The following is a 139,641-nucleotide window of genomic DNA, read 5'->3' as shown; positions in this document are numbered from 1 at the left end:
TACTCTTAAATCATTGCTGAACTTCAGATAATCCATCCTAGTTAAAAAAAAACAAACAAACAAAACCAGTTAATGTATATTGGAAAGCACACATCAGCTCCCATCATTGTCATGCCACCGCCTTCCGACCTGTTTGACCCCAGGCACCATACGTGCTATTTCAGGGCATTGCTTTAAAATGGTGGTATTAGAACCTACATACTTGTAAAAACCTATGCCTGATATTTATTAATTTTACTATTAGCATGTTTTTCAACTGCTAGTGAAATTTTGAGAGTAAGACCCTACAGGTGTAGTTAATTTAGAAATGCCCTGGGGCACCTGGATGGCTCAGTAGGTTAAGACACCGACATCGGCTCAGGTCATGATCTCCCAGTCCGTGCGTTCGAGTCCCGCATCAGGCTCTGTGTTGACGGCTCGGAGCCTGTCTCAGATTCTGTGTCTTTCTCTGCCCCTCCCCCACTCACGCTGTCTCTCAAAAATGAATAAACATTAAAAAAATATATAAAAAAGTTAAAAAAAATGCCTTTATATTCGTGTATCCATTTTACAATTTTAGGTAAATCTCTCTGGATAAAACTTTGTAGAAAGAAAGAAATGAGAGGATATTCATTTTGAAGTCATCCCTTAAATTGAATTAATGCTTGAAAGATACTCAGTCTTTCAATGTATGTGAAGTTGTTGAGAATAGCCTATAATCCTCATTCTTTGTCCAAAACTCAGGGTAAGTTGGAAATAATGAGAGAAAAATACTGTCCACTTGGAAATTTCTTTTACAACTTTTTTGTTAATAGAAATTTTAACCGAGAAAAGTTGAAAGAATAGTAAAATTGCCACCATCTTTGGTAACATTTTGCCTTATTTATTTTATCTCTACTTATCTCTCCATGTATGCATGTTATTTCTGCATGTAAGAGGGAGTTGTAGACTTCACTCCTAAATAATAGCCTTCTACTTTTTTTATAAAAATTGTTTAATGTTTATTTTTGAGAGAGAGACAGAGTACGAGTGGGGGAGGGGCAGAGAGAGGGAGACACAGAATCCGAGCTTCCAGCACAGAGCCTGATGCGGGGCTCGAACCCACAGACTGTGAGATCATGACCTGAGCCGAAGTCGGATGCTTCCCAACTGAGCCACCCAGGTGCCCCTATATACTCTTGAGTCCCACCTTTTTTACATGATTTTGGGGGGAAAGTCCAAGGAAGTTGTGTTAGAGAATGCTTCACATTCTGTATTTTTCTCAGTCCCCTAACTTGTTCCTCTACCCAGATTTTTCTCTATAATTGGAAGTTACACAGATTTCACTGGGTTCTGAAAAACACTTCCAAGGTAATGCTGCAGATTTTGTAAACACATAACTAAGTATTGAAACTCGGATAGGGTAGTCACTGCTGGAGCTTTCCACTGTACGGAGGCTTCTTGCGATTAATGATCTGAATAGTGATAGTTTTAACATCTTGATTTGGGAAGTCACCACATGTATGCATAAGTTTGGGATTAAAGAGAAAACCAAAAATTATGAAATTGAGGTCTACTCAGAAAAGGTAATGAGATGCCTGTGTATCAGAAATTTTCATGTGAGGCCAGAACTGTAATTGGAACATTAATTTTAAAACAACAAAATTAGAAAATTATTGTCACCGTGTATACAATTAACGAATCTGTGAAAAGAGGAAACAATCATATACATTTGTTCTGGGGCCATTTCTTGAAAAGAATTATCTTTCTCCATTGAGTTGCTTTTTGGAAATCAGTAGACTACATAAATATATTCTTTTCCAAATATACTTCTCATACCATTATACCATGTGTCCATTATTCTAACAATACCGAAGAGTATTACTGCACGTTTCAGAACTGCTACTGCTTTGTTGAAAGTCTTTTTTTCAATTACATCTTTGCAGATCAAGTTGTCAATTGCCATGGGAGAAAAAGTTTTGGGGAATTATAATGTGGAGTGTATTGAATCTATAGATCAATATGGAGATAATTCACTTCCATTAATTCATAAACATATATTTCCTTTTACTTAGGTCTTTAATTTCTCTCAGCAATGTTGTGTACTTTTCAGTCCTCCACATATTTTGTTAAGCTTATCCTTTAGTGTGTCATAATTCTTGATATTACGATAAATGCTATTGCTGAATATATAAATTTTTTTCTGTGTATCGACTTTGTTTCCTATGATATTAAATTTGAGTTCTAGTAGCTTTTCATAGATTGCTTAGATTTTTCTGTATACACAACAGTGTCATTTGTGAGCAAACACACTTTTACTATGTCCTACCCAGTTTGAATTTTCTTCTCTTGCAGCATTTCCTACGGTGTCCGGTACACCAGTGTTGAATAGAGCTGATGAAAATGGACATCCTTGGCTTTTGTCGAATCTTGAGGGAAGCATTCAGTTCTTTACCGTTAAATATAATGTTAGCTTTTGATTTTTCATCCATGTCCCTTATCAGGGTGAGGGATTTTCCTTTTATCATTAAAGTGAGTTGTATTTCGTCAAATGCTTCCTTTTTCAGCAATTGAGATTCTCATACAATATAAACATTTTTTATACAGTGACTTACATTGATTTTCAACAGTTGGCTCAACTTTTCATTCCCAAGATCATAGTGTACTTGTCATACATTCCTGCTTTCATTTTGCTAATGTTTATTCAGGAATTTTCACATCTATGTTGATGAGGGAATTTTTTGTTTTTTTATTTGGGGGTTATTGACGTAATTTGCATATAGTAACATTCACCCTGTTTAGGTATACAGTTCTATATATTTTTTGACAAATATATACAGTCATATAACCATAACCACAACCAGGATACAGAATATTTGTCACCCCCCCAAAAAAAGTTCCTTCATGCTCTTGGGTAATTAGTTCCCTTCCCCCAACCCCAGGTCATGACAACTAATCTATGGTTTTGTTGTTTGCAGAATGTCATACAAATACAGTCAGTAGGCTTTTGTTTCTGGCTTTAATTTAGCACAGTGCACTTGTGATTCATCCATTTTATTATGTGTATAAGTTGTTCATTTGTATTCTTGCATCGTATTCCATTGTGGGTGAACCACAATGTGTTTACCCATTCACCAGATGATAGCAATTTGGGTTGTTTCCAGGATGGGCAGTCAAGAATAAAGGCACTGTTTGCACTTTTGTGTGGACATTTTCATTTCTTTAGGTAAATGCCAAGGACTCGAAGTGCTGTTGTATGGTAAATTTGGTTTTAACTTTGGAAAAGTTTGGCAATTTCTTGTAAAGTGGCTGCGCCGTTTTACGTTCCCATCATCAATGTATGAGAGTTGCAGTTACACATCGTTGTCAGCACTTGGTGTTGTCGGCTTTTGTTTTCGGTTACTCTAATAGGTAGGTGTCTGGTGGTAACTCATTGTGTTTTTAATTTGCGTTTTCCTAATGGTTTATGTCTTTGGAAAAATCTCTGTTCAGATCTTCTCATATTTTAATTGGATTTTTTGCTACTGAGTTGTAGGAGTTATTTTTTTTAGATATTAACCCCTTATCAAATGTACCATTTGCAGATATCGTCTCCCATTCAGTAGGTTGCCTTTTTATACTGTTGATGGTTTCTTCTGCTGTGCAGAAGCATTTTAGTTTGATCTAGTTCCATTTGTTTACTTTTGCTTTTGTTGCCATTGCCTCTGGAGTCCGATCCAAAAACTATCTCCAAGAGCAATGTCAAACATTTTACTGCCTGTTTTCTTATAAGAGTTTTATGGTCTCCCATCTTATATTCAAGTCTTTAATCCACTGTGAGTTAAATTTTGGGTATGGTGTTAACATAGTGGTACAGTTTCATTCTTTTTGATGTGGCCCTCTGGGTTTCCCAGCACCGTTTATTGAAAAGACTGTCCTTTCCCCATTGTATATTCTTGGCTTCTTTCTCATAAATTAGCTGACTATGCATGAATTTATTATAAGCTCTCTATTCCATTGCATCAGTCTGTGTGTCTGCTCAATGCCAATACCATACTGTTTTGATTACTATAGCCTTGTAATGTAGTCTGAAATCAGGAAGTGTGATGCCTCCAGCTTTGTTCTTCTTTCTCAATATTGCTTTGGTGATATAGTACCTTTTGTGGTTCCATACAAAGTTTAGGATTGTTCTATTTCTGTGAAAAATGCCATTGGGATTTTGATAGGGATTGCACTGAATCCATAGATTGCTTTGGGTAATATGGACATCTTAACAATATTAATTCTTCCAATCCATGAGCATGGAATATCTTTAGATTTATTTGTGTCTTCTTTGACTTCTTTTATCAATGTTTTAAAATTTTCAGTGTAAGGGCATTCTACCTCCTTGGTTAAATTTATTCTAGTTATTTTATTCCTTTTGATGCAATTGTAAATGGGATTGTTTTAATTTTTTTCTGATAGTTTGTTAGTATATAGAAACACAACTGGTTTTTGTATATTGATTTTGTATCCTGCAACTTTACTGAAATTGTTTTTTAATTCAAATAGTGTTTTGGTGGAGTCTTCAGGGGTTTCTATATATAAAATCTTACTGTCCACAAATAGTGATAGTTTTACTTCTTCAGTTTGGATACCTTCTATTTCTTTTTCTTGCCTAGTTGCTCTGGCTAGGACTTCCAATACTATGTTGAATAAAAGTGGAGAGAGTGGGCATCCTTGATTTGTCCCTGATGATAAAAGTTTTCAGCTTTTCACTGTTGAGTATGTTTGCTGTGGGCTGATCTTAAATGGCCTTTATTATGTTGAGGTACATTTCCACTCTACCCACTTTGTTGAAATTTTTTTTATCATAAATTGGTGTTTGTTAAATGCTTTTCCTTCAACTGAGATAATCATGATTTTTATTCCTTTTGTTGATGTACTTTATCACATTGATTTGTGGATATTGAACCATATTTTTATCCCTGGAATAAATCCCACTTCATCACAATGTATAATCTTTTTAATGGATTAATTTGGATTGCTAATATTTTGTTGAGGATTTTTGTGTCTATGTCCATCAGGGATATTGGCCTGTAATTTCCTTTTTTTGTGGTGTCTTTGTTTTTGGTATCAGGGTAATGCTGGCCTTATAAAATGAGTCTGGAAGGATTTCCTTTCTTCAGATTTTCTTTTCTTTCTTTTTCTTTCTTTGTTTTTTCGGTGTTTTGTTTGTATTGTTATTTTGTTTTGTTTTTGAAGAGTTTGGGAAGGATAGGTAGACTTCATTAATGAAGCTGTCTGGTCCTGGACTTTTGTTTGCTGTGTTTTTGGTTACGGATTCAATCTTCTTTCTAGTAATCAGTCTATTCAGATTTTCTATTTCTTCATGATTCAGTCTTAGAAGATTGTACGTGTCTAGGAATTTACCTGTTTCTTCTAGGTTGTTCAATTTGTTGGTGTATATTTGTTCATAGTAGTCTCTTATGATCTTTTGTATTTCTTTGGGGTCAGTTGTAACTTCCCCTCTTTCGTTTCTGATTTTATTTATATGAGCCTTCTCTTTTCTTAGTCTAAAGGTTTATCAATTTTGTTTATCTTTTCAAAGGACCAACTCTTAGTTTCATTAATCTTTTCTATTTTTAGTCTTTTTTATTTCTGCTCTGATCTTTATTATTTCCATCCTTCTACTGACTCTGGGCTTTGTTCCTCTCCTTCTAGTTCCTTCAGGTATAAAGTTAGATTGTTTATTTGAGAGTTTTCTCATTTCTTCAGTTAGGTCTGTATTGCTACGCACTTTAGAATTGCTTTTTCTGCATCCCGCAGATTTTGATACGTTGTATTTTCATTTGTCTCGAGGTACTTTTGAGTTATCCTCTGATTTATTCAAAAAAGAAATAATCCATTGGTTACTCGGTAGCATGTTGTTTAATCTCCACATATTTGTGATTTTTCCAGTTTTCTTTTTGTGATTGATTTCTAGTTTTATACCATTGTGGTATGAAAAGAGGCTTGGTATGATTTCAGTCGTCTTAAATTTATTGAGATTCATTTTGTGTATGACCTGTCCTGAACAATGTTTTCTGTGTACTTGAGAAGACATGTGTATTCTGCTTTGGATTCGAATGTGAAATAAAGAGGGGGAGGGAGGGAGTCCATCTGGTCTCTTGGGGGACAAAGGAAAGGTCTCTAGCCCAGAATGTAAGCAACTGGCTCTGGAGGAGATAAAAGGGTATCTCCAGACTGTCTTACCCTTAGAATAGGACTCTGGTGAGGGGAGACATGTCCATCATTACAGTGTCAATATTTGCTGCTCAGAAGACCCAGACAGTGCATGAACACCAAGAAATCCAGGAAGAATGGTCTTCCAACACTTAATTCGACCATGCCCCAAGCACTGTGTGCCAGTTGTTTTGTCCATTTCTGGTCAGAACACGAGTATTTTCCAGTGTTAACTGGATCTTCCTACCTTTAAACGCAATCAGGTCTGACAAACATTCCCAGATGCTCATGATCTGTTGCCTATAACCCATTCCAGCACCAAACACGCTATAAATTAGTGTTCGATTTCAGGAAACAGAGTAAATAAGCAGCTAAATGGTAAGAGAATTGGGGTTTAACACAATCGCTGAAATAACAATAGGAATGAGTTCTAGACTAGACTTTCAGCAATGATCCCCGTGACAAGACAGTCAAGCTTGTTCTCCATGGAAGAGGCTACTTCTGCCTCCACTGAGAAAGTGCTATTTCATTGAATAAAAATTGGACTTAAGTAAATATACTCTCCTACATAGTATGATAAATTTGTCCAAGTTTTTTTCATCATAGTAAGTACTTTTATTTCTACCCCTCATTAAAAAAATTATTTTATCAAAAACAATCCCATCTGTTACTTGCTAAAAAGTGCAAAGGACCTATCTCTACCGCTTAAGTTTGTCAGTCATCAACTTTAATAGCTCCTTGTGTTATGTTTTATATGTTTTATTATGAAAGAGAATGGAGAGAACGGTACAGGTGATTTAAAATTTTTCTTTGTCTGAATACCTAGTCACTATTCTGCCTCCCCAAAAGTCTCAGCCAGTGTGAATTTGGTATGTATCCTCAGGCTACTTTATTATAATTTCACTTGCATTTTTATTTGTCTTTGCACAATCTTATGAGTTTAAGCTCATCTTTTCTAAGAAGTCTCATTATGGGCTCATTTTTATTCATTCATGTATTTTAACCCACAATAGTCCATATTCTCTTTCTAAAATAACAAAAAAAAATTTTGAGCAAAGAGAACATGAGTGGGGGGGAGAGGGGCAGAGGGAGAAAGAATCCCAAGCAGACTCTGTGCTCAGCACAGAGCTTGATCCCATGGCCCTGGGATCATGACCTGAGCAGAAATCAAGAGTCAGACACTCAACCACTGGGAGCCACCCAGGTGCCCCAACGCTCAACTTGTAACTGGCCAGAGGTGTAGCTCACTTCTTTGTCTCTGGACAAAATTATATTAATTTTACAACTTTTTATTATTAAAATTTCCAAAAATACAGAACATTTATTAATTTAGAAACACACCAGTATATCCAGAACACCTGAAAATGGGGCTGAGGTAAAGCTTTCTTGCTTGGGCAGGGCTTGCAGGGTTTGAATCTTGCAAAAGAAGGAACCCCTGGGCTTTTCTCATCAGTCTGCCCAGATGTGAGGCACAAGAGGAAGAAATGCCTCCGACCTTCAAACAAAAATGAACTTAAAATAGATCACAGACTGAAATAAAATGCAAAAGTACAAAATATTTAGGGGTACTGAGCGGCTCAGTCATTAAGTGTCAGACTTCAGCTTAGGTCATGATCTCATGGTTGGTGAGTTCGAGTCCCACATTAGGTGAGCACGAGCCCTGCATCTATGAGCCCTGCTCCTCTGCCCACCCCCCCCGCCCCTCCTGGGATTTTCTCTCTGCCCCTCACTCACTTGTGCCCTCTCTCTCTCAAAAAACAAACGCCCCACCAAAATATTTAGAAGGAAATACAAGAGGAAATTGTCAGGACTGAAGGCTATGTGAAGTATAAACAAACATTAAGCAACAACAAAAGTATCAAGGATCTGTTTCCACATTTTAAAACTAGGGGAAAAAAGAGGGGGGCTGGCTGGCTCAGTTGGTGAAGCATGCAACTCTTGATCTCGGGGTTATGAGTTTGAGCCCCAGGTTGGGTATAGAGTTTACTTGAAATAAAAATTTTTAAAAACGCAGAATAATAAAGATCTAAATGGAAATCAGTGAAGTAAACAGACTATAGAGAAAGTCAGTAAGGGGCACCTGGGTGGCTCAGTCGGTTAAGTGTCTGACTTCAGCTCAGGTCACGACTTCATGGTTTGTGAGTTCAAGCCCTGTATCCGGCTCTCTACTGTCAGCACAAAGCCCACTTTGGATCCTGTCTCCTGCTCTCTGCCCCTCCCCCACTCACTCTGTCTTTCTCAAAATAAAAGAGTAAAACCAAAAGCCTTAAGAATAATAAAATAGATAAGCCTCTATGCAAGATTTATCAAGTTATAAAAGGAAATACACAAATTACCAATATCAGGAATGAGAAAGGAGACATCACTACAATTACACAAATATTGAGGGGGGAAAAAGGGAAAATCATGAACGTATTTCTACCAATAAACAATTTAAATGAAATTAACAAATTCCTTTAAAGACACAAATGACTAAAGTTTACAAAAACAGATAAAAAAATAGATAACCTATGTAGCCCTATATCTAAAATTAAATTTTGAATTAGAAATCTTTGCATAAAGTTACTTACATCTGTTGCGTCTCTATGCTGGACAAAGGATACAATGTTGTCCTACTGCACATATTTGCCAACTTCACATTCAGACACCGCACGTAGCTTGAAAATGGCTGCAAAGTAAATACTAGAACTCAGAGCTTGACTTACTTTTTCATTAGCTGTGAAGACGCAAGAAAGTAGACACTATGTTAATTCAAATTCAACTTAAAAGTATATTGTGTCTATAGTTTCCCACTGGGAACAGCGCAAAATTTTGAGGACACATTTTCAGTATTCAAAATGTATTACCCCATTATGTAAATAAGTTACCAACATCATTGATAAATGACTGAAATTCCAACAAATTTCTTTGCTGTTTCATTGTATTCTTCAACCAACATTTTAACAATAGGCAAAAGATATAATGGGCATTTTACCAAAGATACTTGGGTAGTAAATAACATTTTACAAATGCTCAAGGTCATGAGTCATTAGAGAAATGCCAGGTAAAACCACAGCGAGATTCTACTACTACAGGCCTATTAAAATGGCAAACATTAGAAACACTGATATCAATTCTTGGCTACTATATGGAAGAACTGGAACTCATTCACTTTTGGGGGAAAGTAACATGATATAAGTACTTTAGAAAACAATTTGTCAGTTTCCAAAAATTTTTAATATTCACCTGCCCTGTAGACAAAGACATTGTACTCCTAGATATTATCACAAGGGAAATGAAGGCATAGGCCCATATGAATACCTGTACATTCATGCCCATAGCTTAGTTTGTAATAGCCAAAAACTCATGTTATTTAACATATAAAAAGCTTAAAAAATTATAGTGCATTTGAGTAAGTTTTCTGGTAAAATGGTAGAATAGGAAGCACTAGAAAGTCATCTCCCTATCTACACAACAATTGTATTGGCAGAATATGTCTACTGTAACTATTTTGGAACTCTGGGGTCTATTCAAAGGCTTACAACTTACAGAGGAAGCCTTAAGCAGTAATTTGCAGTTAATTTTGCTCAGTGTATGTCCTCAGCACTGTAGCAGCTACCTATCCCTTGTCCCCTTGCCCTGTGGCAGGCAGCTATTTGTGTGTCCCTGGAGCAGCTTGCATGCAGTTTTGGGGAGAGTGGGCAGGACCCCACTCTCCAAATATTGAGGATCTGTGCTCTAACCTGACCGCAGAGGTGAAAACACGGAAGTGGGCGGCCATTTGTGCAACTCTTGTCCAATTGTTACAAGCCACTACCCCTCTGACTGAGGTGACTTCCAGGGGATTTTAGGTGCCAGCACATTTCTGCCCCTTCATTTTTCTTTTTCTCCTTTTGGGAGTCAAATACTTAGGATTAAGACATTCCAAAGCAATCACATATACAGGAGAATCTTAGAAGTCAAGTTAACAGGCTCAGAAGAGACCCGAGATAGATACACTTCAGGCTGATCCCTGGCAGAGACGGCCTAGGACGGTTAAAAACATTTCTAAATAAAAATGGCAAACGCTGGGAAAAGATGAAGAATCTGATTTCCAGCGTTAACACATAATTAAATTTAAGTGTCCAGTGCTCAACAACAACAAAAATCACAAGGCAAACAAAAAAAAACCAGGAAAGCATGGCCCGTTCAAAGGGGGAAAACATCACCAGAAACTGTCTTGTAAAAAAAACCCTGATGTCAGCTCCCATTAGACAAAGACTTTAAAACAACTATCTTAGGATCCTGAGGGAGATGGCGGCGTAGGAGGACGCTGGGCTCACCGCGTCCTGCTAATTACTTAGATTCCACCCACACCTGCCTAAATAACCCAGAAAACCATCAGAAGACTAGCAGAACGGAATCTCCGGAGCCAAGTGTAGACGAGAGGCCCATGGAAGAGGGTTGGAAGGGCAGAGAGTAGGTGCACACTACACGGACTGGCAGGAGGGAGCCAGGGCAGAGGGGCGGCCCGCGGGCCAAGCAGAGCCCCCGAGTCTGGCTTGCAAAAGCGGAGGGGCCGGATAGGGTGTGTTCGGACAGCAAGCGGGACTTAACATCTGGAAGGCTATAAGCTAACAGCTCTGCTCGGAGAGCGGGAGGGCTGGAGGGCAATGGGAGGGAGAGTTGTTGAGCCCCAGATGACAGAGCTCAGCTTGGTGGGGAACAAAGACGCTCGCCAGCGCCATCTCCCTCGCCCATCCCCCAGCCAAAATCCCAAAGGGAACCAGTTCCTGCCAGGGAACTTGCTTGCACCTCGAAAACACCCAACGCTGTGCTTCTGCGGATCCATCCCTCCGGTGGCAGGTCTGACTCCCTCCCGGTGCCGCAGGGCCCCTCCCGAAGCAGATCTCTGAAGGAAAAGTGAGCTGAGCCTGCCCCTCCCGCCCCCGCGCACCTTGCCTACCCACCCCAGCTAATACGCCAGATCCCCAGCACCACAAGCCTGGCAGTGTGCAAGTAGCCCAGATGGGCCACGCCACCCCACAGTGAATCCCGCCTCTAGGAGAGGGGAAGAGAAGGCACACACCAGTCCGACTGTGGCCCCAGCGGTGGGCTGGGGGCAGACATCAGGGCGGACTGCGGCCCCGCCCACCAACTCCAGTTATACACCACAGCACAGGGGAAGTGCCCTGCAGGTCCTCACCACACCAGGGACTATCCAAAATGACCAAGCGGAAGAATTCCCCTCAGAAGAATCTCCAGGAAATAACAACAGCTAATGAACTGATCAAAAAGGATTTAAATAATATAACAGAAAGTGAATTTAGAATAATAGCCATAAAATTAATCGCTGGGCTTGAAAACAGTATAGAGGACAGCAGAGAATCTCTTGCTACAGAGATCAAGGGACTAAGGAACAGTCAGGAGGAGCTAAAAAATGCTATAAACGAGCTGCAAAATAAAATGGAAACAACCATGGCTCGGATTGAAGAGGCAGAGGAGAGAATAGGTGAACTAGAAAATAAAATTATGGAAAAAGAGGAAGCTGAGAAAAAGAGAGATAAAAAAAATCGAGGAGTATGAGGGGAAAATTAGAGAACTAAGTGATGCACTAAAGAGAAATAATCTACGCATAATTGGTATTCCAGAGGAGGAAGAGAGAGGGAAAGGTGCTGAAGGTGTACTTGAAGAAATAATAGCTGAGAACTTCCCTGATCTGGGGAAGGAAAGAGGCATTGAAATCAAAGAGGCACAGAGAACTCCCTTCCGACATAACTTGAATCGACCTTCTGCACAAGCATGAAACCTACAGACATCACAATGACTCTAAACCCATATCTTTCTATAATAACACTGAACGTAAATGGGCTAAATGTGCCAACCAAAAGACATAGGGTATCAGAATGGATAAAAAAAAAAAAACAAGACCCATCTGTTTGCTGTCTACAAGAGACTCATTTTTGACCTGAGGACACCTTCAGATTGAAAGTGAGGGGATGGAGAACTATTTATCATACTTGGAAGTCAAAAGAAAGCTGGAGTAGCCATACTTATATCAGACAAACTAGACTTTAAATTAAAGGTTGTAACAAGAGATGAAGGGCATTATATAATAATTACAGGGTCTATCCATCAGGAAGAGCTAACAATTCTAAATGTCTATGCACCAAATATGGAGCCCCCCAAATATATGAAACAATTACTCACAAACGTAAGCAACCTTATTGATAAGAATGTGGTAATTGCAGGGGACTTTAGTACCCCACTTACAACAATGGATAGATCATCTAGACACACGATCAATAAAGAAACAAGGGCCCTGAATGATACATTGGATCAGATGGACTTGAAAGATATATTTAGAACTCTGCATCCCAAAGCAACAGAACATACTTTCTTCTCGAGTGCACATGGAACATTCTCCAAGATAGATCACATACTGGGTCACAAAACAGCCCTTCGTAAGTATACAAGAATTGAGATCATACCATGCATACTTTCAGACCACAATGCTATGAAGCTTGAAATCAACCACAGGAAAAAGTCTGGAAAACCTCCAAAAGCATGGAGGTTAAAGAACACCCTACTAAAGAATGAATGGGTCAACCAGGCAATTAGAGAAGAAATTTAAAAATATATGGAAACAAACAAAAATGAAAATACAACAATCCAAACGCTCTGGGATGCAGCGAAGGCAGTCCTGAGAGGAAAATACGTTGCAATCCACGCCTATCTCAAGAAACAAGAAAAATCCCAAATACAAAATCTAACAGCACACCTAAAGGAAATAGAAGCAGAACAGCAAAGGCAGCCTAAACCCAGCAGAAGAAGAGAAATAATAAAGATCAGAGCAGAAATAAACAATATAGAATCTAAAAAAACTGTAGAGCAGATCAACAAAACCAAGAGTTGGTTTTTTGAAAAAATAAACAAAATTGATAAACCTCTAGCCAGGCTTCTCAAAAAGAAAAGGGAGATGACCCAAATAGATAAAATCATGAATGAAAATGGAATTATTACAACCAATCCCTCAGAGATACAAACAAGTATCAGGGAATACTATGAAAAATTATATGCCAACAAATTGGACAACCTGGAAGAAATGGACAAATTCCTAAACACCCACACTCTTCCAAAACTCAATCAGGAGGAAATAGAAAGCTTGAACAGACCCATAACCAGCGAAGAAATTGAATCGGTTATCAAAAATCTCCCAACAAATAAGAGTCCAGGACCAGATGGCTTCCCAGGGGAGTTCTACCAGACGTTTAAAGCAGAGATAATACCTATCCTTCTCAAGCTATTCCAAGAAATAGAAGGGGAAGGAAAACTTCCAGACTCATTCTATGAAGCCAGTATTACTTTGATTCCTAAACCAGACAGAGACCCAGTAAAAAAAGAGAACTATAGGCCAATATCCCTGATGAATATGGATGCAAAAATTCTCAATAAGATACTAGCAAATCAAATTCAACAGCATATGAAGAGAATTATTCACCATGATCAAGTGGGATTCATTCCTGGGATGCAGGGCTGGTTCAACATTTGCAAATCAATCAATGTGATACATCACATTAATAAAAGAAAAGAACCATATGATCCTGTCAATCGACCAATGCTTTGTCAAGCATTTGACAAAATTCAGCAACATTTCTTAATAAAAACCCTCAAGAAAGTCGGGATAGAAGGAACATACTTAAACATCATAAAAGCCATTTATGAAAAGACCACAGCTAACATCATCCTCAATGGGGAAAAGCTGAGAGCTTTTTCCCTGAGATCAGGAACACGACAGGGATGTCAACTCCCACCACTGTTGTTTAACATAGTGTTGGAAGTTCTAGCATCATCAATCAGACAACAAAAAGAAATCAAAAGCATCAAAATTGGCAAAGATGAGGTTAAGCTTTCACTTTTTGCAGATGACATGATATTATACATGGAAAATCCAATAGACTCCACCAAAAGTCTGCTAGAACTGATACATGAATCCAGCAAAGTTGCAGGATACAAAATCAATGTACAGAAATCAGTTGCATTCTTATACACTAATAATGAAGCAACAGAAAGACAAATAAAGAAAAGGATCCCATTCACAATTGCACCAAGAAGCATAAAATACCTAGGGACAAATCTAACCAAAGATGTAAAAGATCTGTATGCTGAAAACTGTAGAAAGCTTATGAAGGAAACTGAAGAAGAGATAAAGAAATGGAAAAACATTCCGTGCTCATGGGTTGGAAAAATAAATATTGTCAAAACGTCAATACTACCCAAAGCTATCTACACATTCAATGCAATCCCAATCAAAATTGCACCAGCATGCTTCTCGAAGCTAGAACAAGCAATCCTAAAATTCATATGGAACCACAAAAGGCCCCGAATAGCCAAAGTAATTTTCAAGAAGAAGACCAAAGCAGGAGGCATCACAATCCCAGACTTTAGCCTCTACTACAAAGCTCTAATCATCAAGACAGCATGGTATTGGCACAAAAACAGACACATAGACCAATGGAATTGAATAGAAACCCCAGAACTAGACCCACAAACGTATGGCCAACTCATCTTTGACAAAGCAGGAAAGAACATCCAATGGAAAAAAGACAGTCTCTTTAACAAATGGTGCTGGGAGAACTGGACAGCAACATGCAGAAGGTTGAAACTAGACCACTTTCTCACACCATTCACAAAAATAAACTCAAAATGGATAAAGGACCTGAATGTGAGACAGGAAACCATCAAAACCTTAGAGGAGAAAGCAGGAAAAGACCTCTCTGACCTCAGCCGTAGCAATTTCTTGACACATCCCCAAAGGCAAGGGAATTAAAAGCAAAAATGAACGATTGGGACCTCATGAAGATAAAAAGCTTCTGCACAGCAAAGGAAACAATCAACAAAACTAAAAGGCAACCCACGGAATGGGAAAAGATATTTGCAAATGACATATCAGACAAAGGGCTAGTATCCAAAATCTATAAAGAGCTCACCAAACTCCACACCCGAAAAACAAATAATCCAGTGAAGAAATGGACAGAAAACATAAATAGACACTTCTCTAAAGAAGACATCCAGATGGCCCACAGGCACATGAAAAGATGCTCAATGTTGCTCCTCATCAGGGAAATACAAATCAAAACCACACTCAGATATCACCTCACGCCAGTCAGAGTGGCCAAAATGAACAAATCAGGAGACTATAGATGCTGGAGAGAATGTGGAGAAATGGGAACCCTCTTGCCCTGTTGGTGGGAATGCAAACTGGTGCAGCCACTCTGGAAAACTGTGTGGAGATTCCTCAAAAAATTAAAAATAGACCTACCCTATGACCCAGCAATAGCACTGCTAGGAATTTATCCAAGAGATACAGGAGTGCATAGGGACACATGTACCCCAATGTTTATAGCAGCACCCTCAACAATAGCCAAATTATGGAAAGAGCCTAAATGTCCATCAACTGATGAATGGATAAAGAAATTGTGGTTTATATACACAATGGAGTACTACGTGGCAATGAGAAAGAATGAAATATGGCCCTTTGTAGCAACGTGGATGGAACTGGAGAGTGTGATGCTAAGTGAAATAAGCCATACAGAGAAAGACAGATACCATATGTGTTCACTCTTATGTGGATCCTGAGAAACTTAACAGAAACCCATGGGGGAGGGGAAGGAATAAAAAAAAAGGGGTTAGAATGGGAGAGAGCCAAATCATAAGAGACTCTTAAAAAAACTGAGAACTGAGGGTTGATGGGGGGTGGAAGGGGGGGGTGGGTGATGGGTATTGAAGAGGGCATCTTTTGGGATGAGCACTGGGTGTTGTATGGAAACCAATTTGACAATAAATTTCATATATTGAAAAAAAAAGAAAAAACCCTATCTTATAGATGATCAAATAACTAAAGGAAGACATGGAGAAAGGCAAGGAAATGCTGTATGAACAAAAATGGAAATATCACACAAGACATAGAAAACATAAAAAGGAATCAAAACGAGATTCTAGTGCTAAAATTACCACAACTGAAATGAAAAATTTGCTAGAGGGATTCAAAAGCAGATTTGAGAACATGGAAGAATCAGTGAAATTCAAGATAGGAAAATCAAAAGAGAAAGGAGTGAAGAAAAGTAAACAGAATATAAGTCACCTCGGGAACACCTTCAAGAGGAACAACACACACTTTGTCAGAGTCCCAGGACATGAGACAAAGGAGAGATAACCTGAAGATTTAATGGCTGAAAACTCCCCCGGATTGATGAAATACATAAATATAAGCACCCAAGAAGCTCAAGGAACTCCATAAAGGATGAATTCAAAGAGACCCAAATCAAGACAAACTACAATCTGTCAAAAGACAGAGAAATTTGACAGGAACAAGGGAGGTGACCTGCCAACACAAGGGATCCTCAGTAAGATTGTCCGCAGATTCTTCATCAGATCCTTTAGAAGCCAGAGGGTTGCCTGGATGGCTCAGTTGGTTAAGTGTCCGACTCTTGGTTTTGACTCCGGTCACGATCCCAGGGTCGTGAGTTCAAGCCTGCATCGGGTTTGCATTGTCCGTGCAGAGCCTGCTTGGGATTCTCTCTCTCCCTCTCTCTCTGCCCCTCCCCTACTAGCTCTCTCTCTCTCACAATAAATACAAACTTAAAAAAAATTCCTTAGAAGCCAGAAAACAGTGGGATGGTATGTTCAAAGTGCTGAAAGAAAAGAAAAATGGTAACCAAGAATCATGTATCTGGCAAAATTGTCTTTCAAAAGTAAGGGGGAAATTAATTCTCAGATAAACGAAATCCGAGGAAGTTTACAATCACTAGACCTGCCTAGCAAGAAGTGCTAAAGGGAGTCCTTCCATTTGAAGTCAAAGGACATTAGACTAACTCTAAGCCGTGTGAAGGAATAAAGATCACCTGTAAAGGTAAATACAAGTGCAATTTTTAAAACCACTATTATTGTAACTTTGGTTTATAACTTCGTTAATTTCCACGATTTAAAAAGATAATGCATTTTTAAAAAACAATGATTAGCATATATTTTGGACCTAAAATGTATAAAGATGTAATTCTGTGATATCAATAACTGAAAGGGTTGGAGGTGGAACTGCATAGGAGCAGAGTTTTCGTATGGTATGGAAATCAGGCTAATATAAATTCAAATTAGAGTGTTATAGTTTTAGGATGTTCAACATAATCTCCATGGTACCCACAAAGAAAATAGCTATAGAATACACACAAAAGGAAATGAGAAGGGCATTAAAACATTTTACATTAAAACAATCAAAAACAGGGGCACCTGGGTGGCTCGGTCGGTTAAGCGTCCGACTTCGGCTCAGGTCATGATCTCACGGTCCGTGAGTTCGAGCCCCACGTCGGGCTCTGTGCTGACAGCTCAGAGCCTGGAGCCTGTTTCAGATGCTGTGTCTCCCTCTCTCTCTGCTCCTCCCCTGTTCATGCTCTGTCTCTCTCTGTCTCAAAAATAAATTAAAAAAACGTTAAAAAAATTTTAAAACAATCAAAAACAAAAGAAGACAGTACTATAGGAAATGGGGACCCAAAGCCATATAGAAAACAAATAGCAAAATGACAGAAGTCCTTCCTTATCAGTAATTACTTTAAATGTAAGTGGATTAAACTCTCCAATCAAAATACAGAAACTGACAGAATGGATGTTTAAAAATGACCCAACTAGGGGTACCCGGGTGAATCAGTCAGTTAAGCGTCAGACTTCAGCTCAGGTCGTGATCTCACAGTTTGTGAGTTCAAGCCCCACACCAGGCCCTCTGCTGTCAGTACAGAGCCCACTTCAGATCCTCTGTCCCCCTCTCTCTCTGCCCCTCCCCACTCTCTGTCTCTCTCTCTCTCAAAAGTAAACATTAAAAAATAATAAAAAAAAAAATCCAACCATATGTTGTCCACAGAGACTAACTTTATAGCCAAAGACAAAAGTAGGTTGAAAGTGAAAGGATGGAAAAACACATTCCATATAAATAATAAGCAATTACAGTAAGGGTGGCTATATTAATATCAGACAAAATAGACTTTAAATTTTAAAAAGTTATGAAACAAATTTGGACATTTTTATATTGTAATAAAATGTCCAGTAAGAAGGGATATACAATTATAAACATTTATGAAACTAATAACAGACCAAGAAAACATAAAAAGCAAAAACTGATAGGAAGAAGTGGACAGTTTTACAATAGTTGGAGACCACTCTCAATAATAAACAAAAAGTCAGTAAGGAAATAAACGTCTTGAACAACACATAAACCAATCAGACTAATGGAAATTTACATAATATTCTAACCAACAACAATAGAAAACACACTGTTCTCAAGTGCACATGGGATATTTCTATGATAGACCATGTTAGGCCACAAATTAAGGCTTAACAGATTTTAAAAGGTAGATATTATACAAAGTATTTTGTCCAAACTCAATAGGATGAAGTTAGAAATTGGTAAAAGGCAAACTAGAAAATTCACAAATTTGTGGAAATTAACCCATATTTAATCAATGGAACAAAGGAGAAATCACAAGGAATATTAGAAAATACTTGGAGATGAAAGAAAACAAAAACACAACATACCAAAACTCATGAAATGCAGCAAAAGCAGTATGAAGGAGGAAGCTTACATTAAAAAAGAAAGATCTCGGGGCGCCTGGGTGGCACAGTCGGTTAAGCGTCCGACTTCAGCCAGGTCACGATCTCACGGTCCGTGAGTTCGAGCCCCGCGTCGGGCTCTGGGCTGATGGCTCAGAGCCTGGAGCCTGCTTCCGATTCTGTGTCTCCCTCTCTCTCTGCCCCTCCCCCGTTCATGCTCTGTCTCTCTCTGTCCCGAAAATAAATAAACGTTGAAAAAAAAAATTAAAAAAAAAAAAAAAAAGATCTCAAATCAACAACTTTACAATTTAAGGAACTTGAAAAAGAACAAACTAAACCAAGAGCTAGACAAAAGAAAGAAATAATAAAGGTTAGAGATTAAAGAGAATAGAAATACAATAGGGAAATTCAACAAAACCAGAAGAAGCTTCTTTAAAAAGATTAACAAAATTGACAAACCTTTAGTTAGAGTGACTAAAAAAGAGAGATGACTCAAATTACTAAAATCAGAAATAAAAGTGGGGACATTACTACCAATTCTACAGAAATAAAAAGGATTACAAGAGTACCAAGAACAAGTGTGCACACACACAAAAATAGAACTGAGATGAAACAGACTACTCCCTAAAAACACAAAACCTATTGAGACTGAATCATGAAGAGAATATCTCAATAAACGTGTAAGTAGTGAGTATAATGTATACGCAACTAAAACCTCCCCACAACAAACAAACTTCTGGACCCAATGACTTTATTGGTGAATTTTACACATTAAAGTAGCAGTGATCTTTGTTAAGAAAATTTCAAAAACTTGGAGAGAACAATTCCTAACTTAGTTGTCCTGATGCCAAAGCCAGAAAATGATACTATAAGAAATGTACAGACCAGTATCCCTTATGAACACTGATGTAAATATCTTTAACCAAATACTAGCAAACAGAGTTTAGCAGCATACTGAAAGAGTGGGAGTGGGGTTTATTCCTGGAATGCAAGGATAGTTCGACATATGAAAATCAATCAGTGTAATGCACCACGTTAACAGAACAAAGAATATATGACCCTCTCAATTGATACAAAAAAGAATTTGACAAAATCCAACACCTTTTCATGATAAAAACACGAAACCACTTCACATCTATCAGGATAGATGCTACTCAAAAATTTAAAAATGTTTTTTTCAGAAAAAACAGGTGTTGGTGAGGATGTAGAAAAATTAGAACCCGTGTATACGGTTGGTAGGAATGTAAAATGATAGAGCAACTGTGAAAAACAGTATGCAGGCTCTTCAAAAAATTAAACATATAATTACCATATGATCCAGTAATTCCACTAACAGGTATATATCCAAAAGAACAGAAAGAAAGGTCTCAAAGAGATATTTGTACACCCATGTTCATAGCTGCATGATTCACAATAGCCAAAAGGTGGAAGTAAACCAAATATCCATTGAAAGATTAATGAATAAGCAAAATATGACACAGAAATTCAACAGCATATTATTCAGCCTTAAAAAAAAAAAAAAGGAAATTCTGACACATGCTATAAAACATGGATGAACCTTGAGGACATTATGCTAAGTGAAATAAACCAGTCACAAATAGGCAAATACTGTATGACTTCACTCATATGAGGTATCTGGAGTAGTCAAATTCACAGAGACAGACAGTAGAATGGAAGTTTCCAGGGGCTCAGCAGAGGGGGGACATTGGAGTTATTGTTTAATGGGTACAGACTTTGTTTTACAAGATGAAAAGGGCTCGGGATGTGCATGGTGGTGATGGCTGCACAATATGAATGTTCTTAATACCCCTGAACTGTGCACTTAGAGATAGTTACCATGGGAAATTCTGTTAAGTGTATTTTACCAGATATTTTTTAATTAAAAAAATAAAGCATGAAAAATTATGATGGATTCACTCAATAGGACACTACTCGGTGGCAAAAGGAATGAACTATTCCTACACACAGCAGGGATAATTCTCAAGAAAATTACACTGTGAAGGAAAACAGACCAAATATAGGGTATAAGTACTTAATAACTCCAGTTGTATAAAATTCTAAGAAGGCCAACAAATCTATGGTGAAAAAAAAAAAAGGTAAATTTATGGTTTTCTGGGAAGGCAAGGAGGGTCGGTAAAAGGCACGAGGTAGCTTTGCGGGTGATGGATACGTTCGTTATCATGATGGTGCTGGTTCCCTGAGTGTAACACATACTGAAAAACTTATGAAATTGTGCACATCAAATATGTACAACTGTTGCATGATAATCCTATCTCATTAAAGCATTTAAAGAAATTGTCGCACATTCATTTTAGAAAATTAGGTTTGGTAACCCTATGTTGACTCTATTCTCGCTCTCTCATGCCTTGGCAGCAAAAAATGGCTGGCTATGTCACAAATGCTACATCCCTGGAATACAAGACCTACCTTCGCTCAGCCTCCATTTTCCTGCCAAGGCAGCAATGGCTGTGGCATGAATGGTGCAGAGAGCCTTAGTGGCCACAAAACCTTTAGAGTTTTGCTCTGCCAGTGGCCTAAGTCATAGGACAGAGGTCTGGAGGTCCTGAGAATTTCTGCAAAGCCTGAATCCTGCACAGTCACATTCAAGGAGACACCTGTGGATGCATTTTTAGAATAGGTACATTCCCTCTAGTTTGCTGCAGCCTCACCTACTCCGTTGTCACCCCAAGTGCTTCCATACAAATTATGCTCTCAACTGGGCCCAGTAAGGCTTAGTTAGGACACCAGTATACCAGATGCTAGACTTCAAGGCGCATGGCTCCTTGACAGGTGCCAGGTAAATGGTGCCTGCTTAACAGTGCTAGGGAAAGTGAGGCATCCCCTGGAAACATGGGGCCCTCTTCATGCAGCTCCCAGATGCAGTGCAGGTTGTCACAACTGCCCCGTCCTCAGGGTAATCTCTGGTTCACAAAAATTCATGCCGTTCGGATCACATTAGTCCCACAGAGTCCTACAATCTTCCCCAGGAGGCCTTGTATAGCAACTCACAAAGAAGGCCAAATCTGGACCGAGAGGTGTTCTCCACCATCCTGTGGCAACGTCCCCTCTGAGGCAAGGTTTGGAGACCCTTTTAGTTTGGTAGACCTTAACTGTGTCCTCAACCCACTTCACAATGATCAAAACATACTAAAGGTGGCTTTACAATAAGGCAATGTGAACTAGGTAGTTGCTGGGATAGGTAATGTGGAGTCTGGATAAATCCATCACGAGCATCCCAGGAGATCAACCATCCTTGACAAAAGGGAAACCTTTTCTGCAAGCTGCCAGCAGAATCCAGCTCAGGTCTTCATGGTCAAAGATGGGTCATGTCCACAGCTACACTGGTCACAGAGGGAGGGAATGACATCTTCCTTTGGCCTCAGGCTCCACAGGATTCCCTCTTGAAACAAGAAGAGGTCTGAACACAGGGACTGGCTGAGACACACTCTTGGAGACCTGCTGTCCTTGGGAATGCTCAAAGGGCTCCTACCATAAACACTCGCAGTGACAAAGGTCTGGTAAAGTCCGTGGTGAGAAAAATGCAACTTTGTTCCAGAAAGCTTTCAACATAACTAGCATTCATAGGGAATCTTCCCAGTGTGGACATTGGGATGAACAAGGTTCAACCTCTGGCTGATGGCCCCCTCATAAAGTCTGCCCTCAGAGCTTATCTCCAGTGCGCACGGTTGTGCTGGAGGAGGAAGCACATTCTCTGCACTCCTTTCTCTGATGTGAATTTTCTGATGCCGGACGAGGGTAGGCCTCTGGCTGAAGGCTTTTCCACATTCACTGCACTTATATGGCCTGTCTGGTTTGTGAACCTTCTGGTGCTGCCTCAGATTAGACCTTTGCCTGAAGGTTTTCCCACATTCGAGGCACTCATAAGGCCGCTCCCCGGTGTGAAGTCTCCGATGGTTATTGAGGCTGGAGCTCTGGTTAAAGAATTTCCCACATTCGGGGCACTGATAAGGCCGCTCGCCAGTGTGAAGTCTCCGATGGCTGTTGAGGCTGGAGCTCTGGCTAAACAATTTCCCACATTCGATGCACTCATAAGGCCGTTCCCCAGTGTGGACTCTCTGATGCTTCATGAGGTCAGAGCTCCGGCTGAAGGCTTTCCCACATTCGCTGCACCCGTAAGGCCGTTCGCCAGTGTGGACTATCTGATGTTGGATAAGACTGGCGATGTGGCTGAAGAATTTCCCGCATTCGTTGCACTTGTAAGGTCTTTCTCCAGTGTGAACCCTCCAATGTTTGATGAGACTGGAGTTGCAGTTGAAAGATTTCCCACACTCGCTGCACTCGTGAGCGCTTCTGCCAGTATGAACCCTCTTATGATGAATGAGGTTGGAGCGCTGGCTGAAGAATTTCCCGCATTCGCTGCACTCATAAGGCTTCTCTCCAGTGTGAACTCTCTTATGTTGAATGAGGTTGGAGTTCCGGCTGAAGAACTTCCCACATTCGCTGCACACGTGCGGGCTTTCCCCGGTGTGAACTCTCTGATGTTTAACGAGACTGGAGTGTTGGCTGAAGAATTTCCCACATTCCCGGCACTCATAAGGCTTTCCTCTGTTGTGGTCTCTCTGGTGTTGAAGGAGGCCGGAGGCATGGCTAAAGAATATCCCACATTTGTTGCACTCATAAGGCCTTTCTCCAGCGTGGGTTCTCTGGTGCTGAACGAGTGCGCGTTTGTCACTGAAAGTGTTCCCAGACTCGCTGCACTTGTTATGGCTTTGGACGGTGTGACGATCCCCGACACCAGTGTCCCGGGGTGGCTCCTCCACTCTGTGAGGGACCTGATGCGGCAGAAAGCCGGATCCGGCCTTCCCATCCGCAAAGTCCTTCCCACCCTCCCTGACTGTGAAAGGTTTCTTTGATGCGTCATCTCTGCAGCTCTTCACGAGGGAGGCCCTGTCCTCATCCCTTCTGATAGGCTTGTCTACACCCTGCTGCATCTGATGCTGGTTATGGTATGCACTGGACTTGAACTCTCTCCCATATGCCTGGCACACGTACGGCTTCTGCCTGGGATGTGCTGCCCGGTGTTCAGCCAGGGCCAAAATGTCTTTCAAGTGTAGGCCACACATGTCACAGGAGTAGTCCTTCTGGCCAGACGGAGCTGCCTTGAGATTCCGGTCACGTGGCACTCCTTCTACAGACGCACTAGGCTCACCCTCTGTTCCAGAGCAAAAATCTGAAAGCAGAGAAATGCTGGTGAAGTTAACAAGAACTCTGCTGGAAGGAAACGGCCCCGTGACAAATGCATGCCTGACCCAGGAATGAGTCCACAGGATTGCTGGCAAGATAAGAAACCCGAGGTCAGGGTGAGGAAGGTTCTGTTCGGCAGTACTGTGTCTGGCAAGGTCACAAAACAGGGGGGGCCTTACCAGGACGAAGGACACAATGATGGGGTACACGTATTGAGCCTAAAGGTGGGGTCTCCATCTCCTCTAAAATTTTTTTTTAATGTTTATTTATTTTTGAAAGAGTGCAAGCAGGGGAGGGGCAGAGAGAGAGGGAGACACAGAATCGGAAGCAGGCTCCAGGCTCTGAGCTGTCAGCACGGAGCCCAACGTGGAGCTTGAACTCACAAACTGGGAGATTGTGGCCTGAGCCAAAGTCGGATGCTCAACCGACTGAGTCACCCAGGCGCCCCTCCAACTCCTCCATAAAGGCTTTTCCGCAGGGCCTTGGCTGTTGGCAACACACGAGCCCTGTGCAGAAGGTGTGTCCAGGCCCAGGAAAATCTGACTGCAAGTAAGTAGCTGGTGTTTAAGGACTACTGAAGGGAATATACACATATCATGACATAAGGAGTGTAGGTCCATGCGGGAGACTATCACAGAGGGAGCTGTGGCAAGAGTGAGATGGGAAGGCCAGACAGGTGGGGCCCAGCCAGGGGCCCCAAGTCAGCAGAAAATGACAGGGGGGCGATGCATCAAGAATGGGAAACGAAAGGTTGAAGAGAGATGTGCCCGTTGGCTTTGGCACCCAAACAATGATGAACGCGAGAAAGACTGCAGTTATGATTTGAAGACAGCACTGACGTCACATGCTCTCCCATCCCCGACTCACCAGAGCCGGGCCCACCGTATGCCCCTCTTGCCATGGCGGAAGTCATGTCCACTCTGTCAGGCACCCATGGCTCTGCTCCCATCTCCAGCCGGGCAACTATGTGAGACCTGAAAGACGTAAGTCCTATGGGAAAGACGGGGCAGGTGAGTGGCCAGCACTTGGCCAGGTGAACTACCTGCTGACAGACCACAGGAAAGAAAGTGAAATATTACAAAAAAGAACACACTGGGGAGGAATGGCCGGAAAATCCCAGTGGTCACAGCAGGGCCTAGAATTCCTAGCAGTCGGGCCTTAGGAAACGTCAGCCGAAGGAAATGGTCACCCAGGTGGACACTGACCAAGCTGGCCGGGATCCACTGGGCTGCCTACAAGATTCCTCATTCCAGCCCCTTCCCTACAAGGTTTTGGGGCAGCAGGTATTGGGGCTGCTCAGGGAGTGGGGGGGGGGCGGAGGAGGGGAACCCTGCACACAGCTTAGCCCTGAAAATTGTAGCACGTATCCCGGGAGAGTGGGGAAGGAAGCATTGCCCATGGCTTGGCCACGGGAAGGAAAAGGGGACAGGCGGAAATGAGCCCGGGACACCGGGTGGGTGCGAAGGCCTTACCCAACGAGGCTATAAGTGCAAAGTTCTCCAGCATCACGTCGCAGTACAGGAGTCTCTGAGCCTCATCAAGGAGCCCCCACTCCTCCTGGGAGAAGTAAATGGTCACGTCCTCAAAGGTCACACAGCCCTGCCATGATGGGGACAGTCCATTCCATGATCAGCTTCTCTCCTCAGGACTCCCTGTCTGTCCCCTGCTCCCCCACCTCCCCAGCTTCCCAACTCAGAGGAGATCCCAGGCCCTGGTTCCACGGATGTCAGCTCTTTTCTCATGCCTCACCTGACCCGTGTCAGTCCCCCCACAGGCAGATGAGCATCGAGACACCAGCTAAGCTCTGGGCCTGAAGTGCAGGGCCCCACCCTCTTCTGTGGGCCCCCTCCCATGCCACCAACTTCAGGCTTTCCACATACAAACATGGACTCAGTCTTCTCCCTTAATCCCCAGTACCAGGCCCCTGGGGCCAACGGCTCACACTCACTCCTTTTTTTTTCTTTTAATTTTTTTTTAATGTCCATTTATTTTTGAGAGAGAGAGAGAGAGAGAGAGAGAGACGGTGTGAGCGGGGAAGGGGCAGAGAGAGAGGGAGACACAGAATCCAGAATCCAAAGCAGGCTCCAGGCTCTGAGCTGTCAGCACAGAGCCCGACGTGGGGGTCGAACCCACAAACTGTGAGGTCATGACCTGAGCCGAAGTCAGACGCTTAACTGACTGAGCCACCGAGGTGCCCCTCACACTTACTCCTATACACATATCACATCCTGAACTGCACCTTGTATCCCTATTGTCACTGTACCCTCCCCCATCCAAGCCCACATCATGGCCACCTCCAAGGACCCTCACATGTCACTCTGCACATGGCATCCAGAAATTCTTAGCAAATACAACCCAGACCCTTGGGTGGCTCCCACTGCCAAGGGCAACACAGACCATTGATTTGAAGGTCTCCCCGCCCGGCCCTTTTCTGGCTTCAATCTAAGCCATGCAGAACCACACAGACATCAGATACCCTTGGGCCTCCTCCACTTCGGTGTGGCACATCCTGTCCCTTCATCAGTCACACTCTGTGACTCTGGTTCTCACCCACTCAGGGTCTAGTGGCTCTCCCAGCTGACCCCATTTGCCCCTGAGCTAATTCCCCAACCCAACTGAAAACCTCGAGGCCCCATCAAGGGTCACTACAAAGGCCTGCTGGGAATGCAAAGGGGTGAATAAGCACAGCCCAGGGCTCAGTGTAACAATAGCTCCATTACTACTGAGCCTCCCCATCCCACCCAAATCCACACCACCTGCCAGACTCCTCCCTCCTTACACAGCCCACCTGCTGTCCCCCACCACCACGAGCGCTACTCTTCATGTTTGTCTTTTTTAAAAAATATTTATTTTGGGGAGAGCGCAAGTGGGGGAGGGGCAGAGAGAGGGGGACAGAGGATCCCGAGCAGGCTCTGTGCCGACAGGCTGACAGAAGCGAACCCCTGTGGGGCTTGAACTCACGAATCACAAGATCATGACCTGAGCTGAAGTTGGATGCTCAACTGACTGAGCCACCCAGGTGCCCCCATGTCTGTCTTTATAATGCCAAACAAGCCAATCATAGACCCCTGTTCTCAGTTCTCAGGCCCCACCTTCCTCTTTCCCTCTAGTGTCACTGCCACCATGACCTGAAAGTTCACCCTCCTGAACTGGACACACAACCACACCCTCGTCCACATACCAGATGCCACATTTTAGATATTTTAACTGTGGAAATAAACAAAGAGCAACCAAATAAGAAAAGCAAAGGTATTTAACCAATTTTTTTTAACGTTTATTTATTTTTGAGACAGAGAGAAACAGAGCATGAATGGGGGAGGGGCAGAGAGAGAGGAAGACACAGAATCGGAAGCAGGCTCCAGGCTCTGAGCCATCAGCCCAGAGCCCGACGCGGGGCTCGAACTCACGGACCGCGAGATCGTGACCTGAGCTCAAGTCGGACGCTAAACCGACTGCGCCACCCAGGCGCCCCAAGCAAAGGTATTTATACTGAGCTTGCTATAGCAAGGGAGAGCGCTACCATCACTTATGTTTGGCCACCTCGAAGGCAGGCAGAGGCGTGGGAAAGCTTTATAGAGGAAACGGGAAGGCTTCAGATGTGCCCTGACTGGGGGCTGTGGGCACGGGGAAGCGGCAGGCAGGCTAACTAGAAATGGGGCGTCCTATGTGATGGGTTAGGGGTGCATATTTGGCTTTCTCTCCTTGGTCCCAAGGTGGAAGCGGGAACAAAAATTACAGAAGCTGTCAGTTATTAATCAAGCCCTGGTCATTTGGGGGCAGTTGTTACAGAAGCTATTGTTCCTGGATTGTCACTAGAGATAGCAATCTGGCTTCCTGAACTCTAATTTAAGCAGGCTGCTTCCTGGGTTGTTTATTGTAGATAAAGAGGTTGGTTTCCTGGGCAGGTCCCTGCAGGTTGCGGGTCAGAATTCTATTTTTATGTATGGTCTAGCCTTTGTCCTCTTGTGTATTCGGTCTCTCATAACCTTAACTATACCTCACCAAAACACCAAAATTGGTGTCTACCTGCCCACTCAACTCCATTCAGGCGTCTCTAGAACATCAGAGCTCAAAAGGGCCAAAGCCTCACTTCTACTTTTATATTGAATATTCCTTCTACACCCAACCTCCCCATCTCAGTTGATGGCAATCCATCCTTCCAGCTGCTGAAGCCAAAAACCACCCCTTTTCCTTCTCACCTTCCACATCAGAAAATCTGGTCAGCCTGACTTAAAAGGCGGACCTAGAAGCCAATCATTTCTACCTCCAGCCATCTGCACTACTCATCCGAACTACTGCAATAGCGGACTGCTTGGTCTTCCTGCCTCCACCCTTACCCCAAGTCAATTTTCCACTCTGCATCCACAGGGAGCCGGTCAAGACCCGAGTCAGGTGTTTCCTCTTTTACTCTAACCCATCTATGGCTCCCAACACAGAATAGAGATCAAGCTCCTCAGCCCGCCATTCCGGGGCTCACTGTCTCCCAACTGCTCTCCGAACACTCAGTCAATCTCACCTCCAGGCATTTGTGCACGCCGATTCCCGTGCCTAGAAAACCCTTCCTCGCGTCCTAAGATTTCGGAAATGGGAAGCGCTCTGTATAATCGCCGGCCTGGATTCAGCACCCCGGACCGGGCGTGGCTCCCCTCCAGCGCTCCCAGACTCAAAACCCGGAGAGAGGTGGGAGACGACAGAAGACAGACAAGCCCCACCTCCGCGGTCCAGGTGCGGGGCACGCGAACGTAGGGGTCGCGGCATACACCTGGGCACTCACCTGCGCCGGGTCCCTGAGCGCCGCAGCCGCCGCCATCGGGACCCGGTCTCGCAGAGCAGCCGCCAGAGACGAGTGGGCCCCCAGTGCCCCCCTCCCTCGCCTGGCCCCAGGTGCGGCGGGCCCTCGGGCTCCCGGCTAGTGCAGGCGCGCGGGACGCGGGGCACAGCCGGACCGGGCGGACCCGCGTCTCTGGGGCGCGGCACGGAGCAGGGTCCCGGCCCCCGGCTCCGGAAAAGCCACGAGTGACGCCGGCGCGCACACCCGGCCCGGGCTAGGACTGGCTGGCCTGGAACGCAGGAAGTTCCGGCCCGAAGCGGCGCAGAGCTCAAGGGCTGTCATTGGCCCGGCGCCAGGCGCGGACTCCTGGTTCAGCCTCCAAGGACCTGCGTTTCTCGTCCCGCCCACGCTCGGCCCCGCCGGAGGGCTGAGCGAGAGGGCGGCCCCGGGGCGGTGCTGGGGGCGGTGCGAGGAGGTGGAGCTGGGGCCGTGCGAAGGGGCGGAGCTGGGGCGGTGTTGGGGGCGGTGCGAGGAGGCAGAGCTGGGGCGGTGCTGGGGGCGGTGCGAGGAGGTGGATCTGGGGCGGCGCTGGAGGGCTCAGCGAGAAGGCGGATCTGGGGCGGTGCTGGGGGCGGTGCTGAGGGCGGTGCGAGGAGGCAGTGTTGGGGCGGTGCTGGGGGCGGTGCGAGGAGGCGGATCCGGGGCGGTGCTGGGGGCGGTGCGAGGAGGCAGTGCTGGGGCGGTGCTGGGGGCGGTGCGAGGAGGTGGAGCTGGCGTGGTGCTGGGGGCGGTGCGAGGGGGCGGAGCTGGGGCGGTGCTGGGGGCGATGAGAGGTGGTGGCACTGGGGAGAGCGCGCGGGTGGGTGATGCTAGGGGGGCGGTGTTGAAGGCGGAGCGAGGAGGGAGTGCTGGGCGGTGGTTCTGCGGACGGTGCTGGGGGCCGCTGCTTGGGAGGGGCGAGGCGGCGGTGCTCGGGGTGTGGTGAGAGGGGGCGGCAGTTGCGGAGAGGGCGACATTGTGGGCGGCGAAGCGAGGGGTGGAGTGCTGGGGGGGGATTCTGGGGGCGGTGCTTGGGAGTGGCGCGGGGGGCAGTGCGAGGGGGTGGTGCTTAGGGGCGGTGCGGGGTGGTGGTATGGAACTGGAGGGCGGAGCGCAGGGGCGGTGCTGGGGTGGTACTTGGGGGAGTCTGGGGGGGTAGTGCGAGGGGGTGACTCTGGGTGGGGGTTATCGGTGCGAGGGGGCGGTGCCGGGTGCAGGGGGGGGATGTTGGCACGCGCTCCGTTACCTGCTTCTCGCTGGTTCCTGCTGGTTCTCTGTGACAGCGGAGCGCGAGCTTTTCCTCTTAACGGGGCTGTCTCCAGACTTCTCTTTCTGGAACCAAGTACCAGTCGCCCTCAGGTGTGTATCACGGGATACCCATTTCTGCGTGCGGGGACAGAGGCTGGTCCTGCAATTCTCAGACCTTTCGGGGGGCCCAGGTTCACACTGACAATTGAAGGTAACACCTGATCTGCGGGGTCTGTGTGCTAACATGGAATGTAGCTCTAATTCAGTGCTTCTCAGCATCATCTGGGAATTTGAATTAGCATCATCTGGGAATTTGTTAAAAAATCCTCGTTTGGGGGGGGCAACAGCCCAAACCTAGGTACTCGGAAATTTTGCGGGTGGGGCCCAGCGTTCTGCATGTGAACAAGCCGTCCAGGGGACTCCAATTTGAGAAAAAGGAGTCTTGGTAAGTAACAGGGCCCAGGCTGTGCTTACTGCTGGATACTTAAGAGTCGTTATGGGGGTGCGTGGATGGTTGAGTCGGTTAAGCGTCTGACTCCTGGTTTTGGCTCAGATCATGTCTCCCTCTCTCTGCCCTTTTCCCAGTCGCTCTCTCTCTCTCTCAAAATAATAATGTTTTTAAAAAGATTCATCATCATCATTGTTATCACAAGTCACAAACCCTGCTGAGAGGGCAAATCAGAGACCGTTCTCTGCATGGTAACTTATTTGTCAAAATAATGAGTCTCATTCAGCAAGTAGCAGCAGAGGTAATGATGATAATGCTTACATGAGAGCACACGTTTTACCATTTGGTTATTTGTTTTTATTCTTTGAAATACATCATGCAGGAGAGTCATCAACTACAGGCAGGCCTACTGCACAACGGACAGATTCTTACAGGCCACATGACTCAACATTTGAGAACAGCAGGGTTAGATGCCCTCAGGCCTAAGTGGGCAATGGAACTCACATGGTTTCACGTTTGTTACATAAGATGAGATACCATTACTCATCTCTGGTTCTCAGGCATTAAAGAAAAAGTTATTCAAGACACTTTTTGAGAATGATAAGGCGGACTTTCTTCACAGGCCCTATCATATTAAGTATAGGGACCACTGCAGTAGGAGTTTGTAGTGAGAACGAGTTTGAGAACAAGAGTTTCCTTGTTCTCCAGGGAGAACAAGGAAAAGTAGGAATTTATAGGCGCAGGTGGGAGGGAGGGGATGGGAAATTACTAAGAGGATACATCAGGGGATAAGAGGGGTTCCAACTGAACCGACTTAACAAGATTCTTGCTGAAGGCAGGTCAGGATGATCAGACCTGGGGGGTGTTGGGGAATGAGGGACTGGATCAGATATCACCCGTGATCCGATATGGAGGGTAGTTCTGGTCAAACTGACTTTAGGGTCCTTGCTACAATTAGACAATGCAGAGAGAAACATGGAAGTCTGAAAGCCAGGGCCTAGTTGAGAAGAGAATTCAGAAGTGTCTAAGTAGAGGTTGGTCAAAGAGAATATCACTGTCACAGGAACCAAAACTTGCCCCTCTCCTGACTGTCGTATTCAGAGCAGCTAGATCCAGGTACAAATATATGATCGCGAGACATCCCAGCTTGATGTCCATTGGCTGGAGGCCCTTGTCCTCATCAAGACAGAATCAGCCCACCACCGCCTGGGCCTGTAGCCCACCAGGGAGCACTAAATCCTGGAGAGGTGAAAACTGAGGTCCAAGGAGGCCATACCAGGGAGGGGCACAAAATGAAGACATAATGAAGACGCAATTTCACGGTTACACCTGTCCATTTTTCATTGCCCCAAACTAATTTGCAACGGTCCAAATTAAATGTCAGGGAAGCTGGGTGTACAGAAAGAGAAAAAGAGATCGGTGAGCAAATATAACTGGCTTCAAAAACAATCCATCAGTTTGGTAACCAAATACTCATTTTGTATTTCTCCTACGCATGAACACTTGCTGCCCCTCGTTTCTCTGACAACCCAAAACCCCATCCCATCACCACCTCAATCTCAATCTTAGTATTTATACTCCGAACCTAACCTCATACCAGGAGACTACAGCAAAATAGGTTACTTATCACTTCTCACTCCCTCTAGATAGCTGTGGTTCAGGGACACGGTGAAAGGATCTTTTCAAACTGCTGAAGAAATTACCACCAACCTAGATTTCTATACATAGCAAAAGTATCTCTCAAGAAAAAAGCTATCTTAAAAAAGATTGCTTCAAGCCAAAAAAGAAAAGGTTAATGGGAAATTAACCCACATAAAACTCAATGCTAATGATTATAATTAAGAACAAGGAGAAGTGATTCCAGGTGAAATCTTCAGAGTGATAGGAATGAGGATCTGAGAGAGGGGTGTGTTTGTGGGCTTATGCAACTGTTCATTCTCTGTGTAAAACAGAAATACTATCTCCTGTGGGGTTAGAATGATGGCATTGCCATGCATACCATAAAAATCATAGTAATCGAAATGGGACAAAGTGATGGATATTCCGAGTTCCCTATATTGTCTGGAAGGAAGGTAAAGGTATTTATAACTCTGCGCTAATGGAATAAAATAAGTATTTGTAATTTTTTGCTTAAATAAAATAAGTAAAATCAAAGAAAATACTTTCCAGAGTAGAAAAATTGGGGGGTTGTAAATGAGTAGACAGTACTTTTAAAGTAGTGGGTAAAGAAGAAGGGAGGCAAAGAAAAGCAGAGAACCCAAATGCATCAACTTTTACACTAAGTTGCTATCGAATAAATATTCAGATTAGCAATCAGAGATTTTTTCTTTTTCTTTTTTTTTCCTTAACGTTTTTTTACCATTGAGAGACAGAGAGCGACAAAGCATGAGCATGGGAGGGGCAGAGAGAGGAGGAGACCTAGAATCCGAAGCAGGCTCCAGGCTCTGAGCTGTCAGCACAGAGCCCAATGCGGGGCTCGAACCCACAAACCGCGAGATCATAACCCGAGCCAAAGTTGGACGCTCAACTGACTGAGCCACCCAGGTGTCCCAGCAGTCAGAGATTTTTAATGGCTCAATATGTCCCTGAAGGATTTGTCTTAATTATTTTTTTTATTTGACTGTAGCTGACACACACTAGTTTCGGGTGTATAGTGTAGTGATTATACAAGTTTATGCATTGTGCTCACCACAAGGAAGCTACCATCTGTCCCCATACAATGTGACCACGGTATCGACTGTCCTTCCCATGCTACGACCTTCATTCCTGTGACTTAATCATTCTATAACTGGAAACCTTTTATCTCCCACTCTCCTTTACTCATTTTGCCCATCTCCCTTCCCTATGGCAACCATCAGTTTGTTCTCTGTATTTATAGATCTGATTCTGCTTTTTGTTTATCCATTTGGGATTTTTTTTTTTTTTTAGATTCCACGTATGAATGAAATTGTATGGTTATTTGTCTTTCTCAATTGACTTATTTCACTTGGTTTAGTACCTTCTAGGTCCATTCGTGTTGTCACAAATGGCACACACTCATCCTTTTTTATGGCTGCATAATATTCCGTCCACATCTTCCTTATCCATTCACCTATCGGTGGACTTCTAGGTTGCTTCCATATGTTGGCTATTGTATATAATGCTGCAATAAACATAGGGGTGCGTATATCTTTTTCAAATTAGTGTTTTCTTTTCCTGTGGGTAAATACCCAGTTAGTGGAATTATTGCATCATATGGTATTTCTGTTTTTTTGAGGAGCCCGCATACTGTTTCCACAGTGGCCATGTCAATTTCCATGCCTACCAACAGTGCACAAGTGTTCCTTGTTCTCCACGTCCTTGCCAACACTTTGTTATTTCCTGTCTTTTTAAATTAAATTAAATTAAATTTTTAATTTTTTTTTTACATTTTATTTATTTTTAAGAGAGAGAGAGAAACAGAGCAAAAATGGGGGAGGGGCAGAGAGAGAGGGAGACACAGAATCCGAAGCAGGCTCCAGGCTCTGAGCTGTCAGCACAGAGCCCGAGGCAGGGCTCGAACCCACGAACCGTGACATCATGACCTGAGCCCAAGTCAGTTGCATAACCAACTGAGCCACCCAGGGGCCCCTGTCTTTTTTTATTTTAGACTATCAAACAGGCATAAGGTAAAGGATTAAATTTTGAAAATTAATAGACAGTATATTTAGAGCAGTTTTAGGTACAGCAAAATTGAACAGAATGTATAGTGTTCCCATATACCTCTTCCCCCGCATGTGCACTTAGGTTCTCCTTCCTCAACATCTGCAGAGTGTTGTGCATTTGTTATAATCTATGAACTAACATTGACACATCGTTATCAAACAAAATTAACCTTCAGTTTACATTTGAGTTCACTGTGTTGTACTTTTGAGACAGGGAGACTGAAAGGACCCTATTAAAAAACTCCTTTTCCTGCTTCTATTCTTGTGAGGACCACCCCCCCCTCCCCACCCCCAGCTTATGTATGCCTATCGTATGTCCTCCTTGTAGAGGGCAAGGAGTTAATGATTTCTTTGGAGTCTTCTAGAAAATAGCTAATATCTAAAGGGGTGACCAGGTGGGGTTTCATGTAGGTTTCCAAGACAACTGACTCCAGACACCGAGACCAGGGCATAAGTGACTTATGGAGGACACCCAAGTACTCGTCCTTATCCGACTAGGTCCTCGATGCCCAAGAGGGCATGTATACCAGACCACACTCTTCAGTAAAAACTCCAGACCCCAAACAAACAGGAGAATCATTATTCTTTTCCTTCCTGAGTCTCTTCCAGATGCTCTGTCTGTATCTGTTCTCACTACATCTTCAATAAACTCTGCTCTTACTTCCTGCTGGTTTGCATTTGATTTCCATCCTGCTCAATGCCAAACACCCTCTTGGCTGGACCTATGGGACCCCCTCTGGGTCATCGCACCTGCCCTGCCTGCATCACTCTCTCTGGGCTTTGACAAATGTATGATGTCATGTGTCCACCATTATAGTTTCATACAAAATACTTTCACGGCCCTAAAAAAAAAAAAAAATCCCGTGTTGCATCTATTCATCCATCCATCCCTCTCGGCCCCCATGAGCTCCTGGTAACCACTGAACTTTTTATTGCCTCCATAATTTTGCCTTTTCCAGAATGTCATATAGTTGGAATCATATGTAGTCTTTTCAGATTGACTTCTTTCACTTAGGAATATACATTCAAGTTCCCTCTAAGTCTTTCAATAGCTTGATAGCTCGTTTCTTTATAGCACTGCATAATATTCCACCGTCTGGACGTACCACAGTTTATGCGTTCACCTACTGGAGGACATCTTGATGACTTGCAGTTTCTGGCAATTATGAATAAAGCTGCTATAAAAATCCATGTTCAAGTTTTTGTGTGGACACAAGTTTTCACTTCTTTCAAGGAAATACCGAGGAATGCATTTGCTGCCTTGTAGGCTAAGAGTCAGTTTCGTTTCGGAAGAAATTGCCAAATTGTCTTACGAAGCAAACGGACCGTTTTGCATTCCCATCGGCCAGGAATGAGAGTTTCTGTTGCTGCACAAACTCATCAACATTCAGTGTTGTCAGTGTTTTGGATTTTGGCAATTCTTTTTTTCAACGTTTTATTTTATTTTTGGGACAGAGAGAGACAGAGCATGAACGGGGGACGGGCAGAGAGAGAGGGAGACACAGAATCAGAAACAGGCTCCAGGCTCTGAGCCATCAGCCCAGAGCCCGACGTGGGGCTCAAACTCACGGACCGCGAGATCGTGACCTGAGCTGAAGTCAGACGCCCAACTGACTGCGCCACCCAGGAGCCCCAAGGATTTTGGCAATTCTAATAGGTGTGTAGTGGTATGTCATTGTTGTGTTAATTTGCGTTTCCCTAATGATATCTCGTGTGCATCTTCATATTCTTGTTTGCTCTCTGGATATCTTCTTTGGTGAGGTATCTGTTCCATCTTTTGCCCATTTTTTATTGGGTTTGGGTTGTTTACTTTCTCTGTTAATAGCCCTTTGTTTTAGCTCACAGTCCTTTATCAGATACACCTTTAAAAAAAATTTTTTTTTTACATTTATTTACTTTTGAGAAACAGAGTGAGACAAAGCGTGAATGGGGGAGGGGCAGAGAGAGAGTAGGAGACACAGACTCTGAAGCAGGCTCCAGGCTCTGAGCAAGCGGTCAGCACAGAGCCTGATGCGGGGCTCGAACCCACGAACTGTGAGATCATGACCTGAGCCGAAGTCGGACACTCAACCGACTGAGCCACCCAGGCACCCCTATCAGATACACCTTTTGCAAAAAAGTTCCTCCCAATCTGAAGCCTGTCTTCTTATCCTATTGACGATGTCTTTCACAGAGCAGAAGTTTTTAATCTTAATGAAGTCCAGTAATCAGTTTTTTTCTTTCACATATTGTTTTTCGGTGCTGTATATAAAAATCACAGCCAGGGGCGCCTGGGTGATCCAGTCGGTTAAGCATCCAACTTCGGATATATTGTATATATATTCATTTCTGAGCTCTCCAAGACCACCATGCAATTCTTCAAGTCTCAGCAGACACTGACTGGGTGTCCTCCAAATTGGACTCCATTCTGACCCTCTTTACCTGGAGTTAGCATCATATCTGATGCGGTTTTAGAGTGGTGGTGGGGGTCCGGAACTGATGGCCAGGAAAGAATTCTTGAGATGTCTTTGGTGCAAAAAGGTGATTTTATTAAAGCATGGGGCAGGACCCGTGGGCAGAAAGAGCTGCACTGGGGTTGTGAAGAGTGACTGGTTATATACTATGGAGTGAGGGAGGTAAAGGCAAAGGGAGGCTTCCAGAAGGACTTTATATGCTAAAGAGGACTCAGAAGATACCAGAGGTCTTGCTATTGTCAAGCTAAGGTTGTTTTCCCTCTAGTAAGGCATTAACTTTAAGACAAGACAGTTGGGAGTTTATTGGAGGAATGTTTTACTCTGCCTATCTCAAATATTTGTCAGTGGGCTGCAGGTTACAAAGAAATTTAATTGTATTATATTTTTGTCTTGCCTTTGTTCCCTACATTGCCATGGAGGGGAAGGTGATGTTAGGGTTCCAGGAAATTGAGTCTATGGGTTTCTGGAGGTTAGGCTATTGATAAGATTGCTTTTTTCTTGTAATTTACTAAGACGTTTGTAAACTTATGTCCTGCAGGACTGTGATCTCTGTCAGTTAGCCCTTTGTTTTCTCCTTCTCTTAGCTTTAAGGCAGCCAGGAGTGCTTGAGGATTGTCACATGTATCCCACCAGGGGCGGGAGGCCGGAGGGCGTTTGCGGGGTCTCAGCTTGCCTCATGCTCCCTCATCAATATCCTAAAGGTTAAAGGTTCAGTCTCACAAGACTGTCCCCACTTCAGATGCCAATTCCAAGTCCAGATTGTTACCTGTGCCACTGACTGACTGACTATAAATCAGAGGTTCCCACAACCTCCTCCTTGGATTTGATCATTTGTTAGAATGGCTCACAAAGCTCAGGGAAACATTGACTTACACTTACCAGTGAGTACTTATTATAAAGTATATAAGTAAGTACTTATTATAAAGGATATTATAAAGGATACTGATGAACAGCCAGATGAAGAGGTACGTAGGGCCAGGTTTGGTAGAGTCCCACGTGCAGGAGTTTCTGTCCCCATGAAACTGGGGTGCACTACCCTCCGGACATGTGGATGAGTTCACCAACCTGGAAGCTCATCAAATCTTGTTGTTCAAGACTTTTTGTAGAATTTAATCTGTGATACTCCCCCTCCCCCCTTTCTTCCCAGAGATCAATGGCTGGAGCTGAAAGTTTCGACCTTAAATCACTTGATCTGTCTGGTGATCAGCCCCAACCCGAGGTTGTCTAGGGATCCCTTCTTTTTTTTTTTTTTTTATTTTATTTTTATTTTTTTATTTTTTTCCAACGTTTATTTATTTTTGGGACAGAGAGAGACAGAGCATGAACGGGGGAGGGGCAGAGAGAGAGGGAGACACAGAATTGGAAACAGGCTCCAGGCTCTGAGCCATCAGCCCAGAGCCCGACGCGGGGCTCGAACCCACGGACCGCAAGATCGTGACCTGGCTGAAGTCGGATGCTTAACCGACTGCGCCACCCAGGCGCCCCACTAGGGATCCCTTCTAAGTCAGCTTACTAGCATAAACGCGGGTGTACTCAAAAGGGGCTCCTTATAAATAACAGAGACACTCTTATCACTCAGGGAATTCCGTGGGTTCTAGGAGTTTTTTCAGTGACCAGAGACAAAGACCAAATATATTTCCTATTACAGCACAATACCTTTGATATTATGTGGGGAAAATGACACTTTACCTCTATGATCTTCTTACCCAAGTCCTATAAACGCAGTCTAATTATGAGAAAATCATGAGATAAGTTCCCATGGAGGCACGTCCTACAGTATACCTGACCAGTACTACTCAGAACTGCCAAGTTCATCAAAAACAAGGAACGTCTGACAAACTATCACGGGCAAGCAGAGCCTGCAACGACAGGACAACTGAATGCAGCATCCTGGATGGGAATCTGATACATGAAAAGGACATTAGGTTAAGAGCTTGGGAAGTCTGGATAAACTATGGGCTTCATCTAATAATAATGTATCAACATTGATTCATTCATTGTAACAAACGTATCATATAATGTAAAATGTTATGTGCATATGGGAGAGGTATATAGAAGCCTTCTGTACTTACCTGCTCATTTTTTCCCCTGTAAATCTAAAACTATTCTTCAAAAACATAAAGTCTATTATTAAGTTTAAAAACTCTGGGATATTTAGAGCTTACAGGTGTGATTGTGGAGAGAGGATATGCCAAGAAACGTGTGGGATGGAGAATCAGAGCTACAGCGCTCTTGGGTGCAGGTAGGAAAACCGAGACTTGCATATATGAACACTTCGGACGAAGTTCAAAGTTAATCTTTTGATAGTGAGGTTTCCAGAGAGCCAAATCCCCAACTTTTATATGTGGACTAGTTTAGATGGGAAGACTGAAGGAAAAACAGTGTTAGCCTGTTGATAAGGCATGGGCATAGTCAGTCAGTCCATTGCAATATTTGGGAAGGTCTGAAATGACCAGACCAGAGTCTTCTGTAGCCCATGCCATGTGTGGAATTCTCACAGATGCTCCAGTAAGTGTCTCATAGAAGAAGAGTTGATGTGGTGGAGAATCGAAAGTCATCAAAGCCGAAGATAAAACCTCGGATCATGGAAGGCCAAGTTTCTCTGAGAGTTTTGCAATTTTAGATTTAATAATCCATTCATGCGCTCAGTCAAGACAGGGCAAAAGCAACATCCCAGAGAGAGAAAAATTGTTCCAGCAGAAATTTAGCAACAGTGGTTAAGCAGTAGCCCTCTTACACGGGGAAGCTTTGATCCGCGTCGGCAGAGGAGATTTAACATTCTGTCTGCTGTGGAACGGGGGCAGGTTTCTGAGCTGTTGGCTTTAGCAAGTTCCCCCTTTGCTTGCGGATCTTATCGCCCATATGAGTTTCTGTTTTAAATACGTCCACTCCTTTCGGCGCCGATAAATCCCCGAAGTGATCAGCCACGCATTTCCCGTTTTGAGTTGCTGTGCCACGTGCAGTCATAAATACCGATCAAGTATCGCTAACCTTAAAAGTAAAACTGTTGACTATTTTGCCAGAAAAATGGGCTTGTTCAGGAATAGCAGAGAACTGCAACTCAAGACATGCAAGCTACAGCAAAACCATAGGCGACCCTGTTGGCGGGCAGGGAGAAAATCTTCCTTCCGCCTGCTGGCGTAGTAAAAACAGGCTTCTTCCTGTGGGAAAATGCAAGGAAGGTCTCTTGTGGGGTCTGCAAAGGGCTGTGAGGAGTGCTACAGCGTGAGCGCTCCCCCTTCCGGCCTTATTTATTTATTCATTTATAGGAAACCTTGCTTTTTAGAAATATTTATTTATTTTGAAAGAGAGAGAGAGAGTGTGCATGCTCAAGTGGGGGAGGGGCAGAGGGAGAATCCCAAGCAGGCTCCACAGCGTCAGCGCTCAGAGCCCCGTGTGGGGCTCAGACTCACGAACCGTGAGATCATGACCTGAGCTGAAATCAAGAGTTGGGTGCTTAACCGACTGAGCCACCCAGGGCCCCCTTTTTTTAAATTGAAGTTTTTTTTATTTCTTTGTATCCCAGGTGGGACTCCAACCTATGACCCCAAGATTGAGGGTTGCATGTTCTTCCAACTGAGCCAACCAGGTACCCCCTCCCAATTCCATTTTAGTTTAGTTTATTTAAGTTTATTCATTTTTTTTTTTTTTTAATTTTTTTTTTCAACGTTTATTTATTTTTGGGACAGAGAGAGACAGAGCATGAACGGGGGAGGGGCAGAGAGAGAGGGAGACACAGAATCGGAAACAGGCTCCAGGCTCTGAGCCATCAGCCCAGAGCCTGACGCGGGGCTCGAACTCCCGGACCGCGAGATCGTGACCTGGCTGAAGTCGGACGCCCAACCGACTGCGCCACCCAGGCGCCCCTAGTTTATTCATTTTTGAGAGAGAGAGAGAGATAGCAGTGGAGGGGCAGAGAGAGAGAGAGAGAGAGAGAGAGAGGTGAGAGAGAGAATCCCAAGCAGGCTGCATGCTGACGGCATGGAGCCCAACTCAGGACTCAAACCCGTAAACCTTGAGATCTTGACCTGGGCTGAAATCACGAGTGAGCTGCTCAACTGACTGAGCCACCCAGGGACCTCCCAACCCCATTTAAAACGACATTCCCTTTTTTCAGTTCCATAGTTCCAACTCAAAAGGTATCTGCTATCTGTGCAGACACTAATTCTCCTATCCTTAACTAACGTGCAGGCCCGCGTGAGAACCATAAGTTCCGCCAATTGGAATGAATTCTGTTATCTGGGATGATTGGGTGTAAGGCTGACACTCATATTCTTGGGGTTCTGGAAACCTACAGATTCAGGCAGATCCTGCCTGAAATGTTCCTTGTGAAGTGAGGAGCTAGTATCCATCAACAGAGAAGGTGAGGTCTGGGTCTGTTAGGGGAAGCTCTGAAAGGCCAGAGTGCAGAAGGGTTAAGTTCAAGTGGCTGCCTTGCAGTCACGTGGGTCCCCTCCAGTCAGGAAAGGAAGAAGACCAGCAACGCTAAGATTTCGAACAACGGGGGGTGGTAACGTGAGAAGGAGCGAGCAAAAGGATCTCAAGAGAGGCAAGATGAGAGGTGAAAAAAAAAATATGCGGTGTTTCAGTTAGGAGAAGGATTTGGGCACACGGGGTACATACCTAACACAAGATCCATTGTTGCCTGAACCAACTTTGCTCTTGCCATGACTGCTCTACAACAAGAAATGGCTTCAGCCACGCAGTCCAGAGCGAGACTAAAATACCCAACGGGCCTCTGCTTGAAAAAGCACCTAAAGCATGTCCTTCTCTCTCATGAATGAATGACTAGTGAGAAGGGCAAAGGATGCTTTGGGAGCCTCAAGGTGGAAGCACAGGAAAGGGAAGTTTTTAAGGATTTGAATACATCATGGAAAGTGAGTCCCATTGTAGAAGGTGAGGCATAGTTTCCTAAATTATGCCATATAAAGGGGACGCTACGTTAGAAAAACTTGGAATCCACTTCCTACAACATCCAGGTAATCCTAGAAAGCCCCAGAGCTGTCTTTTGGTTTCAGGCTGAAGGTAATGAGGGATGGTCTTGCTAGTTCTGAGGACAAGGGTTTTCCCTCAGGGTTAGATACCATGTTCTAAATATTGCACCTGGACCGCAAAGTTGTATTTTGCCCCTTGAAACCTTATGCTCCTCGTAAATGTGAAACTGAATAAGGAAAATGTCAGTTATCTTTTTTTATAAGAAAGTCTCATTTAAAGTGGAGTTGGAAGGCCAGAAGGGGGAGCTCTCACGCTGTACCATTCCTCACAGCCCTTTGCAGAGCAAACAGAAAGAGACAGACCTGCGTTCCCAAAGGGAACAAGCCTGCTTTACAATCCCAGCCGGGGAAGAAAGGTTTTCTCCCAGCCCAGCAACAGCCTAGCCAATGAGAGACTGTCACACACAACCCAACCAATGAAAAGCCACTACACTTCCGACCGCCGGTTTACTCCAATGGACTTTTTGTTTACAACAGCTCCTCCCAAGTCCCCCACCCCCCCTTTTCTCTATGAAAGAGCCATCTTCTCCTTTGTGCTTTGGACTTGTTTGTGGTTTTGCTGTAGCTTGCGTGGCTTGAATTGTAATTCCCTACTGCTCCCGAATAAATCGGTTTTTCTGGTAAAATAATTAACAGTTTTATTTTTAAGGTTAACACAAGCCGGAGCTGCTAATAAGTATCAAGTGTCTGTGAGTTACTGAACCTAGTAAAACAAAGAAGCTCATCCGGATATTGACTGAGGCTTGAATTATAGAAGAAGCCTAGATTCTTTGGATTTACACTTAATATTCAGGCAAAAATAAGCGGGGACTTTGGAACATCCCTGGAGCACGACGATCCAGGTATGCTGTTGGTTTGCCCATGCGAGGTGAAGAGGTATTTGGGAGTTAGATAAAGGGTTCTGCTGAAGAAAGCAGAGCGTATCAACAATGACGAAATAAGTAGTGTCAGAGGGTATAGGAGCAAAGATAGTGTTGCGATTGGGGAAAAAACAATATGCATTTTACAATTTTATTTATGGCTCACAGTTCTTGGACAAACTGGCAACCCCTTCTGTTAGGTTTCTTTATGGGTAGGATAGATGTGGTGCAGGGGATCAGAAGCCCTTTGTCAAGTAACATATGAGTAATAGGTCCGAGACCATAAATTACCTCATTTTTAAGGTATCGTATTGAGTTAATTTAGAGAGAGACATAGCGAGGTCTACATCCACCTTTAAAGGCTCTACCTCTCAGCGGCGTCCTACACCTGCCATTCCTTTAGGCGAAAGTGAGTCAGGAAGGTGAATGAGCGTGTCCCTGCATGCAGCCCTTATCAAGGGCTTGGGGAGCTCTGAGGGGTCAAGAAAACCTTGGTAATCTATCAAAGCTGTCAGAGGGCACAGTGCATGAGGTTGGAGTCTGAAACTTCAAAGGTGAGTCCCTTGGATGAACGTTAAATATTAACATTACAATGAGAAATCAAGTCTCTGCCTCGTAGCTTAAAAGAGGTTGGGGGGCTTAAGAGAAAAGCTTTGTTGGGCATCATGGGGTCCAAGAGACAAAGAAAGGATATTTTTGTTTGTTTATTTGTTTATTTTTTAAAGGGATGGATCATGTGACTGATTAATCATGTGAGGGATTATCTAACCTCACTACAGAGGTGAGTTGTGCACCCTGAGGAATTATAGTAGGGCCATCTGAGGTGTTGAGGGTGGAGTATGTGACCCCACCAGAAAGGTGGCAGTGTGCCCATTGACTGAGGTGATCATCTCACCCCGTGTATTCAAGGGTGTCTGGGGAAAGACAGGAACAGATTCCTTAAAGGGAAGTCATTGGGAGTAACAATTACAGAGGGGAGGTGAACTCTGAGAGGTTACATGGCCTCAGGTAAGGTACGAAGAGACTGTTGAATGACCTGATGAGGGTTGTACTAAAAAGGCCATTTTTCTTTTCTTTTTAAAAATTTTTAATGTTTATTTTGGAGAGAGGGAGAGAGAGAGTGTGAGCAGGGTAGGACACAGAATCCGAAGAAGGCTCCAGGCTCTGAGCTGTCAGCGCAGAGCCCGATGCGGGGCTCAAATCCACAAACCGCGAGATCATGACCTGAGCTGAAGTTGGACGCTTAATCAACGGAGCCACCCAGGTGCTCCTAAAACGGCCATTTTTCAATTTCATATTAGGAGAAACTAGCAGACCACTTTTAAAAAACGTTTATTTATTTTTGAGAGAGAGGGAGAGAGACAGAAAGAAACAGAATCCCAAGCAGGCTCCATGCTATCAGTGCAGGGCCCGACGTGGGGCTTGAACTCATGAACCATAAGATCATGACCTGAGCCAAAATCAAGAGTTGGACACTTAACCAACTGAGCCACGCAGGCGCCCCCGAGGACCATTTTCTAGAGGGGACTTGGGATCCTGAGGATTCAAGGTCCCCTGGAGATAAACCAATTTGGGGAGACCCCAAGAACTCCAGAGAGATGATTGTAGTTCCAAATTATCCTCAGTGAAATTTTACCTTTTTCTGGAATGTCGGACTGAATTAGTGCTATCGAGGCAGAGCGTGTAATCAAGAACAGAGGAGGAAAGGGGGGATCCAGGGGAGTGAGAATTTCCCATGGGATTAGACATGTATTCAAATAAACAAAAGAGGTTTCCCCCCAAGAGCTGGGAAGATTCTCACCCGTCCCAAAACTTGCAAGATTCCTGTTCAACGGGCAGATCGGATGCCCACTCAAGAGCCAAAGAAAAAAGTTTTCATTCAAAGAGAATCAAAGTAACTCCTTCCTTGTGCTACAACGGCACATGTCTGGAGCACTGGATTAGGGGTTGTGATTGACGGTGTGGAGCCAGATCTCCCCAATGTGGAAAGGACACAAGGGGTACGAGAGGCTGACATGAACACCTGGGTGACAGTAGAAGGACCTGAGCCAGCACTCCCTCCGTGTCACGGCACCAGAATACTGTCAAAAAAAAAAAGAAAAAAAAATCCAAACTTGCCTAGAGAAAGACTATCCACAAGTCTGGACAGACCATCAGATCTGTAAGCACCTGAGGAGGCTGCGGGGAAATGGCATTTCTTTTACAGGGAGGCACAGACGAGGCTGGAAAGAGCCAGGTGTGGGGTAGGGAGGTAAGCAAGTGGTGTCGTCAAGCACCCGAACAGGAAGTGTCTTTCTCTGCCGTCAGCCGATCCTCGATCCTCGGGAGGTGCCGTTGAGGTTGTCCTGCTTTCTAATGCTTGCTTCAGCTCAAGGGTGGGCTGAAGTTCAAGGGCCTGTGGAGAGGAGAGAAGCCTGACCAGTTTGGTCAGAACGAGTTAGCAGGGATTTTGTCCAGATTGGTCATTTGCATTTACGAAAATTGTAAATAGACGGAATCGTACGGTAGGCACGCTGGCTTCTCAGTATAATTGAGATTTGCACCGCCTCGGTGACCCTCTGAACTGCCTTCAACTTTTCATATTTTGTCCAGCTTTCCGAGTGTTCTTCTGTGGAAAGGTCGATCTGAAGTGACCCGGTCAACCACCGTGGGAAGTGCAAGTCGACTTGGTTGTTTTGATGGCATACCCTCATCCTACTTTTAAAATATTTATGGGAACTCTCTGGGATCTATGGTGAAGGCGCCTTCCTCCAGAGGAGTCATGTTTCTGTTTCTTTTTTTTTAAGTTTTACTTATTCATTTTTTTAGTAGTCTCTACGCCCAGTGTGGGGCTCGAACTCATGACCCCTGAGATCAAGAGTCGCACACTCTTCCTACTGAGCCAGCCAGGAGTCAGCAGATGCTTTCAAGCTGAGAATTTGGATCATTGTTCAATCTAGAAAATAGGTTTTTGGAAAAACTTTCCTCTCCTACATACGTTCTTCTTTGTTCCTGGATCTTTAATTTTTTAAATATATTTTATTTTTTTAAGTTTATATATTTATTTTGAGAGAGACAGAGAGAGACGGCGTGACTGGGGGAGGGGGTGAGAGAGGGAGAGAGAATCCCAAACAGGCTCCTCACTGTGAGCGCAGAGCCTGATGTGGGGCTCGAACCTGAGAACCGTGAGATCATGACCTGAGTGGAAATCAAGAGTTGGACGCTCAACCGAGTGAGCCCCCCGGGTGCCCCCTTTGTTCCTGGATCTTTCATTAGATGGAATCTCTGCCAGTCTTCCAAAAGTCATCCCTCTCCCCAACCAGAAAATAAAAAAATGGATGTTCTTTGGATTTTCTTCTAATACTTGAATGCTTTATTTCTTTGAATTACATATTCATATATAATGCAAGTCCATTCTTTTTAAATTACCATAGCTTCCTAATTTATATGCTAGGAACAGTAAGCACCTCTTCATTACTTTATTATTATTGTTGTTATTATTTTAATTCCAGTGTAGTTCACATATAGTGTTATATTAGTTTCAGGTGTCCAATATAGTGATTCAACAATTCTGGGCATTACTTAGCGCTCATCAAGATAAGTGCTCTCCTGGGGCGCCTGGGTTGCCCAGTTGGTTGGGCGTCCCACTTCGGCTCAGGTCATGATCTCGCGGTCCGTGAGTTCAAGCCCCGCGTCTGGCTCTGTGCTGACAGCTCAGAGCCTGGAGCCTGTTTCAGATTCTGTGTGTCTCCCTCTCTCTCTGACCCTCCCCTGTTCATGCTCTGTCTCTCTCTGTCTCAAAAATAAATAAACGTTAAAAAAAATTTAAAAAAAAAAGATAAGTGCTCTCCTTAATCCCCATCACCTGTTTCACCCATCCCCCCACCCGCCTTCCCTTTGGGAATCATCAGTTTGTTGTCTATAGTAGAGAGTCTATTTCTTGGTTTGTCTCTTTTTTATCTTTGTTCATTTGTTTTGTTCCTCAAAATCCACGTACGAGGAGTGGTCCTGGATGTCTCAGTCAGGTAAGCGTCCGACTTTCGGTTTCATCTCAGGTTATGTCCTCACAGCTCATGGGATTAAGCCCTACATAGGGCTCTGCACTGACAGCCTGGAGCCTGCTTGGGATTCTCTCTCTCCCTCTCTCTCTGCCCCTCACCTGATTGCCCTCTCTCTCTCTCAAAATAAATAAACGTTAAAAACGATTCCACATATGAATGAAATCATATGGTATTTCTCTTTCTCTAACTGACTTACTTTGCTTAACATTATAGTCCCTAGATCCATCATGTTGTTGCAAATGGCAAGATTTCATTCTTGTATATAAGTACCACATCTTCAGGGTGCCTGGGTGGCTCAGTTGGTTAAGAGTCTGACTTGATTTTGACTGAGGTCGTGATCTCACAGTCGTGGGATCAAGCCCTGAGCCGAGCTCTGTGCTGTTATTGGAGCCTGCTTAAGATTCTCTCTCCTTCTCCTTCTGCCCCTCCCCTGTTTGTACATGCTCTCTTTCTTTCTCTAAAAAAAATTTTTTTTAAATAAATACCACATTTTTTTAGTTGAAAATCCAAAACGTAAGAAGAATTGAAAATTCTTTATTTGGGGGGCACCTGGGTGGCTCAGTCAGTTATGCGTCTGACTTTTGGTTTCAGCTCAGGTCATGATCTCACAGTTCGTGGGTTTGAGCCCCGCATCGGGCTCAGTGCTGGCAGTGTGGAGCCTGTTTGGGATGCTCTCTCTCTCCTTCTTTCTCTGCCCCTCCCCTGCACACACACACACACACACACACACACACACACACACTCTGTCTCAAAATAAATAAACTTAAAAAAAGAGAAAGAAAATTCTTTATTTGGTAAAATTAAGAATACATTGTATAACTCATGGACCACCAAGAGGGAAACATGTGACAGTGGTAACTGAAAAAAAAAACAACATGAAGTAATACTGATGATGCTCACATTCAGTTGTGCCGTCATGTGGCTAAAATAAAGTTCTTCTGGTTTCTTTTGTGTCAAACATTTAAGGGCACACTAAAAAAAAATAAGGCAATTTTGCTAAAAGGGAAGATCCTTTACATTCTTTAGGGAGGGGTTACCTAGAGGGGGAAGAGTGCTTAAAATTCTATAGCACTAAGGTTAAGTGGAGGCCATGACCAAATAAATGTGTAACCAAGACATGTTTTATGCTCTTTAAAGCAGTACTTTTGAGTCGGGAAAGTATCCAGAGAAAGATGATTCTTCCTGATGTGCTTTCTCGCTGAACAACACCTTTATTCACCTTTGTATGGATCAACTGTCTAGCGCAAGTACTCGAACTCTGAAATATCTCAATGCACCTCACAAATGACACTTTATCATGCATAATACCTTCACCTGGAAATAAATTCTTCATGCCTCGCACATTCATGATTCCCAGGAACATTTCAGTTATGGTAAATTACAGGATGGCAAGAAAAGTTCTTGGAGATCTTGAAGTAAGAAAAAACTTGAGGTGGGGCGCCTGGGTGGCTTAGTCGGTTAAGCGTCCAACTTCGGCTCAGGTCGTGATCTCGTGGTTCCTGAATTTGAGCCTCACGTCAGGCTCTGTGCTGACAGCTCAGCGGAGCCTGGAGCTTGCTTCGGATTCTGTGTCTCCCTCTCTCTCTGCCCCTCCCCACTCACGCTCGGTCCCTCTCTGTCTCTCTCTCTCAAAAATAAATAAAATATTTAAAAAAGTAAAAAACTTGAGGAAAGGATATGTTAAAGGGCTTCACAAATATGAAGCACAATAAAAGGCAATTTTTCCTAGATCCAAGGCTCAAGTCTGAATCCTTAAACTTCCCACCATCAAGACAGCATTTGTGAGTGTTCTTTTCGGAAAGCTCCAGTAAGCTCCCGTGTCAGGAACAGGTGCCTCTCAGCCAGCGCTGGACAGAAGAGGCTTGTGATGCTTGCACCGAATCCAAACTCAGTACATTGTTGGCTCTTTCTGTCGGGTCGCTTATAATCGGCAATCCACCATGTTCTGGACCTTCTCCGGTCCAGCAGCAGTGAAAAGTGTATCCAGTTCACCTTGTGTGAAGAACTAAACTCTAGTACCATTGCCTGTCACATGGAAATTTCAGACAGACACTGATCGTTTCTTTTTAATGTTTATTTATTTGTTTATTTTTAATGTTTACTTTTGAGAGAGAGAGACAGAGTGTGAGCAAGGGGAGGGACAGAGAGAGGGAGACAAAGAAGCCGAAGCAGGCTCCAGGCTCTGAGCTGTCAGCACAGAGCCCGACGCGGGGCTTGAACTGACGAGCTGTGAGATCATGACCTGAGCCGAAGCAGGCCGCTTAACCACCCAGGTGCCCACTGACCTTTTTTAAACCCAAGCTAAGCCGTGTCATAGCGGCCATAATCTCGAAGAGGCATCATCCCTCTGGGCTCCAGAAGCCTGCTCAGCCTGTTGAGAGCCTCCTGCATCTTGTCTTGAGGGTGACAATCTCGAGACTAGCCGTGGGCGCCGGGTAACTAACTCTGATCTTCATCACATGGATTGTGAACAAAGGGAAAACACCGGCAAGGATCCTGTGCTAAATTTGTCTGAGCCAGTTCTACAGCCGTGGAAGAAAAATCACAGCAGTAAACAGAGTCCTGGATCCCGGTTAGTCTGTAAAATCAGAAAGACTGTGTCTCTCACGCCACAACCGACCTCGAGTGTTCGGGAGCTGGCTGAGGGGCCAGAGAACTCATCAGCACAGATCTGCAGGTGATTGAGTTTCTGAGTTACATTTTCTTCCACGGGAGCCGCCTGTGTTTTATGTCCAAGACTATCTGAATTGTTCCTCTATTTTAAAACCATTCTCGGGGCACCTGGGTGCCTCAGTTAGTTGGGGGACCAACTTCAGCTCGGGTCATGATCTCGCGGTTCGTGGGTTCGAGCCCCGCGTCGGGCTCTGTGCTGACAGCTCAGAGCCCGGAGCCTGCTTTGGATTCTGTGTCTCCCTCTCTCTCGGCCCCTCCCTCACTCATTCTCTGCCTCAAAAGTAAACATTAAAAAAACATTTTTTTTTTTTTTTAATATCGAGGTGTCTGAACTCAGGCAACAGTTGGATTCCTGGCTCAGCTGGTTGTTGGCTTATCTCAGCCTCTGCAAGCCTCTCCCACAAACAGCCTACGGGTGAGCTTTAAGAAGAAAATGTATATAGGGGCGCCTGGGTGGCGCAGTCGGTTAAGCGTCCGACTTCAGCCAGGTCACGATCTTGCGGTCCGTGAGTTCGAGCCCCGCGTCAGGCTCTGGGCTGATGGCTCAGAGCCTGGAGCCTGTTTCCGATTCTGTGTCTCTCTCTCTCTCTGCCCCTCCCCCATTCATGCTCTGTCTCTCTCTGTCCCAAAAAATAAATAAACGTTGAAAAAAAAAATAAAAAAAAAAAAAAGAAGAAAATGTATATAAAGCCATCAAGTGACCAGTAATCCAGTTGTCTGTTTTAGGCGAGGAGTGTTTCTGATGTTGGTCCTTTCAAAATACGGATCCGTCCTTTACAAGTGTTCTCGACCACAACTCCCTCAAATGACAGCCGCATCAGTTCTGACTCTACACGTATGACAGGTGCCCCAGACTTGAAAACCCCAAGTGATATACAAGCATCGTGTGGCTTCTTGCTGTCCTCTCCAGAAGCTCAGCCAAGCCATCCCACCATCACCAGGACTGCTTTTCTGGGTTCCAGCCACCGAGGATTAAATGGAGCCACCAAGCTATTCACCAATATTCTGTATCTTACTCTTCCCTCCCATACAACTCAGCCACAGCACATGCATATCCCCTGAGTCAACTAGCTGTTTTCTTATAACTTCTGAGACGCCTTTCCCTTAACGTGACACATGCAAAGCTGGGGATTCGATTTGTACTGCAATTCAGCCATCCAAAGGATTAGACTGTGGGTTTAGTTTTCAGAAATCTCAACTCGGGACCTAAGGGAGATAAGGATTTCTCTTAGGATGGTCATTAATGGCTTTCTATCCCTTACCTTGACTTTGAGCTGAGAATTTAAAGCCCTGAGCTCATTTTCTTTCTGCACTGAAACGCAACCAACCGGGGGCACCTGGGTGGCTCAGTCGGTTAAACATCTCTTTTTTTAATTGCTTTTTTTTTTAATGTTTGTTTATTTTTGAGAGAGAGAGAGAAAGAGAGAGACAGAGCACGAGTCGGGGAGGGGCAGAGAGAGAGGGAGACACAGAATCCAAAGCAGGCTCCGGGCTCTGAGCTGTCAGCACAGAGCCTGACTCGAGGCTCCAACCCATGAATCTTGAGATCATGACCTGAGCTGAAGTTGGACGCCTGACCGACTGAACCACCCAGGCGCCCCAAGCATCCGACTCTTGATTTCGAAGGTGATATTCCCAGCTGGGAATACCTGAGGCACTCGCCAGACCCATATCACAGACGTTCCCCCCAGCAGGGCCCGTGTTGTGACTGGACTGGATCTCGTGGCTCCTGTCACGACTGCAGGATGTGCGTCAGTGAAAACCACCAGGGAACTTTGACGAACAAGGCTAATTACTCCCAAGTCCTGGCATGCCGGGGCCACCGAGTGAGGTCACAGGCAGACAGAACGCAGACCTGGGGCTCTGCCTTCATTAGCGTCTGAGAGGGGGGGTTCCTGGGGGCTCATGAGGTCACTCTATATTGACTAATTTGAAGCCTAAGAGTGGGATTCAGGGCACGGGAGACCGAAGGCAGGGCCACTCAAGGCGTGTCCGTTTTCATGGTCGTCCAGGGTTTTCTGAGAGGAAAACTTCGTGGGCGTGGGGGTGCCTACTGCCTTCTCTGGTTGTGCTGATCTGGAGCAGACGGCTTTTGAAATGGATGCCTTGCCAAGCAATGCTTAATTCAGGCATTACACCACGACACTTCCTTCCACCACGACAGGCGGTCGTTGTCACCATTTTGCTACTGTTGCACGCCGCAGACAACCGGCGTCTCCTTTACCGTCAGAAACGGGGTCATGAATCCGGTTGAGTCTGGCCAGAGAACCCGATCCAGATTCCTATCCTCGAGTTTCTGTTCCCTGGAACCGCTCGCAGCACCATCGCTGTCTACCCGTCTGCATTCAGCCAGGGAAGCAGAACTTCTCCGGGGATTCTGGGGTAAGGGGTTGCTTGTGAGAACTGGGCCTTCCGTGATCTCACGGTTCACGAGATCGAGCCCCACGTTGGGCTCCGCGCTAATGGTGTGGAGCCTGCTTGGGATGCTCTCTCTTTCCCTCCCTCTCTGCCCCCCCCCCCCGGTCGCTCTCAAAATAAATAAATAAACATTAAGAAAAAAAAAAGAAAAGTAGACCTTATACAACTGCTTCACTTTCACCAACCAAATCTCATAAAAGTGCTTTCCTGGCCAACGGTAACCCAGAAGCATGCAGGGCAAGGGCTTCTGAGGAAGATGGCGTGAGTGTAATCGGAGCGACATGGTAGAACCCACAACGATATCCAGGCAGTGGATTTAATTTTTTTTTAATTTTTTTTAATGTTTATTTATTTTTGACAGAGAGAGAGAGAGACAGAGCATGAGCGGGGGAGGGGCAGAGAGAGAGGGAGACACAGAATCGGAAGCAGGCTCCAGGCTCTGAGCCGTCAGCCCAGAGCCCGACGCGGGGCTCGAACTCACGGACCGCGAGATCGTGACCTGAGCCGAAGTCAGACGCTGAACCGACCGAACCACCCAGGCACCCCCAGGCGGTGGATTTTAAATGTGGAGATGTTTTGGGGCGCCTGGGTGGCTCAGTAGGTTCAGCATCTGACTTCGGCTCAGGTCACGATCTCGCGGTCCGTGAGTTCGAGCCCCGCGTCGGGCTCTGGGCTGACGGCTCAGAGCCTGGAGCCTGCTTCCGATTCTGTGTCTCCCTCTCTCTCTGCCCCTCCCCCGCTCATGCTCTGTCTCTCTCTGTCCCAAAAATAAACGTTAAAAAAAATTTTTTTTTAAAAATGTGGAGATGTTTCAGTGAATGAGTTGGAAATGAATTAGGTGAATTTTCAGGGACATTACTAGAATCATGACACACATGTTTAATTGCCCACAAAGTATTTTATTTCTAATTTTATTTATTTATTTATTATTTCTTTAAAAACTTGTAAATATTTATTTTGAGAGAGAGAGAGAGAAACAGACTGTGAGTGGGGGAGGGGCAGAGAGAGAAGGAGACACAGAATCTAAAGTGGGCCCCAGGCTCTGAGCTATCGGTCCAGAGCCCGACACGCAGCTCCAACTCACGAACTGTGAGATCGTGACCTGAGCCGAAGTCAGACGCTCAACCGACTGAGCCACCCAGGTGCCCCAATTTTATTTATTTTTGAGAGAGAGAGAGAGAGAGAGTGTGTGTGCAGGGGAGGGGCAGAGAGAGGGGGAGACACAGAATGTGAAGCAGGCTCCAGGCTCTGAGCCGTCAGCACAGAGCCTGACTCGGGGCTTGTGACCTGAGCTGAAGTCAGATGCTTAACCCACTGAGCCACCCAGGTGCCCCACCCACAACGTATTTTAAAGGATGTTACAGAACTTGATCTTCCCACTCACCTTCAGAATTACGTCCATTTTATAGTCCAAGAGACTAAGTGATAAATTAAGAGAGTTGCCCGATGGCGCTTAGTTCATAGGTGGAATTGGTCTGAGGTCTAGCTCACCTGCTTCCAAACGCTATGTTCTTTTCTGGGCAGTGAGCACTCCTGGCCTCCCTTCGTTATCAGTATAGATGAGTCTCTGAGGACTTTGTCTTAACTCTCTTCTTTTACAATTTCAATCTCATCGCTCCCTCCCATCATTTCATAGATATGTCTTGATATTACCTCCCTCTGGACTTACTTTTTCATTCTCTCTCCCATAAAATGTCTACTAACTTATAAGATTCCCCCTTTTCTACAGACCCCCTCACCCCTCTTTTCACACACCTTGCTGATCCCCCAACATCGTTCCCAAACCTTCTCTCTCCTACAGAACCTCTTCCATGGAAACGTGTAACTTTTGTTACAGAAAAGCCTCAAGATTTGAGTTCTAACTCTGGATTCCACTTTCACGCGGGCCATGACTCTTCCCTCCAAGCTTCAGGCTCCTCGTGTTTCGGGTGTGGGTCGACTGGGATCCTATTGGCGAGACCACTTTGCAAATTCTAAAGCACTAGAGAAATGCCGTTAATTGTTATCATCTCTTATGTGATTCTCAAATTAAAAAGTCGATGCCAAATGATCCACCAAATAAAAAATATTGCTCGAGTTTATTGGCGGGAGCAACAGATTCCTTGAGTGCGATCAACCCAGAGCAGACCCAGAGGAAGTTACGCCTACAAAGGAGCATGGGCGGACAGCAGGCTGGGTAGAAAGTGGGCGAGAGGAAACACCAGGGAATAATTCTCCCTGGCTGCCCAGTTTAGGCTCCCTGTGTGGGATGGCTTCTGTCCAGGCTTGGGTCCAGCCCTGGGGGTGCATGGATTGTCCAGAGTGAGTCAAGGCCAAATTTTAATCCGTTATTGGCAAACACCGAAGAATAAGGGGTTTGGGGTCTCATAGGTCTGATTCGAATCCCCATAAAAACTGTGACATGGCCAGGTCCCCCAATTTCTCTGTGCTCCGGATTGCTAACTACAACATGGGGTGACGGGAAGGTGGAGGGTAATTTACAGCATTTGTGAAAACGTATACTTAAATCTAAAAGTTTTGACTCATGATGGGTGCTCAGTGAATGCTATCTGTGGTAAGAAGTATTTCATTATATTAGCTTATTCAGCATAAGGAACACCTCTTATTCATCGACGTAAGCCCAGATCTTGGCTCAAGGACAAGACACAATATGGCCGCAAGAAAAATCTTCTGAGTGAATAAATGAATGGATGCTATAGTAATAAAGAAGTCACGAGGCTAACTGTGATACTGGAAGGAGACAAAAGTGCAAATGTAATCTGGGTTTGGGTGTGCAGTTGGTGAGCTGCGGTGTCCTGGCTTCTCCAAACCACAAGTTGTTGTGGAAAACATTACATGTGTGTAGAAGGCCATTGGCATTTCTCTCAAGATAAGGGAGGTTGAGTGAGTCTTCTTATGTTTAAGGGACCTTAGATTTCCCTTTTTCTTTTCTATGAACTACCTCTTCATATTCTTTGCCCATTTTTAAACTAGATGGTTGCTTTTTTTTCTTATTGATTTTTAGGAGCTCTTTATATATATGTAACCCTTTGTTATGGGAAGAGCAAGCATTTTTAGCATTTTTTAAATGTCTGTTTATTTTGAGAGACATAGGGTAGGTGCATGTGTGAGTGGGGGAGGGGCAGAGAGAGAGGGAGAGAGAATCCCAAGCAGGCTCTGTGCAGTCAGTGCAGAACCCAATGTGGGGCTGGATCTCACAAACCTTGAGATCATGACCTGAGCAGAAATCAAGAGTTGGACACTTAACTGACTGAACCACCCAGGAACCCCTATTTTTAGCACTTGTGTTTTATTTATGGCACTTTTAAATGTGGGAATGTTTTTCTTTATTTTTATTAAAAACATTTTTTTAATGTTTATTCATTTTTGAGAGAGAGAGAGACAGAGTGTGAGCAGGGGAGGGGCAGAGAGAGAGAGGGAGACGACACAGAATCCGAAGCAGGCTCCAGGTTCCGAGCTGTCAGCACAGAGACCGACACGGGGCTCAAACTCACAAACCGTGAGATCATGACCTGAGCCGAAGTTGAACCAACTCAGTTGAACCAACCGACTGAGCCACCCAGGCACCGCTTTTTAAAAAATGTTTTAATGTTTATTTTTGAGAGAGAGAGTGCATGCACGCAAGTGGGGGAGGGGCAGAGAGAGAGGGGAACAGAGGATCCCAAGCGGGCTCTGGGCTGACAGCTTCAGTGCAGACAGCAGTGAGCCTGATGCAGGGCTTGAACTCACAAACCGAGAGATCGTGACCTGAGCCAAAGCGCGATGCTAAACCGACCGAGCCACCCAGGCGTCCCTAATTTTATGACATCATACATAAAAAGACCACGCCAAAGCTGAGATTAATTTTTAAAAATACTTTTCCATGCTTACGTCTGCATTTCATGGTTTCCATGCCTTATGTTTAGGCAAACTCTGCGTCATTTGGAATGGATCCTGATTTGAGATGATGGTTCTCTGTGTCTTATCTTCCTCGGTGGCACCACTTTCTAAGACAGTGCCTGACACCTAGTAGATATTCAATGAATATTTATTTATTTATTTATTTATTTATTTATTTTTATTTTTCATGTCTCTCTTTCTTAATGTTTAATGTGTTAAATGTTTTTTTATTTTTTGAGAGACAGAGCACGAGTGGGGGGTGGGGCAGAGAGAGAAGGAGACGCAGAATCCGAAGCAGGCTCCAGGCTCTGAGCTGTCGGCACAGAGCCTGACGCGGGGCTCGAACCCACAAACAATGAGATCATGACCTGAGCCAAAGTCTGACGCTTGACCGGCTGAGCCACCCAGGCGCCCCGACTCAAGGAATATTTATTGAGCGGATGAGCAAATTAACACTCAGGTCTGCCAATCCACCCTCTCCAGAAACCATTATTTTCTGCTGCCTGTGGTGCTTTGTGGCATCTCAGAGACCTTCCACATTGTGTGCTCCAACATGTTACCTAACCAGCCTGACTGAATTCCTTTTTGTAATGTGGGGCGGGAGTTAAAATATGCCTGGTTCCAGAGCATGGAACACCTCTTCTTCTAGGCCTGGCACTGAAAACCATTGAAGATGTGAACCCAAAAGTCCTGGGAAAAGGCTGGTGTTCGAGAACCAGAGCAGGTCTTTTTTTTCTCCGTGTGCAGTGTTTGGTTCCTGTTTATAGAATGCAAATTTAAAATGTAATGGGTGGGGGCGCCTGGGTGGCTCAGTCGGTTGAGTGTCGGCCTGCGGCTCAGGTCATGATCTCGCGGCCCCGTGCGTTCGAGCCCCGCGTCGGGCTCTGCGCCGACAGCTCAGAGCCTGGAGCCTGCTTCGGATTCTGTGCCTCCCTCTCTCTCTGCCCCTCCCCCACTTTCTCTCGTTCTCAAAAATAGTAAACATTAAGAAAAAAAAAAAAAGAAAACTTTAGAAAAGTAAATAAAATGCAATGTGTGGAGACAGAAGGAAATATCAGGGGGATGAAGGCCACCTTTGTGGGGAAAACAGCTTATGTTGTTACGTGATATAAGGGGGTGGATGTGGGGGCAGGGAGGGGAGGCAGAGGGGCCAGGCAGAAACAGCCAGGTGGCCCCAACTTCCACTGTTCTGCCTTAAGATATTCTTTTTCCAACAAAACTCAGCCCAGAAATCCACTTCCTCTCCTCCTGTCCTCCGGCTGCTCCAATCAATCAGTACGGGGCAAGACTTCTCAGGTTCCAACGCTAAGGAGCATAAACAGCTTCGGATCTGAGGATCCCGGGCCAGAAGCGCCAGAGGAGAGGCAGGAGCTCAAATGAAAGAAAGCCCTTGACTTGGAGGAAATGATTCTTCCTGTCACAGGAAGAGCCAGTACATCCTGAGGAAGCCACATATTTGCAGAGTCTGAGCTCAGCCTGGCCCAGGGGGAGAGAACGTGAATTTGCAGTACTCAGGGATGGGCCATATATCTGAGGCTCTGCCTGATTCAGACAGGATCCACCCAGGCTCCAGGGGAGAAGATTTACAGGGGTGAGGAAGACGGTCAGTGTTCTAAGACAGGCTCAGCAAACACAGGTACAGACACACAGGAAAGAAGCCACCTGGCCGGGGGGACCTGAAACACTTCCTTCACTTCGATGCAGGTCAGCACGCTTGGGTGAAAACCCTGGTTGTGTGCGGTGAGTGTAGACACATGTTGTTAGCCTGAGAGCGATTGGGGATTCTGATGAAGAAGTGACGCTCGGCAGCCAGAGGAGGGGTGGTACGTTCGTTATCTGTCGCTGCATAACAAATTATCCCAAGACTTAGTGGCTTAGAACAACACACATTTATTATCCCCCAGTTTCTGTGGGTCAGGAGTCCGGGCACAGTGTAGCTGGGGTCCCCTCCTCGGGGTCTCTCCTGTTGCTGCCATCGAGATGCCGGCCAGGCCTGATGCCTCATCGCCTGGCTCAGCCAGGAAGGAGCCGCTTTCTAGTTCATTCCTTTCTCACGAGCTCTTGGACCGGGGGCCTCCGTTCCTCACTGGCTGTTGGCCAGAGGCCGCCATCGGGTGCTTTTCCCCAACGTGGAAGCTGTGATGTCAAAGCGTATGAGCCAAGAAGGCAATTGAGGGAGTTGGCTAGCAAGACAGAAGTCACAACGTCTGTCATCTAGTCACGGGAACGACAGCCCTTTACCTTTACCATATTCTATCCATTAGAAGCAAGTCACAAGGTCAGGCCCCACACTCAAGGAAGGGAGTTACACAAGGGCACCAATGACAGATGGGGGAGGGGCACCGCAGGCCCTCTTAGAAGTTGGCCTCCCGCAGGTGGGGAAGAATCTGCAGAAAAATACTCCTGAGAAGTATCTAAGGAGACAAACTTTTAAGTGAATTAAATGGCAAAGAAGAAACGTTACACAAAATGCCAGGCTTTCTAACACACGCGAGGGGCTGATTTCCTAACAGTTTATAAGCCCTGAACTTAATTTCTAAGGAGATGGCCTTGTACAAATAGTAAATAATGAAAAATAGGTAACTCACCTGTAATTAATTGAAACCAGAGTTTCCTCACCACCACCCCCCACACCTGGCCAAATTCAGAGTCTTGTCCCTGGGAGAGTCTGAGAGGGTTTCAGTTACCTCTTGCCCCGTAAAAACAAGCCAAAGTTTAGTAGCTTTAAACAACGTTTATATTGCTCACAGATCTGCAATCTGGACAGGGCTCGGTGCCTGCAGCTCAGGTCTGTTGTACTCAGCATCAGCTGGGGCGGCCTGAAGGCGGACCTGGAATCTTCTCAAGGCTCTCTCACTCACATGTCTGCAGTTGACGCTGCAGTGGATGGGGGGCTCTGGCCAGGACACCTACAGGTGGCCCTTCTATGTGGCTGCTAGGGTGTCCTCGCAGCATGGGGCCTGGGCTCCAAGGATGAGTGTCCTGAGAGAAACTGAGGCAGGGTGTACCGCCTTTTACGACTTAGCCTTTAAAGACACCTACTGTCACCCCCACCATGGTCTTGCGTCTGCTGGGCTCAAGGGGACGGAATGCAGATCCCACATCTTTTTTTTTTTTTTTTTTTTTAAGTAAGCTTCACGTCCAGCGTGGAGCCCAACATGGGGCTTGAACTTGTGACCCTCAGATCCAGACCTGAGCTGACCTCGAGTCCAAAGCTTAACCGACTGAACCACCCAGGAGCCCTCCCCCCCTTTTTAATAGAACCCACATCTTGACGGAGGAGTGTCTCCACCGTAAGAAGGTCCTATTGTGAGAAGGGCACATAGGATGGGATTCATCTTTGGAAAATACAATCCGCCACCGAGAGCAGACCAGCCGCCACCCCGTCCTTGAGCTTTCACGAGTGTCAGTGACAACAGACCTCACAGGGTGAAAGGAGGTGTGTGTGGTCATGGGAAATAAGACAGCAGGTGTAATGCTGATAAATAAGAAATACAATCCTTTCTGCCTCTTCTCCCATTGAGTGGGAGGTTGGGAACACATCCATCAGAGACAATCGTGCAGGGCCACTGAGCCAAGCCTGTGGGCTTGAGAGTTTCACTTGGCCTATTATCGTAAAGCCCGTAAAACTCCCTGTGTTAGTTTTCTGTTGCAGCGTAACACAGTATCATAAATTCAGCAGCTTGAACGATACCCATTTATTACTTCATGGTTTCGTAAGTGAGGAGTCCAGGCAGGTTTGCATTCAGGTTATCGCAACTCTGAGATGAAGATATCAGTGGCCAGTCTCTGGGGAAGAATCTGCAAACATTCTAGAAATTGAATCTATTGGAGAAGGCGTCTCGCAACATTCTCCGCTGGGTGACGCTAGGGAGATTTTTGACCACCAGAGGGCGCAAGAACCTTAATCCCTGTCGCCTGGGTTCCAGCTCCGGTCTTGGCCCACTTACCGGCAGCGTCAGCAATGCCCAGGAACTTGTTAGAAAAGTGGAATCTCGGGCCCCAAACCCAGAGCTGTTGAGTCAAAATCTAGGTTTTGTCAAGACCCCCAGGCAATTTGTGTGCACATGAAAGCTGGATGGGCACTGCAGCTCAGGAGTTCTCACCCTCGGCTGCATGTTTCGAATCACCTCGGGAGCTTTGAAAATTCCTGGGGGCAAGGGCTCCCTTCCCCCCACAGATTCTGATTTTAACGGCCCTGAGGCCAGATCGTTAAAGGGCGCCCTGAAAATTGTAACGCGCTTCCGAGGATGAGATTCTCTGCAAGTCTGGCTCATTCCTGGCTTTAAGCACCTGGTGTAGGAACCGAGCTGGGCCAGAACCGGGGTTCACCACCTTGGGTGTAGACACAGGAGAAGGACGCAAAGCCCCATGGTCAGGGGTCTCCTGGGATGCAAGACCAAGTCGGGACAAATGTGGAAGTGTGAAACGCTGAGGAAGTGTTCTCTCATACTCAAAGTGCGTCTGAAACCCGGGTCAAACACCAATTCCTCCGACGGAAACTCCAGTTTCTCTGCCCGGTGCTTGGTGAGAACACTTCTTGATGGGTGCCCTCTGATCATGATGCTGCCTCCTGGCGGCCGCCTTGAGAACAGGAAATGTTTGCTCCACCAAGCACCATCCACAGCCCTACCTTGACCTGAGCAGCCACCCCCCCCCACCCCCGCCTCGCCCTCCGCGCCCACCCCCCTCCGCTGATGGTGGACCCGGGGAGCTGACTTCAAGAAAGACGGTACCTGGAGGGCGGAGGAGCTCAGCAGTGTTAGGAGGGACTTTTAAAAACCTTTCTCCTCACCATTTATATGGCGTCTCCCAGTCCCAGTGCACTTTTATGCACAGCGCCTCATTTTCACTGTACTCTACCTACACCCACCCAGTTAGCTTAGACCGGGTTAACGGTGCAGATGTGGGAAACGGAGTGACCGAGGGGTGAATGGGTATGCTGAAATTCGCAGGATGAGACAGGCCGAACTAGGGCAAGAAATCGCCTTACGAAATTTCCTCATTTGCTAAGTGCTATTTCCAGGATGTGGCAATATCCGACTTCTGACTGTCCTTTCCTCACCGTTTGGGGGCATTTCTGGGTATTTTATCATTGTTCTTCCTTCTCCATTCCCCTCCCTCCAACGGAGGGTTTGTTTTTTCATTCTGGAATTCTCAATCTCCTATTAGAAATGTCCATTGTCTTCTACGATTTCTCATGTTCGATAGATTTCCCGGGACGGGGCGGGGGGGGGGGGGGGGTGGAGCGAAGTCTCAATACAGACTAACAACAACGACAACGATTTCATTATCGCTTTCTTGAATGCAAAGGACTGGTTTCCTGTTGTGTCTCCAGCACTTTCACAAAATATTTGTGGAATGAATGAATCACGGATGAAGTGGAGGGATTTGCCAAGTGAAATGGGAGGGAGAGAGGAAGCCGATAGAGAAAACCAATCCAGTCGGGGGCGGGCCAACCTCGGACCCCAGAGCCGTGAAGGATGGTGCGGTGTAGACACCGCGGGGAGCGAGCTGGGTTCATCCTCTCCAATCATGGCCGACGCTCTGCATCCTACGCCCTTTTCCTGTTCTTCTCTATGGTGCAGAAAAAGGAAGTTTAAGTCTGGATGGATTTCCTGCTCAAGCGAAATGCTATGAAGTTCTTTGAAGAGTTCAGCGAACCTCCAGATGTGGACTCCTACCATGAGGGCCCTCCAGCTCTCCTCTGTCAAGTGCCTTACTCCTCTTGGGTAGAAACCCTTCTCCTTCCCCGGGGCCCCAGGCACCCTCTCCACCCCCTGATGTTTGAGGAGGGATGGGGAACGGTGTGCTCTGCCTTCACCCCGTGTTTTTGCCCTGAGGCCCCACCCCGGGCTCCCCCCGCCACACACACACCAGCTACACTCGCCCTTCTCCCACTGCTTCCCTCCCACCATCTCCCACTTTCTTCCTTGAGTCCTCCAAGGGCGGGGGGAAAGAGGGAGACACAGAAACCCAAGCAGACTCCAGGCTGTGAGCTGTCAGCACAGAGCCCGATGTGGGGCTTGAACTCACAAACCATGAAATCATGACTTGAACCAACGTCAGACCCTCAACCGACTGAGCCACCCAGGTGCCCCATTTTTTTTATCTTTTTCAAGAACCAACTTGTGACTTCCAATCTTCTCTATTGTATCCTAGTTTTCTATTTTATTTTCTGCTCTTACCTTTATTGTTTCCTTCCTCATGTATTCTTAGGATTTATTCCCCTCTCTTTTCCATCTTCCTAATTTGATTGCTCACTTCATTAAATAGCGTTTAAGGCTGTAGTTTTTCTTGTCTTTCAAGTTTTTATACATGGCATTTTCATTATTGTTAGTTCTGTATATCTTCTAATTCCTCTTATGGTTTCTTATTTGACTTGTGAATTATTGAGAAGCGTCTTTAATTTCCAAACAGGTGAGTTTCCTAGTCATATTTTAGTTATTAATTTCTGACAATTTTATTCTGCTCAGAGAATGAATTTGTTTGCCATTAAAAACCTTAACAGTGCATTGGCACTTTTTTTTTTTTATGTCAGACTGTGATGAAATTTTGTAAATATTCCATGTGTGCTTTAAAGAATGTATATCCTATGGAAACCAATTTGACAATAAATTTCATATATTGAAAAAAAAATATACCCCAATGTTCATAGCAGCACTCTCAACAATAGCCAAATTATGGAAAGAGCCTAAATGTCCATCAACTGATGAATGGATAAAGAAATTGTGGTTTATATACACAATGGAATACTACGTGGCAATGAGAAAAAATGAAATATGGCCTTTTGTAGCAACGTGGATGGAACTGGAGAGTGTGATGCTAAGTGAAATAAGCCATACAGAGAAAGACAGATACCATATGTTTTCACTCTTATGTGGATCCTGAGAAACTTAACAGGAACCCATGGGGGAGGGGAAGGAAAAAAAAAAAAAAAAAAAAAAAGGACGTTAGAGTGGGAGAGAGCCAAAGCATAAGAGACTGTTAAAAACTGAGAACAAACTGAGGGTTGATGGGGGGTGGGAGGGAGGGGCGGGTGGGTGATGGGTATTGAGGAGGGCACCTTTTGGGATGAGCACTGGGTGTTGTATGGAAACCAATTTGTCAATAAACTTCATATAAAAAAAATAATAATAATAATAAAAAAAAAAAAGAAAAAAAAATAAAGAATGTGTATCCTAGGGGCGCCTGGGTGGCTCAGTCGGTTATGCATCCGACTTTGGCTCAGGTCATGACCTCGCGGTTCGTGAGTTCGAGCCCCTACGTCGGGCTCTGTGCTGATAGCTTGGAGCCTGGAGCCTGCTTGGGATTCTGTGTCTCCCTCTCTCTCTGCCCCTCCCCTGCTCATGCTCTGTCTGTCTCTCTCTCAGAAAATAAATAGACATTAAAAAAAAAGAATGTATATTCTTGTCGAATCACTATGTTGTACGCCCGAAACTAATTTAATGTGTGTCAAAAATACTTCAAGCTTTAAAAATGTTTATTCTTTCCTTACTGAATACAATTTATTAGTGCACCCAAGCTTAGAACTGTTATATTTTCCTGGTGAGTCGAACTTTTATACTGTTAGGTTGTAGCTGTCTTTACCTTTAAAAGTGTTTTTTGCTTTACATCTTTGTTGTCTGATGGATTACAGCTACACTACCTTTCCTCCAGTTAGTATTTTCCTGATAAATCTTTGTCTGTCCCTTTACTTTCAACCTTTCTTTATCCTTATTTGTCAGTTATTTGTCTTGTAAAGAGCATGTAACTACGTGTTTTTCTTGGTCTAATCTGGCAATGTTTGTGCTTTGACAGGAGTAGTCTTTTAACTTGGATTATAATAATTGATATGCTTGTTAGATTTCAGCCATAATATTGTGTACACTTTCTCTTTATCCCACTTTTTCCGTGCTTCTTTCACGTTTTGGATCGAAGGTTTTTCTTTTCCATTTTCTTCCTTCTACTAGTTTAGAGGGTAGACATTCTCTCTTATTTTAGATGCATGCTTACTGTTTCAAAGCTTCTGATCAGTACCTTTATTCCCCTTGAACAACGCAAGGACACCGGGAGAGGCAAGGAGGGATCCTGCCCTGGAGCCTCCGGAACCCCTTGACTTCAGGCTTCCAAACTTCAGAACTCTGAGACCATGACTTTCTGTGGTTAGAAGCCCCCAAGTTCATGGGAAGTTGTTCTGGTGGCTCCAGGAAACTCACACAGGTGTCGTTTAAAATTCAGCTTTATTGACACCTATTTAAACTCGCTTGTGATGTGTGCAACATTCCAACTGAAATTTTTAAAAATGTTTTGCGTGCAGACTTTCCCAAGTCAGACCGATTTTTTTCTCCCATTTCTGAGAGCAGGTAGTGTTTTGCTCAGTGTTCGAAAGAGCTGAGAGTGGCCCTGACAGGCTTGTGGAGTGGATCTGCGAACCTCCTCGGTCTCAGCGGGGCCACTCTGAGAGCCATCCCCACAGTGGCCTGTGCCTCCCTCGTGCAGCCAGTTCCCTCTTCCCATCCTTCCTTTCCGCAGGCTTCTGGGGGCAAAGCCAGTTGTTTCCCATTTAACTAGCTATACTTGGGGCACCTGGGTGGCTCAGTCGTTACGCATCCAACTTCGGCTCAGGTCATGATCTCACAGTTCGTGGATTTGAGCCCCGCATCTGACTCTGTGCTGACAGCTCAGAGCCTGGAGCCTGCTTCCCATTCTGTGTCTCCCTCTCTCTCTCTGCCCCTCCCCTGCTTGCGGTCTCTCTCTCTCTCTCAAAAATAAATAAACATTAAAAAAATTTAAATTAGCTATACCTAACTTTTAAAAAATATTTTTATTTTTAAATCTTTATTTATTATCTTTTTTGTTAGAGAGAGAAAGAGAGAGAGAGACAGAACATGTGAGTGGGGGAGAGGGCCAGAGGGGGAGAGAGAGAGAGAGAGACTGACCCTTAAGCAGGCTCCCTGCTCAGCACGGAGCCCGAAGTGGGGGCTCGATCCCCTGACCCTGGGATCATGACCTGAGCCAAAATGAAGAGTCAGACACTCTACTGACTGAGTTACCCAGGTGCCCCTAAAAAACATTTTTAAATAAAACCAAAAAAGGTTTTATACATAATTTTATATTTACATATTATACATAATTCCAATACATAAAACAGAAAAAAAAAAAAAAAAAAAAACGAACCATACCAAAGCTGCCATGTTTGGAGGGCTCTCCGCCTCACAGGCCTGACTGTGGAGCGAAATGAAATCTTTCTAGTTCCTCCCTCGGCCTCTGCAAGGGAATGTCAGTTTCTCATTTTAAAAGTTTGCCTAATAAGTGATGTGGAAAAACACCCTGAGCTAAACCAAACCGACATGGGGACATGACCAGCATTCTAGAATTCTTGCATTCCTCCCCGCCCTATTTCCCCCAGCACCTGCTTTCCAGCATCTTGGTAGTGTGGTTGTCGAAATCCTGAGCCACAGACGCTCTTTCAAACACCGCCCCCCACCCCTGAACATAAAATAGCAACTAAAACACTGATTGGGCATTCGCTGTGTGCTCGAGCCCAGCCTAAGCATTTTACTTGCATTATCTCATCAGAATCTCCCAGAACCCCTTGAGGTGGGCATCAGCATTTCCCACACTTCCCAGAGGAAGGCTGGAAACTCACTGACTACAGGGATTGTGTCTCTGTCCGTAGCTTAATCCCCATTTTCCAGAAGAGCGGCCAACAGTGTGTACATCAGCGGGTGGGGGGCAGCCTGGAAATCATTGCAGTTTATGAAATGACTTCCCATCATCCCTGCTGAAAGGAAGCCCCCAATCTGGACATTTCCTTGAAGAGTTCCCAGTCCAGGTGAGACAGAGATGGAAGGGCCACTGGGCATAACAGATCCCTCCCGAAGCAGGTATTTTCTACAGGAAATGTTGTATTTGGTCCCAACAAGTCCTTGCGGAAATGAATCCAAATGGTCAGAAAAATGTGATTTTTCAGGCTTTGAGAAGGAGAACAGGCCACTTTTTCTTAGACCGTGTTTTGGGCCCTTCCTTTTGGTTTTTTCGGGTGGGAGTAAATATACAAAATCAGAAGGCAAAATGGAAAACTAGGTGCTGGGAAGGAAGCTGGGAGAAGGAAGAAACACTTGGGAGTTTCTGGATGACAAAAATCCACCTTCATCACTCGTCCCTAGTCTTGTCAAGGTGCCCATCCTCGGACAACTCGAGGTACACCAAGCTTTCTCCTCAGAGAGCCCCAAGTTTCAGGGCAGGAAATGGTCTTGGCCTGGGTGTCTTTGCCTGAGGGGAGCAGCACTGACACTTCCATCCAAGATGCTGGAAAGACAAAGCAGTTCATGAGACACAGAGGCCCCAACAGCACTGACTGGGAGGTCAAGGCAGAGGGCGGCGGGCAGGGAACTGTCCAACTTGCCCCCCACCCCACCCCACAGTGGCAGGTCACCACCTGGTGCACATCTGTGTTGTAGAAATGGAACTCAGTCTGGCCCAAAGGGAGAAGTCTCAGGATGCAAACAAGGCATTGAAGGGGAGGACATCAGAGAATTTGGGACTTTCCAGGGTGGAGAGTGTGGGAAGGAATTTGCTAAAATCAGACACACCAGGGAAGAAACCTTACGTATACAGAGAGTGTGGGAGAGATTTGGTAAGAAGTCAAATTTTACCAGGCCCATGTGGGCACAGTCAGAGAGGAAACCAGAAGTCACAGTTCACTGGAAACAGATAGATACAGTCAGGAAATCTTGAAGTATCTGGGGAGTGCAAACATCACATTATTGCTTATTATTCGTCAGAGATACATAAGCCCACACTCCAGAGAGTGGAAAGCACCCACGTAGGGGTAGAAAATGGAACAGTGAGCATAGATTCTATCTGTACACGAAATCTCCATGTGGAAAAATACTACAGAAACAGCACAGAGTCTGGACTCCTCAGCCCAGACTCCTCGTTCCAGTTGGGAAGAGACTCCAGTGGGCAGTGCTCCCCTGGATGAGGGGAAGGTGGAAATAATGGACAAGAAGCAGGAGGTTTTCAGCCACAGAGCTTCTAGGATGGAGAACACATGGGGTGTTCTTCTGTAGCCTTGCTCTGTTTGAGATTTCATTTCCACATACCAGCCCTGCCCATGTTTCCAAGGACATTGGGTTCTAATGAGTTTCCTTCTCTCCACCAGCCATGAACTTGACTGAGAAATCTGTCTGCAAAGGCAGAGGTCAGGAAAGGTAAAAACAACACTGACCACAAGCCCAATTCCCCCCTGTAACCTCAACCCCTAAGAAAGAATCTTAGGAGCGACAGCGACGCAAGATGGCAGCCACCACGGGCTCGGGAGTAAAAGTCCCTCGCAATTTTCGACTGTTGGAAGAACTGGAAGAAGGCCAGAAAGGAGTAGGAGATGGCACAGTTAGCTGGGGTCTAGAAGATGACGAAGACATGACACTTACAAGATGGACAGGGATGATAATTGGGCCTCCAAGAACAATTTATGAAAACCGAATATACAGCCTTAAAATAGAATGTGGACCTAAATACCCAGAAGCACCCCCCTTTGTAAGATTTGTAACAAAAATTAATATGAATGGAGTTAATAGTTCTAATGGAGTGGTGGACCCAAGAGCCATATCAGTGCTAGCAAAATGGCAGAATTCATATAACATCAAAGTCGTCCTGCAAGAGCTCCGGCGCCTAATGATGTCTAAAGAAAACATGAAACTCCCTCAGCCGCCCGAAGGACAGTGTTACAGCAATTAATCAAAAAGAAAAACCACAGGCCCTCCCCTACCCCCCTCCCATTCGATTTAAGCAGTCTTCATTTTCCACAGTAGTAAATTTTCTAGATACGTCTTGTAGACCTCAAAGTACTGGAAAGGAAGCTCCCATTCAAAGGCAATTTATCTTAAGATACTGTAAACGATACTAATTTTTTTGTTCATTTAAAATATATTAAGTTGTGCTATAAAAAAAAAAAAAAAAAGAATCTTATGCCAACCTTGATGTTTCTTGAAGACGATAATCCTGTGCAGGGAGAGAAGGGTGGGTTCTGGAAACAGATGTGCCAGGTGAGGTGAGGGACATTTGACAGCTAGATTTCTTGGGGTGAGTGACCTCCGCCAACACGCTGGGGAACGCCCAGACCAGCGCCGATCTTTATTTGTCCAGCTGCCGACTGAACCTGTCCATCTAGGGGTTCTGTAGGCACATCTCCAACAAGTTTTCCATAGAACTCTTGATGTGTTTCAGCAAAACATTTTCTTATTTCAATCTTCCACTGCGCTTTCAGTTTCACACTACAGGCTGAGCCTCACACCGGGCCCCACTCCTATACGTGAACTGATAGGCAAGGATCATGCACAGCTGAGGTAAGCATCGAACATGAAAAGCCAAGAGACTCTTAAAGAAGAGCAAGGTGGGAGGATATCGAGACTAATTATAAAACTATACATATAATTAGGATAATTAGGCATATATAATTAAGAAAGTGTGAGTTTTGCACAAGGATAGACAAATAGACCAAGGAAGCTCTGAAACACCCAGAGATGGCTGGATGAATGGATGAGAGGATGGATGGATGAACGGATGGACGGACAGGTGAGTAGATGAATGGGTGGATGGATAAATGGATGGATGAATGGGTGGATGGATGGATGGACAGATACCTGATGCCTGACAAAGAGGAATGCAATGAGACATGTAAAAGAATGTTCACAGCAGCACTATTTTTAATGGCCCAAACTGGGAAGCCCTCAACTGTCCATCAGTATAATTGATAAGCAAGTAATGGTATTTATCCACAACTTATTTCATTGATACTATATCAATACTATACAATATTAAAAATGAACACATTACAGCTATTCACAATAAGGTGAATAATTTACAAGCATACTGTTAAATAACAAAAGCCAAATACCAAAAAATTCAAAGGGTGTTATTCTATTTGTACAAAGTTCAGAAACTAAACTAGGGTTTTGGGGAATATGTGCTTAAGTGGTAAAACCAAAGAAAAGCAAAGGAAGGAATTTTCAAAGAAGTCAATGTGTGTATAATTAAGATAGTGTGGGTTTTGCACAGGGATAGACAAATAGACCAAGGAAGCTCTGAAATACCCAGAGATGGATGGATGGATGGATGGATGGGCGGATGGCTCAATGGGTGGGTGGATGGGTGGACAGATGGATGATGGATGGATGGATGACTGGGTGGAGGGAGAGGGGTTTGGCTGGGAAGGCATTTGTGGCTTCTGGGGATGCTGGCATATTTTTTCTTGGCCTGGGTAGTGGGTCCATGTGTTCTTCCTTCATAATTATATATTAAGCCGTACATTTATATTTTATGCCCTTTGATGTGTGTATTATCTGTTACAAAAGAACTTCTATAAACATGAAATACCAAAGGAAAAAAATCTAACAAAAGATACGAAAGTGGGAGGAAGGAGAATTGGAGGAAAGGGTCAAAAGGCACAAAATCCTAGTTATAAGATACTGACCTCCTAGAGATGCAATGTACAACATGACGACCATAGTCAACGCCACTGTGTGACAGACAGGAAGGTTCTCAAGAGAGTAGATCCTAAGCGTTCCCACCACCAGGAGAAAATTATTTTTCTTTCTTCTTTTCTTCCTGCTTTTCTTTTTATTGTATTTATATGAGAAGATGATTGTTAGCTGAACTCTACTGTGATCGTTTCACAATATATGTGTCAAACCATCATGCTGTATGTACCTCCTAAGCCATACAGTGAGGTATGTCAACTATTTCTCAATAAAACTGGGAAAAAAAAGATATGAAAGAACTTTAAAAGAACAATTATTTTTCAAAAGTACCTAAACACGTGATGATTATGGCTGCATAATGTTGAGTATTGTTGACACTATGGAACTCTACACTTAGAAATGGTTAAGATGGGGGGTGCCTGGGTGGCTCAGTCAGTGGAGTGTCTGGGTCATGATCTTTTTACCCTGCGTCGGGCTTGGAGCCTACTTAAAAAAAAGGTTAAGATGGTAACTTTTATGTGTATTTTGCCACAATTAAGAAAAATTCCTAAACGCCCAGAGAGTGACCTAAGTACTAGGAGAGTGACCCCATGTGGACATTTTGGAGAAGTCAGTAAAGATATCAATTGTTGGTTATAGCATAACCATGGAATTCTTACTGATTTTTCCCCCTTGGAACTCGACAAGCTGACTCTGGGAGAAGAGGAACAAGATAGGAAGATTTGCTCACCAGACATCAAGACTTACTTTAACACTAAAGTAATAAAGTCAGTGTCTTAAAATAATAAGTAAAGTAATAAAATAAAGTAAAAAATTAAGTAATAAAGGCGGGATAGAAGATCCACAGAAACACCCTGAGCACTCAGACACGAGCACGCACAGGGGAGGCACGCGGGTGGCCGGACGATCACTGGGATGCTGGTTTACCAGGGAGTTACGCAAGGAACACATGCGGGGAATGTCAGGACGGCGTCATTCATCAGAGCAGAAAACCAGAAACAACCTGCCGTCCATGAGCAGGTAAGATAAAGAAAGTGTGGTATATTCCGACAACGGAAGGTAGCACAGTAGCAAAAACAGGGTAAGTGGGGCTACCCCTATGGCTGAATCTTAGAACTCACATTGAGCGAGGAAAGCAAGTCACAGATGACACAAGGTATGGTTCAAGAGCTCAGACGCAAGAAAAACTAAAAAAATACATTGTTTAGGGTTGTATAGCAATGTGATTAAAAAAAAAACTATTAAAAAAAAACTATTAAAGGGGTGCCTGGGCGGCTCAGTCAATTAAGCGTCTGACTCTTGATCTCAGTTCAGGTCTTGATCATGAGGGGTCATGAGTTCAAGCCCCACACTGAGCTCTGAGCTGGGCATGAAGGCTACTCAAAAAAATAAATAATAAAATAAAATAAAATAAAATAAAATAAAATAAAATAAAATAAAAATAAATAAATAAAAATAAATAAAATAAATAAATAAAAATAAAATAAATAAATAAAATAAAATAATAAATAAAATAAAATAAAAATAAATAAATAAAATAATTTTAAACTATTAAAAATGTGAAGGGTTGATGACCATCCAGCAGGGGTGATGGAGAATTCTGGAAGGGAAGCCGGGTGGGCTGGGGGAGGAGCCTAAGGCAATCACCAGTGATGTGCTGGTTCTCGAACCGGGTGGGGGGGGCTAAAGGGCCCATTTACTGTTCTAATTTATAACTCACGTCTATGATGCAGACACTCATTAGTATGTGTCAATTATTATGCAATAAAAATGGAAAAGCAAGAGAAAAGCGCCTAGACCTGAGCCGTGGGGAATACTAGCTTCTCCAGACAGGGTAGCGGAGAGGAGTGTGCACAAAAGTGTGAGGGGGTGCTGTCAGTGAGGTGGGAGGAGAGCCAGAAACTGCGGCATCTCAGAGGCAAAGAGAAGCTCCCAGAAGGAAGAGGGCTGTCCCAGGTTGTGGCTTCTAAGAGCAGGGCGGGAAGATGAGGACTGGAAAGTGTCCCGGATTTGGTCACCCAGAGGTGACCCCTGGGCTTGGAGGAGCAGCTCTGGGGGAATAATGGGGGACAGGCAGGAGCTACACTGTGGAGAGAAGGACCAGCAGAAGCCTAGGGAAGACAGCCCCTTCCTCAGTGGGGCAGTCACGAGGGCAAGACAAGGCGGCTGACTTCACACTCCTCTGTACGGGCACCCCCACCCCCACTCTGTCCCTTCTCCCAGGAACAGCTGGTCAGAGGGGAACACGACTCCAGCTGGACATGCTATTCTGGCCGCAAGGTTGTGACTCTTCGGTCCAGCCAGGACTCCTGGGGGGAGGGAAGGGCCTGGTCTCCTGTCCTTATCCTGGAAGTCCGAACCCCGTGGGGACAGAAGGAGGAGGAAACCAGAAGGTAAGGGTATCGGGGTGCCTGGGAAGGACCCTGGGGTCCGGGCCTGGCCTGTAAGGGTCAGGGTCTCTTCCCCAAGCCAGGGGCCACCCTCTCTGGGTCCCACAGGTCTCCCTTCCCTACTCCCTGGGCAGCTAGACACCAAGCAGCCCTTGCTGTGTTCTGCCGTGTGGACAGACACTGATTTGATCTCCGCAGACCCAGGTGGCCGGGAATGTCACATCTGCGGTGCAAGAACTGGCCTGGCTTCCTCCCAGCTGAGGAGGCCACAGCCGGCCACCCTCCCTTTGTTTGTCTTGGGAGGGGCAATTGCTGAGCAAACAGGGAAGGGAAATCCTGGATTCTGTCTCCCCAGCTTGATCAGCCGTCACCTAGGCCCGGAGGCCTCTGGGGCCCGCTCAGGCCTGGCTCCTTCCTGGCCTGGTGTGTGTGGAAAGGAGCTAGGGTGACTGGTGTAGAGAAAACCCAGGGCTTGGCCTTGGTGAATGTTCAGACAAAATAAACCCCAACTCAGGAGCACAAACAGAAGTTCACTGAGCACTTACTGTGTGCCAGGCCCTGGGCTGGGCACCCCACATGTCAGAGCTCTCTGATGCAACCCAGCCACCATAGGAGGTGGGCATCAGGATCTCCAGTTTCCAGAAGAGGAAACTGAGGCTCAGGGTCAGGAAGAGAGGACAGTGACAGAGGTGGGATTCCCACCCAGACCTCTCTGACCCCTACACTGTGCTCTGAACCTCAGTTCGGCTGTGGAGCAGTGCGGGGTGGTGAGAGGCAAGGCTTCAACAGAGGCCCTTCCCTTCACCTCTCTTTTTTCTCCCCCAGAGACTGTGCAGTTATCCAAGGCTCCAGAGCCGGCAGGTGGAGCCCTTCCCATGGCTGAGCTCCTGCCCCAGCTGCCTTGGCCCCCATCGGTGGAGGGTGGTGTCCAGGACTCAGACTCATCAGTCCCTGCAGCCGAGTGGCAGAACCAGCAGCCACGAGATGGCAGGGCAGAGGGCCCATCCCCTGAGACCTGGAGGCTCCCGGAGGTGCCTTCCATTCAGATAACACCATCCAGTGATGGAGAGTCACCCCCTTGCACCCCGATCCCCCAGCGCCTACGGCTGCCGAGGACCCCAGACCTGGAGAGTCTACCCCAGGACAGGTCAGACCCCGGTGTTGGGACAAAAGAGAGGTGCTCTCTCTCTAGGGACTCGTGCTCGAGGGTGGCTGACACCGTCCAGGTGCAGGAGCTGAAGGTCAGTTGGACTGAAGTTGTGAAATAGGTACACAAATAAAACCAGGCAACTGGGACTATGTGTTGAGACAACTGATTCTGAGCTCCCTGCTCTCAGCAGAGCACCGCCTATTAAGGGGACACCCCTTTCGACACACCCAGTGTTTCTCCTTCCTTTTTTTTTTTTTTAATTTTTAAAAAATGTTTATTTCTTTTTGAGAGACAGAGAGAGAGAGAGAGAGAGGCAGAAAGAGAAGGAGACACAGAATCCCAAGCAGGCTTCCTGCTGATGGTGTGGAGGCGGACATGGGGCTCGAACTCACAAACTGAGATCGTGACCTGAGCCAAAATCAGGAGTCGGAAGCTTAACCAACTAAGCCACCCAGGTGCCCCTCTGGTGTTTTTCAAACTGTGGATCATGACCATTTAAGGGCCGTGAAACCAAGGTAGTGCGTTGCGAACAGAACTTTTTCCAAACAGAAATAGGGTAGAATTTAAAATACAATGTATGAGGCATAGTGAATAAGTGGGGTTTCCTGCAACTTTTGTGACATTACATGTATTTATATATATATATTATATACATATTACAGGTACTTCTTGTACTGGAGACCAGTGTAAAAGGTATGTCTTGCTGTAGCTCATGGGAAAAAAAGAAAAAAGAAACTTAAACAAAACTTCTGTGAATAAACGTTGCCTCTGGCACAGGGAGACAGGAACTGAAAGTTCAAGGCTGCAAGGGGAAAAGAAGAAAGAACTATATTGGCTCTGAGTAGAAATATCCACTGTGGTTTCTTCTAACAATGGATGCTAGATAAGAGTTAAGGTTTATGAAATAGAGCTCTGTGTATCAGTGTGGAGAAAACTCAGAAACAACGATGATGGAGAAAACAAGTTGCAAAACGATACAGTAGGAGACTAATCGTGTGTATCTTTCAAAAGACACTGAACAATAGGCTATATTGTTGATAGATGCATCCTGATGTCAAAAAAAGGATGAGAAAGGGCACAGGAGGAACACAGCTTCAGGGAGGTGGGTACCTTGGGGGTAAGACCAGAGAACAGAGGGATGGGGAACTGGGCCTTTGGCTGTGCCTGTAACAGTTTATTTCTTTTAAAAAAGAAAATAAGATCTGAAATGAAAATGGCAAAATATCCACATCTACCATCTATGGATGGTGGGGATGATTGTTTTATTTTTTTTCCAGTTTGAAATAAATATTCCCTAATTAAAAATTTAAAAGTATTTCAAAAGAAGAAACAGGTAAAGAGAAGTAGAGTTGACCTTTGAACGATGGGGGGGTTAGGAGGCACTGGCCCACCATTCAGTCAAAAATCCAAGTGTAACTTTTGACTCCTCAAAAATTTAGCCACTAATAACCTACTGTTGGCCAGAAGGCTTCCCTATAACATAACAATCAATTAACACGTATTTTGTACGCTACCTGTATTATATACTGTATTCTTACAATAAAGTAAGCTAGAGGAAAGAAAATGTTCTAAGAAAATCATAAAGCAGACAAAATACAGGTGCAGTAGTATACTGTAAAAATATCCATGTATAAATGGATTCACATAATTCAAACAAATTCAAATGTTGTTCAAGGATCACCTGTATAGAGAATGACAGCAATGAAACAGAGGGGGATGGTGGAAGGAGCGCCTAAGATCTGAGAGAAGAACGCAGAGGAAACAGCAAGTGCAAGGGCCCAGGTAGGGGTGGGGGTGTCTGGTGAGCTAGAGGAAAAATGGGTGGTGGGAGGGAATGCAAAAAAAGGAGGAGGAGGAGGTGAAGTCAGAATGGTGACAAGGGCCACCAGGTCCTTAGATTCTGGAGAGATTCTGTGGGTGGAGTGGACAGGGATTGCTGAGAGATTGCATGTAGATGTGAGGGAAACAGAGGGGTCAGGGAAGATGGAAGTTTTGTGCCGGCCATCCACCAAAATGGAGAAGTGGAGTGGGTTTTGGGGTTGGGGGGGGTGTGGGGAGATGCTGCAAAGGTGCGGAGAGAGATGGGAATGGAATTTTTTCAAGACTAGGAACAGAATGTCATAGGGAAGGGTGGAGGTGCTGAGGTGCCTCCGGCCAGGAGCTGTGAGGTGGGACTCACGTTTCCGTGTCTTCCTGCAAGGAGCCCGGGACACCAACAGACAGCCCCACAGGGATGGACGCAGGTTACCGCGTCACAGCAGGGCTGTGGCCAACTCTGCAGCCTACCCGCTGCGTGACCTGGGCCAAGCCACTTCCCGTCTTTGAGGAGGGGCTTCCCCATCTGTGAAAGGGCTGCTGTCCCCCACCCCAGCGCTGCCCCATGGGAAAGCCCCTTACCACACACTTCGTGGGATCTCCAGGACTGGGGTGACTTGCCCAAGGTCACGACACAGCTAAGAGCCAGGCAGGCTGGATTCTAACTTGGTCTGCTGACGGGGACTGGGATGGAGAGGGGTCCCCAGATGTCGAGGACCTCCTGGGCCAACACTGGGGGGCGGGGGGGGGCGGAAACGGATGGGAAGAGGGAGGCGGCCTACGGGCCCCACCCCGTTCCCGCCAGAGGCCGTTCTTCGGTGCTCGCAGCCCCCACCCCTCCGCTTCCCAGAAACTTCGTCCCACCTCTCAGGTTCCGCCCCGGGCGGCCGGCAGCTCCCGGCCGGGGGCAGAAGTGGAGCCGAAGACCCTTTCCGGGTACCAGAGGAGAGGGTCGCAGCCGGTGCCAAGGCACTGCCATGGCGGGGTTTCCTCTGAATCAACTGTTCCCCTTTCTATCCTTCTCTCTCCTCTGTTCGTTTCTCTGCCTCCTCCGATTCTCAGTCTCTATCTCTTCTCTTCCTCTCTCCCGTTTCGGTATCTCCGGCGTCCCAGCTGCTCCTCTCGGTTCCCCGCGTCGCCCTCCCTCCCCCGGTGCACCCCCCTCCCCTCCGCGTCCCAGCATCTCCAACTCTGGCCGCGGGCCTCCCGCTCCGGGCCTGGCGGCGCCCGCCGGGCCTCCCGGGCCTAGGCCAGCCCCCGCCGCGGGGTGCCGGCCCGCGCCCCTCCCCCCGCCCCTCCCCCGCCCGGGTCCGAGGGCCCTCCCTCTGGGCCGCACCGCCCCCCTTCCCGCGCTGGCGGGGGCGGCGCGGTGACGCGACGGGGCGGGGGCGGGGGAGGGAGGGGTGAGCTGACGCTGCGGCGGCTCCCGCTGCTCCGGGGCTCCGGCCTTTGTGCGGGCCGCGGGCGGCGGGCGGCGGGCGGCGCGGTCGGGTGGGGGCGGCGGCCGCGGAAGGCGAGGCAGGTGCCCCGCGGGGACGCCCAGCTCACCCCATCCCCGCTCGGCCGGCCGTGCCCTGCGGCCGGGCGCGCCCGCCGCGCCGCATCCATGTTTGAGTAAGGACCGGGGCGCGGCGGGCGGGCGGGAGGGAGGACCGGGCCGGCCGGCCGGCCGGCGGCTCCGCGCGCTCGGCTTGCGGGTAGCGCGGTCGGAGCCGAGGCTGGGGGTTGGGGCTCGCGGGGTCGGCGAGGTGGGGGGTGGCGGGGGACCGGGTGGGGGCGGGGAGGGGGCCGGGGCCGCCCTGGGGGCAGGGCGCTGAAGGCGGGGAGGCTCCAGGGCTGGCTCGTCACTGACGGGGCGCGACGCGCCGGGGTGGCTGGGCTTTGGTGGGGGTCCCGGGCTCATCCCGCGGGGAGCGTGGCCTGCGGGGAGGGCCCCGGCCTAACTGGCCGCGGCCCGGGAGGAGAGGGGTGAGCGCAAGGCCGACCCCGGGCTTTGGGCCTGGGGTGGAGGCTGGGCGGACTCTAGCCCCCGCTGGCCCCCTCACAGGCCACCGAACCCCGGGCGGGCCCGTGAGCAGCCCCTCCCGGTCTGGGCCCCCTCCCACCGCCCTTGTCTGTCGCGGGGCTCCGTGAGCCTCGGACTGTCGATGGTGGGGGCCTGGTGCCTGAAATTCTCTGGGATTGCGGGCCCAGAATTGACCTCCTACTCCCTGGGCCCGGTATGTTTTCCAGTATGAATCGTAGGTGTCTTGGAAATGTGTGTACGCGTGCCTGTATCCCTACTGTGCATCCTCTTTGACTGTGTGTGTAATTTACGTCAAACTCCATCTGTGGCTCCATGTGTTACTGTAAGTTCCCTGAGGATGTTTGACAGTGATTCTAGTGTGTGTGTGTGTGGGGGGGGGGCTCTGCGTGTGTGCCTGTGACCTTCTGTGGTCGTATGTGTGTGAAGTATTATCACATCCCGTCGGACCTGTGCATATCTGGTTGTGACTTTGGAGTGTGTGTACATGTGTCTGGGTCTCCTAGTGTGCAGACAGCTGTGCTCCTCCCTGGTTGAGTGTGTGTGTCTGTGAAATTTTCTTCTCATTTCATCTGTGGCTCCAGGTGTCACTGCAAGTTGCCTGTGTGTCCAGTTGTGACTCTGTGGTGTGTGTGCGTACGTGTCTGGGACGGTGCTTACAGCTGTCACTTTCTGTCTGGGTGCCTGTAATTCATCTCTGAATGCATTAGCTCTTTGTACAAATGTAAGTTACCTGTGTGTGTCCAGATGTGACTTTGTGTGTCTGGGGCCTGGCATATGTGGCTGGATCCCCCTGGGGTTGGGGAGGTTGTGCCTGTAATTTACCTCTGATTACATCTTTGTGTGAAGGTTCCGGGGTGTATTCATATGTGACAGTTTTGCGTGTGCCTAGGCTTTGTGTGTCCAGCTGAGACACTCTGGGGCTTTATGTGTGTGAAGAGCAAGAGGAAGAAATGCCTTGTGGCTTTTAGTGGGCCTGGGACCCTCTTTCCTGAGACCTGGGGTGTACCCTTGACCCTCTGGAGCAGTGAGAACTGGCATTGTTCCCCTGTTGCAGTTGAGAAAGCACATCCCACACGTTATTTCAATACCTGGCCACTGTGCTATTAAGATGTGGCCGTGACCTCCTGGGTCCTTCATGGCTTTGTGAGTGTCTGGGTTCTCTGGCGGTGACATAGCTGGCACTTCCATCCCTTGCCACGTTAGAGCAGGCCTTCCCTTTGTCTTCCCCACCAGTTGGTGAACATCGGGAGAGTCGAGCTGAGCCTGTGACTTAAATTTACTGACGTTGTTCCTCTGCGGCTGTTCTACTTATATGGCGCTCTCTGTAGAATGTGATTTGCTTTCACCTCTTTGAGACTTTCTCGAGGCTGTATGTGTGCATGTAATTTATCCGGGACTTTCTATGGTTTCTGTGACCCTCTGCTGCTGCATGTATGCATCACGCACATGCATGTGTGTGTGACGTCTGGGACTTTGTGACTGTAGCGTGCTTGTCATGCTGCAGCTGCGTGTGTCAGTGCTGGCACACTGTGGTCCTGCGTGAGGGTAACATACCCTGATACCGCTGGCACGTGTGGGCTCCAGGTGTCACTGTAAGTTGCCTGTGTGTCCGGTTGTGACTCTGTGGTGTGTGTGCATACGTGTCTGGGATGGTGTGGGGTGGGGGAGACTTCTTGCACCGTGGGGAAGTACGGTTGCCCGTGATGCAGGCTGTGTGGGACCCACACCAGGTTTCCCTTTTATGCACACCTGCCTGTGCGTCTGTTCCTCTGTGACGAGAGCTCAGGGCTGTTTAGGCCCAGGAAGTCTGTATCTGCAGGGGCAAAACCTGGTTCTCTTCCGAGTCCCTGCCCCCTCCCCCCGCCAACGGTCCTTCAGCCACGACGGGCTCTTCCCTTCCCTCTGCTACAGCCTGTCTGGTTGGGCAGCCTCAGGGCTGTGCCTGCCCTCAAGCACTTCCTCTTCCTCCTACAAAGAGCCACATCTGGAGGTGAGAGACCTGCCCCGTCTGTGTGTTATTGGACCTGTTACTGGCCTAGTCCTAAGGACCAGCCCCCTAGACCTGGGGCTGTGGGAGGGTAGGACAAGGGGAGAGGGTCTGCATTTTACGGTAGAGAGGTGAGAAAATGAGACAGGGGAGGAATGTGGTCACCCCCTCCTTCAGAACCCTTGCATAGCTCACCAGTGCCCTCAGGGTGAAGCCCAAGCTCCTGACCAAGGTTCGGGGCCTGCAGGTGGGCCTGTACCCTCCTGTCCTCCTTCCCCAGCCCCGCTGGCCACCTCAGTCCTCCTCAGACCTGCCAGGCTCTGTCCTGTCCCTGAACTCCATGCTTCTGTCCCTAAAACAGCCTTCCCCTGCCACAGCTGCCCTTTGTCCTCAGGCTCAGCTCAAGTGTGCCCCGCACTCCACCCACCCGCCCACTTAGCCCTCATTTATTTCTGTGGTCCTCAAACCTGAACATGCACCAGTCTCCTAGGCCCCACCTGGAGGTGGGTCCCGGGTCCCCGAATCTGCATTTCTCACAATTTCCTGCTCTGCCGGTGCTGCGAGCTGTGCTGCTTTATAGCACAGACCAGCGTCTGAGATCAGCGTCTTCGTTTACACGTTTTCTTGTCCGTCATCTCTGTTCCCCAACCGAATGTCAGGTCCCTGCAGGCAGGGAAGGTATCCGTTTTGCTCACTTCTGTGTCCCCAGTGCCTGGCACAGGGCACGTGCTCAGTGCATGCTTAGTGAATGGTGGAGCTTGGGGGTCAGTTTGGGCCCTGAGCCCCAGGCTGAGGTGTTTATATGGTGCCTGTCGGGGTCAGCGTTTGCATCTTGGACACAGGTGTGCTGGGGCGATGGCCGGTCCTTGTCCTCCATTTTAGTCCTAGTCCCTACTGATCAGAGCGGAGTGCCTTCCACGCGCTGGGCTTCATGTGCGCTTGACCCTTGAACAACACAGAAGTTAGGGAGGGCTGATCTGCCGCGCAGTGGAAAATTGGTGTATAACTTTTGACTCCCCCAAAATGTAGCTACTTAGTTTCCTGTTGATCTGAAGCCTTACTGATAACATAAACCGTCGATTAACATGTTATTCTGTTTACTGTGTATATTATATACTGTATTATATTATTACGATATTGTATTATTACAATAAAGTAACCTAGAAAAAATGGTATTAAGAAAATCATAAAATGGGGCGCTTGGGTGGCTCAGTCTTAACCGACTCTTGGTCTCAGCTCAGGTCTTGATCTCGGGGTTGTGAGTTCAAGCCCCACCTTGGGCTCCAGGCTGGGCATGGAGCCTACTTAAAAAGAAAAAAAAAAAAACCATAAAGAAAATACATGTACAAGAGTGTACTGTATCTGTTGAATGAACTTCCCATAGAAGCGACCCCGTGCCGTTCAAGCCCATGCTGTTCAAGGGTCAACTGTATATTACCTCACTTTCTCCCCCAGACAACCCTGTGAGGCGGACGCTATTATTATTCCCATTGTATTCAGGAAGGAGCTGAAGTACAGGAAGGTGCAGACACTTGCCCAAAGTCACACAGGGAGCAAGTGGCGGGGGGTCGCTGAGGGGTTGGGCGAGTCTCACACTGGCTTGAATCTGGGTTCCCTGAGGGGCGGGAGAGGGTCAGTCATTCATTCAGTCCACAGGGAGCAGATGCTTTTGGAGCACCTACTGTGCCTAGTTCTAGGCAGTAGGGATGTAGCTGGAAACAAACCCCCTTCCCCTGTGGAGCATGGAGAGAGAGATTCCAGAAGTTCAAGTGGGGGAAGGGCTGAGGAGAAAGAGGAAGAGGGAGGAGGTTGGAGAGGCGGGGAGTGTGATTTCAATAGAGAGTTGAGACTTGGAGAAGCGTCCACTGAGCAGAGACCTGAGGAGGCTCAGGAGCCCTCTAGACATCTGGGAGGAAGGGCGTTTGGGCAGAGGGAACAGCCAAGGCAGGAGCTGGGGAAGAGTGAGCAAGGGGTTGATGACAAGGTCCAGCCCTGGGCTTTTAGCTGGAGTCAGGTACAGCGGGGTGTGGGGGGGTTCCCACCTGACTCAGGCGTTCACCGGCCCCCCTCTGGCTGCAGGTGGGGAGCAGAGCACGGGAAGGGGGTAGGGGTCAGGGAGGTCTGGGAGAAGCCAGCTCCAGTAGTCCAGGGGGAACGGCAGTCACTTGGGTCACCACCTATCTCATTTATTTATTTACTTACAATTTTCTTCCACAAATTCACAAGTGTGACATGAATGCCTACCCTGGGTCCTGGTCCAAGCAATCCTGGAGACAGACCAGTGACCGGGACAACAGGCTGGCCACCAGGGAGCTCACGGACCTGTGGGGGAAATGGAGCTGTCACCAGGCAGTGACAGCCCAGGAGTAGTCAGGGCTGGGATGGGGGAAGCAGAGGCAGAGTGGCGGTGGTTCGGGAAAGGATGGGAGCTGCCAGGGGTCTGTGGGAATGGGGACGCACAGCAGGGAGGCTCTGTCCAGGAGGGAGGGGTGGTGAGCAAGAATCCTGGAGGATGCACTTGAATTCACTAGGCGAAGAAGGCAAAGGGCAGTCTCCACTGGGAGAACGGCGTGTGCCGAGGCTTGGAGGCAAGAGAGGGAAGTCTGAGGAGCCCCGAGTGGTCCAGGGACTTGGGATGGAGTAGATAGAAGGCCCCCAAGGTAGAACCCTGCCCTGACTTAAAGCAACTGTGCAAGGGGCCCCTGGGTGGTTCAGCCGGTTAAGTGTCCGACTCTTGATTTCAGCTCAGGTCATGATCTCCTAGTTCGTGGGGTCGAGCCCTGTATTGGGCTCTGCACAGACAGTGTGGAGCCTGCTTGGGATTCTCTCTCTCCCTGCCCTGCCTCCCCCCCCCCCCCGCTCTCTGCCACTCCCCCGACCCCCGCCAAATTTTTTTTTTTAAAGAAGCAGCCGTGTTTCCTTGGACAAGTGGTTTGCTGCTTTATGCCTCAGCTTCTTCCTCTGTAAAGCAGGGATGGTGATAGCGTCACGTGCACAGGGTTGCCGGAGGAATAAGTAATGATACAGAGAGCTTGCCGGAGTCTTGGTACAGAGCCAAGTGTCCCTCTGCTGCTCCCGCTCCAGCCGGTGCACAGATCGTCCGGGTAGTCACCATTGTTTGTTGGGAGTTCACTGCGTGCTGGGTACAGTTTTGGGTGCCAGGGACACAGCGGCAACCAAGACCTCCTTAATCCACACAGTTGGAGGCAACAATAGGCAAACCGAATAAGCCAACAGGAAGAGTTGAGGTAGTGTGAGGTGGGCTTCGGGGGGGCTGGGCCCCCAGGGGAGGAGGAGCATTTGAGCCAAATAAGACAGAATCTGTTAGGCTGGGCTGTGGAATGATGTTTTGCGCAGAGGGAACGGAAGTGCAGGGGCCTTGATGTGGGAATGCTGTCGGTGATGCTTAGGGAAAAAAGGAGGCTGGGGTGGCTGGAGTGGAGGGTGTGACAGGCCACAGCAGGGCCTTGGGTGCCAAGGGGGGGGAGGGGCTCGGCCTTTACAAGGAGGTCCCTGACCTGACTCGGGTTCACCCTCTGCAGGGGGGTGGGGATGGGGACAGGGGGCCCAGGGAGGGGCTGCTGTGGTGTCTGGGAGGGGGAGGGTGGAGGCTGGGCTAGGGTGCTGGAGCAGGGGAAATGGGCATAATAGAAATAACGGAAGTAGATTTTGGAGGTAGAGCAGGTGGGACTTGCTGATAGATGAGAAATGAAGAGTGAACAGGAAAAATAAGACGCTTAGGCTTTTTAGCTGAAGCAACAGACTGGAAAGTGGCTACTCCATAAATGTTCCTACAAATGAATTGATAAGCTAATTTTAAAAATAGAGAGACCTCCCTATATGCCAGGCTCTACTAAAAGCACTTTATACGTGTTGATTGACTTGACTGTCCAAACAAGCAGACGAGACAAGTATTATCTCCCCTGGATCACGGATGAAGTCACCGAGGTGCAGAGTTAGGGAACTGCTCGGTCACCCTTGTGAGAAGGGGAGAGAAATTTGTGGGTGGGGATCAGCGGGCTCGTGTGTGGCCTCCTAAAATAAGCCTGTGCCCGCACCTAGCCTGTTTTTCCCCCTGATGCCCCTCTTTTCCTCCCCCAGCACCACCCCCCACTCCGGCCGGAGCACGCCGAGCAGCTCCCCGTCTCTCCGTAAGCGGCTGCAGCTCTTGCCCTCAAGCCGGCCCCCACCCGAGCCTGAACCAGGCACCATGGTGGAGAAGGGGTCAGACAGCTCCTCAGAGAAGGGTGGCGTGCCTGGGACCCCCAGCACCCAGAGCCTGGGCAGCAGGAACTTCATCCGCAATAGCAAGGTTGGTGCAAGCCCAGGTCGGGTGGGGAGAGAAGTGGAAGGGTGGGGGAGTTAGGGGCTCATTCTGACGCTGCTCCTTTCTCTTACAGAAGATGCAGAGCTGGTACAGTGTAAGTGCTGGGCAGGGGGCTTGCTGGAGGGGAGCGAGGGAGGGGGGCAGGTGCTGGGCCGGGAGCCCCAGGCTGTAGCAGTCAAGGAGTGGGTGCGGGGGTCAGCTGACCTAGGGTCACATTCTGTGCCGCTCCTTACTTCCTGTGTGACCTTGAGTGAGCTGTTTAACTTCTCCGGGCCTGTTTCCTGAGAAACTGTCCCAACCTTTCAAGGCTGGAGGGAACACTCCCTAAGAATCCGTGGTGCTGGTGGGTACTTGCTGCAGGGCCTGGCTTATGTGGAAATCCACAAATGACAGCTCTCGTCATGGTTAGTTTTGGGTTACGGGCAGTGGAGGCCAGACGTGAGCTAGACTTGAAACCGCAGAGAGCTTGTCTGGGGATGAGGAGAGTCAGGGGCTTCTGGGGGCTTTGTGGGGCAGAAGTAGGGGTGTGAACCCACATCCGGGTACTCACCTTCCAAACTCCCCCAGATGCTGAGCCCCACATACAAACAGCGGAACGAGGACTTCCGGAAACTGTTTAGCAAACTCCCTGAGGCTGAACGCCTCATTGTGGGTGAGTCCTGACGCCCAGACCCAGTGCTGGGCCGGGCCCTGGGTTCCCAGCTCTGCCCTCCCGCCTCTCCCCGCCCTCGCTGGCCAGCACAGCGTGTGTGACTCGGGTGTCTGCCGTCTCTCCCCTCGGCCGCCTCAGATTACTCCTGTGCCTTGCAGCGCGAGATCCTCCTCCAGGGCCGCCTCTACCTCTCTGAGAACTGGATCTGCTTCTACAGCAACATCTTCCGCTGGGAAACAACAGTGAGCCGACTCAGGGTCAAGGAGGGGCTCCGGGCGGTCTGGGCCCTGGCCTCTTCTGACTGGCCTTTCGTCTTCAGATTTCCATCCAGCTGAAGGAAGTGACGTGTCTGAAGAAGGAAAAGACGGCTAAGCTGATCCCCAATGCCATCCAGATCTGCACTGAGAGCGAGAAGGTGAGCCTGACCACCTGCTCGGGGGGCTGTGGTCACTGGTCTTAGCCAGCCCCTCCCGCCCCAAGCCCTGCTTATTCTGCACCCTGAACTCTCAGATCCCTTGCTTTCTCTTTACCCCCTTGCCTTTCCACCAGCCTGGCCTGGGCTCCTATCACCACCGACCTGGAACCCCCACACCAGCCCCTCGTCTCAGTCCCTATAGTCAGTCTGTCCTTTCACACAGCTGCTCGGAGATAATATTATTAGTAAAATTCTTCCCTCGTGAGTTCCCATATCTGTCAACTCACATGCCCCCTCTCCTTGGAAGCCTCCCCCGACACTCCATTCCGTCCTGATGATTGTTGCCTCATGGTCCCAAGATGGCTGCCTCCCACTAATGACTCAGAAAGGGAGAAGGGAACGGTGGGAAGACTTCACAGCCGACTCCCCTTTGTGTTTTGTTGGTCAAACATGGATTGGGTGACCACCCCTACTGGCCGAAGGAGACTGGGAAGGTGCCCTGGGCTTCACCCCGTCACAGCCCAACCACTTTGGGCCATACCTGTCTCTCGCCCTGGACTGTGAGTTCCGGGGCAGGGCCGGGGGCCGTGTCCTCAACACAGTGACTCCAGCATCGCCCACTGCCAGGCTGGGCATAGGATAAACATTCTGTGGAGTGAATGAAGGGGTGAATGAACGGATGCATCAGGATGGAGATCCAGGCCATGTCTGTCCCCCACCCCATCACACCCCTCTCTCTCCTGCAGCATTTCTTCACCTCCTTTGGGGCCCGGGACCGCTGCTTCCTCCTTATCTTCCGCCTCTGGCAGAATGCGCTGCTTGAAAAGGTGGGTCTGGACGGGACCTGGATGGGGGATTAGGGGAAATCATGGAGCCGGGAGGGCCAGAACTTGGGGAATGGGCACAGACCTGCCGTACCTGCAGCATCTATGGACTCCGCCAGGGGGCCACCACGGGCCCTAGTGCCAGGCCTGTCCCCATGTACGTGTATCCATGGCCTTTTATTCACTATTCACTGTCCACAAATCAAAACTGCTCTCAGCTGAGGGAGGTATCTTTGTACGTGTGGCTGCAAAACCTCACTTGAGCTAGCATGGTTATTTGTAGTCTGTATCAGCACTGATAGAAGTTTCTGCATCCATGAAATGGATGAAAGTATTCTCCATCCATGCTGTCAAAATATGGTAGCCACTGGCCACATGTGCCTATTGAACTCTTGAAAAGTGGATAGTGTAGCTGAATGTCTGCATTTTAAGTTTTAATTCATTTATACTTAAATGGCCGCATGTGCTTCTTGTGTAGCTCAGGCCTCCATTTATCTCAGTGTGACTGTTCATGTGTTTCAGGACAAAAAATATTAATGTGCATGACTGAGATACACCTTAGGTATAATTGGAATTCAATATAAAGTTATAATATCTATCCACTATAGAATATACCAGTGATTCTCAAACTGTAGGGCTTCAGGAACCTTTTATCCTCTTTTAAAATAATTGTGGACGCCAAAGAGGTTTTGTTTAGGTGGGCTATGTCTACCAATATTTACTGTATTAGAAATTGAAACTGGGGAATTCTCAAACACAAGAATACAGGAGCACATATTGCATTGGCCCCTGGAAAAAGGCAGCATCCCATGTCAGGTAGCCTCTGGAAAATTCCACCGTGTACCAGTACGAGAATAAAAGTGACAAAAGCGAGTAACATCTCATATTGCTAGTAACACTTAACATACTTACGAAAATAATTTTGGTGTCATGGATCTCCTGGAAGGGTTTGGGGACCCCCGGAAATCCTTGGACCACACTTTGAGAACCTTTGGTATATACCGCACTAAATACTAAGCATAATACAGTTATCGTTATTGGTACCGTATTGCTATATACAGTATAGGCACTGTATTAGCTTTTTTAAACCCCCAAACTGCTTGATTTTGAATTACATCTTGCCCCACAGGTTTTGAGTAAGGGCTTTTAGACTTACCCCATCCCTTTTTTTTTTTTAAAGTTTATTTTTGAGAGAGAGAGTGAGCACATAAGAGCGGTGTAGGGGCAGAGAGAGAGGGAGAGAGAGAGAATCCCAATCTGAGCTGTCAGCGCAGAGCCCGATGTGGGGCTCGAATCCACGAACCGTGAGATCATGACCTGAGCCAAAATCAGGAGTCGGACGCCTCACCGACCGAGCCTCCCAGGTGCCCCTGGACTTCCCGCCTTCTGATGGTCTGCTGGGCGCCAGCTTGAGCAGACTCTCCCACAGTGCCCACCGTGGTTGCATGAGTTTACGTAGGATACAGTCGACTGCAAGTAACTGAAAACTCAACCAAACATGCTTTAAGCAAACAGATACCGAGTTCATAAAGTAATAATAACAGCTAATACTTACGGTGCTACTGGATGCCAGGCGCTGATCTGAGCATTACATGAATTAATTCACCTTATCTTCACAACCACCCTACGAGGCAGCGTGGTTATTACCTGTCTCACCAGCGAAGTGATAGACTTGCCCATGGCCACCAGGGTTTTTGTGTGGCAGAGCTGGGGTTCTGACCTGTTGCGGTTAGGTTCTATCTCCAGCTGACGCTCATGTAACTAGAGGTCTGGAGGCAGGCAGTCCAGGGTGGATTTGAGGGCTCCCCCATGTCATCAGGGACCCAAGCTCTTGTTTGTTCCTCCATACTGTCACCCTCTGCATATTGATGTTTTGTCCACATGCTTTTTGCCTCGTGGTTGCAAGATGGCTGCTACAGCTATAGGCATCATGCCCTCACGTGAGTGTCCCAGATGTGAAGGAGAAACAGGTGGATAGAAAGGGGACTTTCCTTTATCAGGGAGGGAAAACCCCCTTTAAAGGGGGGCTCTGCACTTCTTTGGCTAGAACTGGGTGACATGACCACCCTCAGTTGCAAAGGAAAGATGGAAAACTTGATGTAAGCCAGTTATAATTTATCCCTAGGGGTGGGGAAGATTCTCACCCCAAACACATTGGGGTTCTGCCGGCAGAGAGGGAGGGTGGATAGGTGTCGGGTAGGCTGCTCCTGCTGGCCTGCGGCACCCCAGAAGGCCAAACCTGCTTCTCTGGCTGCGCTCCTGTCCTGTCCCCTTGGGGCGGCTCCAGCCACACCCGTCCTCAGGGGCCAGGGTGCTGGAGTAGGAGCCTGGGGAGGGACAGTGCAGTGTCAGGGTCTCCAGGGAGGGTGGGGGCAGAGGAGGCTTCAAAGCTCAGGGCCTGGAGCCAGCCTGCCAGCGCTGGGATTCCAGCCCCATCCCTGAGGAGCTGAGTGACCAGCAGGTCGCTGAATCCCTTCAGATAGGGACACTCCCTACTTCAGAGCTCCAGGGCTGAGCCCAGAATCCGTGCTCAGTCGGGTCAGCTCTTGTGGGGCAGACCCGTCCAATGGTTAGCTCCAGGGTGCCAGACCGGCCCCTCCCCGGGACCCATCTCAGCCCCGCCACTTGAGCACCTCTGCGCCTCAGCGTCGCTGCCTTAAACTGACGGCGTTAGCGCTTCACAGAATTGTTTTTGAAGATTCACTGAGTGCGCGGGAGGGGGTTGGAAGAGTGCCTGGCGCCTGGTAACAACTCAGTGGCTGGCCGCCCCTGCTGCTGCTGCTCTTAACTTTTTACTACCATTTCGTCGTCGGCCTTGCCGCTCTGGCCAGGAGCACTAAGGAAGATAGGGGCAGGATGGCCTGGCGGAGGGTGCGTTGGCTCTGGGGTCCGGCTGGGTTTGAATCCCTGGGTCGCCCCCAGTCAGTTGTGTGACCTCAGCGCGTGGTTTCCCCTCCCTGGGCCCCCATATTCTCCTCTGTAAGTCTGGGGATGCTAACCTGTAGACGCGGGAGTATCGTGAGGACCCAAGGAGAAAGTCCAGATGGCCCTGGCTCCTGGTGCCGGACCTTTCGGAGCCAGATTGGGTGAGGGCTGCCCCCTTGTGGACGCCGGGGGAGCGCCGCGTCGGAGGGCTGGTGGGGACTGGGGTAACAAGGGTTCTGGGCCCAGGGAAACTCAGGCCAACCCCATGTCCTGCCTGCCCAGACGCTGAGTCCCCGCGAGCTCTGGCACCTGGTGCATCAGTGCTACGGCTCAGAGCTGGGCCTCACCAGCGAGGATGAGGACTACGTCTGCCCCTTGCAGCTGAACGGTCTGGGGTGAGTCAGAGGCTGGTGGCTGGCTCCTGGGGTGGGGGGAGACAGAAGGGGCTGTGTGCAGAGCTCCTGGGAGTCCTGGCTGGACTGAGGTGGGTGTACGGTCCGGGCCACCAGGAGGGTGTGGGGGGTCTCAGAGATACAGCCATCTCACACCCTCCTTTACCCCACAGGAACCCCAAGGAAGTGGGAGATGTGATCGCCCTGAGTGACATCACCCCCTCTGGGGCAGCTGACAATAGCCAGGAGCCGAGCCCTGTGGGTTCGCGCCGTGGCCGCATCACCCCCAACCTTTCCCGGGCCAGCAGCGATGCAGACCACGGGGTGAGCGGAGGATGGGGGACAGAGAGGATGCTGATGGCGAGAGACGGGAAGGCGGGTGGTGGTGTCAGGGAGAGGGACGGACTGAGGGGGGCGGTGGGGAGGGGATGGATGGAGGGATGGGATGGACCTGAAAAGATGGCAAAGAAAATGGGGAATGAGAGCGATCAGCTCAAGGGCAGACAGACAGGGAAAAGCTAAGAGACAGAAGCAAGGGATGGATGGACGGATGGACAGACAGATGGATATACAGACGGACAGATGAAGTAGGAGACAAGGCATGGACAGGATGGACCAGTGGGCAGGAGGGGCATCAGGAGGCTTATGGCCCAGGCACCCAAGATGGGCCTGGTCGGGACTGAGGGGGGCCCTTATCCGGGCAGCCCCAGGGCCCCTTGTGACATGCTCAGCTGGAAGCTTTACGTGCCCACGTGACCCTCCAGCGTTGGTTTCCCTACAGCGCTGAGTCCTTATGGCCAATGTGGGTACAGGGGGGCCCTCGGGCTGGAATGGCGGTGGGACAAAGCTGGATTAAGCCCTTTCTCTGCAGGCAGAGGAGGACAAGGAGGAGCAGACAGACAGCCAGCCCGACGCCTCCTCCAGCCAGACAGTGACGCCGGTGGCTGAACCCCCGAGCACAGAGCCTACCCCGCCTGATGGGCCCACCTCCCTGGGCCCCTTGGACCTGCTGCCCAGTGAGGAACTGTTGACAGACACGAGTAACTCCTCCTCGTCCACAGGGGAGGAAGGTGAGACAGGTGGCCCGAGTCCTTCTCTTCGGTTATGTGTGATAAACCTTACACAGGCTGGCGTTAGCGAGGGATTTGCTGGCTCATGGGACTGAAATCCAGGGGGTGGGCAGGCAGGTAAGGCATACAGATGGCGGTGTTGGAAATCTGTGTGTCTTTAGCGGTGCTTTGAAGGCAGCAGAGCGGAGCAGATAAGAACACAGACTCTGAAGCCAGATTGCCGAGGTCCAGTTTCTGGCTACACGGCTTCCTAGCTGTGTAACTTGGGCGAATTGTTTAATCTCTTTCAAGACTTATTTTACTTACCTGAAAAGTGGGGTTGGCAATAATCATACCTACTTCATAGGGTTGGTGTTAAGGACGCTAAAATGAGTTAACATCCGTAAAGAGCTCAGGCCCGTTAGTGTTGGCTGCTGTCGTTGTTATTATGACTATTTCCATTTTCTCTGTGCCAGCTTCGTTCACAGGTAGCCTCTGTGTTTGTGGGGGCACAGAGAGCCCCAGCCCCGCCCCAGACAAGCCTAGTTGAGAAAAAGCACGCTTTTCCCAGGGGCTGCACCAGAAGCTCTAGGGTTGGCTCTGTTTGGTCCAACTTGGGCAACAAGCCCAGCCCGGAGCCAGTCACTGTGGCTGAGAGCCCAGGCCCACCCCTGAACCAATCCTGGTGGCTCTGACTGGCTGACCCTGGGGCACACGCCCACCCTAAAGCCAGCCTGTGGCTGAAAGGGGCCGAGCAGTGGGCGCTCCACTTGCGTTCAGCCCTGGAGGGTGGGTCTGTCCGTCCACCGTACAAGGCCTGGGAGGCAGGGGAAGGGGGCAGCCACCCAGAGCCGCTCCGAGGTGGGAGGAATGCGTCATCCACTGCCCTTCTCCGTCACCCAGCTGACCTGGCCGCCCTGCTTCCTGACCTCTCTGGCCGTCTGCTCATCAACTCAGTCTTCCACGTGGGTGCCGAGCGGCTCCAGCAGATGCTCTTCTCGGACTCGCCCTTCCTGCAGGGCTTCCTGCAGCAGTGCAAGTTCACAGGTCAGGGGGCTGAGGCTGCACAGGCACGGGGCGGGGGTGGGGAGGAGGAAGCAGGAGACAGCGGGTGGCTGCTGTGCAGATGTGGCGCCCTTGCGGGCTTAGAAGCAGCATCTGTGAGACCGGACTGGCTCTGCCTCTTAACTAGCTGAGTGGCCTTGAGCCGGGTTTCGAGCCTCTCTGCCTCAGTTTCTTCTTGTGTACGTTGGGGGTGTGATAATAGTACCTGTTGTATCCAGGTCTCCTAAGAACTACGTGAGTTAATGCTAGAAAAGCGCCTTAGAACGGTAGTATATAGTAAGCGCTTAATAAATACAAGTTCATGATCACACCTTTAGTGCCCAGTCTGTCAGGTTTGTGCAGAGGCCAGGCCAGGCCAGATGAACTCGAGAGTCTCGTGAGAACAACAGTAAATAGGTACACAAAATAAGTCACAGATGTGCCGATTCTGTGAGTGTCAGAGGGGTAGCTGTGATCTGAGGGGTATCCAGAAAAGCAGCTGGAAGGATGTGAAATTGAGACCAAGGCCTGAAGGCGGAACTCTTCTGGGGAAGGGGGAGCAGATGGAGGAGAAACCCAGGAGGCCAGCAAGGCATCTGCAGAGGTCCTGAGACCAGAGGCAGGCGCTGGGAGAGTCCCTTGAGGCCGGGCCTCTGTGGCCAGGTGTGGCAAGGTGGAGCCCCAGCGCCAGGTGACGTGGAAGGGTTGACTGGGACCAGTTGAAAGATTCAGGCCGGGGAGGGGCTCGTCAGAAGGTAGTTTCTCTCTGTTTCTTTTCCCTCTGTCCATGGAAATGAACCATGTAAATCCCCTGCAGAATGAGTAAGACTGTGCCTTGAGTTGGGGCCCCACAGTCTTCAAAACTATGCTTATGTCCCGGAGAGACTGACACATCAGACTGACGAACTCCGATTCTGTCCAGAGGCCCTGGAGAGCCAGGGAGTATTCTAGGCAGGTTAGGGGCAGGGCACAAGCTTGGCTTTAAGAAGCTACCCCCTGGACCTCAGAGGTGGAGACTGAGGCCAGAAATTCCCGGGGGCTGCAGTGGGACCCTGGGTGGGCAGGGGTGGGCCGAAGCAGGAGCAATGCTCACGAGGTCAAGTGGATACCCAGGGGAGGGAGTGTCCAGGGCAGGCCCAGGCCTCCGGGGGGATCCTGGGGGATGGTGGGGCTGCCCCTGCGATGGCACCCCGAGAGGAGGGGAGGTTGAGGGGGATGCGGAAGCCAGCGTGGGACCTGGTGGGTGTGAGATATCTGGGGAACTTCCAAGAGAAGGTGTTCAGGAGGTCACAGGACCCTAGGTCTGAGGCTCAGGGGAGAAGCCTGGACTGGTACAGAGAGGGAAGCTGAGGCTGCAAGAGTGGACAAGAAGGCCCCAGGATGGGTGAGAAGTGTAGGGAGAAGTCCCAGCTCTGAATTACTGACATCTGAAGTTTTAGGTGTCTAGAAGGAAGGTGGGGCAGACACCAAGGTGGGGGGCCTAGAGGTGGGGTGGGTTTGGGGGCAAGTCCCGAGAGAACCGGAACTACCCGAAAAGGCTTTCTCCTATGGCCTGTGGGCAGAAACTGGAGAATGGTCTCCTCATCCTGTTCCTGCCTCCCCCAGATGTGACCTTGAGTCCCTGGAGCGGGGACAGCAAGTGCCACCAGCGCCGAGTGCTGACCTACACCATTCCCATCAGCAACCCGCTGGGCCCCAAGAGCGCCTCTGTGGTGGAGACACAGGTGGGCCAGGCAGAGCGGCGGGCTGGGTGGCGTGGCCGGGTGGCGTGCCCCTGACCGCTTCCTCCTTCCTCGTCCCCGCAGACGCTGTTCCGGCGCGGCCCGCAGGCAGGCGCATGTGTGGTGGACTCCGAGGTGCTGACGCAGGGCATCCCTTACCAGGACTACTTCTACACTGCCCACCGCTACTGCATCCTGGGCCTTGCCCGGAACAAGGCCCGACTCCGGTAAGCGGCGGCCTGGCCCCTCACTGGCCACCCTGCTGCTCCCGGGGTCCCCGCCCTTCTGTCCCCACCCCGAGCCCGCAGCACGACGTGGGTTACCACCGCAGAGGAGCAGACGTTCTGGGTCCCTGAGTTCTCTGAACCCTGAACAGTGGAGGGTAGACGAGGGCAGCCCCGGGGACCTCTCCCCCATCCGTGGAAGGGGTTTGAGCCGGAGGCGAGTGACTGAGTGCACGGTGATCGGTTTAGTTGTTTGTTGGCTGTGGGTTATGTGCTCTGTGCCTGGCACTGTTCCAGGCGGTCGGGGTGCAGCAAACCAGACAATCCCTTCTCTCGGGGAGACGTGTCAGGAGCACCTGGGGGTGTCCAGCCTGAGCCAATAGAAGGATGAAGCTGCCATTGACTGCGATGGGGAAGGTGGGGAGGAATAGGTTTCGGGGGAAGATCAGGAGTGGGATGTGCTGAGCTGTCTCAGACTCCGTGTGGAGCTGGGGCACAGCGGCAGGATGGAAGAGTCGGGAAGGAGGTGCAGGGTCAGCTGCCGGCGTGGGTGGGCGCTGCTAAGGTCAGGAGACTTGTCAAGGTGTGTGTCTATGGGTGACGACGGGCCCTCTCTGAATTGGCGGAAGGAGAGCTCCCCCTGGGGAGTGGGGCTGCGAGGTTGGAGTCAGACCCCAACCCCCTCGCCCTGTTCCCCAACCCCAGAGTGTCCTCTGAGATCCGCTACCGGAAACAGCCCTGGAGCCTTGTGAAGTCACTCATCGAGAAGAACTCGTGGAGTGGCATCGAAGATTACTTCCACCACCTGGGTAGGGGCCGGAGGTTGGCCAGGGCAGGGACGGGCTCGGAGCCTGGCGAGGGGCAGCCGTGCAGAGGCCTCTCCTGTGTCCACAGAGCGAGAGCTTGCCAAAGCCGAGAAGCTGTCCCTGGAAGAAGGTGGGAAGGATGCCCGGGGATTGCTGTCAGGCCTGCGGAGGCGGAAGCGGCCCCTGAGCTGGAGGGGTCACGGCGATGGGCCCCAGCACCCGGACCCTGACCCCTGTGCCCGGGCTGGCATGCACACCTCGGGTGTGTCCCCTCAGGCCTGGGCAGGGCAGGCGGAGGAGCGGGGCTCGGGGGGGTCATGCCGGGATGGGTCTGTCTGACTCCGTGGTGCTCTCCTCAGGCTCCCTCAGCTCGCGCTTCTCGGAACCGTCCGTGGACCAGGGCCCCGGGGCAGGCATCCCCAGCGCCCTTGTTCTCATCAGCGTCGTGTGAGTAAGGGGCCCGGGTTTTGGGGTCACCCAGGCCTGGATCTGTATTCTGGCTGTGTGACGTCGGGCAGGTGCCTGGCCTCTCTGGACCTCTCCTGAAGCGGGAGCATGGGCACACCTCCTAGCCGGGCAAAGATGAAAGGAGAGGATGTTTGGAAGGTGCCCAGAGCTCCTTACACAGTGTGCTGCTCAGTGGGTCGTGGAGAAGTGTGTCCTGCTGGAAGAGGGAAGCCCTGGGGGCTCTGGGAGGTCGGAAGGGCCTGCCCTCACCCAGGGGGCAGGGAGGGCATTCTGGGGGAGCAGGCACCCAAAGGAGGTGGAATGAGGTGCCCCAGGAGAGATACGGAAAAGGAGCACTGTCACTGACACATCTCATTCCTACTTTCTGTACCCAACCCTATCCTGGGTGACACTGGGGACACAGTAGTGACAAACGGACCTAACACCAGGCCGGAGTGCTGGGGGACAGGGCCAGGACAGGAAAGCTGTGGGAGGCAGGGGAAGGCTTCCTGGGACAGTAGAGGATTCCTGAGCTGAGACCCCAGAGAGCCGAGGTGGGGACGCTAATGTGCACAAAGGCCTGGGGGGCGGTAGGGGACGTGGGGGGCAGGGCACTCCGAGGACCTGGAAGTGAGGTCCGAGCTCCCAGCAGACCCTGGGGAGTGACAGTCAGCTTGGTCACACACTCTGGGCCTCAGTTTCCCAGCACGGGCAGTCCAGAGCGGGGCAGCGCAGCATGCTTCCGGAGGGGCGGGGGCGGCTCTCAGGGCTGGGCGGCTCTCACCTCTTTGTCTCCCCCTTGCTGCCGCCTCAGGATCTGTGTGAGGTAGGGCCCCGCATCCCGCATCCGTGGCACCCCTCGCCTCAGTCCCAGCCGCAGCCCCTTCTCCCCACTCAGTGCCCCCAGCTCTCCCAGTGAGGCAGCCTGCTGTGCAAGTTAGGGGGTGTGGGTGTCAGGCCCGGATTTGAACCCTGACTTTGCTGCTTGTGGACTGTGTGACCCTAGGCGTGTCTCTCACCCTCTCTGAACCTTCACTTTCTCCTCTGAGAAGGGGGTAATTGTGGTGCTCCTTCGAGGTGGGGTTGTGTGGGTGCTGACTTATGGGAGTGTCTGCGTGCTGGTTCTGACCTCTGACCTCTGACCCCTGCCCTCAGCCTCATCGTCCTCATCGCCCTCAATGTCCTCCTCTTTTACCGCCTCTGGTCTCTGGAAAGGACGGCCCATACCTTCGAGTCCTGGCACAGTCTGGCCCTGGCCAAGGGGTGAGTGGGTGGCCTGAGGGGGTTGGGAACTTGGGTAGGTTGGGAAAGGCGACCTCCCCACTCAAGCCCTGCATCCCCTACAGCAAATTCCCCCAGACGGCCACAGAGTGGGCGGAGATCCTAGCCCTGCAGAAGCAGTTCCACAGCGTCGAGGTGCACAAGTGGAGGCAGATCCTGAGGGCTTCCGTGGAGCTCCTAGACGAGGTGCGGCTTTGGGGCCGAAGGGCCCTGTGGTCAGATCCCACCATGTGGCAGACACATCTGGGCCTCAGTTTTTTCCTCCGTGAAATGAGGAAGCCATTCATAGTCCCCAGCTCCCGGGGTTGCTGGACAAATCGGAGAAAGAATTGGCCCTCGTCCTAGGAAAAATATCCACGGGTGTCTGACCTCAGGCATGGCTGGATCCAGCCACCCTCATTCCATCTCTTGACTCTGTTCACCCCCAGGGCTGGCTTTGTTTTGGGCATCCTCCTCTCCCACCCTTGACCAGGGTGGTACCTGCAGCTCTAGGCTGACATGTAAAGGAAAGCGTTCATTCTCACTGGCTGCTAGGGTCACAGGCCCGTCCCTGAGCCAGTCACAGAGGCTGGGGGTAGGCGAGGCTTGGTCCTTGAACCCCACGGCCGCTGTGGGGTGATTAGGGTCACGTGAAGGTGGGAAAGAGTTTCTCCAGAGGATGCTGGGGTCAGATCTCCAGACGGGGTTGCTCCAGACACTGTCTGTAGTACGGTGGCAGCATCTATTCAGATGTTGAGGTTCGAATTCTGGTGTGTGACCTTGTGCGAGTGACTTCACCGTTGCCAGCCTTGGCTTCCTCCTCTGTGAGCGGGACAATGATTGCTGTTCCCTCAAAGACTGTTGTGAAAATCAAGTGAGTTCACGTACGAACAACGTCAAGCTCAGAGTGAACGTTGTACACGTGTTTGCTGTCATTAGTGTGAACCCAGTGCCTGCACACAGTAGGTGCCCAATTCATGTGGTGGTGGGTCAGCATAAATGTCAGGTCCTGGATTAGTGCCTTAGGTGGGAGGGGGGTGTGTGGGAAGCTGAGAGCTGGCTGCCATTGGCTGGACGCCCAAGGGTATCAGAGCCCAAGTTGGTGGGTAATGGTGAAATCACGTGTGGTCACCGTAGACCGTGATATGGAGTCGCGTCTAGGGGCCTCGTTGCACCCTGAAGTCATACTTGCGGGGAGACGCTCGTGCTAAGAAGGGCCGTGCAGAACAGGGTGGAAAGGCATTGAGGCTGGGGTCACGTCACTCACAGAGAGGGATGGCAGGGCCTCCCCATCCTGAGTTAAAGTCCCATTATTTTCCTCCCTTAATTACCGAGGGCACAGGGTCAACTTCATAGACTTGTTAGCAGCAGCCACAGATTGATTTGGACTGTTCCATGTGCTGCTGTGACCCACTGATTTGCTCTTCGTGGTCAGCCTATGAGAGGGATGCTCTTGTTATTCCCCTTCTATTAGATGGGGGTGCTAAGGTCTGAGAAGTTCAGACTTGCTCAAGGTCACACAGCGGGGAACAAGAGTAGCTGATGTGCATCAGGCACTTCCTGTGTGCCAAGTGCCAGGTGTTTGCCCGTCGGATCCCTGAAATAATCCTGTGAAGCAGGTTTGTGACTGACCTGTCTTTCAGCTGAGGGACCCTGGGACCGTTAAGGGGCTTGCCCGAGGCTACCCAGTACGTAGCAGAGCTGCAACTTGAACCTGGGCCACCTGGGCCCCTTCCATCTCCAGCACCTTGGAAGTTAAACTGGGTGCAGTGTGGCTCCGCTATTGTCACAGGGTGACCTTGGCAGGGGATGTGGCCTCTCTGGACCCTGCCCAGTCCCTCAACTGCATGAAGGGGAGGAACGTCACCCCTGCCGGTACTCACCCCCTACCCTGCCCACTTCCTCCTCCCAGATGAAGTTCTCTCTGGAGAAGCTGCATCAAGGCATCACGGTCTCAGACCCGCCCTTCGACTCCCAGCCACGGCCCGACGACAGCTTCTCCTGAGGACACCCAGCCGTGTGGCCGACCCCCCTAACGGACAGATGGACACAGAGCCTCGGCGGCCACTGCTGGCACGGTGTGAGCGCCGGGAGCCTCCCGCCCGCCCCTCCCAGTGGCCCAGCCAGGGGCCACACAGACATGGGGACCACAGAACCGAGATGCACTTTAGATCAGCGTGTGCGAGTCCAGCTGCCATCGCCTGCCTAGCCAGGGAGCTGGCCTGGCCTTCGGCAGGCCCCCCGCTAACTTATTTTGCCCAGCTGGGGTTGTGGGGGGTGCCTCTGGGGTGCACGATGCCCTCAGCTCTGGGTTTAATGTATTATATTTATTTGGGGCTGACAGAGCCCCAATAAAGGGTTGGAAATGGCTGTGGCTGTGCCTGTGAGGTCCCTGGGAGCGGGTGGGAGCCTCCCATTGCACTAGAAGGGTGGGGGGGGCGGGGGTTGGTCCATTTTCTGGGGCCTAAGTCACCGACACGATCTGGGATTCTCTAGCATCTTCCACAAGCCTTGTGTCATCAGAGTCCAGTGCCAGGCTGTGAGGACAGAGTCAGGCGCCTGGAGGCCCGAGTTCAAGTTCTACCCCTGATTTTTAGCAGTCATGTAACATGGAGCGGGGTCAAGCCCTCTGAGCTTTGGTCTCCCCTTTTGTACAATGGGCATAAGAGTGGCACCTGTCTCCCAGCGTTCTTGGAAGTGACAAGTTCTCCAACTTGAGCTGCACCTTTTCCAGACTCCTGGAGGCTTATTGAAAGAGTGCCAGAGCCCACGCGCAGAGTTTCTGAGCCCGCAGATCTGGGGTGAGCTGAGGGTCTGCACCGCCAGCGAGTTCCCAGGGATGCTGATGGTGCTTGTTCAGGGACCTTGCTTTGCGAGCCACGACTACTACAACAGTCGAGGAGTTCATAAACGTGGCCGCTTACAACAGGGCCTGGCTCAGGAAGTTTCCAATAATGTTACTCATCGTGGAAGAATTGGGGGGAGAAAAAAGTAAGTCCTGTAGGAAGCACCAAGTGTGCACCAGGCTCCATGCCAGGGTCTGGTGTTCCTTTAAGTCTCCCGGCGACTCCATATGAGACACAGACGGATAGTTACATGACTGAGGCCACTCTGCAGAAGACGAGGGCTGCAGGCCCAGTCCATGGTGTCTCCACATTTAGATGCAAGGTCCTACCCCTGCGGGACCCCACAACAGCCTGTCCAGGTTGAGGCCATCCGGACCTCTAACCTACCAATGAAGAAATGGGCTTAGAGGCAAAGTCTCTGGTCCAGGTAGAACCCAGGTCTGTCTCACACAGCCCTGTTCTGGCTCCATAGTGAGGGGTAAGGAGAGACCTTTGACATGTCACACACAGCCTGTAAGAAAGTTCTTGATTAAGGGCTTGAGGGAGAGGACTGGAGGAAGGGTTGGATGGAGGCAGGAGGGGCCATAAGTGGCAAAGGGCAGAGCCAGGCTCTCCTCTAACTATGTGATCGTGGCAGGTTACCCACCCACTGTGGGCCTCAGTTTACCATACCTGTTAATTAGGAATAATGGTAATACCCATCATGTGGGGAGAATTTCAGTTCCTATTAGTAAAGTGCTTAGAATAGCACCAAGCCCATAGTAGGTGCTCAGTGAACACCGGCTTATAGGGCTGTGAGTAGATGCCCCTGCCCAGTGCCCAAGGCCTGTCCTCACTGCCTCTCTGCCTGTCACGGGCTGCCAGAGGGAGGGCTTGGAACGGCAAGAGAGTTATTTTCTGCAGAGGAATCTCACAGCCCAGGAGGTGTTGGCACAGAGGCCCAGACCACAAAGGTGTCCAGTGTCCCTGGCTTCCTGTTCCTCTGCCCTGAGCCTGCCCCACATCCTTGTTCCTCTTCCTCTGCAGGACTGGGTCAGGGGGATTCTGGAACTTCACCCCACCCAAAACCAGAGGCCGGGACCTGAGCAGCCAGCCAAAGTCTCACTCCCACCCTGGTCCTGACAGCCTAGAGCTCCCACCCCCAACCTCTCCATTTGGCAGAACCTACTAAAAGGACAAGCCACCCACTATTGCTGGGGCAGGATTCCAGATCCTTCCACTTGAGGCTAGCTACATGACCCTTCCACTTGAGGCAAGGGTGTGAGCCACTCTCAGCCTCCCTTTCTTCTGTAAAATGGGGATAATAGTAGAACTTACTGCCAATGTTGGGGAGGTAGAAATGGATCCAGCATACGCGAAGGGCTAGAGCTTTGGCATGTATTTATTCATTTGATGAATATTTATTGAGCACCTATAATGTGCCAGGCACAGTTCTGGTGCTGGAAATACAGTGGTGCCCAGGACAGTGTCCTCACCTGGGGGGATCTTGTATCCCAGGGTTGAAGGAACAGGGGGTGAAAGGAAGATCTAAATAAAGGAAGACAAAAATGTCAGGTAGTGCCAACTGCGGTCAAGTAAGGGACAGGGGAGGCAGTTTCCTGGGAATGGACAGAAGACCTGAGGAAGGTGACATTGGAGCCAGGAGCTGCTGGAGAAGAGGGAGTGAGCCTTTTGGTTGCCAGGGGGAAGAGCAGAGGCAGAGCAGGCAGAGAGGGAAGAGCAAAGAGGGCAAAGGCCCTGAGGCAGGAATAAGTTTGCTGTGTTGGGAACAGCAGCAGGGGCCTTGGGGGGGGGGGACTGAGCCGCGGGAGGCGCAGGTGGGTGAATGACATCAGAGACCAAGTTACCCCCTGAAACAGGTACCCCCAAACCCCCAGAGAAGCCTCTGTGGTGTAGATCCGGCATGGCCCTCCCTCCCTCCCTCCTGCTTGGGTGGAGTCTGAAGTATTCTCGTGGCCCTAGCATGACACCCCCCCCACCTCACGCCCACTTGGGTTCCTGCACAGTGACCCCCTCAGGTCCAGATGCCAAGGATCTGAGAGGGAGGTCACTTGGAGGTCCCAGCCAAGTCCCCCTCCATCCCAGGAGGATGACCTCCATAAATTGAAGTCGGAAGCCTTGCCCCTCAAACGCCCTCTAAGCCCTCCTGGGACTCTGTGGGTGACCTTTTCCAGACTCCGAAGCTGGGGGTCCCCAGCGTCGGGAAGGGTAGGGGACACCCAGGCCATCCGCCCATGCCCAGAAGCCGCGGTCCCTGCGCCACCGGGAGAGGCCGGTGCGGCGGGCGCCTCCCGGGCCGCTGCGGCAAAGGCTGGGCGGCCGCGCCCTCCCCCCGCGGTGATTCATCCCGCCCCCTCCCGCTCCCTCCTCCCTCCCCAGGCCGCCGCCGCCGCCGCCGCCGCCGCTGCAGTGCGCAGGAGACCGCGGCCCGCGCCTCAGCGCGCCCGAGCCGGAGCCGGGCCGGGGTCGGGGCACCTGGCGAATGCGCCCGGCCGCGCGCGCCAGCGCAGGAGCCCGAGGAGCGGCCGCCGCCCGCGCGGCGGGGATGCCCGGACGCCGGGCCCCGGGGCTGGGCCCCCGGCGGTAACCGGAGCGGGGGGGCCGCGCCCCCCCTCCGCCCCCCCCCCTTGTCGGTCCCAGAGCCGCAGCTGCTGCGCCCGCGCGCTCCCGGGGACATTCTAACCGCCGCCCGGGCCCGCTGCCTCTTGCCCCGCTATTAATACCGGCGGCCCGGGAGGGGGGCGCAGCGCGCGCAGCGCAGCCATGGGGACACTGCTGGCCTTGGTGGTCGGCGCGGCGCTGGGTGAGTGCGCGGTGGCTTGGGCGGGGCGGGGGCGGCGGCGGAGGGCACAGCCCGGGCAGCGGCCCGGCGGCGGTGTTCGCGCGCGGGACCCGGGACGGCGGGGCGAGGGCCGCCCCCGGCCCATTCCCCGGCGCGGCTAAGTCCGCTTCCGAAGTTGTGAGCGCGGAGCGCCGGGCGCGGGGCGGGGGAGGGCGGTGGAGGTGCGGGTGGGCGAGAGAGGGCGGGGGCCGGGCTGGCACAGCTCGGCGGCTGCGGGCGCCCAGCCGGGGGCGAGGAAACGCGGAGTCAGCTGCTCTCGGAGCCCCGCAGGCTGCAATGTGACACCCACAGCCGCGGGAGGGGGTGGGGGAAGGCGGCGCCCGGAGACTGGGACGGGGGAGACCGAGACACAGGGAGAGATGGGGACGGAAGGAAAGGCGCGAGAGACACAGCCACTCGGAGTACTCGGGCTTGCTCCGCGGAGACTGGGGATCGGGAGTAAGGGGGGAGACGGAGACCGAGAGGGATGTAGAGGGTGCCAGAGAGAGGCCGAGAAGCGAGTTAGAAATCGGAGCGCTAGAGAGAGAAACTTGAGAGAGGCAGGGCCAGACGGAGACACAGGTAGACACAGGAAGAGACGGGGTGTAAAAGAGGCAGGGAAAGGTGGAGAGACCGACCGGAAGAGGCTGTCTGAGTCTGGAAAGAGGACACAAAGCGGTGGGCCCTCCAGAGAGACTCCCTAAGAGATATAAAGTAGGGGAGACAGACACAGAGGTGCGTAAGGAGTTGGAGAGAGACTGAAGAGAAGGAGGACAAGAAGTTCCCAGGATTCCTAGACGAAGACACTCAGGGGGAAAACAAACGAACAAACAACAGAACACCCAGAGCTAGAGCTGGAGGGGCATAGCATTCGCTGATGAGTGTTGGGCCTTGGGAAGGGGGTGGCAGGTAAGAATGTGGAGGAGGCACCCAAAGGGACTGGAATCCAGTGCGGACGCAAAGTCCCTGAGGCTGCAAAGAGCTCAGTGAGTTTTGAGAAGCTGACAGGAGGTGGGACAGGAGTCGGGAGGTGAGCAGCCTTGGGGGCAGAGGGGCCAGGAGACCGAAGTTGGGTAGGGAGTGGATGACACCAGAACTTGGGGACCTGGGGAACAGGGCTGGAGCGCAGGTCGGCCCTGCTTCCAATGCCCACCTAGCCCCCCGAGGCCTTGCCTTCTCCTGGCCCACTGTCTGGGGCTGACTGGTTTTTCAGAGCAGTAATGGTAGAAAAGACTCTGCCACCTTGAACTTCTAACCCATCTGGAATTCCAGTCCCACCACCTAAATGCTGCAGCACCCTGGGCAAGTGGATTTCTTAAGAAGGGCTACTTGGGTGGCTACTTGGGTAGAGAGCAAAGACTCGAAGTTCCTGACCATAGTGACAGCCCTATTTTGCTAAGGGGTGGGGGGGGGGAGCTTCCTGTGTGGCAGGCCCCCTGCTGGGGCCTTACCTAACTCACGGAATCTGCCCAGCAACGCCCAGAAGCAGAGACGATGGTTTCCCTCCCCTCACAGAGGGAAACTGAGGCCACAGATTCTGAGAGACTCGCCAAGGGGACACGGCAAGTGGCAGGGCCAGGCTTAGTGTCTGGGTCTGTCCATTCATAATGTTATTGAGGGGAAACAGATGGTCTCCGAGAGCCAACAACCAGTGAGCCTGGCACTGCCTAGGGTGATGGGTGGCCCTGCGCGACCTGAGCCTGCTGTCCCCGCAGTGTCCTCAGCCTGGGGGGGCTGTGTGGAGGTGGACTCGGAGACGGAGGCCGTGTACGGGATGACCTTCAAAATCCTGTGCATCTCCTGCAAGCGCCGCAGCGAGACCACCGCCGAGACCTTCACCGAGTGGACCTTCCGCCAGAAGGGCACGGAGGAGTTTGTCAAGGTGTGTGGGCGCACGGCTGCGGGAGGGTGGGCATTTGTGTGGGGGTTGGTGGCGGGCAGGGGCCAGGGGCCAGGAGGGGGTAGCTTGTCTGTTTTCAATAACGTGCCACTATCGATGGCCTGGATTCGAACTCCGGCTCCCCCAGTGACCAGCTGGTGACCTTGGGCAAGGCGCTGAGCTTCTCCGAGCCTCAGTTCCCTCTTCTGGAAAGATGGGGGGGTGATGGTCTCTAGCTCCGAGGTGTGTGTGAGGGTCCACGTGGCTGTTGCTCCTGGGACATGGGTGGCACAGAGTGAGTGTTGTTGGAACTATTTAGTGCCAGCAAGAATGTCTCAGGCAGTCATTATGGAAGACAAGCAGAACTTTTTTGGCCTCCTTTGTGTTACACGTATTTTGAATTACAAACGAGGGGGCGCCTGCTGGAGAGCTGGGGTCTGCAGCAGCTGAGATGGGACCCCTCTGTCCCTGCCTGAGGAGTGTGCCTGGTGGCCAGGAAGAACTTTAGAGAATGAAAGCCAGGAAGGAAAGCGGAAGGGGGGGTGGGGGGTACTCCGGAGGACGCCTGAGGAATATGTGTGTGAGTGTGCGTGTGTGTGCGTGTCAGCTCCAGGGACACACTCGGCGTTGGGGGCGGGCCGGGGCCTGATCCTAGCCTCCCCTGCGCCCTCCCTGCCTGAGGTCACGGTGCCCCCGTGTGTGTCCACTGACTGAGTGTCAGGGCAAGGGACAGAATAGTCTGGGTAGGGGGCCGGGCGCAGGCAGTAACCGGCCCTGCCGCCCCCAGATCCTGCGCTATGAGAACGAGGTGCTGCAGCTGGAGGAGGACGAGCGTTTCGAGGGCCGCGTGGTGTGGAACGGCAGCCGGGGCACCAAGGACCTGCAGGACCTGTCCATCTTCATCACCAACGTCACCTACAACCACTCGGGCGACTACGAGTGCCACGTCTACCGGCTGCTCTTCTTTGAGAACTACGAGCACAACACCAGCGTCGTCAAAAAGATCCACCTTGAGGTGGTGGACAAAGGTGAGTCAGACCCTGCCTCCCCCCCTCACCCCTGTTGCCCACTGGCAGCCAGATGGCGGGACAGATGGCAGGTAGGGGACAGGCTGGCTCCACGCCTGGGCCAGGCAAACGCCCACGGCGGTGGGGGGAGCCGCACCTCCTTCCCCAGCTCTGGCTTCCATTTCCGTTCAACCCCAGGCAAGGGCCACAGCAGGCTTCTCCTCTGGACGTTCTGGGTGCCAAACTCTGCCACCTGTGCTGTGGGCTCTCTGAGGAAGGGTTGTCCTGTAGGATGCAGGTCGATAATGGTATCCACCTCCCAGAGCATTGTCTGAACTGTTCTATGGGGAGGTGTGCTGGGTGTCAGCTGCCCCCGTGCCTGGCCTGCAGCGGGGCCTCAGCAGTGGGGATGACGGTGGAGGTTCTGACTGTCGGAGAGCCTCAGCCCCTCCTCCCTTTGTGACCGTGAGGGAAGAGATAAGAGTGTGTCCCTTGGAGCAGAGCTCCTTAAATTCTGCTGTGTGCGTGGACCTGCTGGGAGTCTTGCTAATGTGCAGACTCCGACCCAGCAGGCCTGGGGCGGGGGCTCAGGCCACATGTCTAACGAGCTCTCAGCAAAGCCGACGCTGCAGGTCTGGGGCCACACTGAACAGCAAGGATGCAAGGTGTTTTTGAACATTTCATCATTTTGGCTCCGGCTGCCTTGGATCCCTTCTCTGAACCATCTTCTGATGGGTGCAAACTGGAATTTTCCAGGGCACAGTGGCCCATTGGCTTAGAGTCAGGAAGATATCCCAGAACTTGAGCCACCCGAGAGCCATGGCAAGGACGCCCCGTGGGGCCCACGGCGCATGCGCATTGTCACGGGGACCGTGCATCGTCCTTCCTTTTCCCCCAGGGGGGTGCCAGCCTCAGAGCCTACGTGCGGGTCCCTCATTGAACCCTCCCACCCACCCTCCTGGCTAGGGGCTCTTACTACCCCCCACTTTACAGATGGGAAACCCCGGGCTCAGGGAGGTAAGACTATGTGGCCGAGATCACAGAGCTGGGACCCGGATTTGAACCCAACCAAGCGTGTGTGACTGCCGTTTCTGTTCTTGGCATGATTCACTATACTCTGCTGTCAGCCAGAGCCTGTGGGTTTCTTTTGATAATTAGCATTTTTACGCTTGTTATCAAAGTGATCCCGCAGGATTCAACACAGGAGACGTGTCGGAGCTACTCGCTGGTGTAGGTCACGATGCTGGGTGGGTGGCCACCCACGGATGTAGAAGATGGAGCCCCGCCCGAGGGAGTGGCTGTAGCAAGAACGCCCCCAAACACCGTAGCTGAACAAAATCTGTGTCAGTCTTGTCTCCTGAATCGGCGCCGAGGCCAGGGGTCAGGAGGGCAGGGAGGCTCCATGATACCGTTCAGGCAGCCGGGTTTCTTCCATCCTGTGGCTTGGCCCTTGCTCGGGATGCTGTCCTCACCTGCGAGGGGGAGGCCGGGGTCAGGCGCGCCCACGTCCCAGCAGAGCCTCTTTTAAACATTATCTTACCATATTCTCCTCCCCACCAGAGCCGGTGTTCTTAACAATTACCATAGGCAGAGCTGTGTTGTTTTCCCAGAGTCTGTGGTTTCTTCATTATCCAACATGCTCTAGTGTTTTTTATCCACCGTATTAAAGCATTTTGTATTACTGTATACTATACTCTTTAACATTACCAAACATACAACAATGTTTTCGTCATAATCCATCATACAAGAGTATTTTTAACATTACCCACCATGCTGTAGTACTTTAAATTAATCATATTGTAGTATTTTAAAATTTTACTCGTTATGCTATAATATAGTCAGCATTACCCAGCATACTGTAGTATTTTTAAGATTACTCATCCCACCACAGTATGTCTTTCATTACCCATTATATTGCATTGTTAGTATTGCTGGCCATACCATATTTTTTCTTTTTTTTCTTTTTTAATTTAAAAAAATTTTTTAAAGTTTATTTATTGAGAGAGAGAGAGCGTGTAAGGGAGGGGCAAAGAGAGAGGGAGAGAGAGGATCCCAAGCAGGCTCCACACCATCAGTGCAGAGCCCAATGCAGGGCTCGAACTCACAAACCTCGAGATCATAACCTGAGCTAAAATCAGGAGTCGGAGGCTCAACCGACTGGGCCACCCAGGCACCTACCATATTCTTTTTTTGTTATAATCCACAATCGTACTGCATTCTCAACATGACCCATCAGCCAATACTGCCTCCTGGTAATAACCCCAAGGAGGGTTTTCCAAGGAGTCATTTCCAGAGGAGGGCCGGTGGGTGCTGGTGGTGGGACCTTTGCCGAGCTGGCAGAGCTGCAGGAGACCAGAGAAGCACCCGGGAGTCCCCCACCAGGAGTGGAGCCAGCAAACAGGGACCAGAGGGCTAATTCTATTTTGGATATACCCAGCACGGGTGGAGAATGTCTTGAGGTAGAGCAGCGTCTGAGGCGACGGAGAAACCCGGCATGCACAGATGCGGGCGGGGGCCTCAGATCCGGGGGCTTCTACTGGGGGCAGGCAGGTGAAGCTTTTAGAAGACTTGGGGGGTTTTGAAGAAATCAGAGTTCTCCCCAGGCAAGGTGCCTATTACCCTCTGCCCCAGTTACTCATCTGTGAAGTGGGGGAACCACAGTCCTACCTCCTGGGATGCCTATACGGCTTGATGGGAACTGCGCTTGATCTACAGCAGCTTTTACCAAGTCTTTCTTCGGCTGTAGTAGTTCCCAGGGCAGGTAAGAGCCCAGACCCTGGAGCTGCTAACGCTTGGGGTTGAATCCTGGCTCCGAGTCCAATCCTGGCTGTGCCTCCTTGCCTAGCACCGTCCACTTTCTGAGCCTTAGTGTCCTTGTCTGGAAAATGGGTTACAGAGCCGTGCCTGTCACTGTCCTAATCTGATTGGGAGGGCAGGAGGCACCAGATTACCTAAATCCCTTTGGGCACTGAGTTCCAGGAGCAGGGATGAGAACCCGATGGTGTAAGCTTTATCCAACATATATCCAACTCAGTGTGCTTCCTGAGGTCAGCTGACATGGGAAGCCAGAACTCTCTCTATCCTTAGGGTGTTTCAAAGACTCAGAGAGATGCCCAGATAAGGAACTTAGCACAGAGCCTGGCTGAAAGTGTGCATTCACCATATGAGATACACTAGTATCTTTTGAATGAATGAATGAATGAACGAAAGGACCAACGAACGAATGATGTGTGGAACCCTTTCCCCAGCTCCTTCCAGCAGAGAGGCAGGGGAGAAGCATTCGGCCCGCACCCTCCCTCACTCTGGCCCAGAAAGCATCGGTGCCATCTGCACCGGTTGGAGCAGCAGAAAGTGCCCACGGACAGGGGAGGAAAGACCATGTGAGGACAGGGGGGAAATGAGGTCCCGGCCATCAGGAAGGAAAGGCCCAGGGATACGGACTGGACACCCGTGAAATCCGGCCGATGACGCCACAGTGGCCTCCACCTCTAGTTCCCTGGCTGAACGCATCCCCCTCATAGTTTAAATTTAGGCTCAATGAAAGGAAGCTGGCAATGGCAAGAGGCAGTGCCGTGGAAAGGATAGAAGGTTTCCGGAAAATGTCAGTGAATAGCCAACATTTAGGCAGTGCTGACTGGGAGCACATCCAAGCGTGTGCTTGGATTTTAAGCGTGTGCTTAATACAGATATTAACTTGTTTTCTCTTCCCAGCCACCCTGAGAGAAGGCATGAGTCTCATCATCTCCGTTTCACAGAGGGGGAATTGAGGCCCAGAGAGGCGGAGTCATTTACCTAAGGTCACACAGCTAATAAGAGGCAGAGGCAGGATCTGAACCCTGGCAGTCTGCCCCCAGAGCCCCCACTCTTAACACTAATAATAGTAGTAATAATAGTAAGCATTTATTGAATGCCATCTATAGGTTAAGCACTGTTCTAAGGATTTTTGAAGCGGACTTATTTTTACAGCACTCCCAAGAAGGAGCTATTGTCATTATCAACTTCTCACAGATGGAGAAACTCACACCCAGAGAGGATGAGTCACTTGCCCAAGGTTACACAGCTGGCAAGTGGCAGAGCCGGGACTTGAACCCGAGCCTCCTGGTTGCAAAGCCACGGCTCTTGGGCACCTACGGTCACCTGAATGACACAGGTGCCCCCTCAAGCCACACAGGGAGGCAGGGTGAGGGGGACCTCAAGGCCCACCTGAGGCTGGTTATTAAGAATCACGGTAACGATGATGACTCTAGGGAAGCTGCATGGTCCTATTTGCAGACCAGGCCCAGAGAGGCCAAGCCACTTGCTCAGGCTCACACAGCAGGCTTGAGGCGCCTCAGGCTGTCATGCCTCCTGAGCCTAGCCTTGACTGCCACCTAACCCTGCCTGGCACTCGCAGCCAACAGAGACATGGCATCCATCGTGTCGGAGATCATGATGTATGTGCTCATCGTGGTGTTGACCATATGGCTCGTGGCAGAGATGGTTTATTGCTACAAGAAGATCGCCGCGGCCACGGAGGCTGCTGCACAAGAGAATGCGTGAGTGGGGTCGGTAGGGAGGGGGGTCAGGCGACCCAGACCAGGGCTTCCCCGAGAGGGATGTTAGTTGTCAGAGATGGATAAGGTCAGGTCCCAGCCCCTTCCCCTCCCAGGACCCAGGAGTCTGGACCCCCAGACTCCTCTTCCCTCAGACTCAGGACTCCGGGCCCCAGCCTGGACTTCTTGTGGATCCTGGGAGCCCAGCCTGCAGTCTCCTCCTCTCTCTAGCTCCAGAACCCTGTACACCTGGGGCGGAGACCCCAGCCCGCCTCAGTTTCCTGGGGGTGGGCCAGACTGATGATGGGGGTCGCTGTACATCTGGCCTTTGCCCCCACAGCTCGGAATACCTGGCCATCACCTCAGAAAGCAAAGAGAACTGTACGGGCGTCCAGGTGGCCGAATAGCCCCGGTAAGGTAGGTGGGTGGGCAGGGACCGCAGCGCCCGGGAGGGTGTCGCCCACTAGGTCCCTGATACCTGTCTCTCCCTCGCCTTTAGGCCCTGGGCTCCACCTCAAGGAAGAGCCAGCCCTAAATGGGGAACATCTGGGCACAGCCTGCCCCCAGTGGGGGTTGGCCATTCCCGGGCCTCCACGAGCCTCAGAGTCCTGCCAACGGAGCCGCCAGGGTGGGAGGGGGCAGGGGGCTTGGCTCACACCCCCAATCCAGCCTACTTCCTCCTGCTCCATTGCCCACCCACGCCATGCATGATGGGTAAAGCAATACTGCCGCTGCCCCCACCCCTGCTTCTGCTGCCTGTTTGGGAGGGGGGGCGGTGAGGTGGGGGCAGCGGCTCCGCACCCCTCCTCCTTGCTGATTTGCACACACTGGCCGCTTCAGATGCACACTACTGGGGCCCAGCCCCTCCCTGCCCCAGCCCCCACCCGGTGGGGGGTCGTGATGGGCTGGCACGGTTTGGGGCAGGGGGTTCTGGGGCCCACCCCGACCCCCAGCAACATTTCCCCTCCTTCCTCTGGCTGGACCTGGGGTCCCCTCTCCCTGTGATGCACTCTTGCCCCCGGCCCAACCCTGCCCTCTCTCACCAGCCTTGGATCGTGGCCACTTAGAAAGGGGCCCGTTCAGCCTCGTCTCTCTTCACACAAGTAGTTTTGTTCATGAAATAAAGATTCTTGGACTTGATTCATAGTCTTTCTCGTGAGCCCCATCACCCTCTACACCCCTCAAATCCCAAAGCCTCAGTTCTCCTGGGGAGCCGCCCTCCCGGGCAGGCAGTGGGACCTCTCTGCGCATGTTCAGGGGTAAGGATGAGGAAGGAGCAGGTGGGTGGGTCTCGCCCTCCCCGGGGACAGCCACTTAGTACTTGACTAGTTGGGGTTGGGGGGGTCACTAGCTCAGTGGGGACCGTGAGTGGTATGGGAGGGTGGGGGAGGGCAGAGGGGAGCCATGGGTAGGGCAGGGGGCAGCAGGGCAGGGAAGGTGCTCTGGAGAGAAGAGAGGGAATGCAGCCGTCTCTTCCCAGCAGTGTGGGTCTCTGCTGTGATGGGAGCTGGGGAGAGGGAGAGGGAGATGAGGGGCTGGGCAGCAGCGGGGCCCCGCCAGCACGACCCCCTGTGAGAGGCTGTGGCTCTGAGTGGAGCCAGTGTGTGGGGCGAGCAGCTGTGGTCTGTGTTTGGGTGCATGGCTGTCCACAAGCAGGTGTCTGATGGTGACCCTTGTGTGTCTGGGTGTTTATCTGGCCCTGGGGTCTGACGTGGATCGCTCTTGGCTGCTGGCGGGACAGTGTGTATCTGCCTGTGGACACTTCCGGCCACTTGGCCTGGGCCTCAGCACTCAGTGCTGCCTTTTCCGGGCCAAGCCCCCCATCCCCCCTGTGTAGGACTTCCAGGCTCCAGAGGTCACTGCTGCAGGCAGCAGGGAAGCTGCCAAAGCAAACCAGCCCCCGTGACTTGTAGGAAGGCAGCTGGGGGGAGGGGGCCGGGGCCAGGGCTGGGGCAGGGACCCGGACTGCCTTGTTCAGGAGCTGCACATGGGGGGCAGGAAATGGCAGGGGCAGTGGCAGGCTTGGGGCTGGGCAGGAGGTGCTAGAGGAAGCAGGGGAGGACAGGGAGGGAGTTAGGCCTGAGCTGGGGCAAGGTGGGGGGGGGGGCGGGTAGGGCGGGGGCTGGGCCAGAGGCAGGGGCAGAGGCAGGGGCAGGGTGGGCTTGGGGCAGCCGGGGGCCCTCTGTCTGGTTGCCTCCAGTTCAAAGGCCCGTCCTTCAATCCTTGCGGGCACCCCCTCAGCCCCACCCCCCATCCCGGCCTGCTCTGTCTGCCCAACCCCCCCCTTCCATGTCCCCTCAGACTGGCACACCTGGGCCCCCTCCAGGCCGGAAGGAGGCGATGCGGGGGCAGGCCGGCCAGGTCCAGCCCCTGCAAACCCTGCCCCACCAGCCAGGTGGCCTCCAGCGTTGCCGATCCCTCCGCCCTGCCTCTCCCCGCCCCTTCCCCCGCCTCCGGCCCAGCCCCCCTCCTCCTCAGGTGAGGCAGCCAGGCCTAGCAGGCCCCACGCCGCTGCCTCTGCCTCCGGGCCACCGCTGCTGCGGGGCCACCATGCTCCTGCCCAGGCCTGGAGACTGACCCGACAAGGGCACTATCTCTCAGCTCCGCCCCCACCTGCCGGACCCCAGGGTAAGGACCGGGGCCCTCAGTTCCAGGCCGGGACACGGGTCCCCTCATCCTCACCCTACCTAGCGCCCACCTCCCAGTAGAGGGGCTCCCAGACGTCTCTCCAAGGACCTTGGAGCTCCAGCCCCGTCTCCCTCAGACACAGGGATGGGGCCCCAGTCTCCGCCTCCCTCAGACCCGGGAGTCTGGGCTCCTACGCCCCTCCTCCCACATACCCAGCAGTTCAGAGCCCCCAAATGCCTTTTTCCCCAGGACCCAGGAGTTCAGGTCCCCAGCTCTCATCTACTCCCTCAGCCCCAGGAATTCGGACCTTCAGCCCACTCCTCACCAAGGCCCAGGCACGGGGGGCCCCCAACCCTGCAAATCAGGCGTCCCCTGGCTGCTGGTCAGACACTGACCCCATCCTTGAACCCGGCCCGATCTGCGTCCGTGATCACGGCGTGCTCTGGCCAGGGCCCAGTCCCTCCAGCCTCCCTGGATGGGCGCCTGGGACTGGGGGCACCGGGGCTGGGCTCGGCTCCCCCAGGCCCTGCCTCTCGGTTCATCTCCCCACAGGTCCCTCCCCGGCCCAGGAAGTCAGCCGGGGAATCATTAACAAGAGGCCGTGACATGGCGGAGAAAGAGGGTGAGTCCCCTTTTCCTTGAGTCCCAACCTTGGCTCTGCCTCGCGCCCCTCCCTCTGTGCTCTGTTCCCAGCCCTCCACCCCCTCAGAGCCCCCTGGCTCTGGCACCCCTCCTGGGCCCACCCCCAGCCCCTTAGGAAGTCTCTTCCACCTGATTAACTATTAACCAAATTTTCTGTGGGGCTGTGCCACCACCCGCCTTCCCGCTACCCCATATGACCTGCCTGGCTCCATGCCTCAGTTTCCCCTCACACCCCAGTGATCTCTCAGCGAACCCTGGACCGTCTTCTCCTTGGGGCTAAGGTGGGAAGACCAGCTATCATGGTTAAGGACACAGACTCGGGAGCTAAACACACAGGCCTGTACTTGAACCTGCCACTTTTTTGCTGTGTGGTCTTGTACAACTGACATCCTTTCTCTGGGCTTCGTTTTACCCCTGGGTCAAGCATGGATCCTAATGCTACCAACCTACCTACCTGCCTATGTACGGGGGTTGTTGGGAGCTCGGAGCACACACAAGGCACCACTGTGGGGCTTAGCATGTGAGACACATGCCATGAACTGGAGCGGTTATGACAGAGGTCAGCCGACTTGGCGTCCCCGGGACCCGAGACCCCCACCGATTCCAGACATTCCTCCCACCTCCCCGCACTGTGGGCAAAAGAGCAGAGAGAGAACTTTGGACTCGGCCAGGATGGATGGAGAGGGGAGAGGTCGCAGAGAAAGCACTCCAGGAACGATGGGGGAAAACACGTGCCCGAGTGGCTGGCACTGAAGGGCTCTTGGCAGGCCCCGGTGAGGGTTCCAAACAGCCCGCCTCTCCCTCAACCTCTTCCACGCTTGGGGGCCAGCTGGAGGGGCCCGATCAGGGGACGGCCTTTCCTGCCTGCCTCTCCAGCGGGGGCCGGCTCCCTCTCTTCCTCCTGCAACCAGGCTAGCTGGGTTTGGTCCCAGGTGGTGGCACTTTCTGGCTGGGAGGTCCCGGATTTATCCTCTCTTGTCCTCAAGCTTTCATCTGTAGAATGGAGATGATACGAAGGCACGCCCCACAGGGTGGCATGAGGGTCTGAATGGCACGCTCGGCAGGGCTGGCTGTGTTGGCTGAAACGATCAGTGTGGACACTGCCCTTGTGGGGTCTCAGCACACTTGGCAGATCAAGCCCCAAGCCTCACGGCTGTGGCCCAGAGCGAGCCCAGGCTCGCAGTGGCTCAGGAGGGGGCACTTGTCCTGGCTGAGCAGGTGGGTGACAGAGCCTGGAACCTCAGGGACGGCATCTCTCCTGGGGTCCCCGGGCCCGGGGCCCATGTGTGAATGAACCGGGGAGAAAAGCAGGTCATGCCCAGAGGGGTGGCCGGAGATGGTCTGGCTACAGAGAGAAGCAAGGCAGAGTGGGGCTCCAGTGCACCCCCGGGCAGCTCAAGCCGGTCCCGTCGCGGGGTCCTGCTGGCGGGGCTGGAGCCGGTGGTCAAACCTGGATACAGATGCTTAGAGGTTCTGGTGCTGCGCCGACTTGCTGGGTGACCCAGGGTAGGTGGCTGCGCCTCTCTGGGCCTCCTTTCCTCATCTGTACACTGGGGACGAGGATAATGATACCGTCCTTATTAACACCTGGTGCAAGGATGTAAGGGAAGTTCAGGACGGGGCTAGGACAGGGCTGAGAGCCATCCCTGCCTTGTGGCTGCTACATCTGTGTTACTTTGAAGTGCGCCCAAGGCAGGCTTCTTGGTGCTCCCTGGGGACTCAGAATTGGAGGAGGCCATACCTGGGCTGACACTCAGGATGAGTAGGGAATAGGTAGGGTGTGCCAGGCAGAGGGAAGAGCGGCTAAAGGCAGGGGCTGACAAGGCGCTGGGTGTGCAGTGGCACATGGGTAATTCGGCTATTTCTGGAGGTAATACCGGAAGTGGAGCTGGGGCAGCGGTGAGGTGAGCAAGCTGGAGCCACGTCTCTTAGGACTATTTCTGCTGAAGGGCTGGCTGATGCCTTGGCAGTGCTGGGTCTCTCCGCAAGATGGCGCTGGTGGTTAGTCTTCGTTTCTCTTATACTGACTTGTGTTTTACAAGTTCTGGGCCTTTGACTGCTCTTTGGAGACTATTGGGTGTCTGATAAAGAAAGCCCCATAAGACTCTCTGGGAATTTGGGGAAACATGTTCAATCCCCGAATCTCTAACAGCTGCACCACAGGGCTGAAGGTCTAAGACTCTGTCCTGGGGACACTGGGGAGCCATGGAGGGTTCTAGGTAAAGAAGGGACAGGATGGATTTTGTGTTTAGGAAGACCTTCGGGCTTCTGTGTGGAGGCTGGACCAGAAGGGAGGCTGAGCCCAGGTGGGGCTGGGAGCAGGGAAGGAGAGGGTGGACAGGAGATGCTCAGGAGGCCTGCAGGCTGTGTGAGCTGGCAAGCTGTGTGTGTGGCAGGGGGAAGCATTCTGCAGATGAGGGACAGTCCTGAGGATGAGAGCCTCTGACGGAACCTGGGGGTTGGGAGGACATCGAGGCCAGTGTCAGGCCAGGAGGATCCTGTGGGCGGGGACATCTACGAGGCTGCAGGACAGAAAAGGGAAACTGAGGCTGTGGAGGTGTGTGAGACAGATATGGGAGCAGGGGGCCTGAGTGGGGGGAGGCCATGTGCCACCCTATGGACCCCAGGTTTCAGGGAGTAAGAAGAGGGTCAGGGGATGGGGAAGGCCGCATCGGAGAAATGGAAGGAGAATCGGGCACGTGCCGTATCCCGGAGGCCAAAGGAGGGCCCTCCATTCGGGAAGTGGGAGCTGGGTAGGGTGAGGGCTGAGCCACGAGCCTGAGTTTCAAGCCAAGGAACCAAAGATGTCACTTGTGAGGGTTTGCAGCCAAATGGTGGGGGCAGAAGACCTGAGGTAGGGCAGCCTTAGTGCCCTTGGGGGGCAGAGAGCAGTGCCTGCGGCAGAGGCTGGGCAGGCTGCCTCCCAGGCCCGGAGGCTCCCCTGCTTCCCGGGAATCAGGGCAAGGAGGCTGCCTCACGCCCACAGTGAGGACACTTCCTGCCTCCGCAAAGACGAGCTGTGAGGAGGCCTCTCACACAGGCGGACCCAGAGTGAAGACGCCTCCTGTCCCACCAGGGGCACCTGTTTTAGGGTTACTCGAAGTCCCCAGATCCAGAAGGCGTGGAAGGAGGTTCTTCCCACCCCAAGAGACACGGGGTGGCAGCGCTCGGCACCCCGGCAGACACACCAGAGCCTCCGGGCCGGGCCCAAAGCCCTGACAGGCACCTGAAAACAAAGGGACCAGGACCAGCCTCATGGCTGCAGGGAGTCAAGACCTCCCACCGGAACCAGGAAGATGGTTGGGGGCAGAGTCGCCGGTGGGCGGGCGTGGGCGGGAGGCCAGGGTTGGCCTGGCCCACTGTGGCCTCTTTGGAGGGAGGGAGTATTTGTTTTCTCATGCCTTGACGGGAACTGCTGGCTTCTCAAATTCTTAAGACACCCAGACGCCGGCCGTCCCAGGAGGATCCTGGACCAGGCCTTGCTCCGTTCTGGGTGCTGGTCTGGCCCTGTGCCCATGACATGGAGGGGAGAGCTGGGAGCTCCTGCTGCCCTGGGGACGGCCTGCAGGTGCCAGGGACAGCTGGGCACACGCCAGGCCCTGCCAAAGGCTTTTAGCAGCCCTGCGTCTTCGGCCCTCCCGCAATCCCTAGCAAAAGGGGTTGGCTCTTAATCCCCAGGGCCTCTGTCGCACTGGGAATGAAACCCCCCTTCTCCTCAGGCTACTGGCCTCCCTAGTTGGTCCCAGCCTCGGTGCCTGCCTTCCCCCAAGCTCATGCCATTCTGGCCACATCAATGGCCTCTCTCAAACAGATCATATGCTTATTTTTGCCTCAAGGATTTTGCCTGTGCTGTTTCCTCAGCCCACAGCGCTCTTCCTTGAGATCTTTACATGGCTGGTGTCACCCTTCAGGTCTCTGCTCAAAAGTCCCCTCTTGGGGAGACCTTCCCTCAGCACCCTCCGGGGGCCACCTGCTGCCTTGACCTGCATTATTTCCTTCATAGACTTCGCCACAGTCTGGAAATGATCGAGTTTGCTTACTTGTTTATGTTTTCCCCTCAACCTTACACGTATGAGAATGTGAGCCCCACGAGAGCGGGCATCTCACCTGTTTTGTTTTGGGATGTGTCTCCTGAGCCTAGAATGGGGCCAGGTACAGTGGATGCTCCAACAGGACAATGAATGAATAGAGCTCCATTTACCAATGAGAAAAGTGAGGCCCAGAGAGGTGAAGGGTATTGCCCAGGACCACACAGCTCTAATGATGTAAAAGCATTTATTGAGAACTTGGTCTATGCCGGGCATTATAGCACGGGGAGAGGTAGCATGGCTTAGTGGTTCTACACTTGGGCCCCAGCACCAAACGTGCCCGGGGTTCAGGACTCAGCACTGCCTCTTGCTGGCTGAGTCACCCTGAGCATGTGACTCCACTTCTCTGAGCCTTAGTGCTTCCTGCTTGAAGAATGGGAACCATAATTGAAATGAGGCCTGAGTAAGTGAATGCATTTAGAGCAGTGCTTGAGAAAATAAGCCTGTGATTAGAGTTTGGCTATTATTTAAGAGAACTTGAAAGTATTATTTTTAGGTGAGTGCTGGGAGGATGTCCATTAAATAGATGAGAAAGCTGAGGCTCAAAGAGGTGATGCCGCCTGTCCAAGGTCCCAGGGAGGGAGGGGTAAGGCCGACATTTAAAATGTTTTTTAATGTTTATTTATTTATTTATTTATAGCATGGATTCTTTAACTCTTTTTTTTTTTTTAACGTTTATTTATTTTTGAGACAGAGAGAGAGCATGAACAGGGGAGGGTCAGAGAAAGAGGGAGACACAGAATCTGAAACAGGCTCCAGGCTCTGAGCGGTCAGCACAGAACCCGACGCAGGGCTCGAACCCACGGACCGCAAGATCATGACCTGAGCCGAAGTCGGCCGCTTAACCGACTGGGCCACCTAGGCGCCCCAATGTTTATTTATTTTTGAGAGAGAGACAGAGAGAGACAGAGGGAGACAGAGCATGAGCGGGGGAGGGGCAGAGAGAGGGAGACCCAGAATCGGAAGCAGACTCCAGATTCCGAGCTGTCAGCACGGAGTAAGACCAATATTTCAAAGTGGGGCTTGCGAATTTTCAAACTTAGGTTCTTACCCTCCAGGGGCACATTTGACCTTGGAGCTGGGTCCTGCGGGAGAGGTCTGGCTTTGGGAGAATACCCAAGGACGGAGGGACCGGAGCAGACTGGTGGTGGGGAAATGCTAAACAGGAGGGAAGTGAGCTGCCAAGGGGGCAAAGGTCAAGGGTCACAAGAACCTCTGAGAGAGTTATCAGAAGTGAGAGTTTCGAGAAAAGGGTGCAACACGATGAAGGAGATAGCAAAGTGCGGAAGCGCCTGTCATGTGTCACCGACACCGGGGAGGAGAGATCATTCCGTGGCAGGAGTGCGGCTGTCCCGGCCACGCCCCTTCCCAGCGGGAAGCCTTGTGGAGCTGGACACCTGGTTGTCCACGCTGTAGGGGAGGGACGGCCCTGAGAAACTGGGCCCAGGGCATGGCAGGCTCAGGCGTGCTAAGTTAGCCCTGGGGGCTAAGAGCTGGCTCCGTGCCCAGACCCTGCCGTGACGAGGACAGGCCTGGCGGTGGCTCCAGCACGGTGTCTGTTGCAGGTGGCCGGACTGTGCCATGCTGTTCCGGACCCAAGGTGGCAGCTCTCGCTGCGGGGACACTGCTGCTCCTGACGGCCATCGGGGCAGCATCCTGGGCCATTGGTGAGAGTGGCCCCTGGGCCTTTACCCTCCCCTGCCCCCTGCAGCCCCCCCTCCCCCCCGCCGCCTGCCTGCCCTCACCTCTACCTTCTCTGCAGTGACCTTTCTACTCAAGAGTGATCAGGAGCCGCTGTATCCGGGTGAGTAAAGCAGGCTGGGACCCTTTGGGAAGCCCTGGAGGACACATGTACCTGGTGGGAGCTCCAGAAAAAAGGTCCTGAGTGACTGCGGGAGCCTGTGCAGAGAAGTTAGCAGCGATGTTGTGCCGTGTGGAGGGCCTGCTCTGGGCCAGGCACTGTTCTAAGCACTTCACTTGTCTGGTGTCTCTTAGACTCTAGGTGCATTACCCGCTTGGTGCATCGTGAAATTAAATTAGGGAGTTGAAAACCGCATTTTAAAAAATAGGTAAGATTAGAAAATACCACAGTGTACCTCTCTCTGTAAGAAAAAGTTTTGTTAATCTTCTGTTTTGGTTTTACAAGAGTGGTACCGTTTATCAGTCCGTTTTACAGATGGGGAAACTGAGGCTCGGAGCAACGCAATGATTCGCCCCAGAAAGCACAGGTTCAGGGCTACGCTGTGATGTAAAACGTGTTCCTTACTGCGAGGCAAGGTCAAAACCTGTCTGAGGGGTGCCGTATGAATTCGGCGACCCATTCTAGTTCTTCTGGGGGGCGGCTGCTGTTATGACCCCCATTTACAGACGTGGAAAATGAGACCAGAGAGGGCACACAGCTGGTAGATGATGAGGCCAGGAATAGCTGTTAGACTTGCCTGCTAGAGCTGTGTCTGCAGGCAGCTGAGAATGAACGGCCACACTAATAATAGACACAGACACTAAATGTGGAATGAATGGACGAATTTCCCCAGATGCCAGCCCCAGGCTGCCGCTCTGTGGCCCAGAGCAGCGGGAAGAAAGGGGAACTTAAGTGTCGGCATGTATTTTTCACTCCCGTGAGCCTCATCAATTCCATAAAGGGCTCTGCTCACGTCAAGAGAAGAAATGAAAATCCAGACAAGGGAAGCCTACGTCCATGTTGGTCATCATGTCAGCACTTGGCATTTACAGGTGCCGGGCGCAGGCCCCTGGGCTCTATGCTGTCAATTCATTAGCCCTCCCCCAAAGCTCATTTTAATGTGGGGAGGCCGCGGCACAGAAAGGCCCAGTGATGTACTGCAGGTCTCAGAGCTAGTAAGCGGCGGGGTCTGGGATCTGAACCCAGGTAGCCTAGATCTGCTTTTGAGCAGAACAACTACACTCTGTTGTTTCTTGAGAAATAGCCAAGCAACTGGCCATAGTGACGGCTAACATCTGCCAGGCCCTGGCTGTAAATTTTGCACCATACCCTGTGAATTTGGAACTGTTATCATCCCCATTTTTCAGATGGGGGAAACTGAGGCCCAGTGAAGTGAAGACCACACACCGAATAAGCGGCAGGACAGAGGGATCGTGCCCCTGCCGAAAACCCCTCCATAGCTCCCCACTGCCGCTGGGCTAAAATCTCAACGCGTTGCGGCTCCAAGGCTCCTAGGGTCCATCCCCCTCTTCCGCCCGCACCTCACGCTTGCGTCTGGCACTCGCCAGGGTCCACTCTCATGCCCTTGAAGAACCCTCCCGGTCCCACAGTCTTTGCTTCTCACCTCTTTCCAGCTCACACCTAGAAGCAGTTTCAAGGTTCCGCACCGTCACTCTGAGCTCTGGGGCCTCCTACCGGTCCTGCCCCGCCTGAGTCCCAATAGCCTCATCTGTAAGCGGCGAGGGGCGCGGGGGAGAATGAGAGATGCAGGTCCTTGCAGTGCTTGGTTCTCAGCCACTTGGTAAATACTGCTTTTGTGTCTCACCTTCAGGCTTTAACGTTCCTGAGCAAGGCCTTCCTGCACCCCAGACCTCATGCTCCCCCCGACCCCGCCACCATCCGTGTTGCTGCGGTAGAACTCTCCTCACACTGATAATTATGTACTTCTGGTGCATTTTAGGAGGGCAGGGGCACATTGTTTGCTGTCCTAGACGGTGTCCTGCATCTAAGTCGGTGCTCAGGGAGTCTTTGCTTAAATGAAACCACACAAGTTGCCAATGAACTACCTTGTTCTTGGCCTCCAGCTGGAAAGTAACTAGGCCGTGATTCAGACCAAGCTCCGGCCAACGTCAGCACTACTGCTCAAGTTATACTTGGGTTTTCCAAAACTGCTGGGAAATTACAAAACAAACAAACAAACAAACAAAAACAGACGCAAAACTATATCCCCACCTCATTTTCCTGGGATTTTCACACCTCTAACTATATCACACAATTTAGTAAGCCAGCCAGGTGACCCGGAACACATTTTTTTTTTTTTTTTCAAATAATTCAAACAAGAATAAAGAGTTGAAAAGTGAGAAACGGTGGCACAGAACGTGGCTTCAAAAATAATTGGAGGGAGCATTTGATATTCCCTCCCCGCATCTCCCCCAACCCATATCTATAAAGTGATCATTTTTTCCCTAAGGCCTCACCCTATCGGGAACACTTGGAAACTTTTCACCCCCAGCTGACGGTTTGAACCCCAGGTCTTGGTCTTGGAATGTGGGGTGGTGGGTGCCATTCAGCAGAGGCACCAGGCATCGCCTGCCCCCACCTCAGAGCAGGAGGCCATAATTAAGGCAGGACAGCCAGGAGGCTCTTAGTGCTAGCTGGGGGAAGTGTGCCCAGGGTGGGGCCGGTGAAAGTCCAGGTGAGACCCTCAGAAGCAGCAGTGAGTAAGTAGGCTGGCAGGCCTGGGTTCAAATTCTTTGCTGGTTCTTAGTGGTAGGTTCCTGGGCAAGTATGTCCTCTCTGAGGCTCAGTTTCCCGATCTGCAAGATGGGCATAGAAGGGGTCTCTATGCCCTAGGATGGTTGTGAGATTCAAAAGCCACCCCCCATACCAGATATGACACAGCATAACATGGTCCAACCCACTGACATCCCCCCGCTGTCACTGTTTGGCCCTCAGAAGGGGAAGTGGCTGGACAGGCCGCCTAGGGCAACATTCACAGCTTGGGGTTTGGAGTGGCGAAGCCTGGGTGCGAACCCTCTCTGCTTCTCACTCACCCGGTGATGTTGGACAAGTCAGCCCGTCTCTCTGAGCTTGAGCCCCTCCTCTGACCAAAATGGGGATCTCTGTGGCTTCGGGGTGGTGTGGCAAGGCCCTGCTGTTGGTGGTCAGGGAGAGCACGAGGCATAGTGCTGGGCACCTAGCAGGGTCTCAGCACGACCTTGTCCAGATCTGTGGGGCTATGGGAAGACCACTCGGCTTGGGTACGGCCTCGCCGGCTTCCTCCTGAGAGGTTGGCAAACTGAGTTTGCCCCAGATTTGGTTTCTTAGAATGTGCTCTGGAGCAGCAGCAATGCAGGAAGCTCGGGAGAAAAGGACCCAGGAGGTCACAGCTGGTCCTTCCCCAGACCTGCTCCCCCGGCCCCCTTCCCCATCCTGGTCAATGGCAGCTCCGTCCTTCTATGGCTCAGGCCAAACACCGTGGAGTTGTCCTTGTCCCCTGTCCTTCCTTCACAGCCACGTCCAGTCTGCCAGCAAACCCTGTCCCTGCGACCCAGAGTGTAAACCCTTCGCCCCCACCGTCCCTGCCCTGGCCCAGCTTCCATCCACCCCCTCCTGGACACCACAGCAGCCCCTCCCCAGGTCCCCCGCTGCTCTGCTCCCGGCCGCAGGCAGAGGGAGCCTGTGAACCCCCGAGTCGGGTCAGGGCCTCCCCTGGCTGCCCCTCTCTTCGGGGAGAAGCAAAGTCCTGGTGTTGACCCAGCCTGCCTCCCAGCTCCTCTGCCTCTCGCTCACTCTGCTCCGGCCGCCTTGCTGGTCCTCCCCCACCGCACCCCCCACCAGCCTTGGGTTCTCTGTACTCGCAGGTCCTGTGGCCTAGTTCTCTGTTCGCTCACCTGCCTTCACAACCCTCTCCCCTCCTTCAGATCTACATTCACACTCCACCTCCTTAACGAAGCTCTCTCTGTGCCCGCCTATGGAAAATGGCAGCTTCACCCCACACGCCAGTACGCCCCTGCCTCTGTCAGCCTTGATGTGTCTCCCCGGCTCCTTTTGTGACTCGTTTGTCCCTTTCATTCCCCGTCTCACCTACTGGCCTTTGAGTTCCAGGGAGCAGGGGTTTTGTCTGGTTCGCTTACTGCTTTAGCAATTTGTCCACTGCCCAAAACAGAGCCTGGCCGTGCTGAGGGGTAAATGTAAATAAATACGCCTGAGGCCTGTGACCTGGCTTAGGTGTGAAAAGGGGTCCTCTGGCCATGTGGGGAGCAGCCTGGGAGGGGCTCAGAGGGCCTTCAGTTCTCAACACAACCGGCCCCAGACATGGGCTCTCTCCAGCCTTACTGGGTCTCCACCCCACCTCTTCTCACAGCCTGTGATGAGGTGTTTGGTTGAGTGACTTTTTTTCTGCTGTCTGTCTTTCCCACCCCTGGACTTGGGCTTGGTGAGGGCACAACCCAGGGCTGCCTAGGTCATCTTTGTGCCCCCAGCATCACCCCACACAGGACTGGGTACGGAGTATATGTCTGGTTAACACTTATCTGGTGAATGAATGAATGAATGAATGAATGAATGAATACTACTTGGAGAAGTGCCATATGCATTTTAGTATATTCAAGGCTTGGACAAGTCTTGCAGAAAAGATAGCTTTTCTTTCTTTCTCTTTCTTTCTTTCTTTCTTTCTTTCTTTCTTTCTTTCTTTCTTTCAAAAAAACTATAGGGTCTCTAGATACTTGGGCAATCTGATGTGTCAAGGGTCTTCAGGCTGCAGAAGACAAAAGGAAAAAAGAAACAAACTGGTTAAACAGAAAGGGAAATGATGAACTTACTTCTCCAACAGTTCTGGGGGTCTGGCAAGCCTGGCTTCATCAAGGGGCAGATCTTGGCTTTCCTCCACCTTGGCTGAGTTTTCCCCTCCTGGGGGTAAAGATGGCCCCGGGAGATCCAGCCGCACACGCCCATCCTCTCCGGAGCCCGCTGGAAACCGCTTCCCTCTTCCCAAATGGCCAAGCAAAGGGTCAGACTAGCGGTGCCTGTGCAGCCGGCTCAGGCAGCCCGGCGGCCACAGGAAGGTCCCCGGGTTCCCAGCCCATAGGTGCGCCCCAGCTCCTATTGGCTCCGCGGAGACCCTGGCCTGGAGCCCCGCAGGGTCGGGCGGGCAAGCGGGTGGGCACAGCGGGGAGGTGACCCAGGCGGCCGTCCTGTCGCCCTGCAGTGCAGGTCAGCCCTGCCGACGCCCGGCTCATGGTGTTCGACGACACGGAGGGCACGTGGCGGCTGCTGTGCTCCTCGCGCTCCAACGCCGGGGTGGCGGGCCTGGGCTGCGAGGACATGGGCTTCCTCAGGTAGCGGGCGGCCCTCGGGGGGTGGGCGGGCGGCGCGGGGCGGGAGGAGCAGGCCTGACCCCTGCCTGCCCAGGGCCCTGGGCCACTCGGAGCTGGACGTGCGGACGGCGGGCGCCAACGGCACGTCGGGCTTCTTCTGCGTGGACGAGGGGAGGCTGCCGCTGGCCCGGAGGCTGCTCGAGGTCATCTCCGTGTGGTGAGGAGGGCAGCGGGCAGGGGCGCCCACCCGCCCGCAGTCGATGCCCTTTCTTCCGTCTTAATTGGCCTCTCTTTTTATTTCTGCCTCTGCCCCTGTCTTTCTCTCACAGTGACTGTCCCAGGGGCCGTTTCCTGGCTACTGTCTGCCAAGGTGAGACCCTGAAACTCAGAACCCTCTCCCTTAGGCCCTCCCCCCAAACCCAGAGCAGGGCCATGTCCCATCAGGCACCCCCCCGCCCCCCACCCCCCACACTGGCCATATCCAACCCTACAAGGATAGAGCTGTGTCCTCTCAGACTCCCTCAGGATGGCAGGACTTGTCCCCGTAGATCCCCAAGGATGGGGCTGTGTCCTGAGGTTCCAGGCCCTCCCGGGGCCCTCGTGACTCCGCCTCTCCCACAGATTGTGGCCGTCGGAAGCTGCCTGTGGATCGCATCGTGGGAGGCCGAGACACCAGCCTGGGCAGGTGGCCGTGGCAAGTCAGTCTTCGCTACGATGGAGCTCACCTCTGTGGAGGGTCCCTGCTCTCTGGAGACTGGGTCCTGACAGCTGCCCACTGCTTCCCTGAGTGAGCGTCCCGTAGCGCTGAGGGGGAGAGGCGACGTGGGACGGGCCGTGCCCAGGCAGCTGCCATCCTCCTCTCCTGTCCCCTGGCAGGCGGAACCGGGTCCTGTCCCGATGGCGGGTGTTTGCCGGAGCTGTGGCCCAGGCCTCCCCCCATGGCCTGCAGCTGGGGGTGCAGGCGGTGGTGTACCACGGGGGCTACCTCCCCTTTCGAGACCCCAACAGCGAGGAAAACAGCAATGACATCGCCCTGGTCCACCTGTCCAGCCCCCTGCCCCTCACGGGTAAGTCTGGAGATGAGCCTTGGCCTTGGGGACTCCAGAGGCTGGGAGGAGAGAGGACGGAGCCATAGGAATCCATGGGGGTAAGGGAAACGATCTTGACGGGCACGCGTCAAACAGGGACGACTGGTGCAGCCACTTTGAAAAACCACCCAGCAATTCCTCGAAAAGTCAAACATGGAGTTAGCATTGGGCCCAGCAAATTCCACCCCAGGGTACGCGCCCAGTAGAAGCGGAAACACATGTCCGCACAGAATCTCACACACAGATGTTCAAGGCAGCTCGGTTGACGACAAGCAAAAGATGACAACCCACACGTCTGACAAACGGATGAACAGAACGTGGTCCATCCACACACGGAAGGAGTGGCAGGGTACCGACACAAGACACACTCAGATGAGCCTTGAAAACACTGTGCTAAACCAAAGTCAGACACAAAAGGCCGCTCTATGATCCCGTGAAAATGAAATTCCAGAATGGGCAGGTGTGGGGACAGAGAAAGATCGGTGGTTACCAGGAGGTAGGGGAGGTATGAGGTAGGGGCGAGGCTGAGGTGGGGAGATTGGGAGGGGATGAGTCAAGAATACAGGATCTCTTTTGTTCTAAAATGGATCGTCAGGCACCCAACTCTATGTGAACCCACTAAAAAGCCATTGACTCGTACACTCGAAGAGGGCGACCTGCATGGTGTGTGCATTACGTCTCAAAAGAGCTGTTACCAACAAATATAGTTAAGATGAAATGAAGAGGGGCGCCTGGGTGGTTCAGTCGGTTGAGCGTCCGACTTCGGCTCAGGTCATGATCTCGTGGTTCGTGAGTTCCAGCCCCGCATCGGGCTCTTGTGCTGAGAGCCTGCTTCGGATTCTGTGTCTCCCTCTCTCTCTGCTCCTCCCCTGCTCACGGTCTGTCTCTCCCTCTCTCTCAAAAATAAATAAACATAAAAAAAATTAAAATTAAAAAGATGAAATGAAGAAGGCTTTTAAAATACACAGATGAATCAGAGAGGGACTGAGAAGTTAGCCCCTCTGCAGTTCTCTGGGGCATCTCCTTGCTGTCAGGGGGCAAGACTCCCCTTGGGGGCCAGGACGCTTCTCCAGGGCCTGCCTCTGGATTGAGAGCAGACCTTGGGCTTCCGCTTTCAGCAGGCCACAGTGTGGTGACACTAATCATAAAAACAATGGCCACGAAGTCGTAGTAATGACGACGATGAGCCTCCGCCAGGCAATGGTACAGTGATAATGAAATAGTACAATTAGCCCCCACGGCAGCCTGGGGAGGGTGGGTCCTCCTCTGATCCTTCGTTCCCACGTGGGGAAAGATCCCGACACAGAGAAGGGAACTCTGCTCCAAAGTCCCGCAGCTGGAAAATGGCAAAGATCTGAGCCAAGCCTGCCTGGCGTGGGAATCTGTGCGTGTAACCCCCAGGCTGTGCTGCTGGGACTGTTTTGTGGTTTCTATTATACTTATTTTTATGCCTATTTTCTTTTGAATGGTCTGTGTTATTGGTTTTCCCATCGAAGGGGGTGATGCACATTTTGCTTTTTTCTTTTGTATTTATTTGAGAGAGAGAGAGAGAGCATGCACCAGTGGGGGAGAGAGAGGGGGGAGAGATCCAAATTGGGCTCCACGCTGACAGCACAGAGCATGTGGGACTTGAACCCACGAACCATGAGATCGTGACCTGAGCCACCCAGGCGCCCCAGATACACTTTTTTTTTTTAAAAAAACAAAGCCTTGTCTTTGGGGGTTACAAATACTGAAGTGAAGAAGTGTCCGTGGAAGCACAGGAGGAGGGGGTGGGAGTGGCTTCGGTTCGAGACACGAGGCCGAGGGGGTAACAGCGTAGGATTTGGGATCAGATTCCGGGGCTTGCCGTCTATGTGATCTTGAGTGTGTGGCTTCACCTCTGTCTGTGCCTCAGTTTCCCTGATCCATTAAATGACCGCCTAGGGTTTTTGAGATGATTAAAAGGGGAATGTGAGTAAAGAGCTTCGAGCGATGGCAGCACACAGTGAGCACCCAGTTCGTGTGAGCAGTCACCGCTTTTGTCGTTTATTACTGTGACTCATTCATGTGAGCATTTCCTATGTGTCAGGTGGGCTGCTCAGTGCTTCGCCAGTTTCTCACCACACCCTCTGGGGGAAAAGATTATTCTGTCCATTTTATAGCGTAGAGCTCCGAGGCTCAGGCCCGTGAAGTCACCAGCAGGGAGCAGACAAACCCTCTGTGCGTGTTGTGCACGGCACAAGGACATCGCATCTCAGGGGCACCATTGTCACTGTTGTGGGCGTAGACCTGTGTATCTACTGTGATGGTTTTCTGGCAGTTGGAAGTCAAGTATGTAAAGATAGGGATGCCTTTTCCTACTTCTCACAAAGGCATCCTCTCGGCAGGGGCTGGCCCTGTGGGCCGGGGTTAAGAACACCGGCTCCGGAATCAGGCCGACCTGGGTTCCAGTTCTAGCTCTGTCACTGAGTCGTTATGAGACTCTGGACAAGTGACTTGGCTTCATGTCCCTCCTCTGGAAATGGGCTAACGGTGCCCCCTCCCCGGGCTGATGGGAGTTTGGAGGATACAGGAAAGCGCCTCATACACGGTTAACTCAGTTGATGGCAACTCTTCCTGTGGTTATTTTAAAAGAACCGAGGAGGGGCGCCTGGGTGGCTCAGTCGGTTAAGCGTCCGACTTCAGCTCAGGTCACGATCTCACGGTCCGTGAGTTCGAGCCCCGCGTCGGGCTCTGGGCTGATGGCTCAGAGCCTGGAGCTTGCTTCTGATTCTGTGTCTCCCTCTCTCTCTGCCCCTCCCCTGTTCATGCTCTGTCTCTCTCTGTCCCAAAAATAAATAAACGTTAAAAAAAAAATTAAAAAAAAAAAAAAAAAAGAACCGAGGAGGGGCGCCTGGGTGGCACAGTCGGTTAAGCGTCCGACTTCAGCCAGGTCACGCTCTCGCGGTCCGTGAGTTCGAGCCCCGCGTCAGGCTCTGGGCTGATGGCTCAGAGCCTGGAGCCTGTTTCCGATTCTGTGTCTCCCTCTCTCTCTGCCCCTCCCCCGTTCATGCTCTGTCTCTCTCTGTCCCAAAAATAAATAAACGTTGAAAAAAAAAAATTAAAAAAAAAAAAAAAAAAAAGAACCGAGGAAAGGGTGTACCGGGGCGCTTGAGGCCGCCGGACAGGGGTTTGGTACAAGGTGGGCCAGGCTGGCAGAGGCTGGACCGCGTGGTCTCTCTCACAGAATACATCCAGCCCGTGTGCCTCCCGGCTGCCGGCCAGGCCCTGGTGGATGGCAAGATCTGTACCGTAACCGGCTGGGGCAACACACAGTACTACGGTGAGTCCCGTCCTCTGTCTGCGGAGCCGCCGTCAGGGAGACTGAGCTGGGCTGGGGAAAAGCAGTCCGGCTGGTCGAATGCTTCTGGGCCCCGGGGCACAGGGACGCTGAGGAGCCCGGGCGGGGGGCACCAGGAGGGAAGGGGGCCGCGCACGCTCCCCAGCCTTGGCCAGCCTTGCCCGCACACCCCCAGGCCAACAGGCTGGGGTACTCCAGGAGGCCCGAGTCCCCATAATCAGCAACGATGTCTGCAACGGCCCCGATTTCTACGCGAACCAGATCAAGCCCAAGATGTTCTGTGCCGGTTACCCTGAGGGTGGCATCGACGCCTGCCAGGTGAGGGACAGTGTGGGGTAGCCCCTAGCCCCTGCCACTCCGGGGATGGAGACCCAGGGCAGGGGGCGGTCGGGCTCCCTATCTCAGGCCCAGGGGGCTCTGTGGCCACAGCCGCTGGCCATTCAAGAGGGCCTCCTGGATGCCCTCTCGGCCTCCAGCCAGGCCTCCCCTTCCCCCACCAGGGTGACAGCGGTGGCCCCTTCGTGTGTGAGGATAGCATCTCTCGGACGCCACGTTGGCGGCTGTGTGGCATCGTGAGCTGGGGCACCGGCTGTGCCCTGGCCCAGAAGCCAGGTGTCTACACCAAAGTCAGTGACTTCCGGGAGTGGATCTTCCAGGCCATAAAGGTGAACGTTGGGCCCAGATGGGAGCCAGAGGGCGGGAGTGTTTGGGACTCTAATGGGGAAAAGGGAGAAGGCGGGGTTTTCTGGAAACCTGTGCTCAGGACTAGAAGAGGGCGGCCTAGGGAACAGATGGATTTCAGAGGGCTTCTGGGGAGGGGAGGTGAGCTGTGGGACTGGGGAAACCTCTCAGTCCTCAGAAGCCCCCAGTTGTCTTTCCCCAGACTCACTCCGAAGCCAGCGGCATGGTGACCCAGCTCTGACCTGCGGCTTCTCCTTGATGTGCACGCCTCCAGGGCCCAAGTTCGCCTAGGTGGCTCCAGCCCCACCTGTTGGGGTTCACCCTGGGCCTGGAATGGGACATTTTTCTTCTTGGGCTGAGCCCACAGGTCCAAGGATACCCTCCCTCCAGGCTCCTCTCTTCCACAGTGGCGGGCCCACTCAGCCCTGGGACCACCCGAGCCTCACCCTCCTGACCCCCATGTAAATATTGTTCTGCCACCTGGGGACCCCCATCTAGGTGCCCCTGATGACAGGATGCTCTTTAAATAATAAAGATGGTTTTGATTAACGTGGCCTCTGAGTTTGCAAATGGAAACAGCAATGAGGACATTTGTGGGGGAGGGAAGAGAGAAGTTAGGGACTGGCACAAATCAGGCAGGGAGCATTATCCTCCAGTCCCCACTGGCTTGAGAGAAAAAAAAAAAATAATTGGTTCACTTAACTGAAACTGCCCTGGAGCAATCGGCTTCAGGTACTGTTGGATCCAGCTGCCCATATACTTTTTTATCGGGACTGTGCCTCATTTCTTCTCTCACATCTACTTTTCTCCATGCCAGCTTTATTTCCAAGAAGGCTCCACTACAACCAGAGACAGAGATGTCCCCCCCTCAACCCAAACACAAGGCTTATCTTCACGGACCACTTAGCAGCCCCAGTGGAAAGGGAATTCTTAACCAGTAGCTACAGCAAGGTCCAGGCCTGGCTCTCTCTGGACAGATTCGGGTCATATCCTCATTCCTCATCAAATCACTGTGCACGTAGTGCATGGAGTCAGGAAGGTTGACCCTCAAGAACTATATGACTTGAGTATAGGGGGTTCCCCAATGGAAAATGGGGCGCTTTTTCTAAAAACATGATGTGGATACCCAGTGGGGGAAAAAAGACATTCATCATAGGCCAACACGGGAAACTGGGTCCCTGTAGGATGGAGACAGGAGCGCCAGGCCCTGTGAGCAGAACCTGAGACAACCACCCCTTCCTTGGTCTGGGCTGGAGGTCGGGTCCCAGCTTCCCCCTGTTCCCTAGAGCATCTGCAGATCTCTTGGAGGCCTGCCGGCCACCAGGGGGTGCTGCTGCCCCTAAACTGGGAGGAATCCAGTGTTTTCTGCCCTGGTCTCATCCACGTGTTGCTGACAACCAGCTGGTCTGCAGGAAAATGCTCACGGGTGCCTGCTTCCCATGACTTTCGGTGATAAAAATTATAATGTGTTGTCCATCCGAGCAATTTCCTAAAACATGAATAGACACAGGAAAGTGCCTTTGGATAACCGAGCGTTTGGAAAATGCTCCGAGCCTCACTCCCTGGATACCAAACCCTTAGTGTGGTTGATCCTCACCATCGCTTTGTCCTTTGGGAGCACCTCAGCACCCCCCCGACCCCCTCCTCCCGTCTCATCCGCAAGCTCCAGGCAGGTTTTCCAAATGTCCGCATGTGAACGGACCATCCTACCCATCCCATCTGGGACTCGACTTGCACGTCGTGAACATGAATTTTCTTTTGTAATTAGCTGAAAAATGACCCGTACGTGTGTTTTATGAAGCTCAGGGCTTCTGAGAGAACATGGCCCACCGTAGGGGTCCTGAGCAGGTGGAGCCAAGTCCTGGAGGAGCTTACCCTGGCAGGAGGGGCTGGGCAGAGCAGACATGACCTTGCTCCGCAAGGGACTGAAGAGGGCACGGCCTGCCCTGGGGCTCTGAGGGGACACAGTCCTGCTCTCGCGGATCTAGTGGACGTCTGGGCATTAAAAGCCAATAGCAGGTGTACTGGAAACATGCCAGCCATGGGGCGGCGCTGGCTTCTGCGACCATTATTGCGCCCACTCACTCAATAGCCATTTACCAGTTTCCTTTGTTTGCTGAGGGTCGGTGAGCCTCAGTTTCTCCTCTTGTCCCCATCCACCTCGCCCCCTCCCCAAGGAGCCACGCAGATATGAGAAAACTAATGACAACACAGGACTGTTTTGATGTTCTGCTGAGGTCTTGGTCTTCAGAAAAGTCGAAGATCAACACTCTTAATTCCGTGTCATTGGCACGCATCTCCGAGCCAGAACTATTCGGCCCACCGGGTACAACCCTATCCGGGACACAAGCAGGGGTTAGACTTTTTATCTGAATATTCGCTTTCAAATATAGAAAAGCCTTCTGGATGACTTGGGGTGGAAAGCCCCGCGTGTGGTTTGTAAGCTGGCTTCCTCCCCGTCCAGCGGAAGGAGGAACGTACAGTCTTCCACCACAGCTCTCTTACAAGGAAAATGCCACCCTGATTAACAATGATTGCGATGATCGGAAATAATCACTGTGAACGTTCAAGGCGTGGTGGGAGTAGGGAGCGGATTTTAGTTTCTGCAGAAGAAGTAATACTATTTAAATGCGTCAGCTATTAAGTGAGCAGCTGTTCCCGTCCTCTTGCTGCATAACAAAACACCCCAACCATCGCGGGGGGGGGGGGTTAAATTGCAACCATCTCGTCATGCTAATGGAGTCCGTGGTTCAGAAGGTCTAACGGGAACAGCAGGGACAGCTTGTTTCTGCTCCGTGACGTCCAGACCCTCACCCGGAAGATCTATGGGAAGGAAGGAGTCGGTGGACAGAGACTGGACTAGGAGAGCTGCTTTATTCCCATGTCTGGTGCCGGGGCTGGAACAGCTCAGAGGTTAGGCTCAGCTATCAGCTCGCTGGCCTCTGAGCATGGCCACCCCAGGACACTTGGACTTCCCAGGTGTCTCGGGCTCCACAGTGAGCCTTTCCACAAACACTGCCTTTTACACCTCAGCCTCCCCTCTGCTCGACTCGGTTGGTCGAAGCCATCACAAACCTATCCAGACTCAGAAGAGCAGAGAGAGACCGACACCAACTCTCAGTCCGTTGATAGAATTCGGGACCCGCATTCCAGAACCGCCACAGAAACTTATTGACCAGAGGAGCATGTTGGCAGCTGACAAAGTGGGGAAATTATCCCTCCCTGAAGTGTTCAACCTGAAAGATTTGCCTGTTGTGATTGTGGAAAATAAGGCTGTGATAGCAAGAAATGTTTAATACATTTTCAGATTTGCTTTTACATCTCAAAAGTTTGTCCTAGGATGGGGGTATTCAGCTTTGGGCATACCTTGACTTGATTTGATTTATTTAAAACTTTTTTTTAAATGTTTATTTATTTTTGAGAGAGGGAGAGAGCGTGAGTGGGGGAGGTGCAGAGAGAGAGAGAGAGAGAGAGAGACAAAGGATCTGAAGTGGGTTCCATGCTGACAGCACAGAGCCCGATGCAGGGCTCAAACTCACAAATTGTGAGATCATGACCTGAGCCGGACGAAGTCGGATGCTCAACTGACTAAACCACCCAGGTGCCCTGGCCATATCTTGATTTTCATGCTCAGCCAGTCAGCATTTGCCCAGAATGTCTATTTGGTGCACTTGTACATAATAATAATTTTTTATAATAATAAGTGTATGTATGAATATTTTTTAGCACTTATGTCTGGGTGCTTCCAAGGGTTTTATGTATGTTCTCTCATTATTTCCTCAAAGTCAGACATTTGAGTGTGGTTTTCTTAATTTGTATTATTCCTTCCTTCCTTCCTTCATTCGACTAGTATTTATTGAGCACGTATTACGTGCCAAGGAAGCACGGTTCTAAGCACTGAGGACACAACTGGAGACCAGAGAAAACCCTGCTCTTCTGGGGGTGTCTTGGGAGAGGCAGGCCAGCAACAAATACCACTGGTCCCACTTGTATTATTATTTTATTTAGATCATGTCTTTCTGCTTCTCCTTCTTTTTGTCTTTCTCTTTTTCCAACTTAGCCTTGACTTTAGTGGCGATATTTCTAAAACTGTAGGTTTCATGTGGCAGTGGCATATGTTTTTCAACATAAATACAAAATATTAGATTGAAAAATATGAGTAAAATAATAACCAATGCTTCCTCGCCTTCTCCTACGCACTCCCAGAATTCCTGCATGGACTGCAGCCCAGGAGCCACACGTTGGGAAATGCTGGCTGAATCCTCGTACAAGCCGGGAGGCAGGGGCTGGGGGGTTTGACCTTCTACTAGGTGGTGCATTTGAGGGGGCAAAGCTGGGAATGTGACCAAAAGTGGCCCCACTCCCAGCACCCCCCCCCACCGCTGACCAGGCCTGGACACTGCTCCCAGGGGGAGCCCTGGGCCCCATGCTGGGGTGTTCTGGGGACGTAGATGGGAGGCCTTAACCGAGATTCCTCAGAGGGGAGGAAGGTGAGGGGTCCACTCATATCAGGGCCTGTATAAGTACCCCTCTGTCCCACCTGGTTTGACTAGGTGAAGGCTGGCTTGGATTTGGGGCGTTACAGCAGTGTCCCAGGGACCCCCCACTTTGACAATGGGGTCCCCACTGCCTAACTCAGAACCTCCCCTGCCAGGCAGCCCCCACCGGTCTCCAAGGTGCACAGCACGAGCCCCCTTTGCTGGTTCCTCATTCACCCCTCCAGGTGCACCTCTCCTTCGGCCGGTATGTCCCCCAGTCATGCTCCCAAATGCTCAACTAACATTTTCTACCACAGAATCCCCCATCATTCTCTGCAGACGCCCCCTGTGGGCCCCGTGTCGGGCCTGCAGCCGCTCCATCTCCCCAGGTGCACATCTTGACCGCTCTGTCCGCACCTGCTGGCTCCGGTCCCCGGAGGCTGCGAGACGGTCTGTAACCCACTGCCGGCGGGGTCCAAGGAAGGAGAGGCCCCTGCATCGTCAGCTCCCCAGGCAGCAGAGCTCCAGTTCTCTGCGGATCGCTTGACTCATGCCGAGGCCTGCTAATGGAGTGGGGAGCCCCTCCTGCACCCTGGGGCCTGGGGCAACCCTGCTCCCGGGGAGGGCCTGGAAACCATCTGTCTGCTCTCCTTGCCCCACCCCCACCTACAGGCCTGGCCCAGCCCCGGCCGGACCCGATGAGGACCAGGATCCCTGGGGGCTTCCTAGGCCTGCTGGATCCACGAACCACGGATAGCAGAACTGACAGTCCCCCCAGCCCCACCTCGGCCCCCTCCCGGGCCCCCACCTCAGCCCTGGGGATAGATAAGCCATTGCAGCCACCCAGTACACGAGGCCACCATGGGGATGCTCTGGCTGCTGCCGGTGGGCAGGGGGCAGTGAGGGCTCTGGAGGTAGGTCAGCTGTGGCAGGTGGACCCCAGCTTTTGGCCGAACCCCCTTCCCCTCAGTCGCGCAGAGCCAGGTGACCTGGAGCGAGGCGATCAGAGGTGAGGCGGGACATGCTCCCAATCTGGTGAGCCCCGCCCTTGGGGACTGAGGGGACATGACCCTTCCCTGGGAGTTCTGAGAGGTCACGATGTCCCCAGCCTTGCCCCTGCACCCCTATGGGCTGAAGCATGGAGATGAGGCCCTCCCTGCAGAGGACAGATGATGGCTTCTCTGAGGTCATGCACGGGACGGCCAGTGTGAGCGCCCTGACCCCTGACCACAGGTCCCTGACTGATCCTGTCTATATCTGCTCCTTTTCTCTGTCCTTCTGGGCCCTGGGCCCTGTCCCTCCAATCCCTGACCTGATGACAATCCCCAGCCCAACTCTTCCTTTCCTGCCTCCCCCAGGTCTGCCTCGATGGGCTGGTGTCCTCTGGGGAGGCTGTGGCCCTGTTCCCACCTGAGGCATTTCCCTGGGAGTTGGGCCAGGCCTTTGTGGCCCCGTCTTGGGCAGATGGGTCCACGTCGAGTCAGGGCTGTGTATGTTGCAGAATCACAGGCAGAGTTACTATAGTGGGCCCCCAAGATCTGGCCTACGCCTTCCCCAACGTGTCTCCCAGCCCAGGAGCCCTGCTCGTGGCCACCTGGGACCCGATTCCCTTTTCTGGGGATGGATGGAGGTGAGGATAGGGGAGGGGAGAAGGGCCCAGGCTGGGGCTCTCTGGCCCTACCCCCAGGGGAAAGAGTCTGATTTCTGGCAAGTGGGAGACAGAGACAGAGGGCGAGAGCAAGAGATAAAAACGAGAGGGACATGGGGAGAGATGGAGAGAGAGAGGAGAAGCAGAGACACAGTGAGACAGAGAAAATGGGTGGCAGAGAGATGGAAAGACACAGACTGGGAGAGGGATAGAGAAGGAAGGAGAGAGAGAGCAAGAGCAGGGAGACAGAGAGTGAGAAAAGGTGAAAGATAGATGGTTGGGGGAAGGGAGGGTTGAGGCAAAAAGAAAGATAGAAAAATAAAGAAGGAGGGCAGGCGAGAGGGAGGCCCACGTGGACAGGGGACTGGGACAGGGGGGAGCCGGGAAGAAGCCAGCTCCGTGGGGCAGATGGAGCCCAGCTGAGGAGGGGGGCTGTAGGCCGCACTCCCCCCTGCAGGTGAACACCTTCCAGGTGGTTCTCCATGGCCAGCGGTGCCTCCCGGGCGCTATTTCTCTACAAGGACATCCAGTAGGCCGTGGGTGTGGCCAGCGGTGGGAGCCCCACGATGGCCCGGGGCGGGGGGGTTGGGCATGGCTGCCCACGTGGGTGGGGAACCAACAGCGTCTGCCCAGGGTCCTCGGGGTGAGGAAATGGCCTGGCTGACCCTGTCCTGAATCCCACACCACGTGGGCTTCAACAGTGGCCAGCAGAGGGACTGTTTCACCATCCCAGGATCCGGGACCCCCGACATCCCGTCGGTGGCAGACAGCAGCAATGTGGCCTCCCCGGGTACTGGGCCTGCCGCCCCGACACCTCTGTGGTCCCCGATGGCTGTGCCTACAGTGGTGAGGCAGTGGGGGCTCTTATCCCAGACCTGCCTGCTCCCGGGTCCAAGCCCACGGGTACCAGGAACCCGAGGCCGCAGCCCTCTCCTCTTCCAGGACCAGGGGTCCACACCCCCCACCCATTCCATTCTCCAATCCAGGAGTCAGGGTGCCCCTGTGCTGTCCTCTCTCAGGACCTGGAGTCCAGGCCCCAGCCCCACTCTCTCCACAGTCCAGTTCCTGCCTCTCTGTGCCTCTTTCTGGAACAGTAATGCCTGTAGCCACCGGTGCCACCGTGGGCGGGAAGGCCGGGTGTACTGCCGGCTGAAGCGGGCAGGTCGGCAAAGCGCAGCTGCACAGCCCTTCCCTTGCCGGCCCCTCCCGCCACCTGGGTGCCCTCCCCCCCGCCCCACCGGGCCGTCTACACACACTGCTGAGAAGCGGCCGAGCTCCCGCCCTGTCAGGCTGTCCTGGCCCTGCTTTCCTGGCGTCCGCGTCCGTGTGGAAGTGGGCCTGGATGGCGGAGCCCCATTCCGGAGACCCTCGTGGGGCAGATGGTCCACGGCCAGGACGTGGTGGTGAGACCCCGAGGCCCAACAGGACACGGGCTGGTGAATGAGTGAGGCTGGGGGCTGGGCAAGGAGTGGAGCAAGGAGGGGCACCCAGGGAGCCACGGGCACAGCCGCAGGGTGACAGGCAGGCCTAGAGGGAGAGGGATGAGAAGACAGACCGTCAGGCAGACGGATGGGCAGGTGGACCAAGAGAGTGTCAGGCTGACGGAAAAACGGAAGGCCGGAATGATACTGGGCCGAAGGAAGCAGTGGTGAGACGGAAGTCAGGGAGACAGACGGACAGGTGGACGAACGGTGGGCGGATGGCGAATCGCACGGCGGACTCTTCCGAAGCAGACAGAGGGTCACGGGAGACGTGGAGCCTCCCAGGGTTGGGTCCTCACCACAGGCCTCTCGTGGCCCCTCCCGAGGGGCAGCCCTCCAAGGCCTCAGCTTCACCCCTACTCACCGCCACTTTCCTTGTTGCACAAGCCAGTCTCTGGCTGCCCCTGAGTCTAGCCACTGGCCGACCTCACTGGCCATCCAGCCCACGGACCCACTGACCCTACTGCTGCTTCCCGCGCCCTTCCTTCTCCGGTTCCGGGCTCTGTCTGTGACTCCGGCCGGCCGGCACCCTCCTCTCCCTCCCGCTCATCAGGCAAACCCCACTTCAGAAGGCTCCCCTGTCCTCTTGCACTCGCCCCGGCTTCACATCTGTGATCGTGAACTTGAGGGGCCACCTGCCCAGCTCCCGGCTACCCTCACTTGCCTCTCCTGGATGAGCACTCACACCTCCTTTCCCGAACCCCACTCTCAGCTGCGCTGCCACAGTCTCCCCTCCTGTTTCGCTGGGAAACACAGTGGGAACCCTCTGAGGCCCCCTCTGAGTCCCAGCAGCTGTGGTGACGGTGGCCTTGGTCCCTGACTAAGCTCCTTCCCTGCGACTGTTCCCGGGTCTCACCCAGAGATCCTTCTGTTCTCTCGCCTCTGCGTCGATGGTTCTCGAAGTGGGGTCCCCAGACCGCAGCATGAGCAACACCTGGGGACTTGTTGACATGGGAGCTCTTGGGTCCCACCCCGGGCCACCACTCCGTGGGGCCCAGCAGTCTGTTTCAGCCAGACTTTGGGGACTCTGATGCACACTGGTCTGAGTCCACCCGCAGTTGGCCCCTTTCTGCTGGATCCTTCTCACCTTGTTGCAACAGGCTGCGATTTGTCCCGCCTGCCTAGGGGCACCTAGGTGACTCAGTCGGTTGAGCCTCTGACCTCAGCTCAGGTCGTTATCTCACAGTTGGTGGGTTTGAGCCCCGCGTCAGGCTCTGTGCTGACGGCGTGGAGCCTGCTTGGGATTCTCTCTCCCTTTCTCTTTGCCCCTACCTCTCCCCACTCCAAAATAAATAAACGTTAAAAATTTTCTTTACGTTTGTTAAAAAAACCCAAACAAACCTGCCTTGATCCCTCAGCCCCTCCAGCGATTGCCCCCTGCCTTCGAAACCCTTTACAGCAAAACCCCCCACAGGGTTACCTGTGCTCAGTGCCTCCGACCCCTCCCCTTCCATTCTGTGAAGCTTCTCTGCTCGGGCTTCTGTCCGCCTTCAAGCTCACACCAGCCAGACCGGTCCTGATGAGCCCCCCACCCCCCGTCCCCCCAGGGGCCCATCCTCAGCCCACATCCTGCTTGGCCATCGTGGCTTGAGACACCCCAACCCTTCCCTCCTCCCTGAAGCACTTTCTCCCTGCGTCCAGGACCCCAAGCTCCTGGTTCTCCTCCCACCTTCCGGCAGTCGCCACCCGGACACCCACTGAGCGCCTGCCCGGGACTCAGCCCAGCCTCCTCCTTGCCCACCTGCACCTACTCCCCAGAGCGACGCTTTCACATGGTCTGCTGTTAACGTCCACGCCTCCCCCAGAAGTGAACCTGCTGAGGTCCCCTGACCCCGGGCTGTGTCCTGTCCCACAGCTGGAAGGGTGTCTGCTTCCTCCGCCCCCTCTGTCCCTGAGGCTGGGCCTGCTGTCCACGCACGGTACTCAGTCACCCACCTGGCCACGGGCGCCGGCCTTGAACTGTGGATCCAGGATGTGCGCCTGGAACTTGTGGGACCCGAAGCTGAGGTCGCTGTCGCGGGGGGTGGGGGGGGGGTTCGTGTGGGCCCAAGGCCTTGACCCCCCCTGGAAACACCCCAGCTGGAGCCTGGGCTGTTCCAGGCCAGCTGACAGGAGGTGGGACGCTGCAACTCCGAATGGTCCAGACGCCCAGCCCAAAGGAAGGCTACGTATGCAGGCCCCAGGGCCCGTGGCAGCTCTCAGAGCTGACAGGCCCCTTTGCAGCCTGTGCCCCGACCTCTGTGGGCCCATTCGTGGACAGCTGTGTGGAGAAGCAGTGCACAGCCAACGGGAGCCTGGCTGTCAGGCTCTGGCTGCCTTTGCCTGGGCCTGTCAAACTATTGACATCCCTGTGGGTGCCTGGTGTTGTCCTGGCTTTGGTGGTGAGCTGGAGGGAGATAGTGAAGAGGAGGGTGGGCGCTGTGTCTAGAACTACTGTGTACAGTTGCACAGGCTGTGCACTGCACAGAAACATCTGTTCTTGCTTTGGGGTCTGAGAGGACACAACCCTACTCCGTGTGCGTGTGCGTGTGTGTGTGGGTGTATATGTTGGGGTGGTTCTGAGGAAAACACAGTACTGGGACTCTGAGGGGTCTTGACCCTGACCTGAGTCAGAGTGAGGGGTGAGGAGAATGCTTTGAATCCAACTGCAGAACAATCCTGCCCTGAAAACGGCCTCTGGCAGTCACATGCCGGTGTCTGTGAGGCAAGCTGCCCCTGTAAGGAGGTGCCTCTGGCCCGCCACAGCCTGTGTCGTGGGGGCTGCATGTATGACACCAGCTACCTGTTCTGTGCAGGTACCGGGCTCTCTGTGGCTGTCCCCAGCAAGGCCACGTCTTGCCCGTAGGGGCTCAAGAGCTGAGCCCCCTCTGCTGCGAGCTGTGTGAGTACAAGGAAAGGGGACCACGTCACTGTCACCCCCGAACTGGCAGAGATGGAGCTCCATGCCCCTTGCACGCTGGGGCCTGGCACCGTGGAGTGCCAAGAGGGTGTCAGGGGACCGCCACCCGCCGCACCTTTGATGGCGCAAACCTCACAACCCGGGGGGTCCTGCTGCTATGTGCTGGGCCGCACCTGTTGAGCGGGCGGGGCACCGGTGTTTACGGGGCGGGAGGACAGTGAGCACCTAAGCCCCATGGCTGGTATGACTGGGACGCCGTAGATCAGGTGGGGTAAAGGTGACGATGGAGGCTCAGAGTCCGGGAAGGTACAGGTAAGCTCGGGCAGAGGCTGGCACCTGGCGTATAGCAGGTACTCGAAGTTGAACAAATAAATACTACAGAGAGGGGCCTCAATACGTTCATTGACTCAACAAATATTGACGGAGGTTTGCCTTGTGCTGGGTGCTGGAGAGACAGCAGGCAACAGAATTTGATCTTGGGGCAGTGAATCGGTGTCCTTGTGACTTGTGTCCCTCCAGAGCTGGCCTGCCCTCCCGACAGCCACGACGAGGTCTGTGGCTTCTCACATGTCCCAGCTCCTACGCCAAGCCTGCCCTGCCCGGCGGCTGCCTGACTCTGCGCCAGCGTGACACGAGCTTCAGGCTCAATGTCACTGAGTGTGTGTCCCCTGTCCAGTGTGGCTGCTCCATGGGAGACAGGGACAGGCACCACGTGGCCGGGGAGGCCGTCTGGGCTGGGGAGCACTGGGAGCGATTCTGCCACTGCCCAACCACACCATGGGCTCCCCCTCCTCCTGTGGGTCTGGGCAGAAGTGTGGGACCCTGAGGGGCGTCTTCACGGGCCACCTGCTCCCCTCTGGCATCTGGGCACTCACACATCACCATCTTCGACGGTGGGACTGTTGAGTTCCCAGACACCCATGTATCCATCTGCTGAGTCCTGTGACTCCTCTGACTCATTGCCCTTTTTCAGAGTAGAACTGGGGTTGGGGGGGGGCGGGCAGGAGCAGGTCCAGAGCCCCATCATGCTCATCTGAAAGGTGTCTATCCAGGTTAACGAGAACGGGGTCCACCTCCAGAGGGACAGCCCAGGCCTGGCTGGGGACATGTGGGTTCTAGGAAGCCCAGGCCCTTGGGAAAAAATTTTCCCTCCAATGTTTCCTCATTTTTACCTCTATTCTGATGATTCTTACTCTTCTGTCTATATCCACCAGAACACATTCAGTTTAAAATAACAGAAACAGGGCCACTTGGGTGGCTTAGTCGGTTAAGTGTCTGACTTCGATTCAGGTCATGATCTCACAGTGTGTGAGTTTGAGCCCCGTGTCGGGCTCTGTGCTGCCGGCTCGGAGCCTGGAGCTTGCTTCCAATTCTGTGTCTCCATCCCTCTCTCTGCCCCTCCCCTGCTCATGCTCTGTCTCTCTCTCTCAGAAATAGACATTAAAAGAATTAAAATAAGTAAGATAAAATAATAGAAACACACCTCAAATCAGCTTAAGAACGAAAAAGGAATTTGTTAGTTTATATAACTGAAAAAAAAAAGTCTCTGGCTTCAGGCACAGCTGGATTCAAGTGCTCAAACAATGTGTGCAGAATCTGTGCCCATTTCTGGGCCCTACTCTCCTCTGCGGGGGCTTCATTTTCAGCGCATGCGGCCCCACGAAGAGGGTGGCCAGTTAGCAAGTGCTGGTGGACAGAGGACCGCTTTCTGAAGCCTCCAGGGCTTGTCCCTCATTGGCCCGGCTTGAGTCATGTGACCATCTCCGGCCCAGTCACGTGGACTAGCTGACTGCTGGGCCTGGGTCAGGTGCTGGAAGCCAGGGGGTGTGGGGGCGGACTTCCCCACTGCGTGGATTGGCGGGGTGGTTCCCCGAGGAAACCCAGAGAAAGGGCAAAGAAGGCTGAGCAGGACCGGACGAGAGATGGTCACCATTACACTTTTGTCTTTGCCCCCGTCGCTGAGGAATATTTCACATGTATTTGAACATTTGAACACCTACCACGTGCCAAGCGGTACTGGGCCCAAACGAACTTGGCCCTGTAGTCCTGAACCTTCCTTTCCTCTGTCCGCCCCTCAGGCTAACAGCGAGACGGTGAGCCTCCCCGTGGGCTTGAACGGAGGCAGCCTTGTGTACGGGAACGACCTCTGCCCTGTGCTGCAGTCCTACTGTGGCCAGTGGCTCAGCCCCGATGTCACCCACAACCTCCCCCTTCCCCTCCCCCTGCCACAGCCCCATGCGGGTCACCCCTGTGGGCTCTGCGGGAGCTTCAA

At 51.0% G+C, this 139,641-nt stretch overlaps 5 protein-coding genes, 1 long non-coding RNA gene and 1 pseudogene across 12 annotated transcripts; 4 read left to right on the top strand and 3 right to left on the bottom strand.

Moving 5' to 3' along the window:
• Positions 1 to 20,289: 20,289 nt before the first annotated feature.
• Positions 20,290 to 28,923, bottom strand: ZNF792 (zinc finger protein 792). 2 transcript variants are annotated; one of them, XM_047078276.1, is made up of 4 exons: positions 28,676 to 28,923; positions 25,374 to 25,500; positions 24,769 to 24,891; positions 20,290 to 23,887 (listed from the first exon to the last, which is right to left on the bottom strand). In XM_047078276.1, exons 1-4 carry the CDS (start codon positions 28,709 to 28,711, stop codon positions 22,269 to 22,271), a joined length of 1,905 nt encoding a protein of 634 aa, XP_046934232.1. In that variant the 5' UTR covers positions 28,712 to 28,923; the 3' UTR covers positions 20,290 to 22,268. The 2 variants fall into 2 exon arrangements, with proteins under 2 accessions (XP_046934232.1, XP_046934233.1); XM_047078277.1 differs by having other exon boundaries at positions 25,374 to 25,458; positions 28,676 to 28,722.
• A 19,351-nt stretch (positions 28,924 to 48,274) lies between these two features.
• On the bottom strand, positions 48,275 to 49,207 carry LOC124511762 (tRNA N(3)-methylcytidine methyltransferase METTL2A-like; annotated as a pseudogene).
• A 10,914-nt stretch (positions 49,208 to 60,121) lies between these two features.
• On the bottom strand, positions 60,122 to 74,636 carry LOC124511249 (uncharacterized). Of its 3 annotated transcripts, none has more exons than XR_006961849.1 (4): positions 74,596 to 74,636; positions 67,373 to 67,713; positions 64,572 to 65,700; positions 60,123 to 60,984 (listed from the first exon to the last, which is right to left on the bottom strand). It is a non-coding gene; the product is annotated as an uncharacterized LOC124511249 (long non-coding RNA). The 3 variants fall into 3 exon arrangements; XR_006961848.1 differs by lacking the exon at positions 74,596 to 74,636 and adding an exon at positions 68,870 to 70,131; XR_006961847.1 differs by lacking the exon at positions 74,596 to 74,636 and having other exon boundaries at positions 60,122 to 60,984; positions 67,373 to 70,131.
• Positions 66,676 to 67,153, top strand: LOC124511248 (ubiquitin-conjugating enzyme E2 variant 1-like). The gene has a single exon (XM_047078274.1). It carries the CDS (start codon positions 66,691 to 66,693, stop codon positions 67,132 to 67,134), a length of 444 nt encoding a protein of 147 aa, XP_046934230.1. The 5' UTR covers positions 66,676 to 66,690; the 3' UTR covers positions 67,135 to 67,153.
• A 1,112-nt stretch (positions 74,637 to 75,748) lies between the features above and the next one.
• GRAMD1A (GRAM domain containing 1A) lies at positions 75,749 to 96,700 on the top strand. Of its 2 annotated transcripts, XM_047078273.1 has the most exons (19): positions 75,749 to 75,845; positions 82,346 to 82,556; positions 82,645 to 82,665; positions 83,139 to 83,223; positions 83,362 to 83,465; positions 83,543 to 83,638; positions 84,385 to 84,465; positions 87,670 to 87,782; positions 87,953 to 88,103; positions 88,651 to 88,849; positions 89,732 to 89,875; positions 91,478 to 91,596; positions 91,678 to 91,820; positions 92,523 to 92,626; positions 92,712 to 92,885; positions 92,983 to 93,070; positions 94,226 to 94,333; positions 94,417 to 94,537; positions 96,243 to 96,700. In XM_047078273.1, the coding sequence occupies exons 1-19, from the start codon at positions 75,838 to 75,840 to the stop codon at positions 96,333 to 96,335; spliced, it is 2,163 nt and encodes a 720-aa protein (XP_046934229.1). In that variant the 5' UTR covers positions 75,749 to 75,837; the 3' UTR covers positions 96,336 to 96,700. The 2 variants fall into 2 exon arrangements, with proteins under 2 accessions (XP_046934229.1, XP_046934228.1); XM_047078272.1 differs by lacking the exon at positions 75,749 to 75,845 and having other exon boundaries at positions 81,871 to 82,556.
• Positions 96,701 to 100,343: 3,643 nt separating this feature from the next.
• On the top strand, positions 100,344 to 108,700 carry SCN1B (sodium voltage-gated channel beta subunit 1). 3 transcript variants are annotated; one of them, XM_047078271.1, is made up of 5 exons: positions 100,344 to 101,879; positions 102,664 to 102,904; positions 107,277 to 107,418; positions 107,756 to 107,832; positions 107,915 to 108,700. In XM_047078271.1, the coding sequence occupies exons 1-4, from the start codon at positions 101,625 to 101,627 to the stop codon at positions 107,820 to 107,822; spliced, it is 705 nt and encodes a 234-aa protein (XP_046934227.1). In that variant the 5' UTR covers positions 100,344 to 101,624; the 3' UTR covers positions 107,823 to 107,832; positions 107,915 to 108,700. The 3 variants fall into 3 exon arrangements, with proteins under 3 accessions (XP_046934227.1, XP_046934225.1, XP_046934226.1); XM_047078270.1 differs by having other exon boundaries at positions 100,346 to 101,879; positions 107,756 to 107,827; XM_047078269.1 differs by having other exon boundaries at positions 107,756 to 108,700.
• Positions 108,701 to 112,674: 3,974 nt separating this feature from the next.
• Positions 112,675 to 127,395, top strand: HPN (hepsin). Its single transcript, XM_047079128.1, has 12 exons — positions 112,675 to 112,686; positions 116,251 to 116,440; positions 116,536 to 116,577; positions 121,664 to 121,793; positions 121,867 to 121,989; positions 122,102 to 122,142; positions 122,394 to 122,559; positions 122,649 to 122,839; positions 126,069 to 126,164; positions 126,358 to 126,500; positions 126,683 to 126,847; positions 127,066 to 127,395. Exons 1-12 carry the CDS (start codon positions 112,675 to 112,677, stop codon positions 127,102 to 127,104), a joined length of 1,338 nt encoding a protein of 445 aa, XP_046935084.1. The 3' UTR covers positions 127,105 to 127,395.
• The last annotated feature ends 12,246 nt before the right edge of the window (positions 127,396 to 139,641 follow it).

This window comes from Lynx rufus, unplaced genomic scaffold (assembly GCF_022079265.1).
Source record: "Lynx rufus isolate CCGP_SWC_20201006 ecotype Redwood Valley unplaced genomic scaffold, mLynRuf1.p SCAF_16, whole genome shotgun sequence".
Classification (NCBI taxonomy): Eukaryota; Metazoa; Chordata; class Mammalia; order Carnivora; family Felidae; genus Lynx; species Lynx rufus.
Note: the sequence above shows the minus strand (reverse complement) of the source record. Positions and strands in the feature narration are given on the sequence as shown.

Bases quoted from the DNA above. Each gene is read 5' to 3' on its own strand.
- SCN1B (XM_047078271.1), top strand. From the start codon at position 101,625: ATGGTCTCCGAGAGCCAACAACCAGTGAGCCTGGCACTGCCTAGGGTG. The intron at 101,880-102,663 runs GTGTGTGGGCGC...TGCCGCCCCCAG, and splicing joins GCACGGAGGAGTTTGTCAAG to ATCCTGCGCTATGAGAACGA. The intron at 102,905-107,276 runs GTGAGTCAGACC...TGGCACTCGCAG, and splicing joins CCTTGAGGTGGTGGACAAAG to CCAACAGAGACATGGCATCC.
- HPN (XM_047079128.1), top strand. The intron at 126,165-126,357 runs GTGAGTCCCGTC...GCACACCCCCAG, and splicing joins GGGCAACACACAGTACTACG to GCCAACAGGCTGGGGTACTC. The intron at 126,848-127,065 runs GTGAACGTTGGG...GTCTTTCCCCAG, and splicing joins GGATCTTCCAGGCCATAAAG to ACTCACTCCGAAGCCAGCGG.
- LOC124511248 (XM_047078274.1), top strand. From the start codon at position 66,691: ATGGCAGCCACCACGGGCTCGGGAGTAAAAGTCCCTCGCAATTTTCGA.
- GRAMD1A (XM_047078272.1), top strand. From the start codon at position 82,323: ATGCCCCTCTTTTCCTCCCCCAGCACCACCCCCCACTCCGGCCGGAGC. The intron at 83,224-83,361 runs GTGAGTCCTGAC...CGGCCGCCTCAG, and splicing joins GGCTGAACGCCTCATTGTGG to ATTACTCCTGTGCCTTGCAG. The intron at 89,876-91,477 runs GTCAGGGGGCTG...TGCCTCCCCCAG, and splicing joins GCAGCAGTGCAAGTTCACAG to ATGTGACCTTGAGTCCCTGG.
- ZNF792 (XM_047078276.1), bottom strand. From the start codon at position 28,711: ATGGCGGCGGCTGCGGCGCTCAGGGACCCGGCGCAG. The intron at 25,501-28,675 runs GTGAGTGCCCAG...CCATCATGGCAG, and splicing joins CGCTCAGGGACCCGGCGCAG to GGCTGTGTGACCTTTGAGGA. The intron at 23,888-24,768 runs GTGAGTCGGGGA...CTCTGCTTTCAG, and splicing joins ATACGGTGGGCCCGGCTCTG to ATTTTTGCTCTGGAACAGAG.